Source organism: Tasmannia lanceolata, unplaced genomic scaffold (assembly GCF_043159265.1).
Source record: "Tasmannia lanceolata isolate RefF3 unplaced genomic scaffold, GAP_Taslan_0.1 ptg000008l, whole genome shotgun sequence".
In the NCBI taxonomy this organism is placed as follows: Eukaryota; Viridiplantae; Streptophyta; class Magnoliopsida; order Canellales; family Winteraceae; genus Tasmannia; species Tasmannia lanceolata.
This window is the reverse complement of record NW_027518685.1, coordinates 13,030,697-13,152,592: the sequence shown is the minus strand read 5'-3', so window position 1 is coordinate 13,152,592 and position 121,896 is coordinate 13,030,697. Positions and strand designations below refer to the sequence as shown.

The following is a 121,896-nucleotide window of genomic DNA, read 5'->3' as shown; positions in this document are numbered from 1 at the left end:
TGGCCGTTAAAGGGAGTCATGATTAGACAACTAGGTTGGTAGACTTGGTCCTTTTGTAGGTTGGGGTTGCATCACAAGTTGAGACTGATAAGCTTACTCTAGCTGGCATCAGGGGGAGCATTGAATTCTCTATATGAGCCAAGCTAAATCACACCAGGCAAACCTACAAAAATCTCCAACTTTTTTATAATAATTTGATAACAAAATTATCATCTAACGAAAGCTTTTAGAAGAGCTATAGTTTTTATGAACGGACAGAAAATAGAAGTTGGGCTCTTTACCCAAACCATGAGTTTGTAGGCTGAACAATCTGAAGATTTTGCAAGAATATCCGGGTACCTGCAAAATAGGGTGCTAAGATCAAACTAATGTATGCCAAAAGGAAAATTGGGAGCGACACTAGGGTTTCTTTTCTTGTGTGAGTTCTTGTTCTCTTAGGATGTTGCGGTTTGTCATTCCAACCCTAAAAAGAATGGCCACACTTGGCCACACTTGACGGGGAGTGTTAAAGTATAAAAGATTAAATGACGCCATCTCCAACAGCTTAAGGGCTTGTTTGTTTTAGATTATGACAACCGATTGTGGAGTCCCCAACCGATTGTCGGACTCAAATTTAGTGCAATTTTCGGTCCAATAATCGATTGGGGACTCCACAATTGGTTGTCAAAATCTAAAACAAACAAGGCCTAAGCTTTTGGAGTAATTGGTTGTTTCACAGTATATGTATCCTCGGATGACTTTTTTTATTCCCATAGTATTTATACCCCACTGCAGTTGATTTATTTTCCAACAGCTTTCCCGGAAAGGCTTTTCCATCTCTTCAATCGGGAGAGACTTCTCCATTTCAAAACATGTTCAATGTATTAGATCCACTCACAATCGATCATTGGACCGAAAATTCTCATTCCCAGTGTGGCTCACCACCACCAATCATACACATCCACCTAAGACTACTCTCTCATCAGGTGAGATATTCTTAACCACTTGATCATGAGCCACCCAGACCAAGTCGGTTCACCAATTGATGTGGCAGGCTCATGTTAAAGTACAGAATATTAAATAACGCCTTCTCCGACAACTTAAGCTTTTGGAGTAATCGGTTGTTTGACATGGCATTAGAGCAATTGCCCTGGGTTCAAAACTCCTTGATAGTAAAATCCACATGCAATAGCCAACTCAAAAGAGGGGCCACGTGTGACACATTTAAGCCAAAGATGGGCCAAATGTGAGGAGAGTGTAATTAAAGTATAGAAGATTAAATAACGCCATCTCCAACAACTTAAACTTTTGGAGTAATCGGTCGTTTGACAGCTCATCCTCTCCCAATGTTCCCAATGCACATGCAATGAGGTTGATAGTTAGAATTTAGTTTTCAAATCAAAATAATATACATAAGTGGGTAATGTTTATGTTATGGGTTTACTCTCATTCATTCCTATCTGAGGCTTCTTTTATTATGTCGTTATAAAAACAGCATTTCTTTCCATAATTTAGAGGCAAGTGATATGATTATGGTTAATTTGGGGGATGTTATAATAAATTGAAGGTCCCACTATTGAATAGGTATAGGGTCGGTTCAAGTGGTCATCTTTAGAGTGTCAAACAAAGAAGAAATTTCAGAAATATTTTTCTTATCCAAACTTTACCAAAAGATTCCTGCAATCCTAGCATGCTTTTCCTTATCGGATGCCAATAAATGTAGTCCTATTTTGGGAGAACCATGTAAATTGTGTTGTAATTGTATTGTTTGATCTTCTTTTTTTTTCTTTAATTTCTCCATGCTTCCTTTCTTATTTGCACATAATTCTTAGCTTTATTTTCTGGGTTGCCTCAATTACTTTTAGTGGGAGTGTTTGATTTTTTACAACCGGATTACTTGGGGGTGAGGCTTGTTGCAATAGAATGAGGAAGAAAAGAAAAGAAGAAATTAATAAGACAAAAACAACATGAGTGCCATGTATGGATTTTAAAGAGTGCCACTTGTAGGATGTGAAAACAACCTGACGTTTCAAGTATGGAACATAGCAAGTTGAGTATCAACTTCACGAAATAACATGTGCATGTCTGCCAAGGTTGCTTTACCTTTGAAGAATCCAAACTTTTATTATTTGAGATTGAAGATGATGTCCAACTTTTGTTCATGGGGCGTGTGGTTACCTCTTACCTAGTTTTCTTTTTCCGAAGAAACGAATTTTAACTTATTCTGCTTTAGTCATGAATGGTATCTACAGAAAAAGAAAGGTCTGTCCATACCTTTATTTAGGGGAGGAGGGAATAGGGGGAATGACTCTAAGATGATGTGCCTTATGTGGGCCCAATCATGTGACATCAGCATGATCCGGAGGCTTTATCTAGTTGGTTCTACAGTAGATATAACATAGTCAAAATGATTGGGCAATCATAACCGTAGGATTTGGGATTCTAGTGGATCCCACTTGATGAACTATCCGGATCATGCTAGCAGTGCATGGGAGTGTGCCAGTTGCAAGGTGTCACCATTCTTCTGATAATGCCGCTCTCTTTCATTTATACTTGGCTATTATAGCAGGCATAATATATGTCGAATAAGGCTCCGCTTCTTTCTCACGTAAAATGGGCATAAAGCAAATTTTATGCCCATTTTGTAATTATTGAAATACAAAATTTTATGCCCAGGCGTTATTTCGAAGTGAATTTTCTATTGAAATAACTGTCATAAATTTGTACTTATATTGTTAACTTATAAAAGAATAAATAACTCCTTCTCCGACACTTAAGCTTTAGGAGTAACTGGTCGTTTCACATTGTAGGCCTAGGCCTGGTAGGTTTGGCCTACACATGTAGCCTCTTTTTTTAGTTTGGCCATTACATGTGGATTTTTGCCATCAAGGAGGTTTGGCCCCTCTTTTGGGTTTGTCCATTGCATGTGGATTTTTGCTATCAAACAGGTTTGAACTCAAGACCTTTGCTCTGATACCATGTGAAACGACCAATTACTCCAAAAGCTTAAGCTGTTGGAGATGGTGTTATTTATTCTTTTACACTTTAACACTCCCCCTCACATGTGGTCCCTCTTTCTTTGGGTTAGCCTACACGTGGAACATGTGGCCCTCCTTTTGGGTTTGGCCATTGCATGTGGATTTTTCTATCAATGAGGCTTGAACCCAGGCATTTGCTTTGATACCACCTGAAACTACCAGTTTCTCCAATAGCTTAAGCTTTTGGAGTAACTGGTTGTTTCACATATATTTCCTATAAGTGCTATCATGATAGCAGTTTCATGACATTTTCACCAAGTTCCATTTTAGAGTTCTCAATGAGCAGAATTACCTTTTAGAAGCTTCCCTAAAATCTTAAAAGTTAGTTCTTGTTGGTAATTTCTCAATTCCCGGGCAATAAATTGTCCATCCTATAATCATTATTGTAATTAAACAAATTAACCGTTATCAAATTAGTAATTATAACGAATCTATTATATTAAAGATGATGAGTTTTTAACCATCTCCTGCTGATGTGGACAGTCCTCTCTTTTACCAAGTTAGCATCATATCCTACGTGTCACTTAAAATTTAAATTTCTCTAAACACCCCTTACAACATGCCTTTTCACCATTTGTTTTCCGAAAGCCACGCCCTTCCTACACAATCCGATGTGGCATGCCAAGTCAGCCCCCCTACAACGCTAAAAACTCAAATGAAACTCTTCTAGAGAGAGAGAGAGCCGTGGGCCCACCAAAGTTTTATGCAAGGAGAGAGTATAGTATTGAGAGAGAGAGAGAGAGAGAGAGAGAGAGTATGTAATGTTAAGAGATCTACTACGCACCATGCAAATTTTATGTTTGTAAAGGTTCACATATATATATATAGAGAGAGAACATTTCCTACACACTTGTGTAGGTAAGTTACCTACACACTAGCTTAAAATACAGTGGGGGCCCACATTGTTTGGGTGATCCAAACCATTCATTTGAATGGTCCTCACAGAGATAGGGTGTCCACAAAAAATCAGATCCATAGGATCATCCCAACCCTACGATTTGTGGAGGTAAAATGGACGTGTATAAACCTTGACAAATTAGTCCATTTTTTGCCTCCAGAGTTTGAATGGTTGGGATGATCCTATGGATCTGATTTTTTGTGGACACCCTATCTATGTGAGGACCATTCAAATGAATGGTTTGGATCACCCAAACAATGTGGGCCCCCACTGTATTTTAAGCTAGTGTGTAGGTAACTTACCTACACAAGTGTGTAGGAAATGTTTTCTCATATATATATATATATGTCATGACACCCCAATAATGTGTTATCGAGACACTTTGATCTTATTGACCATTTTGAGGTGACCCTCATGGTCCTAGTCCATACAACATACATCTCATTCTCAGTATTAAAGCTTGCAAAAATCATCAATTTAGCTTAATTTAATTTCTTGATGGATATCAAGGGTAAGGATCATCTGATCAGCTCCAAGCTGCACACATAGGAACTGTTGGGGGTTCCACGCGAAAAGCAAAGATCCCACATCTGAAAAGTGAATGTGGATATGGGCCTATAAAGACTTGGTCACCCTTCCCTTAACGTCTAGCTTTTAACGGTGAGTTCTAACTGGGTCCCAACATGAACAAAAAAAGTAGCCGAAAGAACCTAACAACCATCAACCAACAACGATACCATAAGTTTCCTTATAATTAAATAAGACACACGCACATAATGTTAGCACAATCCAAACCACTCATCTTACAGTCTTCTCCATGGAGATCCACATCCAATCGAATCAATGGTCATTACAGGGAGGAATCAAGGGCGGACCATTGCTCAACATTTGGAGGTGTCAAATTGTGAGAAACCTAAAGAATAGTCAAACTAAGGGCATCTCCACAGTGGGGCCGAGCAGAAGTAGTAGTCAAAATAATGTCGACACGGCCCTTGGAGGATCATTCAAGAGGGGTCGCATATTCTTTTGGGTAGCATGAGCCATGAGGTGCAGCCAATAGTAAAATGAGGAAAAGGTTTCTCCTTGGCAAATTCCAATCTTCCCTTTTGGTTTGACATTCGATTTTGCAAAGGATGATGGATACATAGAGAATCATAGCAATCATCGTGCTCTGCTACCGTTACCTTTTCAAATAAGGTCTCAAAATCCGAATCTTATGTGACCCACCAAAGTCAAAAGGTTGAAACCTCTGTTGACATTATCAACAAAGTCAAACTCGAGTGCCAATACAATTTCCATATATTGTAATGGGAAATGATATCTGCACTCCCTTATTTTGATAATCAGACTCCAAAATTTAGTATTGTTTTTTTAAGTGTAGGTTGTTGATGCTATTTTATTTTTATTTTTATTTTATTTTGTTTGTGTGCGTGAAAATTTCGATACTTTCAGCTAATTAGAAAACTATAAATAATGAGAGGAGTTCAAGGGGTTGGGAATATTAATTTCATATATATTAGTGCTCTTTGTTTTAATTATGAAACTCCTCTCTCTTATTTTACAATTGTCTAATTGGGTGTTAGAGAGAGAGAGAGAAAGAGAGTGCATAATCTACCTATAAAATGTTCTAGGTGGCATGTGGAGATTCCGAGTAGCATGGATTGCTACGAATGTTTATGTTTCTTTGTGAATAATGCCTCCTTGATTCTTTGGTGACAAGGATGACATGCCCTTTTGGACTCATCTCAGCTACACTTCTATTTTCAAACCCAACTCTGTTCGGTTCCACAGCATAGACTCGAAGAGTAGTGGAATACGTAGTCAACAGAGAGGTGACAAGCATTGGATTTGCCTGGAATTACCTCAGAGAAGAGTGGTTAGTAGTGTTTGGTTGCATGGCATAGACTCGGAGAATAGGGTAATAAGTAGTGGGTTTCATTACCAATATATATATATATATATATATATATATATATATATATAGAGAGAGAGAGAGAGAGAGAGAGAGAGGAAAGTGTTTCTAGTCCGGCCGACAGATTTGTGGCGGTTTATAGCCGTCCATTTTAAGCTCCACAAATCATAGGGTTTGGATGATCCTATGAAGCTAATTTCTTGTGGACATCGTCTCTATATCAGGGCCCATCAAATAAATGCTTTGCATCACCAAAATATGTGGGACCCATGTGTTTTTGGGTGGCGGACTAGAGAATGATCTCTAGTCGGCCGGACTAGAAACACTTTCCTCATATATATATATATATATATATATATATATATATATATATATATATAGAGAGAGAGAGAGAGAGAGAGAGAGAGAGGAAACTGTTGGTGCGCTTAAGCTCACCAAAGTTATGGTGCGCTTAAGCGCCCAATCAAATGGGGGCCCACTTTGTTAGGATTATCCAAAGCATTCATTTGAAAGGCCTTATCATAGATAGGGTGTGTACCAAAAATCAGCTTCATAGGATCATCCTAACCTCTCCATTTGTAGAGGACAAAATGGACAGACAATGTTTGTTCACAAATCTGCCCATTTTTGTCCTCCACAAATGGAGGGGTTAGGATGATCCTATGGAGCTGATTTTTGGTACACACCCTATCCTATCTATGATTAGGCCATGCAAATGAATGGTTTGGATCACCTATGGAGCTGTGGGACCCATGTGATTGGGGAGCTTAAGCGCACCATAAGTTTGGTGCGCTTAAGCTCATCAACAGTTTCTTCATATATATATATATATATATATATATATATATATATGTATATATATATATATATATGTATATAGAGAGAGAGAGAGAGAGAGAAAGAGAGAGAAAACGGTTCCTACACATATGTGTAGAGAGTTCTCTACACACTAGCTTAAAATACAGTGGGGGCCCACATTGTTTGGGTGATCCAAGTCAACCATTTTAAAGGCCCTCACATAGATAGGTTGTCTACAAAAAATCAGATCCATAGGCCCAACCCTACGATTTGTGAAGGTAAAATGGATGTCTTTAAACCTTCACAAATTAGTCCATTTTTTGCCTCCACAGTTCGAATGGTTAGGATGATCCTATGGATCTGATTTTTTGTGGACACCCTATCTATGTGAGGGCCTTAAAAATGAATGGTTTGGATCACCCAAATAATGTGCCCCCACTGTATTTTAAGCTAGTGTGTAGATAACTTATCTACACGTGTGTAGGAACCGTTTTGGGGAAACGTTTTCTGCGCGATACCTTAGATAAGTTATCTGAGCAAGAGCTCAAAATAAAACATATGGGCCCACATTGTTTGGATGATCCAAAGCATTCATTTGGATAGTCCAAAGATAGATAGAGTGTGCACAAAAAATCTGCTCCATAGGATTATCCTAACCCTTCGATTTGTGGAGGTCAAAGTGGATGGGTATAAACCTCCACAAATCTGTCCATTTTTATCCTCCAAAAATCGAAGGGTTAGCATGATCCTATGGAGCTGATTTTTTGGGCACACCCTATTTATGTAAGGGTCTATCAAATGAATGCTTTGGATCATCCAATCAATGTGGTCCCACATGATTTTTTGAGCTCTTGCTCAGATAACTTATCTAAGGTATCGCGCAGAAAACATTTCCGGGAGTCCTTGCATAAAGAGCCAAAAGGGGCTCTTGATTGGATCCACGTCATCAAATGTAATTGATTTTACTTTTTCAACCAAGTTTAAAATATAACTGAAAATGACATGGATCCAATGAAGAGCCCTTTTGAGGCTCTTTATGCAAGGGCTCCCTTGTACCTATCATTGCTTATATATATATATATATATATATATATATATATATATATACACACACTAGTAAAAAACCCCGTACGATGCACAGGCCGACAAAGAACTGTACGGACCACATCATAGGTTGATCCAAACCGTCCATGTGATGGAACACAACATCAATAGGTTGTGCCAATAAAATCATTTCCATAGGCTGATCCTAGCCCTTCAATCTATAGAGGTTTCCATAATTAAAAAAGCATAAAGGAGGGGGATATGATTGAAATTATGTGGCTTTAATATGTGCCTTTGTTAAAAAGCATAAAAGAGGGGGTAGGATTGAAAATATGTGGGTTGAATGGGTGCCTTTGTTAAAAAAAAGTCAAAAAATATAGGTTGATCCAAACCGTCCATGTGACGGCACACAACATCAATCGGTCGTGCCTGTAAAATCATTTCCATAGGTTGATCGTAGCCCTCCAATCGATATAGGTTGATCCTAGCCCTCCAATCGATAGAGGTTTCCATAATTGTTGTTCCTCTTCAGGTGCCCGGAATCCGTCAATATTCTGCAAGTGTCCTGCATGAGTAATAGAAAGTAGTTTTTCTGTCATTGTCATATGTCTTTACCTCTTCTTGGTAGTTTTTCCCCGTAATTGTCATAGACAGTTAACCTGTGTCAATACTTTTGGTATGTAGATTACGATTTTACCCTCAAATAATTTCTCATAAAGTTAGATGTTAGATATCAGCAATGGGGTTAATGGTAAAAGAGTAATGCTTACATGCTATATTGGGTGAAATAAAATGTCTATTTTACCCTCATAGATAGTATGTACAGAGATGTGGGAGGGCAAAAAAGGGTAAAAATCATCCACACTGACGTGTTAAATGGACCATAATTCTCCAATTTCTCTTCTGCTATATATATATATATATATATATATATATATATATATATATATATATAGTAAAAAACTACAAAGAACTATACGGACCACGTCATAGGTTGATCCAAACCGTCCATGTGATGGAACACAACATAAATAGGTTGTGCCCCAAAAATCATTTCCATAGGCTAATCCTAGCCCTCCAATCTATAGATGTTTCCATAATTCCTCTTAAATCGGATGGTTAAGATCACCCTATAAATTTTTTATTAAAAAACCATAAAGGTGGGGGGTAAGATTGAAATTATATGGCTTTAATAGGTGCCTTTGTTAAAAGCATAAAGGAGGGGGAAGGATTGAAAATATGTGAGTTGAGTGGGTGCATTTGTTAAAAAAAGTCAAAAAAAGTGATATGTAATTCTCATCTAATTTTCAAAAAAATCAAAAAATTCTCTTCGTTTCCTCCTACACACTTGTGTAGGTAAGTTACCTACACACTACCTTAAAATACAGTGGGGGCCCACATTTTTTGGGTAATCCAAACAATTCATTTGAATGGTCCTCACATAGATAGGGTGTCCACAAAAAATCAGATCCATAGGATCATCCCAACCCTACGATTTGTGGAGGTAAAATGGACGTGTATAAACCTTCACAAATTAATCCATTTTTTGCCTCCACATTTCGAATGGTTAGGATGATCCTATAGATCTGATTTTTTGTGGACTATCTATGTGAGGGCCTTAAAAATGAATGGTTTGGATCACCCAAACAATGTGGGCCCCCACTGTATTTTAAGGTAGTGTGTAGGTAACTTACCTACACAAGTGTGTAGGAAATGTTCTCTCATATATATATATATATATATATATATAACGAAATGCACATGCATCTATTGGCAACCAAACGAAGAATGGAACCCCAAATCCAAACGAAATCCAGGCGGCTGCTAAGATTTTGTCCAGCCAAACACAGCCTCCGTTCACTTGGCTTCCTTGTGTCGGAAAAAAACTAAGAAAATGAGAGAGAGATAGTTTTCTGTCGATAACCTGCTTATGGAAGACGGAAAAGAAAGGGGTACCAGCAGTGGAATTTAGGATTCCATAGTGGGGTTTAGGATTCCATCGTCGCACTGGATGACAATAGCATTGACAATGACTTTTGATGGAAAATAAATCCCTTTTCCTTCAAAACTCCACAGAATTACTCAAGCAGACAGGCTCTTAAACAAACCTCGAGACATAAAATTGGGCCCACAAGAAGTCGGGCCTCTTTACTAGAATCTTGGTAACAACTTGGGGAGGCCCACTTGTTCCTTCCACTCTTGCCTTTAAATACCTCCTTCCCTCAACTCTCATATCCATCTCTCTCTCTCTCTCTATCCCTCTCTCTCTATAGGACATACAATCATGGCTAGTAGAGCTGAGTCTTCTGAAACTTCAAGGTAAATTCCCACCTATTTAGTATTTCATTATGGACCATAGATCCCAAGATTTCTAAATTCAATACAACTGCATGGTTCCATGGTTATATAGCTCTAGAATATCAAGGGGAAACAAAAAGGAAACATGTTCAACTGGTTATTTGATGATACTTTGTTGGGTTTTGTTGAAGTTTATTGAATATGCTATTTGACGATGTTACTTTGTTGGGCTTTGTTGAATTTTATGAGTATGGAGAACAAAACTCTACATTTTATGTCTTAATCAAAGTATTCCCAACGACATGTCTTCAAGACAACTTAGTTGATGTTTATCTTCAACAGGAACAAATGCGCAGCATGCTTTCGACAGTACAACAAGATTGAGCACTTGGTTGAGCATATGAAGATTTCTTATCACTCAGTTCATGAGCCCATGTGTGGGATATGCAAAAAGCATTGCAGGTCATTTGAATCACTAAGGGAACATCTTATAGGTAAAACTCAAACTTACTCCTGATTAATAACCACCTTTTTCCCTCCTTTCTTTGTGCTTGATTAGGAAATTTTCTTCTTTACAAGGTCCATTGCCCAAGGTCGAATGCGAAAAAATATTCAGCGCACGAGGATGCAGTCTATGTTTAAGCATTCTTGATAGCCCAAATGCTCTTCGAGCTCACCGATCGATATGCCAATTTTCGCGAGTGACTCCTGTAAGTTAATTCATAAATTACTCCTCTCGATCTTTTTATGTAGATTTCTTTGATTAGTTGATCCAAGTTGTATATTATATAAGTTACCCTTTGCTTGTAGGGGGCGCTTGCTTCGCAGATGTCGAACTTTGGCATATCCGAAAATGAGATGTATAAGGAGTTCAGAACTGACATGAGAAGAACACAAGGCCCACAAGTAGTTGCACTAGGCTGCAAAATGGTTGGTGGCGGGAGTGATGGTTCACTGGATCTTTGTGCGAGGGTCTGCATCATCGATCAAGATGAGAACATCCTCTTTAAGACTTATGTCAAACCCCAGATTCCAGTCACAAACTACAGGTACTCTTCATATTTTTCCTACAATTTTAAACTCTTTCAACAATTATGAAATTTGCTCATATGGGCTTAGCCCCTAGGGACCACCACTGCACTAATATCTAATGTTTTCGAAAAACATTTCAGGTTTGATTTGACAGGCATAAGAGCTGAACACATAAGGGATGCAATGCCATTAAGACAAGTTCAAAGGATGATTCAGGACTTCCTGTGTAATGGAGAAGCATTGTGGAAAATTCGTACTAAAGGCGGCAAAGCAAGGATTCTTGTTGGTCATGGCTTAGACCATGACCTTGAGTGTTTAGGAATGGAATATCCCCCACTCATGATCAGGTAAGTTAATTCTTAATAAACCCATGTTGAGAAAAAAAAAACATCTCTTTTTGTTTAAATCACCATGAAGAGCTTATATATCATTTTGCTTATTTCATAATAAACCAAAATCGAGAAACAAACCCATTTCTATTCTTGTTTAAATCACCATGAAGAACTTATATAGCTTGTGGAAATCTGTCTAGGGACACTGCTAAATATCCACCATTGATGAAAACAAGCAAGCTTAGCAACTCCCTCAAGTACCTAACACAAGCATATCTAGGGCAAGTATCATTCGCACCTCTTGTTTACATTCTTCTCAAACATTGTTACATTTTCATTAAATTTATTGACACTTGAGACTTAATCTGATAGGTACGATATTCAAACTGGTATACAAGATCCTTATGAGGATTGCGTGGCTGCGATGAGGCTTTACATGAGAATGAGTTTGCAAGCTCATCCAATCGAGGACTCGCCAACATTATCAGAAACACAAATCCGAAACAATTTCGCAAATTGGAAGCAGAAGGATCTTGAGAAGATGACACCCGAGCAAATGCTGGAGCTTTCAAGGTCTGATTATTACTGTTGGTGCTTGGACGCTAACCAAGTGATTGAACCCTGAATTTGGGATATGTTTCTCCATGAAATATGGCAGTTTCAACCCATTCAGTGCTTGAGAGAGAAGAAATGAACACAATCCTAAAATAAGTGATCAATATCCTCATGCAATTATATTATCTGTACTGCAATCTATCAATATTGTACTAGATTCCCTATCTACGAGAATAATTTAAGGTTCATTGTGGGTGTAGTTCTTGCACTATCCATTACTCTTCGCAATGTTACTAATACAGATTAAAGGAATCATATCAAACCCTAATAAATTCAATAAATAATCTCAACTCAACTCAACTGAGCCTTTGTCCCAAACTAGTTGGGGTCAGCTAATGAATCCTATAGAAAATTTTCATGAAGAAGGTGAAAGAATCTACCCCAACTCAGCTGAGCCTTTGTCTCAAACTAGTTGGGGTCAGCTAATGAATCCTTTAGAAAATTTTCATGGAGAAGGTGAAAGAATCTTCCCAGCTCAAATTGACCAAGTCTAATCCTGACACTAGTTGGGTTCGTCATGGATCATTTTCTTCAATTCTCTCCTGTACAAGGTCATATTCTCTGTTATGTTCCTGGCCATCAAGTTTTTCTTCATTATTTCTAGCCAAGTTCTTTTTCGGTTTGCCCCTACCTTTTTTTACTCTATCAACTAGGCACGGGTCACTACTTCACACTGGAGCATCCAAAGGCTTATGTTGGATATGCCCAAACCATCTTAAGCGGTGCTCTCTCATCTTCTCCTCAATTGGTGCCACCCTCACCTTTTTATGGATGTCTCTTCATTTTTAATTCTCTCGAACTTTGTGTGGCCGTACATCCATCTAAGCATTCGCATCTCCGCTACACTTATCTTATGCACATGCTACTTCTTGGTGGCCCAACATTCTGAGCCTAAAAGCATGACTGGCCTCACAAATAAAACTTTCCCTTCAACTTGGTAGGTATTTTACAATCGCACAGAACTCCTGAACCATGCCTCCACTTCAACCAATCCGCTCTTATTTTGTGGTTAACATCCTCTTCAATCTCTCTTTCCTTATGTAGGATTGAACCAAGATAGCGAAAGATATCCATCTTAGGTGCCTCATGTCCGGTCATATTTACTACATCCTCGCCTCGCCTCCTTACATTACTAAAGTTGCACTCCATATACTCTGCAAATAGATAATAAAAAGGAAAAAAAAAGTCTCATGCACCTAATCTATAGAAATTTATCGCAATAATATTGAATTTGTCGTTTCATATTAAGATACATTTATGTATCAAGATACAACCCCGTATAAATATTTATGCCATTTTTTTCCACACCCAAATCACCGGTGGTAAAATAAATTTCCCATTAAGTATTTTTACCATTTTTAAACACTACCTATCACAAAGTATCTTAAATATTTGAATTTGCAACCCCATTTAAATATTTATAACATTTTTTCCACAAAACACTCCCACCCATGCACTGATCACAAAATCAAAATCTCATTAAGTAATTATATCATTACTTCCAAATCACCCAACTAATTGGTTTGCAAATTTTGCATTCCCGTTTATTCCAAATCCCCCCACCCAAATTCTTAACTCTATTTCGCTCCATCAATCCTTGAACTGAAGGAAATTTATTCAACATATTCAGTGACAGATTATCCTCACCAGATGTTTATTTACAAAAACTTGATTACCACTAAGTTCCTATCATAAATATACCTTTAGGACATGGTTAAAAATTTGGATGATGATTAAGGAAAGCTAGAGAAACTATCATGACTTATATTTGATCACTGCTGAAGTTGTTAGCTACAAATCATCTCTTCGATTTATGGTAGCGACGCACTGCCGCATGTTTGGGACATGTGGAAGTGATCAGGACCGTTCATCGGTTGGTCTCATTATGCATGACTTATGATTAGCACTTTCGTCTATTAGATGGTTTTTTGAAGCATTTGATCGATTGAATTTCCCTCACTAAAATATGGACTTTTGGATGGCTCATAGTGTCTGATGGATGTAATTTTTGGACTGTTCTCTGCCTGTGATGGGCCCTACTAGATAAACGGTCTGAATCGCGTGCACATGCATCATGTATTCCGGATTAGTTGCCTGCGTATCCAAAAGATGAGAATGTGGAAAGCAGTGGATTGGTTTTTCTTGGAAAAATCTCAAGTCACAGTTTAAAAGTTGAGGATTAGTCTAGTACCAGCTTTTCAATTCTATAAATTGTTTCTTGGCCCCTACTGTGGAGAAGCCATGGGCAAAATCTCAGGCACTGATCACGATATTGACCCTCCCATCAATGGAGATTTTTTCCAAGAATGTGAATTGAAGACCGATCGCTCTCTTTTTTTTAGCCATCCATTTGCAAGTCACAAATTGGACGGTTAGGATCATCCAAATGGGGAAACTTTGTTTAGTATTGTCTACACTTGGAGGGCCCAGAAAATGAACAATTCGGATTAATGAAAGGGCGATTCCCATTTGCTTATTTGTTATATGAGGTTGGGAGTTATAAGTTGGTGGGCCATCATTGGACCATGGGTCTACTATAATCCAAAATTAAATTACAGTGATCAGACAATCTTAACCTTCCAATCAATGGCCTGTAATCGATATTATTGAGCTACAATCAACATCTAGTCGGGGAAATTTGCACTGATCTAACAATCAGATGGCCCACCATAATAAGGGACCATGGCTGAACTCTCCACCGTATATTCCTTTCTTCCTTATTCATTCACCTGCCCGCTCTTCTGAATTGGGGTCAATTAGATCTAGTAAAAATCACGCGAAATGTGGTGTTGATGAAGGATCATTTGCCATGGCAAGCCTAAGCAGGAGGGGTTTTGTTTTGTTGTTTGATTGAACAAATAAATTAATGGTAAAAAAAGTAGAAAAATAAAAGGAAATGTGGGGAAGAAAAGAGACAGAATCTGGTTCTTTGCTTGATTGGCAGCCTTGCTTTTGGTGTTTTGTTCACTACTTTTCGAGGGGTATGGTTTTCTTTATTTATTTCTTTTTGTCTCCCGATCTTTGTAGTATTTATACACATCCTATTTACATTGGGCCCCAACAAATGAATGGTTTGGAACATGACCACACTGGCCATGCACCCACTCTCTTGGAATTTGCTACATGCATGCTTGGAGCTTGCCAGCTTTACCATGACAACCATGTTACATTGAGAGCTTTCTACACTGGAAATTTACACTCCTGTGACTTGGTTTTTGTTTTGGAATACTAAAAGTTTGTTTTGTTTTGAAATAGTATAAGCCATTTACTCTCCTTCAGTAGTTGCATAGGAAAGTTTTATATAACTTTTTTTTTTTCGAATGGTAGGAAAGTCTAGCATACTTAAGAAGTGTTAATTTCGGATTAGAAATGTAAGCTGTAATTGGGGCCTTGCATCCAACGTTTTAAATTTCGGTTTCGGGGTAATTTCGGTCCTCACCGAAACCGAAACCGAAATTTTAGCTGAAATCCCAAAATTTCGGCCGAAATGTCAGCTTTTTGGGCCGAAATTACTTAAATTCTGTAAAGACATAAAAATAACAATATTTTATCAAAATTTTCGCTGAAATTTCAACTGAAATTTGGTAGGCAATTTCAGTTTCGGAACATTTCGGTTGCGGTCCTCACCGAAATCCGAGATTTCGAAGCCGACAAGTACAAGTTGTTGAAGGTCTCTTCAAACCAACAAACTGAATCAAGAGAACAAGTTTCTCCTTTTGAATCTCATCTTCTCCCTTCGTCTAGTTAGTTTCGTTCCAACATGAAGAGTCGCAACCACAAGAGAGGAGTCACATCATTAGCGGATGAAAGGATATTTCCGAAGGAAATTTGTTGTTGTTTGAAGTGGTGTTCAAAGGCGAACAATGGGATTCAAAATTCTACGGCGCCATAGGTATATCATCTATAGTAGCAATAGTGTAGTATGAATGGGATTGTACTCAATAGGAAAGCGGACAAGTACAAGTTGTTGAAGATCCGATTTAGGACTTGATTTGTCTAGAAGTTGTAAGACTTTTGGACAATTTTTTGTACACTGCTTACCAAGAGAAAAACTCAGTAACAGTCAAGACTCAACATGACAAATCCTAGTACTAATAGAGAAAAATACTACATACCCTCTTGTTTCATGGTACTGGATATATGACCACCTTTCCAGTAGCTTGGCCCGTTTCGAGATAAGAAAATGCTTCTGTCGCTTGCGAGAATGGGAACGGACCTTTCGGATCAACCACCGGCTTCACCTCCCCGCTCTCCAAAAATGGGTTCAGTTTCACCAACACTGACCCGTTTGAAGTGACCACAAATCTGAAGCCTAGAGGAGAGACAGCACCTGTGAGCACCACCACAGTACCCCCTTCTTTCAAAGCTTTTACAGCTCGATCACACTGGCCTGCATAGTTTCATTCACTTTTCATTAATAAACTTCAAAGACAAAGTCCAGGAAATATAACTAAAATACCCCACATCTGTAATTTTTATTTGAACTAAGGCCACGTTTGGATATCTCATATTTTTGTATTTGAATTCGGATTTGAGTTTTGGATACAAAATACATCAATCATCTCCATGCTCATGTTATACGAGAGAGAGAGAGAGAGAGAGAGAGAGAGAGAGAGAGAGAGAGAGAGACGTCTTGCTGCTGATGCAGCAAGGTCGAGGAGCAGCGAGGGTGAAGGTAATTGCCACAAATCTGGATTTCCAAATAATGTCTTGCAGAACAGATTTGAAAATCAGATTTTTATTCACTGTTGTAGCTGATTTGGAAATTTAAGGATTTGATCCAGATCCAAATCTCAAATGCCAAAATGTGAGAAATCAAAATCTAAATCTTGTGGGTATCCAAACGTGGCCTCAAGGTATTTTCATCAAAAATTGAAAATCTCGATTATTGCTTCCTGAAAATACAAGTATGATACTAGAGGCCTATCATTTTCTGTTCCAGATACATTAACCCAATAAAAGGGATCCCTCTAACATGCAGCGCACAAGCGTACACAGCTTAACTGAAGCCACTTAAATCTGAGCCGGAGGAACCGTTATAATGTAAAATTACTAATCATGTCATCAGTGTTTCAGAACTTCTGACCTCAAGGTTGCAGAACAAAAGCCTGAACCAATTGAGCTAGAGGCTCAACTGCTTTTGGACATAAGTTATGTCTGGTTTTGAAAGTTTAGGAAGAATTGGACAGCCTTCATGTCAGCATTTTAAGTGGGCAGATTTTCGTTGATGCTACTTTCTATAGGCAATTTTGGGTGGAATAAATTTACCAACTGTGTCATACACAACGTCAAATTTTTCGGGTAGGTCTTCAAAATTCTCTTTGGTGTAGTCAATCGGCAAATCAACTCCCAAGCTCTTCAACAGCTCCAGTTTTCCAGTGCTTGAAGTAGCTGCTACTCTTGATGCACCAAAAACCTGTTTCGCTAGCTGTCACAAAACAGGAGGAGAGTTTTAGCTAGCAAATATTACTGAAAAAATGAGAGTTGAGAAGGCTTTTAAGTTTCAATTCATATAAGAAAGAAAACCAAAAAAAATGAAAACCTGAAGAGACACTCCCCAAGAAATTTGATGTGAATACGCTCCAGTGAAACATGGTTAGACGAGTACAAAATGTTGTTCAAAATTGGTTGTTCCATCCCCTATCTTTTTCTTCAGTGTCTTGAGAGAGAGAGAGAGAGAGAGAGAGAGTATTCTAAATATTTATGTTGACAAAACTGATCCCCATTTTTGTTCCATGATGAAACTAGATCCAATTCCACGTCCACCAACAATATTTATGCAAGGCAGCCAGCAACCAAGTTTGGCCTACAGTGGACTATGAATTTTGTTCAGAGTATTCTAGCTTAACATATGCAATGATTCAAAGCAGCTCATTGATATAATCTGTAAGGGGTACTTTGCTAACCAAGATATGTGAATCACCATCTATCAAGAAATTGCAGAGAAGATGTTGAAGGGTGTGTTTCAGCCCCAAAGCTGAAGTGCTGTTTTCAGCCATAAGCAAGTTTGGTCATACCAAAATGAGCTGGTTAACACATCAACATGGGATTCACCCTTTTTCTACGGGCACATTGAGAACAAGAAGCCCTTCAATTTCCCTCTCTAAGACCATTTTTAGTTTGAGACCATCCATCATTGCAGAGCAAAGCCAAGTCCTAAACCTTCTCTTAAAAGACAAATCCAGACTCTCATTCATGCCATCTCTTACATAACAAGAGGCGAGAGCTTCAAATGGAAACCCGAGAGAATGTGCTTTAAAAACTTTGAAAAAAATCAAACAATAGCAACACAAGCATATAGAATAAGGTTTCTAAGCAAACTACAAAGAATTTTCAGAACTGATTAGAACGGGATAATAAGTTTCAACATTCCAATGTGCCAATGCTGGCATGCATAGAGCACAATTCGAGCAATAAAAAACGGGCGGCCCAATGCACGAGGCTCCTGCCATTGCGGGGTCTGGGGAGGGCTAGATGTACACAGCCTTACCCCTGCTTTGCAGAGAGGCTGTTTCCGTGACTCGAGCCCGTGACCACCAGGTCACAATGGAGCAACCTTACCATTGCGCCAAGGCTCGCCCTCTTCAATTCAAGCAATAACGACATAAAAAAAGCTCATATGTAATGATAAATTAACCTGATTAATATAAAGCGTGACATAAAACGAGCATAAATCAAACAATAATAGCCTGTAATTATGTATACAAAGCCTCCAGTTAAGGAAGTTTGGAACTCTAGGGACAGGCACACTTTTCGTGCAGACTGACGAATCATGTCATTGATGCCATGCATTAATCCCTAGTAAAATAGAACTTGGGGGGTATCATGTACTACCCAAAACGAGAATTAAAAAAAATTCAGGATTAGCCCAACTATCTTAGATGGTTCAGAATAATTTCAGAAAAGAAAGTCAAAACAAAAACTAAAAAAAATGGGAGATTCATTCTATCGATATAACGAAGCACAAGTTGTTAATGCAATTTTTCTGGCATATCCCACCATACTTAACTCAACTAAGCCTTTGTCCCAAACTAGTTGGGGCCGGTCAATGAATCCTTTAGAAAAAATTTATGAAGAAGGTGAAAGAACCTACCCGGCTCAAAGTGATTAAGTCTAATCCTGACACTAGTTGGGTAAGTTCGTCTACATGGATAAAGGAGGAGGAGGGTTGGCATCAGGTTGGCAGCCGGCCTTAAACTTTGCCACCCTATTATGAAATGAATCCTATATCCCACCATCTGATAAATAAATAAAATGATATTATATCACGTCATTTCCATTTAGTGTTTCTGAACTTGAAAAGTCTCAGCAAGCTAAAACTGTTAGTTACTTTTATAGATGTCTACTACACAGAGCATTGAAGTACTATCAGATGGAAAAGGCAATGTTAATAACAAGGTAAATGTTTAAAATGAAGGAAAGAGAATTGTAATAATTCAATAATCCAGTTCAACTGTTTTACTTATCTGCAAGTAATGGGTTCAATAAAAGAGAAAACAAAAAATGAGTCACCTGAACTACCAATGTTCCAACACCACCAGCACCACCCAAAACAAGGATAGATTTACCAGCAGAAAATCCAGCTCTTTCAAGACCTTCGTAGGCAGTCTCAATGGCAAGAGGAAGGCCAGCAGCCTGTAGGAAATCCAGATTCTTGGGTTTTGGAGCCAACAGTTTCTCCTCAACTGCAGTGTACTCAGCAAGTGATCCATATTGTTTGGGATTTTCCAAAGCTTTCTCATTGATGTCCCCATATACTTCATCCCCTACCTTCAAAGTCTTCACTTGGCTGCCCACCTTTACCACCACACCAGCCACATCATAACCTGGAACAGTCTACACCAAACCCCCATTCAGAGACAAGGAGGAAAAAATGACCTTCCAAAATTCCATAGTTCAAAAACTAAGGTAACCCATATGACATCTAGCACCTAATTTTAAATCAGATGAGCCTGCAATTTTATGGAAAGTATCGAAATTCCCTTCAATCTTCATTGTTCAATAAAAATATTGAAAACATGAAATGTTATGGATTGTGTGTGTTTTGATTGCAGATGAAATGAGAGTATTATTCTGAAAATTTGAACGAACAGCAGAGATACATGAGCACAGGAAAAAGACAAATTCCATATGCAAATGCAGATGCTTTCATGAACAAATAGTCAATTTATATCAACAACTAGATTGATGAAAACATATTGCCAGTAATAAAGCGAACCTCCACAAGGAAGCAAACAATTGATGACTAATAATGCAAACTAAATTGCATGAGTTGCATCTTATCCAAGATCAATGCAGGAAATTGCCCAATATAAATGTAGAGAAACTAAAAGGGCAAAATATACAATCTGAACAGTGCAAAAGATTGGAATGATGGAACACACATAAGCATGCATACACAGTTCGGCAATGATGCATACGTCAAAGGGGAGAGAACTGATTCCACTATATGAAAAACGATATCAAAGATTACAATATACTATCCCAATCCTACAAGCCAGAACCCTATCCTCTTCCCAGTAAATCCCAGTCTCGCCCTTCCTCCCCACTCACCATCAACAAAATCCTCCTCCCAAACCCTTGGTGAGATTTCCTTGTGTTATCCTCTCTCTTTTTTTTGAATGATTTCTGTTATCCTCTATTTTTTCCAAGGTACTATATATATAGGTGTGTGTGTGTGTAGGTTCTCTCCTAAAACCTCAAACCTACTACCCTCTTAGTTAAACTAGGAAATAACATGAGTCCCAAAACATGTTAAAAACCCAAACAGCAGTGAAGACAAAATCCAACAATCTCCACCTTACTTCGTAGCCACCTTGAATATGTCCCATTGATGTTTCTACCCATCTGCTGTGTCACCGAAAAGATCCATTGGCCTTAAAATTCGCCAACTACACACCCCATCAAATCATCCTGATACTGACTTCACCTGACTTGATCAACACATTCAATGCATACGTATAGCTGCCTCGATTCAACTCATCTTAGCAACTCAAGAGAACATTGATCTGTCCTCTCCCAACAAAAGAATCATCACATCACTATTGTCTACAACTTAGAACCAGGCACACATGTCTGTGCTCTAACTGCTCTAACTGTGAAAGAGACCCTACATAAGGCCTTGCCACTTTGTGCACTCTATTTCTAGCTACCCATCGAGAACACAGGAACACTATTAAACACCATATGTTCCATCTGATGATACAGTCTACCACACTTCTCTCCCTTCATAAGTACCATGAAGCAGCATGTGATTTTCATGCAGCTGAGCACATACATGCAGCTGAGCACCTGCAACCTCTAGAGTCCAAGCTGCTAAGGGATATTAGATTCTTTTATATTTTTAGGACATAAATGAGCCACTCCATCTAAGTTATAAATTCCGTTTCGTTCGCCGTTTCGTTTTGGCTATCGGAACGAAACGTTTTGGTGTTTCGTCCGTTTCATTCGAAACTTTTCGTTCCGCTACGACGAGGGAATTTTTTTTTAATAGTTAAAAATATGAAAATAATCCAAAAAAAATCATAAATTGTGAGATAAATAGAAGAAACAATTAGTTGAACAAAATATATAGAAGATCCAACATTTACTTAAAGGAAAATCACTATCAACTGAAATGAATGTGTTGACCAGCATGTTGACCAATGTGTTGATCAGTGCGTTGACCAGTGCCTAACAAGATGAAAAAATTTTAGAGACCAAATTATGAGACTTTCTTTACCAGACTTTTGGGATTTAATAATGTTTAGACATGATAGATTTTATGAATTTTTAAAATTAGGAAAATACCCCATCGTTTGGAAGTTAGGATTTTGACCCGACCCATTTTTTCACATTTTGTACTAAAACTGGAAAGTTGACTTTTTATCCTTTTAAATTTGGGTCTTGAAACTATTTTTAATAGATCCAAATGGGGGGTATTCCCTTATTTACATGTGAATCTTAAGTAACTTAAATGACTTTACATGTAAATAGAACCAGGAAGCAGAAACAGGGAGAAGCAGAAACAGGAAGAGATGAACCAAAAAACAGGATTTGGGGAATTCTGGACGAAACAGCACATTCCGCCTGTTTCGTCCAGAATTCCGGATTCCGGTGGAATTCCGGCCGGAACGACCGGAACGGCATATATGGTCGTTCCGTTCCGGATTCCGGTCAGAACTAAACGGAATTTATAACTATGCACTCCATTGATATCTTGATCTTCGTCATCCCAAGACTCATGATGTCACCCATCAACTAAGTACACTATACTTTCCCTTATCTCTTGGAAAATATCAAAATATTACCTCCCAGAGCACACACGAACATAACAAATGGAATTTAAAATCCACTCATAGTGAAGAGAAGTGTGTTATTACTTGTGGAGACTGTGAGGACATCTCCAACAATCTCGTTCTGTCTACCCAACATTGCTGCCATAGTACTATCGGAATTGTTATTATTATCCTTGTAAAAATACTCTGGATAATCTAGATTCATATAGCAACACTCCTTGCAACAAAAACATTGCACACATTTCCCACTTACCCCACATCTCGGCCTGTTTTTCGGATCCCCTGTTAGAAAATTTCCATATCTGATTCTCTATGGAGTAATCAACCCATAAACATGGTTTCCCTCAAGATTGGGCTTCTTCCTAATCTCGTGAGATAGGTGCAATGTTGTGACTTCTTCCAGCTTCACGTAGCTTTAATAAATAGAAATATTATCTCCGGATTGCATTATGAATCACAAACTGATGTAAGAAGCAATAAGGCATTGTCTTCTTCTATCATACTTTCATCCAGTATTTAAAAACTCGTCGACTCGGCTCAGAACTCGGCCGAGTCGACGGGGAATGGTGATGGCCGCGTTCGGGAGTCACGGACTCGGCAAGTTCAGGCCGAGTCGGGCTGAGTTTGGCCAAATCGAAGACTTATCTCGAGTAAATGCAATCTGACTTGCTTTAGACGTGTAAGATGTGGAGAAAGAATAGAGTGTACTTAAAGCTAAGTAGGGAGGAATAGGTGGGGTACAACTGCATGCTTTATCACATCCTGTCTCTCACCTGCCATCATTAACCTATTAGGAAGTGACATATTCACACCCCTTTTCTTTCCTAGGCCAGCTCTCTATAGGAGCAGTTATGAACGGCTCTCTCTCTCTCTCTAGCATTTGTGAATCGCTCTCCCTCTCTCACGAACATCTTTAGGAGATTAAATATTATTTGGAAGTGGTATATTCACCCCCTTTTCTTTCCTGGGCCAGACCCCTCGAGTATTTATGGCTATCCGTTTACACTACAAGGGGGTGGACCAAAGAAGGAAAGGGGCCAAATGTATCATTTCCCTAAATCTTTTAGGCCACTGATAATGACTCATCTTGTGTTTTATTAATTAACAGATGTCAAAATGTTATTAGATTTCCAAAAAACTCTCACAAGCAAATTAAAAAAGAAAAGGCAAGCTGGGTTAGTGCAATTATCAAAACCGTCCATTGATTTGATAGACTTATCTTTGGGTCCCCTAACACACTGGAAAATAACCCCAAACATACAATCATAGTACCCAATAATGTGTAATATTTTGTGGTTCAATGTTTAACATTGCCTATTTATTTTTTCACCCTCCATGATAAAAATAGAGAAGTGATATATCTGCCCCAGTTTCTTCCTTGGGCCAGCCCACTCTAGTGCATTCATGATTACTCTTTTACACTACAAGGGGGTGGCCCGGGGAAGAAAAATGGTTGAATGTATCCTATCCCTAAATGTTTTTTTTTTTTTTTTGCAGAATATATGATTCATATCACTAAAGATTTAGTTTATGATGATAATTATAAATGTTGTTTCTTTAGTACTTATTTTTTTCTTGATTTATATATATATATATATATATATATATATATATATATATTTTGTATTTTTTCATGTTTTTTTTATAAAAATTACGACTCATCTGACGTAGCCGCATCAACCGCGTTCTTGGCCGCGTCCGCGCCGAGTCAACAAGGATTTTCTTCGGCCGCATTCCGCGTCGTATCCGCATTTTTAAACACTGCTTTCATCAACTTTGTGGCGATCATCCATGATCCCATTGGACACGATCATGTGTTCAAGAAGATTTCCGTCTTCCTACATATTTAGCCGATACGACTGATGCTTCAGATACAACCTGTTGTACGAACTCTTTGACATGTAGAGTGTCTCCAACTTATCCCATAGACGTTTATTCTCCCTCCATAATGTTGAACATAAAGTTATAAGACAACCAGAGTCCAATTAATATTCTTTACCTGTAATACCTTGTCCTTCACCCTTATCTGTTAACGAGTGAAGCTAGCCTTTCTATTGGATTTCTCATTATCAATATTCACATGTGTACCTCTTGCAACCTTTTTAGATCCCCCCATATGCTTTAGAAAGCAAACTGTTGATTTTGGTGTTAATCTCGGTGCTCTGGTAAGTTGCTTATCCACTAGTGGGCGATCGCCTTTCCCTAAAGGTGGGACACTCCTAACCCAGGTAGGTCGCTTTTCAGTGTGGGAGAAAACCCAAAACCAAGCAAATCTTGCTCTCGTCTTCACTCCGATTGATTCAAACAGCTCCGGATCAATCCAAAACCCTCTCTCCATTCCCAATTAAGAGAAACCCTATCTCAAACCCTTTGAGAGATGTCCTAGTGATATCCACTCTTTTTTTTTCCCAAGCAACTATATATTCACTTATTGATATTCTCTCCTAGTACCTAAAACTAATACACTCCTAGCCAAACTAGGAAATAACTAGAGTCCCACAACCTGTTATAAACCTAATGGCTGTGAAATGAAACAAAACTCAACAACAAACATATGTAGATTCACAATAAAAGGAAAATAGAAATTTATGATTGACGATCAACCCGTAATTATGGTGCCAAATTCAAACACATTGGTATGTTTCCATTTCAAATTCCAAAGGGAATTAACAGAATAACTTTAGAAGAAAAAAATAAAAAAGATAAAAGATAAAAGTACCCAATATCACTTATCCAAAAATCGTCTCTTTGTTATAATGCAAGCCTTTCATGGACCATTTCCCTCATGAACATTTCTCCCACAATCTAAAAGGAAACTTTATACTTTAATTTCGAATCTTCAATCAAATATAGAAAAAAAAAGACACTGCTAGAAACCATAAGTTCCCAATTAACAGAAATTCAAAATGGGTACCTATTTAATCAAAATAAGGACCAAAATCCCTCATATCGATTTAAAAAAATAAATAAATTACACACCCATTTGTTACAAGAATAATCAACTTCAAAACACACACCCAACTATTCAAAAGTAAAACAAAGAACAACAAACCCAAACTTACAGGTAGAGGAGAATCAGTAGCTTTGAATTTCCCCATCATCCTCTTAGCATCTACAGGATTCAGCGCGGCAGCCACAACCTTAATAAGAACCTGGTCTTCTTTTACTTCTGGGACTAAAACTTTCGAGTCCAACTTCAAAACATTAACACCACCATATTCTCCATACACCCAAGCCTTCATTTCAGATGGGACCTGAAAATTGGTGGCTGTTTCAATGGAAGCAGGGGCAGTTTGGGAAGTTGCAGAAATTCTTAGAGGAGAAAGAGAAGGTTGATTTTTCCAAGTGGGTGTAGTTGTCATTTTCTCATGTTTAATGGAGATGAATGAAAGGAGGAGGGAGGGTTTTGAGATGGAGCAGGAAGGAGAAGGAGAGAGAGGGAGGTTGTTGGTGAGGAAGGCCTTCATTGCAACACTTATCTTAACCAGCTGCACTTCATCTTCTGCGTATATAAAAAGGAGGGGGTGCGCAATGCGCATAGGGTCTTAGTGTGCTGACACGTGTACAACATTTCTCGGATTAGGAGGACTTGTAATGAGAGCGCACTACAAGATTTTTATATGATACGTGGGCTGAAATAAAGTAATAGTATGGCCCACCTATTTGGATGATCTAAACCGCTCATTTGTTTGTCCTCCAGTATTTTTAGTGTAAAATAGATGGCTTAAAAAATTCAAAAAATACAGTGAATAGGCCCACCCGTTGAAATGAGGAGCTAATTTTTCGTGTACCATATAATAACTCCATAGCCGCAAGTATTAATAGAAGTGATTTGCTAGCCCTTTGGCTTTCCGCCAAGGTGGCTAGCAACCAATTACTCCAAAAGCTTAAGCTATTAAGGCCCTGTTCTTTTCAGATTGTTGCAGCCGATTGGGGACCCCAAACTGATTAAATGTAATCTGGAGTTCAATAATCATTGTGGGGCCCACAATCGGTTGCACCAATCTGAAACGAACAAGGCCTAAGAGTTGGTATTATTTAATCATTTATACTTCGAAAGTTATTTGCAACCATGGTTATGAATCCTTCGTATCCATGTTTTGAAACCTAGTTTTATTCTTGCATGAGTTAACGAGAGTTGAAATCCCAAAGGTTGCAATTTGATGATGATCGAGGTTTGATATAAGTGATTGATTTTAAGAATAATCTGAGAGAGAAGTGAATGTTTCTTAAAGATTTACATGCCTTTGAACTATATCCAAACCTTTCAGATGCATTGCTTTACAAATGATAATAAAAAAAATCCAGTGATTCTCATCAAAATCGCTAGGTTTTAAAAGACCTAACCTAACAAACTGGTCAGTTGAATTGTTGAATGGACAATTGCCCATGAAACTAAGCAACCACTCAAGGAGATAGCGACACGAAGGCTCTGTTCACTCGCCTTCTCGAGAAAGGAAAGGAGAAGAAAGTAAGCAAAATTTTCTCATGATTGGACATAATTGGACATTTTCCGCCATTCCCTTGTATTCTTGGGAAAGCGGATTTACACACATGGAAATTCTAAATAATTACGTGGAAAACCAACTTTCTTGCACTTTCCCTCTAAATTTTCTCATCCTTTTCCTCTAAATTTTCTCACCAAAAGGATGAGAAAATCATTTTCCTGAGAAAACCACTTTGCCTACATACTTTCTTTTCCTTTCTCGGCCAAATGAACAACGAGAAAAAAGAATTTTCTCACAATTTCTTTTCCTTTCTTTTCCAGTTTTCCACGTCAGATTATTTTCCTTTCTTTTCTTCCACAACATCTAGAAAACAAGTGAACGGAGCCAAACAAAAAGTTGGGCGACCAACTTTTTTTATAATAATTCCAGTACTAGTGACCCGATTCTTTGCTAAACACTCCTAGGATGATTCTAACGCCCACAGTCAGGGGAGAAGCACTAGAATATTCCTAGGGTTATGGTTTCACGAGCAAAATAGAAGCTATAATCTTCTCCCTTGATTTTAACTTAAAATTTATTTTTTTCATAAAAAGTGAACCAATCCACTTCTAAAGTGACTCAAACACCTCAATCCTCATTTCTCCATGCTTAAGGAATGTTCGCCCTTTACCCCTCAAGTCTATATAGACAGCAACCCCTAAGTGCAAGGGGACCTCAGTTCTAAGAGCCCAAAAACTTTTCCTACAACTTGAGCATCAATATTCAAAGGAGGGCTTAACTTGGGGAAAACAATCTATTCCTCAGTTCTAAGGCCTGATCCTTACTCGTCCAAATCCTCCTAGAGGAGCATAACTTGGGGAAAACAATCTCAAAACCAACCCCTCTCTCAACTCGAAGGTTGATCCCTTTTATGATTTCTCATTTTGGTTAGATATAAGTAGCATATTAGCTCTTGATTTTTAACTTTTTCGGTTCATAATTTTGATGAAGCACGATTAGATCAAGAGGAGTTCTAAAGTGAGGGGCGCCCTTGCAAATTAGGGATGAAAGGGCACCTCCAATGGTTGTAAATCATCAAAGTGCATTAGATGAAAAGTCAATGCACATTTAATCAGCTATGATGATTTACAACCAATGGGGGCACCCTTTCATCCCTATTTTGCAAGGCCGCCCTTCATTTTAGAACTCTTCTTAGATCAATCTTTCAGCTTCACATAACTGTATTCCATCTTAGAGCATTCAACATCCATGGCTTTGGTTTGATCCTTGAATAGACATTCAATTCTCATCCAAAATTGTATTCAAGGTGACCAAAAAATTTAAATCAAGGTGGTGATTCAACATCCATGAACTTTGCTTGCATCATCTTTTCTCTTCTACTCAGCATTATGACTTCAAATCAATAAGGTGGGCAGGTGTGGGTTTTCTCTCTTTATCTCTCTCTTACACACATAGGGTCTTGACTAAATAAAAAAGTACCTTACTTAGGCCCCCTAATAGCAAATTTATTTATGAAAAGTAGGCATCAAAACTACAAGGAACCTACATAATCTCCATTATAAAGCAACCTGTCCATCTTATGAGCTCCTATTGGTTCTATGGCATGAGGGGGAGGTTAACTGCACAGTATGCATCCTTTGTTTTTGAGAGTTTCCTCGTACCAACAAAGAGAGAAAAACAAACAAGCAAACAAACAAACTTACTTTTGGCCCTTACTTTAGCACAAAAGCACAGGCTGTGTATTGCCAACTCTTCTCCTCCACCCACTAGAGTAAAATAATCTCCTATACCGACCCCACAAAAGTAATCCACACAGAAAAATCAAAGTTATTCTCTCTCAATCAAAGTTTCTATGATACATTCTCTCTCTCTATTTCTATATCTATCCCTTTGCCATCTGTTAATTTTCTTCTACTTTTTTTTTTTTTCTTTTTATTCAAGAAGATTATGACTAATGGGATTAGAAGTTTAGATTACAGAGATGGTAACCAGAGACGAGAGAGCTAAGGGCAAAAGATATAAATGCTAGGAATGACATTCCGACGGAAGCGATGGCCATTTTCGTGAATTCATCCTCTCCCCAGTTGGATACCCACTCCTCTGTCCGAGTAGCAGCCGAAGACGATGCCGAGATTAGCAAATAAGATAGTATCTACACATTTAACAATAAAATGAAATTTTAGTTACATCTCTGTGCACAAGTCTACATTTTTCATGAAATTTTGTAAGTGATCCATGACAGGGTCATTCGAATGAGGGGGTTGGATTGTCAAGGGAAAAAAGATATCAACACCCCCTTTTTCATAATGGCATTCAAAACTTTATTAAACACTTCCTTTATAGGCCATTCATTGGTAGCTTTTTTGGAATTGTGATAGCTTTCTACAGGTATTTATTAAGAGAAGGGTGCTCATATCTTTTCCCAAATATAAGTAAAAGGGAAAAGGAAAAGGTCAGATTAAGTATTAGAAAAGAATGGTATCCACAAATTTTTAAATACTCATGTACATAAATTATATAGACGTTGGTTTTCAAACATTTCAAGTATAAAATAAATTGTTTAAAAAAAATGGACCTATAAAGTATGAAAAGTTTCTCTACTCAATCACAACCCTAATTGATCCTATCAATGGATTCCTATCTGATTGGGTGCGATCTAGACCAAGCATAGCTCACCTAGTGTCATACTTAAGAGGGATTCCACCTTGTAATAAAATTGTAAATACATGAAGAAATAAGAAATAGCATTTTGGCTTGAAAATGCTCAGGTGGGCTTAAAAAGCCTCCCATTGGTCACTTTTTTGTGGACCCGCATAGGTAGACGCATAGGTGGACCCGCTATACGAACCAATGGGAGGCTTTTTAAGCCACTTAAGCGAAGGGAAGCTCCCTGTGCCTTCCTTTTTAAGCCACTTAAGCGCAGGGAAGCTCATTTTTCTCAAATGAGAAATAGCATTTTGGGAATAATAAATACACTTGCCTGGTCCATTGAGAAATCGAAGTAATAGCGAATGGGGATGGGGATAAGGTGCTCCCCCGTAATGAAATGGTGAGCCATTCCGTACGCCTGGAACCCCGAGTATACAAACCCAATAACGGTCGCCGAAATGCAATACCTACAAAAATTTCCCCACCATTTTCTCATCGACTAACTTACTAAAACAAAAACATATTTTCAATGCATAGACTTACATGATTTGCTAGGCAATTTTGCAGAATGCCATTTCGCGGCTCATCTAGCACGAGACCAGCCACATAGGCTCATTTTTATCAGATTTTGTCTTATTCATTTAATTCATCTTTTTTTTGACATGGCTTTCCGCAAAATTGTATAGCAAATCCCCTTTACTAAAAACTTCCCCAAAAAATAGGGAAATGATATTTCCACACCTTTTCTCGGCATTCCGGGGAAAATAAAATTATAGAAAATAATTTCTTTTCATGGAAACAAATATTCCATTGGAAATAAGATTTCGAGGTTTATTTCCGGGGAAAATAAAATTATAGAAAATAATTTCTTTTCATGGAAACAAATATTCCATTGGAAATAAGATTTCGAGGTTTATTACGAGTTGTTTGCAATTTTCCCTGAAAAAACAAAGAAAAATTTTATTTTGGAAAAAAATCCATGGAAAATGTGGAAACGCTGGGAAATTATTTCTCCTGGAAAATATCTAAAAAAATTTCTCTGTATGTAATATTTGAGCGCTAAATCTACATGCGTTGGCCCACATTAGCCTTGTGGTATAAGGTGCAATGGGTCCATCCAGACATGCATGATGCATAGGATCGGAGAAGAAGAAGAATGAAACAGAAAATAAAGTCAGTAATTGAAAACAATGGGCAATTTTCGAATCTGCAGTTATAAAAAAGAGAAACCTAATTAAAAATTAAAAAAGAATCGGAGAAGAACACCAAATTTACATACAACGAGACAAACAGTAGCAAAAAAGTCGACAAGAGTCAACACAACCCTCACAAAATTTCATTATAAAGCCCAAAAAGAAAACAAAATAAAAATCAACCAAATTGAGGAAACAAAATAAAGAACCTCTAATCACACAACTTCAAAAACCAAAAAACCCAAATGCAAAATACAAAAAAAGTCCCACAAATGAAAAAGAATATTAAAAAAAAAATCAAGAAAAATTTGAGCGCTCAAATTTAACCAAAAGAAAATCATTAGTTCCTTAAATTTGGGATTTCTTAAGAACTTTCCATCAAAAACCGGAGAATTCAAAATTCAAAATTCAAAAAGAGAAGAACCCCAATAGAATTCAAAAAACACAAGAAGATTTATAATCAAAAGAAGAGAAATTAAACAATTCAAAAAGAGAATTTACCTGTATGCCTTGTATATATAGAAAGAATCTCCGGCCCATCCCCGATTTTTATCAGCTGCCATTACGGAGAAAGACACCAGGCAGAAAAGAAGCCCACAAACCCTAAAACCCAAAGCTACCTTCCCCACTATTGCTTCCCTTTTCGACCGTCGATGGATCGCGGACCCCACCTTAAATCGACGATCCAGACCCTCCATTTTTGTAACGGCAGGAGTCTCTTCCCGGTTCGACCGGTTCACGATCGCAATTGGAGACAGTGCCACCTGCTCTTCCCGGTGGGATAGGTTCGAGATCGGCGATGGAGACAGTGCCAGCTGGAGTTCTCGGTGGGACCGGTTCGGTGGTGACGGAGTATTTACGGTGGTCTTTTCCGGCGGGTCTGAGGGTATGTTTTCCGGTGGGGGGTTAGGGATCGGTTTTTGTAAGGGGGAGGAGTGGATGGGAGAATCCATGGCGGGAACTGGGAGGGAAATGGGAATTTGTTTGAGGGAAGAATGAATAATAAGAAGAAGAGGGGGTATGTATGTTTAGTAAAGCTAAAAGATTCGTTTGGTTTTGCGCGTTGTGGCTGAAAGGCCTTTGCTTTAGTATCAAGGTACACTTGCTACTCTCTCTCTCTCTAGAAAAGTAAATGACTTATTCATCCTTGTGGGCCACGCTTTACAATTCAAAGGGGCCACAGAACAATATGATCCGGATGATCCTACCCGTATAATCTGAGAAGTTTATGGTCTCTACTCTATCCGTTGGCTCTTGTTTGGACGCAATTAGTATCTTGTTATATGTTATAGGGAGCCAAGCTTCAATAGGGCACGACCCCATTGTAATACAATGAAACACGCCCATTGATTATTACATAGTGGGTCCTAACTTTGGTTGTTGGTATTGAGGTCCGAAGTAGAGGCCTACTTAGGTATGAGACTACATGGGATCCAACCTGGAATGGGATAAGTTTAAAGGGCTTAGTCTGATGCATTCCATTAGTCATCGGGCTTTTGGTATAATGGTTAGGCACCTAGCATTTGGTATCATAGCAATGCTAAATCTAACTCACGTATTCATCTGTGTATAGAGAACTACCACCTGGTAAACAAAAACCCAACCCAAAGCCCAAAGTTAAAGTGAGAGTTGCTCTGGAGTGTGTGGTTACGGAAGGGATGGCCTATGGAAAGAGCTATCTAAAAAAGCCAAAGTGAAAAGCCATATCTGGTTCTAAGTGGGACCTGCCTAGGTTTGAGACTAGATATGACCCATCCTAGTGGGACAGGTATAAAGGGCCTAGCCTAACGTGTTCCATTAGTCAGGGATTCTGGTGTATGGTTAGGTACCTAAAAGATATTGCTATAGGGAATACACTCATCTCCAAATAAATGTATTTTAGGCCAACGATTATAAAATAAAGTTACATATTATTGGATAGGGTTCAAACAAGAATATACTTACATTATTGGATAGAGTTGTTTTTCTCACCACAGTTATGCACTAGAGTCCCTACATCATCATCCTCTTGCAAGGCTAAAATTCCCTACCTTTGGCCTGCCTCACCATGCTAGGACTGCCGCTAGGCAAGGATTAATATAATAGAGAAAAGGAGAGAAGAGAAAAGACAAGAATTTTTTATGAAGGTTTTCTAGCGAACTCTTCTTCACTATTCATGGTTGTCTCACAAGTAAAGTAGTATTGACAAACTTATATGATCAATACAAGACCAAAAATGACCATATTTATTATCCTTTTTTGCTTTGCAATCCTTATACACATGGAAGTTAGATTTCAACCTTGGTCTACATCTCTAGCTTATCTTTTAAAAAAACAACCACTATTGGATGGATCAGGTCCACCTATAGCATTGGCATTGAGATGTATCACTACCTATAATGCTGAGAAGTATACCCAACAAACTGGAGAAGTCCCCTAAGGCCTCTCTCCTCTGGCCCACACCTGGATGCACCTGAACTGCGACCATTAGTACAACATCATGTTAAAAAAGCACAATTACAGATGCCCTCCTGATCCTTTGCCAAAAGACCAAATGCATCCTGTCGGGGAGTGTAGAGAGTTCAGTGCATGGCATTACTCTGGGAGTTTCAAACGGTCGAACAATACAAGGAAGCTTTGTTCGGGGACTTCGTAGAGAAACCCAAGTTCTGCACCTTTCATGTGCTGCCCCAGACCCTGAATAAACCATCAAACTGGAGTCAAAACTCTAATGACATAAAACATAGCAATGCTTCAGTTGATGACAAGGCCGAGTCAAATAGGTTCAGACAGTCCTTAGGAGAGGCTGGCCAAGCCGAGCCGACCCCTCAAATCTGATTTGGCTCTTGCACCTAAATAATACAAAATTGAGCCTGAATTCTTGGCATATATGTAACTCTAAACAAGTTCTTGAGGATTACAGTAAATCTCCTTACCATCCCATTGAACTGGAGTAGTTCACCATCGACCCATTGTGGATTCTGGAATCCAGGTTCTGCTATTCTTCCTTCGCCTTTGTAACTTGCAACCTACAGAAACAAATTATAAATCAGTTGCTGTTCAAACAAATATGAGAAATTAAAGCTGACGTACACTTGTGGTAAAAGAAACTAGAGAAATATTTCAGAAATTGGCTATTCAACATGACCCAAGTGCTCTCTTGTTTTACGAGTGCTGAGCCAATACTTGGCATTTTGAAAGAGCAACAACAAACAGACACTTCTGGATGAAGATCTATAACTCTCTGAAAAGGTTTCATGTTAAAAAAGAAAGAATAAAAATAAAAGAAATGAAATTCAAAGAACTTTGGGGGGCATCATATCATTGTTATAAGAATCTCTCAGATAATTGTACATGATGACCATATTCACCCGTTCAAATCAAATAACAAGATGTGCTTCAATTTGGGTAAAACAAGACGGACACTTCTGAGTAACCATTCATGTTTAGGTTGGTAAGAAAAGTAATCTGACTGCTAGTCAATTGGAAACGGAGTATTATGGCCAATGAAGAAGAAATAGAAGCTTGGAATTTGGATACTTTGGTCATATTTGGTATATCAAGAAAATTATCGGAACTATCTGGACTTGGAACTGAATAAGAGAAACGACATAAAAGCAAGAAAATTACCACCCCAAGTTCATCTGGATACTTCCCGCGATTAGGGATGCGATTCTCTTTGCCAATTTTTGCACGAAAAGTCACCTGGATAAAGGAAATAAGATAGAATAATTAGCAGATACAAGATCAACCAGAACCAAAATACCGCTATAACTATGTTGGATAGCATCAGACCTCGCCCGCAGGGACATTTAGATCCCCAGTCAATTTTACAGCTTCAACAAACTCAAAAAAGTCTACATCTGAGCCCTTATTGATGTCATCAGTCCCATGCCAGCGACCAAATTTACGCTTCAACTGTACCACCTCAGTACCATACGGACCAAAAGCTCCCACATATAAGCCTGCACTTGAACCAGAATATTTTATCATTAAGATACTTCCAAACAATTTTCTTAATTTCAGTCGGAAGTAAATAATATAAACCACCCAAAACAAACGTACCATCAAAGGGATCTAAACCGTCATTGGAAGTAGTGATCCGTTTAAAAAGAGTATACTCGGATAGTTTGTTTCGCCTCTGTGCCTGAGTAACAGCAAGCTTGACAACCTCAAGTACATCTTTAGAAACCTAAAAAAGAGCGGGCGCTTGATCAATTTATTTTCATGTAAACCTACACAACCAACTAAAGAGAGATGCATGCTGCAATCATTATGGTTTTTAACGTTGAGGATGAGCTGGTTAATGCAAGGTTCAGGGGTCAATGTGTGTGAAAACTCGTACAGATCATGTGTCTATTCTGTTCCTTTACTGCCGAGTGTGAAGCCTTATGGGATTGAAAGTATATGATCCATACCTTAAAGAAAAAGAACCAAATGGGGTGGTCCACTATTCACAGTTAAATTTCATGTTCTTACTTTTTATTTATCCAACCTTCAAGCTTTTAAAGATGGTGAAACTCATGACAGACTGGGTAGTTATACCACCCCATCTACCTCGCCAGGACCTCCCCAATGTATGCATTAGCCATTATTTGGTCACTTGCATGTAGCCTACATAGACTTTTTGAAGTCTATGGCCTACTGTTTAAGCGGAAATTAATTTATTAATCTGAACATTAGTTTATGCATGTGCCTCTATGGGAAATGTAAGTCATACAACTATGTTTCTACTGATTCCCTTCTAAACAGATGGAACTCTTCATAATAAAATGGTGTGGAACTCTTCATAATACAACTATGTTTCTACTGATACCCTCTACAGTTAGCAAAATTCAAAAAAAAAAAAAATAAATAAAATAAAATCAAACGGATCTAAACTGATCAAAAGATTCAAAACATGATATTTCATAAGAGAATTAGATAGAACTCATGGAAAGATTAAAAAAGTTTCCTCTTTGTTATAGTGTCGGCCAAAGAAACAAAATGCCCGACACAAAACATCAGGATTCTTTCATAATAAGAAAAGCGAAACAGATGGAACTCATCACAAGGAATAGCTCCGCTCCTTAGCTAAAGCGTTCCAGTTACCCTAAGCTCGAACAACAACAGTTCCCTACCACTCGCTAGCTCCGTTTAGGGGTGGGTATTCGGTTAAAACCGAACCGAAAAAACCGAAAATATCAAACCGAAATTATTTTGGTTTTCCAAAACTGGAACTGAAACCGAAACCGAATTTAGTTAGAACCAAACCGAACCGAAACCGAAAAACAAAAAAGGTTTTTCGGTTTTAACCGAAAAAACCGGATTCACGGTTTTTTTTCCAACAGAAGCTTTGGCACTCACAATCGGTGGTCAAAATCATGAGTTAAAAGTGAAAATTAAGGTAAAATGTAAACATAAAAAGGGAAAAAAAGATCTGGAAGGGAAGCGAAAGTTAAAAAAAAAGCTAAAATTCCAAAAATAGTGAAAAGCTGAGGAAGAAAGGCAAAAGGAAAAAGAATAAAAAGGGAAGGAGAAAAGAGAGAAGAAAAACTCATATGAGGAGAAGGTGCAGAGCTCTACTCTGAAGAGAAAAGTGAAAATCTGAGGAAGAAAGAAATGCAAAAGGAAAAAGAATAAGATGAAAAGGAGAAGATGAAGAACCTTGACGGAAGTTTCAATGTTCGACCCTAGAAATGGAAAGAGAAAGATGAGATGAAAGGGGAAGAAAAGGGGAACTGAGATTTGGGACAATATACAAAAAAAAGAAAAAAGAAAAAAAACCTACCAGCGGGTCGGAGATGGGGTCGGAGACGACAGCTGGTCGGAGATGTGGTCGGAGATGGCGGGTGGTCAGAGATGGGGTCGCCACTCATCGGAGTTGCAGTGGCGGCGGATGGTTAGAGAATAGAAAAAAAAAAAAAAAAAAAACTAGCTTTGCCTTTTGCTGTCTTTCACTCTTTTGCAAATGAAAAAAAAACGAAAGTTAAAGACTTAAAAGGGGAAGGGGGGTGGATATATCAACTTACTAGTCTTACTACCTTATTTTTTGTTTGAAAAACCAAAACCAAACCCAAAAAACATAAATCGATATTTTAACACAAATTCGGTTAATTCGGTGCTACCGAATTTTTTTCTTTGGCAACCAAAACCGAACCCGATCAGCCGAAATTGTAGCTATTGTAAACCGAAACCGAACCGATCCACCTCGGAACCGAACCGAATTGACCGACCGAATTCGGTTCGGTCGGTTAATTCGGTTTTAACCGATTAATGCTCACCCCTAGCTCCGTTCACCTGTTGCTTGTTGCTTTCGCCTTACCTTGCTCGAAAACAACAGCAAGCTTCTAACAAGCTAGTTGCTAGCTCGCTCTGAACCCTAAGCTCTTAGTTCCATCCATACACAAGCATCCCCTTCTCTCTAACAACAGCAAGTAGTAAACTACCTGTCCTCTAACAAGCAAGTAAGCCAACTACCTTATCTCACTAGCGAAGCTAGAGTAAGCCACTTATAGCAGCCCACTCGAAACAGATATTGGCAGCATCGTCAGCCCCGCGGAAAAACCTTCTTGAATCGGTCGAGTGCGGTCTAGATCGGGATTCTCCTTTTCATCCCTATGACAAATTCCCTTACTAGTCGAGAATACCTTTCTTATCGGCAAATGGCTTATCGTCGTAGCCTCCCTGCATGATTATCCTGTGGATGAATAAGTATCCATTCAAGTCCTCCCTGTGCTCGACAAGTAGTGGCGGATGGCCGTCGTTCCAGTAGCAGCGTTGTCTCAGACTCTTCAGGTGCATGAAAAGCATTAGTGGCATCAGTAACAAAGCAAGCATCCCACGAGGGTGAAGACCCCGGGGACGAGCTGCTTGATGGCCGAGGACACTTTGTCCCCGAGGTCCCTTCATCAGGGAACACCATATACTGGGCGGCCCCAGCAATGATGGCCGCTCTTAGGGCAAAATCAACGGCAAGTGCATAGGGGGGCCACTCTTAGCTCCCACACGGGTGAGGTTGTCCCTACGAACTAACTAGTAGCTTTAGGGTGAGGGAAAAGGGGGGAAGCTACTAAATTGAAGGCTTCGCTCAATTCGCTCTAACCCTCGTTTAGTAGGGGTGGTTATTCGGTTAAAACCGAACCGAAAAAACCGAAATGTTAAAACCGAAATTATTTCGGTTTCGCAAAATTCGAACCGAAACCGAAACCGAATTATGAGAAACCGAACCGAAACCGAACCGATTACAAATTCGGTTATTCGGTTATAACCGAATAACCGAATTGTGAGAGGAAAAGAGGGAAAAAAGTAAAATTTAGGCTTGGATCGGAGGGCTAGGATCATCCGATCAAAATGAATTTTTGAGCACAACATAATTAAGTTGTGATCAATCGAATGGACGGTTTTGATCATCCCACGGAGTGCACATAAAGCAACTTTTTTTGAAAAAAAAATGGTTTCATCCCTTATTTCGGTTATTTCGGTTAACCGAATTTTTTTTTTAGATAACCGAAACCGAAACCGAATAACCGAATTTCCCAAAAAACTAACCGAAACCGAACCGAAATGGAGAAAAACCGAACCGAACCGACCAAATCGGTTCGGTTCGGTTCGGTTCTTCGGTTATAACCGAATAATGCTCACCCCTATCGTTTAGTAGACAGCGAGTGGAGTGCATAAGCCCCCATAAGCTATAAGGGCGAGGCCTTACTACACAAGCTCGTAAGTCAAGCACGGAACGAGCCTTGTCTACGAAGCAGAGCGACCGAAACCCAATCCTTGTTTTGTTTTGCAAGTTTCTAGAAGTCGAGCTGTTCTAATTGACATCAAAAAAGCCACAACCGCGGTATGAGTTCTGATCTCCTACTTGAGCTGCACGAATGTTTGTGGAGCGCAAGTTCAGTCGTGTTGCATCACAAGTCTACAAGCCTGCGCAGGTCCTCTTTGATCAACTCGTGAGGCCGCTATAGCAGCTTTTAAAGAATGGTAGAACTCATGACAGACTGGGTAGTTATACCACCCCATCTACCTTGCCAGGACCTCCCCAATGTATGCACTTGCAATTATTTGGTCACTTGCATGTAGCCTACATAGACTTTTCGAAGTCTATGGCCTACTGTTTAAGCGGAAATTAATTTATTAATCTGAACATTAGTTTATGCATGTGCCTCTATGGGAAATGTAAGGCATACAACTATGTTTCTACTGATTCCCTTATAAACAGATGGAACTCTTCATAATACAACTATGTTTCTACTGATACCCTTTACAGTTGGCAAAATTCAAAAAACACCTGGATTTGATAAGAATATCAAACGGATCTAAACTGATTAAAAGATTCAAAACATGATATTTCATAAGAGAATTAGATAGAACCATAGTTGTAAATTCCGCTTCGGTCGCCATTTCGTTTTGGCCACCAAAACGAAATTTCGGTGGGATTTCGGTCATTTCGGTGCATTTCGGTCGAAACTTTTCGTTCACACAAAAAATATATTAAAAAATATGAGAAAAATCCAAAAAAATAAAAAATCAATAGAAAAAGATGAAAAACTAATAAATAGTCCAAAATATGTGTCCCAAAAGGCATATTCATTACTTAAACACATAAAGTCCTGCACAAGTCCAACTGATAGTCTGATACATAGAAAAACATAAAAAAAAAAGATACATGAAAGTGAAACATAGACAATAGCTAGTAGCAACGACTCTCAGTCATCATAACCCGGATGATCATACTCAATGTCTTCTTCGTCGTCGTCGTCGTCGTCGCCGCCGCCGTCATCACCACCTGGACCACCAGTAGGGACATCTTCTTCAAGAGGCATGAGAAAGTCGTCGTCGTCGTCCCCGGCCCCAACCACAGCAGTAGGTGCTTCAAGATTTTCCCACCCAATGTCTTCCGGCGTGAATATGACATCTTCTTCTTCTGCAACCCAATCCATCATGACATCCAGACGGTCTATGCTCAAAGGGTCACTAGTGATAGATGATTTCCTCAACAAGTCCCTGAAAAGGAAAACATTAAGTTTAATGTCAAAGGTTAAACTTAAAAGCTTAAAGTGATAAAGTGAGAGTTGAAAACATTATATTACGTTGTATACCTTTCTCGAAACTTAAGATTGTAATGGACAAACACCAAGTCATCTAATCTCTGGTGCTCCAACTTATTTCTCTATGCAGAATGAATGTGTTTGAAGGTGCTCTAATTCCTTTCACACCCAGTCACACTGCAGGTCTGACTGAGGATTCTGATCGCAAAGGTCTGTAATTCGTCCACGTCACCTCCGAATTGATTCCACCATGCAACTGTAAAGTAACAAATAGTAAAGCATTATTTGTTGAGAAACTGAAAGTTAAAATGAATTATACTTAATTAAACAAACAACTCAAATATACCTGGTCCCAACTTCGTTCGGTTGCGGATTACAAGCTTCATTCCAAACATACCCTTAGCCTCTCGATAATCCTCAATCTGATTGGTGATGAGGTAGCTTCATCAAGTACCAGTCGAGTGATGCATGCCAACAAGCCTCTGGTTACTTCACTGTGCCTAGAGAAGGTAGGAGTGAAAAAGAAAGCAGGGTTAAGAAAATATCCTGCTGCATGGAGGGGACTGTGGAGTTGCCTATCCCATCTTTGGTCGATGATCCTCCAGATGGGCATGTAATCTGATTTTCTCTTCAACCTCTCCTTGATGTTCTCTTTGGCCTTATCCATGGCCTCATATAGGTAACCCATCGCCGGTTTGTCCTGCCGATCTACCAAACGCAGCACTCTCACTAAAGGCTCGCTGATATTTAGAATGTACTTGCATTGGTCCCAAAAAGATTTATCCAACACAGTACTAACTACCCCTTCACTCAGTGAGTGTTGGACAAACCTACTAGTACTATACTCATCAGACACAAACATCTGCTGAAGTGCTTTCCGATTCAACACCGGACTTTGTATGCTAATGAAATTTGTAGTAAATTTGGTTGCAGCAGGGCGGCACAACTCCTTCCCACCTATGAACTTCTTCCTCATCAAATTCAAGAAGCTTCCATGGTTGTAGATGAACTTTGTAATCGTCCGAGCCCTCTTAATTGTGGTTGCTATGTGAGGAAATACAGTCGGTTTGCACAGATGCTCCAAGATGAGATCTAAGCAATGAGCTGCGCACAGAGTCCAGAAGAATGTACCAAACACGGCTTCTAGTCTTTTCCTAGCAGCTTTGTAACTTGGCTCACTGTCAGTTACAAATTGCACCACATATTCTGGATTCACCTCTCCGACAATCTTTTCAAATATATTGTATAATTCATCGGCATTCTTCACTATGCCAGATGCATCAACGGATTTGAGGAATATGACTCCTTTAGGGCAGTACACCAAAAAGTTGATTAGGGAACGGTGTTTGGTGTCTGTCCATCCATCTGCCATAATGCTACAGCCAGTGTATCTCCATGACATCTTAATCTCCTCCAAGTAGTTGTTTACCTCATCCACTGTATTCTTCAAAATGGCAACGTTGAAAGGGAGATTGGCATCATAGCAAAGCATGCCAACCGCCATGTCTGCTCTATCCATTGTTTCTTTGGTAGCCAAAGCACTTTTAATGCTTGGCTGGGCTCCAGGGGTTATTCGTGGTGCAAAGAAATTCCTAATCCCTCCTGTGATTCCCTTCTTCCTTTTTGTACCACTCGGTTCTATAAGAACTTCCTTACCTCTTCGTTGAGGCAATTGTGTGCCAATGTCTTCTTCATCCTGCTCTTCTTCTTCGTCTGGTGTGCCATAAAAACCTCCAACCTCTGCTCTGGATATACTCATCCTAGCCCTTTCTTTTCTCTTTGCATCTAAAAGTTGCTTCATTCGATATTTTACATCTTCAGTCACTTTTTTGCATGATGCTACTTCACCAGGAACAGCCGCTAAATGTTCTTTCAAGCGGATTATACCTCCACCCGATATGACTTTGCCACAGAATACGCAAGTTACTTTATTTTTTTGACCCGGAACCAATGTACCGTAAGCCCATGCCGGGTCATCCGATCTAGCGGGTGCCGAACCAATAGAGGATGCTCCTGCAGAAAGTCCGTCCGACCCACTCATGCTGAAATGAAGTAGAAGAAGGAGAAAAATGAATTAGAAGAATAAAAATTGAAACAAATTACAAAAAAATGAAGTAGAAGGGGACAAATGAAGTAAGAAATAAAAGAAAGGAAATGGAAAGAAATAAAGAGAACCTTGAGGTTGAACTTGATTTGAAGAGAATAAGATAATATTAGCCTTCCCTCACTTGAAATTTGTAATGTAACTTGTAAGCCTTCACTTGAAATTTGTAGTGTAACTTGTAATTTGCAAGCTTTAGGAAATAGTTCTTGTAGTTGTAAGTTGAAGGTAGGCCTTCCCTTTGCTCCAAAATGGACTTGGATTGAGTTGAAGAAGAGTGTAGACTGTAGGAAATTTATTAGAATAGATAGTGTAAGTGAAAGTAGAAAAGAGAAGGAGAATCACTTATGTGAAGGTGGAGGAGAAGAAGGTAGGGGAAATGCTATTTATAGAGTTTTTTATTGTTTGTGCAAGTAAAAATGACTAGAATACCCTTCCCAACAGCTATAAACGGTCACATTTGGAGGCTAAAATGGTCAAAAACCCAAAAGAGCCGTTACAGGGGCATTGATGTAATTTCTGCAAAAAACAGTCAAACTAGCCGTTATAGCCAATTTCGGACGAAATTTTGGTCTTTGAAGATTTCGTTTCGTCCATTTCGGACGAAACGAAACGAAATTTATAAGTATGGATAGAACTCATGGAAAGATTCAAAAGGTTTCCTTTTTGTTATAGTGTCGGCCAAAGAAAAAAAATGCCCGACACAAAATATCAGGATTCTTTCATAATAAGAAAAGTGAAACAGATGGAAACTCATCTCAAGGAACAAAATGGTGTGGCCATCTTTACAGTTGAGTTTCTTGTGTTGTTAGCAACAAGGCCTTCAAGAACCACAGAACTCATCCCGGACCGGCTAACTATACTACCCACCCACTTACCTCACCAAGGATAGCCTGAACAACCCCAACCCCTCAAAAAAATAAAAATAAAATAAAATTATGCACTTACGATTATTTCGCCAGATGCATGTAGCCTACAGACTTCTCGATGTCTAAAACCTATTGTTTAGAAAAGAAATTAAGTTTACTGATCTGAACAAATATGAAATTTAAGTCATTCTCCTATGCTTCTAGTAATTCCTTTATAAATTATAACACCACTAACAGTTTGCAAAATTCAAAACATTGACTGGATTTGATCAGAATATCGAACAGACCCAAATCCCAAACTGATTAAAAGACTCAAAACATGATTATATTTCGGCGAGAGGGAAATCATGGAAAGTTTCAACAATTGTCCTTTGTTATAGCATCAGGCAAATAAACAGAACATTAGGATCTTTTCATAATAAGAAAACAAAGCAGAAGCAACTCTTCAGAAGTTACTAACAAGTCAAAAGATCATAACAGGATAGCTAAAAATCTAAAATCTCAACAGTTGCAATTAGAGATGAGAAACAGAATAAACATACTTAAGCGTGGAACTAGTCTCACAGAAGATCCCTTCATTGGTTATATAGACAGAAAAATTACCAAGCAGCAGAGTCACCGACCAATACAAAGTAGTAGAAGAGGAACCCCAAATGATGGTCCCCTAATTCCCAATGCCCCAAATATTCTCATGCTTGCGGGACTAAATTTCCTCCAAACTCGAAGAACCAATGGTACTATAAAAAAAAATTCAACTGGAATTGCCACCCTATAAAAACTAGCTGAGTGTATAGCCATAAATACCTATTATGCTAGTGTCACCAGAAGATATTGTAGTTATCCAGATTTCAAAAGAATTCCAATCATTTGAATACCATAAGTAAGATAACTGAGAAGAAACCATGTCTCCTAAAGACACCTACTTTTTAACATAGAAATGAAGTCCAGTTTATCTTAGTCTTACCTTTGAAGGAACCTTGTCAACACTCCAAAATGCCTTAGCGACATCAAGAGGCATTAGTTCTGAAACTGCCTGAGCTGCAATAGCTGCCACTTTGAGTTTGGTTGCTTTCCTTTCTCCAACATCTAGACCTTCATTTCTCACAGGAATATGTAGGATAAAAGAATCTCTTTCCATATCCTTTATTTCTGCTGGAAAACGTACGTAAGTCTTTGACGAAATATCCTCCTTATTATGCAGTACCCCACCAACAAAAAGTTTCAAAGTATTCTTGCCCCCTTCCCCCATATCATTACTTATTGGATCTTCATAATTTTCAGTAGTGCTCGGCTTCTCATCATCTTCTTGTATTAACTGCTCCAAAGAGTCACTAAATTCTTTTATTTCCTCCGGCGTGGTGACATCTATTAATTTAACTTTTAATCCAGGAATTCTATCTTTAAGAAAACTTAAAACACTTTTCAACCCTTCTTCACTAACATCCTTAGCATTCTTCTCGTCACTTTTCTCTGTCTTATCTTCATTCACTGGGGTGTCTTCCGTGGAAGAGTTCTCCGATCCAGAGACAGATGGATTATCTCTCGATTTCGAAAGTGTTGAACTACCTTTGGCTGGCTGAAAAAATACTACCTATTCAAAGATGGGTAGTTAAAATGGATTGGCCAAACTTACAATGTTATTAACATAATGTCTCTTTTCGCAAAGCTATCAACCAGAACATTTTGCAATAGATTGATTAACACGATGAAATAGTTTCTTCATAACAACAACATAATAATCATATTACCTGCATTATGTATGCCTGGTCAGTATCTTTGATGACAAAAATTTCAAACAATGGGGAGCCAGGAGATGCAGTTAACAATTGCCTGGAAGAAACAACCGTCATTAACATTTTATATTTTTCCAAAAATTGGCCAAGAACTAGCAAAACCTTTTACCTTGGACTCTAATTCCTGGCAACAAATTTACCCATAAATTTTTACCTTGGACTGTAACTCCTGGCCACAAATCTACCCATAGCAGGGGTTATACGTACAACTCTTCCAAAAGGATCACTACAATCTTTTGACAAGCCCACCCACCAACCTACCTGCAAATAAAAATAAAAAAGCATTGGCTTTTTAATGGTAGAAAAAATAAAACACTGTTGATCACACTAAAACTGTGTCTCGATGTGATGCATGCCTAAAAGAGTCACAGTCTGCCAGAGTGAAAAAATCTTCACTAAATTATATCAGAGATAGCAGCTAAAATTTAAAGGAAATCAATCAACATTTGATCAAGAATGAGTGGCATAAAGTACTCAAGAATTAATAGAAGCGCGTACAATCCCTCCACTGTCTTAGTGCAGGAATTGGGTGGGGAAGGGGTCCCATGGCTACAATAGGTAAGTCAAATGTCAAGAAGAGAAAGTAGCCAAGTCTCTGATCTAAGATTTATCAGCACCCAATTACAGGTCAGGTTATCACGATATATTTTTATCACCTTCAGTTCAAATGATTAGAAAGCGGATACCACTTCTAGCTCATAGCAGAGTCACTTTATGCTGATTGTTATCGATGCACTTGTTTGACTATCAATAAGAGTACAGCCCCAAAATAATGTGCCTTGGGACGTATTCTATTGAACATTTCCACTGAAACAAAGTCCGTGCAATTGATCGAGTCCGTGAATGCAACACACGGGGCAAAAACAAATGAAGCATATACAAAACAATAGTATCAATATGTTCAAGTTCAGGGTTTCTATTTTAGAGTTTAGATGGTGCAGGGAATATATATGGACACACTTATCATGTAACTATCAAGGAAAGAATATGGGCATTTACATAGTTACTTTGGCATTCAATGCAAGTGTTCAACACTACCTTGAAGTGTCCATGTAACACTGAACTAGTAAAATTACGTAGAAAGTGCAGGCCTCAAGGGCAAAATAATTGATGAAAAATATTAGTTAAAAAATGCAAAATAAATTTACTAGATTCCAAGTCCCCATAGCATTTATTACCATGCAAAACCATCCTGAGCCTACATAATTAAAAAACAAGGCTAGTCATGCAAGCAATAAAAAAAGATGGCTTTCGCAACTAAAATGCAATTTACTTGCTTGGTTAGAAGCTTGGAAAAAAGGCCATGATGCAGGACGATCGAAGGACCGACCAATGCTTCGCTTTGATACCAAACTAATGAATGACGGATCTGTGGAAGGGACGTTATGGGTGAAAATTGTTAACTTACCAACTTCTCCAAAAGCTTAAGCTATCGGAGAAAGGCAGTATTTATCTTTTATACTTTAACACTCCCCCGCACGTGTGACCCACTTGGCAAACACATGGCACATGTGGTCCCACTTTGGGCCGACCATCGCATGTGGATTTTTGCTATTCGGGAGGTTTGAACTCGAAACCTTTGGCTTTGATACCATGTTAACTTACCAACTTCTCCAAAAGCTTAAGCTATCGGAGAAAGGCAGTATTTATCTTTTATACTTTAACACTCCCCCGCACGTGTGACCCACTTGGCAAACACGTGGCACATGTGGTCCCACTTTGGGCCGACCATCGCATGTGGATTTTTGCTATTCGGGAGGTTTGAACTTGAGACCTTTGGCTTTGATACCATGTTAACTTACCAACTTCTCCAAAAGCTTAAGCTATCGGAGAAAGGCAGTATTTATCTTTTATACTTTAACAAAAATAATGGGTGAAAATTGGGATTTTAGATCCTAAACTATGTGATTAGATGGGGAAAATATTTCTACTAGGTTTAGGCTAGGTTTGAAGGGTTGCAGACGTATGCCGGAAGGAGCAGGCAAGGGTTTTGGACAAGATTAAGGGACATGGGATTTAGGCTGAGATGAAGTGGGTAAACAATAAGAAAATACAGGGTTTTGAGTTTTAGGCAAGGGGAAGGAATATTTCCAGTTCCCGAGCAGATTGTTTTTATGGAAGAAACCAAGAAAAGAATCTTCTGTTTCTATCTTTTGCTATTCAAAAAAAGAGAGAGAAAATAAGAGAAATATAGATCACAAGTAACAAGGAAAGAAGCTACTTTTTTCAAGGCATGTTATCAAAAGTTTTCCTCTGCATCTCACCAAAGAAGCTTTGGAATCTCATTAAAGAAGAAGGAGATTATGCTAGAATCATACTAGCAATCCCGTGCTTCATTTGAACGGAATCCTAGGCATCGCACCAAGGAGGCAGGGCATAGCACCTTGGAAAAGCAAACTTCACATCCATGATTTGCAAGAAAGAAAGAAAAAAATGATTTTCATTCATCCATCATTGCATAAGAGAAAATTGCAATGACGCTTAAAATATATAAGAAAGAGAAGAAAACTATAAAGTTCTACAATCCTAAAATAAAAACCTAACATTGTTGGACCAAAATATCCTCTAATGACTTAAAGACTCTTCCCATTAACAATTTCACAGTACATGTGTGGGGCCTATATAAAACACTCATAATTCAAAGAACTTAAGTGATTTTGATGAAGAGAGACTCTTATACTACCCTCTACTCAACTCAACAAAGCCTTTGTCCCAAACTAGTCGGGGTCGGACACTTATACTACCCTCTACGACTTTTTAATGCTCTAAAAGCTAAAAAACTCTTTTAACTTTAGCGATGGGCCTTGCATCCCAAAATTCAAACATCGAAGGCGTTCGGCAAATGAGGAGACAGTTGAGTTGGCTAAAAACGGAGTGGAAAGGGAGGAGACATTGATAATTTTGATAATAGTGAAAGGAGGCCTTGCCTCACAAAATCTATGCCAGGTTGGAGCACAGTCTGGATCATAGGAGTGCCTTTACGAGCTTTGTAGCTTGGCAGAGGGGCTGCATACGCATGGGCTTATCAATCAGCAATAGCAGAAGAACAGAGAAGTATTGGAGGTGCAATTCTGGGTTCTTACTGTTCATGTTCAAGAGGGGGAGGCTGCTTCTGTTGGGTCTGTTTTTTGAGATTTCATCATAGAAACCTTTGAATTAGTGGGCCACCTTGTCACCCGCGATGTACTTCAGCTTTCACTAACAAATGTTTCGTTATCTTTCAAAAAAACATTAATGATGGGTCTCAGCTTCTTAACTCCATTACCCTTCATGGCATCTTGGATGATCCCCCATCATGCAGTGACAAGTTAAATATAAAAGGCAACAAGTGAAACGACCGTCATTATGGATTTTGAATTTATACAAATTGATCTATACGTGTCCAAAGACCATAAGAATCCGAAAGTAGCTCAGTTCAGAGACATGAGAGAGAGAGAGAGAGAGAACAGAGTGCTTTCTACATAATTCGATCCCAAAGCAGTAAAAAATGCACTAAGTATTGTGAATAAAGGAAGAATAACTTTGTATAAAAAATATAGGCATTTAGTCTAATTGAATATTTTTCCAATAGGAAACATATATTCATGATAAGAAAAATTACCAGCCCGCTCCCTGTAAGTCGGCACAGTCTTGATGCATCATGGTAACGCTCTTCATCTATTGCATCCTGCCCAGAAACAATATATAAGGTTAGGACCCAGCGTTGTCGTAAATTATAAGTTTACTAGTTAACCTAATGATTCAATCAATCATCTGACCTTCAACTGAGACATAACTTCAGCTACAGTGTCCTTTGATGCTGCTTCCACAATGGCAGTTTTCAACTTTGCAGCTTCCTGAAAGTCCTCCTTTTCAATTGAATCTTCTAGTTGAAACTGCAAAAGTTAACAGTCGTTTGAAGAATAAATGAAAAGAGCTCAATAAGCTTTCTTGTTTAAAAATAAGCATTATATCCATAAAAATCTGATTAATATTCTTGTATATAGTGACACTTTTATTCATCTTACAGGGATCTGCTTTTCTTTCCACATCCATTTGTAGGAGAATTCTCAAACTTCAGTGACTTAAACTATCAATATTTTCAGAATCAACCAAAATAGGCAATCAATGAATTTGTAGGTTCAATTTGGTGGATTCAATTTGGAGGAGAATTCTCATTTTATGGGGTGTCAGAAAATTCAATTGGTCCATTCAACTTGTCAAAAATATAGAGGTTTGGGAATTGGCTTTTAAATAATTGTATGTCTTATCATCAGGGACAGTTGGACTGTTACATCTCTCTCCTAGCCATAGCAATATATTAGAGTGGTAAACAACAAATCCAAGACACAAAATTTATGTTTTTCAGGTATTCATAGAGAAAGCTCACATCCATAAAACAAACAACCTCGGAACATGAGATCCATGATCCACACAGCACATCACGCTCATCCTACAGACAGTTTTCCCATCTCCATTTAGTCAAGGATAATTACTGTATGGGTATTCTACCATTTGCGTTGCTTATGTAATTTCATCTAAATACATCTGTCTCCCTCTTCTCCAACCAGAATAGGACAAAGCATAACAAAATTAGGGGAAGTATGTTCTGTTCTGTTCTTTGTACCATTTTGCAAAAGGGTACAGAATGTTGTGTTCATTCTGGATGAAAAGAACGGAATTGATAAGAATGGTGGGGACCCGCACATGTTGCATCTCTCTCTCTCTCTCTCTCTCTCTCTCTCTCTCTCTCTCTCTCTCTCTCTCTCTCTCTCTCTCTCTCTCTCTCTCTCTCTCTCTACTATGTTATTGATGATTTTATATTCTCTCTCTCTACTATGTTATTGATGATTTTATATGCTTTCATTGGATATTTTTTTCCCAAACATAAGTTAGATGTTTTCTCTACCGTTAACTGATTCTATATTTTTTTCTCAAACATAAGTTAGATGTCTTCTCTACCTTTAAGTGATTCTATACTTTTAGCACTGCACACTATAGCACTTGCATTAAAAATTTAAACAGCTAAGTAATGGGGATGGAAAATACACCTCCACATCATTTCAAGAATTATACCATTCCCTTAGAATTAAACAAAAGTTCTCTTGTCCTCACTCCATTTAAGAATGAGGTCGCAAAGAGAAAATATAGGAACATTATTGAAGCTAGCCCCTTCCTAATGTTTCACCATGGTGCTCCTTAGCATCTTTTGGCTGAAGCTGTCTACATTCATTCATATGCTACCCCCCTCATACCAGTCCTACAACAGTTATCATTGTCATAGAATTTAACAAAAAATCCAAACTATTTCTCCCTTCGGTCATAGGATTGTTTATGTTATGCACATGTTCCTTCCACAAGATGCAATTTCAATCCAAAATCTATCACCTGGATCAATGTTGGATACTCAACTCAACTCAATTCAACAAAGCCTTTGTCCCAAACTAGTTGGGGTCGGCTAAATGAATCCTTTAGAAAAAATTTAGTTGGCTAAATGTTGGATACTATAGTGATGAAATAAGGGCTATTGATGCTACTCATTTAATGAACTCCAACCATTAGACTTGAGCTTGAAGGGAAATCAGATGCCATCATTCCAATGTCTTCTCATGCCCCACCTATAGTGTCTCCTAATAAAGCCCTCATGCAACCTTATGAGAAGCACCATACTCATCAACACAGCAAACCCTAAACATGCAAGTTAGCCAACTGAACCTTCTTCATTTATAGAAGTTGTGACCATAGTTTTAAACCTCCCCCGCGTCATCATGGGCTCCCCCGAGTCGACTCCCTTTTAACTTGGCCGTGTTCCGCATTTCATCCTACAAAGTCAATAAAAACTCCTTTGACTATCACGAGATATGACCGCGTAAACCAAGTACTCTGCCACGTCAACCGAGTACACGATTGCGTCGTGCCGACATTTTGAAACAATGGTTGCGAAAAATGAAAAATGGGCCGATGTTATGCAAGTAGAAATGGCTCTACACAGAAATGCCACTTGGGAAGTGGTGGCTCGCCCAAAGATAAGAATGTGGTATAATGCAAATGGAGGCATAAGATAAAGCAAAATTCTGATGGAACATTAAGCTGGACTTGTTGCCAAAGGACATAACTAGCAACTTGTCTTGATTATGAAGAAACTTTCAGCCTTGTAATCAAAGCAACTACAGTGCAATCAATTCTAGGATTGGCTAAAATTTTTGGGTGGAAACTCAATCAAATGGATGTGTAAAAATGCTTTCCTGAATGGCCATCTCAAAGAAGTCTACGTGGATCAGCCACAAGGCTTTGAGAAAGCTGACAAAAGCACATATGTGTGAAGATTTAATAAAGCCAATTATGGACTAAAGCAAGCTCCTAGAGCGTGGATTGAGAGCCGAAATCAAGCTCTTTAGGTCAGAGGATACAGGAGAAGTATATGTGACAATTCATAGTTTTATATACACACTAGGTTAGGTACAGTTCTCATACTAGGTTATGTTGATGATATAAGATAAATGCAAAAATTGATAGGCCAAAGGGGTACCTAAGCTAAATTCTGACATAAAGAATTAAGAAGATCTTCATCATTTTCTTGGTATTGAAGTAAAAAGGAAAAAGAAAAAGTGAATCTGACTCAAAATACACACACACACACACACATATATATATATATAAGGAAAATGATTGTGAGCTTGAAGCTCATATAGCTTATATGAGCTTGAAGGCCCAAACACATGTGGGCCCACATTGTTAGGATGATCCAAAGCATTCATTTGAAAGGCCCTTACATAGATAGGGTGTGAACAAAAAATCAGCTCCACAGGATCATCCTAACCCATCCAAAAGTGGAGGGCAAAATGGACAACACCGTTTGCCACAAATCTGCCCATTTTTGCCCTCCGCTTTTGGAGGGGTTAAGATGATCCAATGGAGCTGATTTTTGGTACACTCCCTATCTATGATGGGGCCTTGGAAATGAATGGTTTGGATTACCACGAAAAATGTGGGACCCATGTGTTCGGGCCCTCAAGCTCATATAAGTTATATGAGCTTCAAGCTCACAATCATTTTCCTCTCTCTCTCTCTCTCTCTCTCTCTCTCTCTCTCTCTCTCTCTCTCTCTCTCTCTCTCTCTTATATATATATATATATATATATATATATATATATATATATATATATAAGGCTATCAAACAAGATGGACAAAAAGTTCCATGTACTTAGATGTATAGAAGTGTGGTCAGTGCACTTCAATATTTGACTTTCACATGACCTGAAATCACATACGCAGTGAGACGAGTGTGTCAGATTATGCATGATCCAAGACAATAACACTTACAAGATGCTAAGAGAATCATGAGGTATCTTAAAGGAACCATGAATCATGCTTCGTTATACGGACCTTTGTTATACGGACCAGATCAAAAGGGAGCAGTAAAGTTGGTTAGATTCTCAAATGTCGAGTAGGAAGGAGATCTTGATACCAAAAGATCAGTTACTAGGTATTGTGTGAAGTTGGATGGCTGCCTGCTCTGATGGAGCAGTAAGAAACAATGCACACTTGCAAGAGATATTGCAAAAGCAGGCATTCAAAAAATGAAAAATTGCAGAAACATCGTATAGAGCCATGCCTTATACTACTACAAACGTGAATTGGATAAGACAGGTACTCCCAGAGACGCATATGCTTCCAAGAGGTTGCGCATGACTGTATTTGGATAACCAAAGTGCAATCAAATTATTAGAAAATATTGTGTTTCATTGTAGCATGAAACACATAAAAATAGACTTTCAATTTATCAGAGAAAGAGTAGAAAGTGGTGAGATGGCTCGAACTTGCATACATTTTCACTGAAGGGCTTACAAGTTATCATCATGTTCATCTATCTGACAAGTTGAACATGTTCAAAACACAGTACAACTTGAGAGTGGGGGTGCTGGTATTAGAATAACAGATAAGTTAGTATGGTGCATAGATAAGTGTCATATAGCATGTCACTTGATTAATGGAAATCTTACAATTATGTAACTTAGAGTCAGAGATGCATGTGGGATTTATTTTTCATAAAGAAATATTTTTTTTTGAATTGTGAACGGAAAACATTTTTAATAAAGAATGGCCAAATCCAGAAAATGAGCGTCTATAGGCACAGTACAAAGAAACAAGGAACATGAGAGTAACAAGAAAAAAGGGGTGAGAAGAAAGACGAAACAAAAGAAAAACACAAAAGAGTAGGTGCCACCAAACTATGCATCGTCATGGTGGCAAATAATCTAGAAGCATGATCTCTACACATGCCCAAACACGCTAGCAAGTTGGCCTCCGTATTAGCCGATCTCCAAACATGTTGGATCTAGATATCAAGTCCGCAGCCAATCCCGTCTCTCACCCATCTGGCCATGTTAAGGGAGTCTCCCTCGATGAACATTAAGAAGTGCAATTTCAATAGCAACCCCACGAATTGTTTGGGTTCCCTTCTCTTCTCTTCGTAAAAAATCTTCCTCTTCCGCTTTCTCACATATGCTTGCATCAACGTTTACACAAAGTTGAGTGTCAATGACATTATATCTGGGAAAATGATATCCGCCCTCCCTTGTGTTTATAATGGCATTCCTTTCTTTATTTTAAACTTTTATAATTAACTGTAAAATGTAATCACAACTCCCAAAAAAACATCGACATCCAAAGTGTTTAATAAAAGTTAGTAAGCTCTCTAGCCATTGCGCCCAAAAGACGGACTGATGGGGATGTCTCAAGCAAATACTAGGAACATTACAAGCCCCATGCGTCGATATCTTACGTACTTGGCAGATGAATGGTGAACAGCAGCACACTACTCCTTCTGCCACATCTTTCACCCTAAGAATGGAACTCGAGACATGGGCAATGACTCTGATACGAATTAGTAAGTTTCTTACCATTGCGCCCAAAAGTTCGGACTGATGGGGAAGGCTTAGGCAACTACTGGGAGCATTACAAGAGCTTGCACTTCTTAGCAGTCATCTGCCATTGGGTGCATTGGGACCTAAAAAAAATCTGTGATGAACTTACAAGAAAACCGTCTTTGGATTTGCATATGATCTTTGTAATTCATTTCTTTCTCAGTGGTGGCATGCTTTGGGTTTGGCCTATTTCATGTTAGAGGCTTGTATGGTTTTTTTGGGAATTGTGTTTACATTTTATAGTTAATTAGAAAAATCTAAAATAAAGAAAGAAATGACATTATGAAAAAAGGGAGTTTGGATATCCTTTTCCTATCTTCAAAAAGAAATATATTTCTGCAGGAGTTTCCTAGCTGCTAAATGAGGTCAAGGAGTTCTTCTTACTCTGCCAGTTTTGACCTTGGCATTGATGAGCAAGCTATACTCGTGCAGTTCAGTACAAGGTGCTTCTAGTACTGTGACTGTTTTCTAGATTTAATTATGACCAACATCAACATCATGATTGAGTGGGAAACCAGATTTAGTGGCAAGGTGTCTAGTTATTGACGGGGGCAATTTTGGTGGCACCAAGTAGTATTTTGATTCCTCAAGTGAACCATTTTGCATCTCCAAGTGATAATGTTCCAATATTCAGGGTTGTAGGTCGTGCCGTCAATGTTGATAGCTTATATAAAAAAATACATGATTTGACTTCAATTGTCAAAAGGAAAACAGTTGAAATTAGGCACTGAGAAATTAGTTTAGGATCAGTCGCTTGGAGCAAATAACTGACTTTTATGGTTTCAAAGCAGGCCGGTTTTTTGGGTTTTAAGTGGTGCGACTCTCAAGTCCTAAACTATGTTCATTTTCAACAGATAATATTGTCTGCAATCATTCAGAGAATTCAACTGGCTTGAAATTGAATTTCGCCTTAATAGAACTCACTTCCTCAAAAGTGGCAAGCTGTGGAACTCTCTTTTTCGAGTACCAAATGCTACGTTTTGGTATTTCAGATGGACAAGTGGACATATAATTTGGTTTTATATTGTTCAGTCCTTACAATCGTATCAGAGCATTGCAACCAACACAAACCTGAATAGCATGATTCCATCTAAACATGCTCTGGCTACTTCAGTTCAACCTTATAACCCTATTTCCATCACCACTAAACAGAACATTTCATAATCCTGACTTTCATAAACACATGCATTAGCAGTCACACATAGAAATAAAATGACGAATGTCAAAAAAAAACCTACTAAAACCCAAGAAATTGAAACTCAGATACCAAAACCCAGAGAAAATCAACAAAATTAGATAAAATTACGAATTGGGTTTCCCAATTTAAGTCAAATTCTTAAAGAGAGATGAAATGGGTACCTTGAGAACTGATGCAAAGCTCTCAGCCTGATCAATTTCTGAGAAATGACGGGTCCATCGGTTCCAATCCCAATCAGAAGAAGTGGTGCAACGTCGAGAAAGGGTGGAATTTCTGCAATTTTTTGAAATGGGTTTGTGGAGAATGGACCCCACAAAGCTTTGATTGATTTCTTTCTTGCCCAAAAAATCTAGACATGGGTGTCTGAAGAGTGGCACTGAGACCCATGCATTTGCAACCACCATCTCTCTCTCTCTCTCTCTCTCTCTCTCTCTCTCAAACTAGTTTTGCCGAATTTGTGCAGATATAGAGATATAGAAAAGGGAGTGACAATACGCGTCTCTTCTAAAACTTTCAATGAAATGACCAAATTGCACCCTGACGGATTGATGGTCCGATCGGATCCAACATAACACCATGCGATTTTTTAAAAATTAGGGCCTTCGATTTCAGGCCAGGTTTTACCCTGAATAAACTCTTGTCCCGGAGGGAATAACTTATCCCGATTTAATCTTCTTATTATTTCAACTTTCAAGAGCTGTGAAAGGTTAGGGAAATGATAAATCGACTCCCTATGTGTCTTTCTCTCTCCTCTGGGTTAGAGAGAGATAGAGACATGGGGTCGATTTAAGATATATGGGAGTCGATTTATTACTCCCTTTCCCAAAAAGCCCTGACAAGCCAATTAAAAAAGAAAAGACAAGCTAAGTTTGTGCAATTATAAAACCATAATTTTGCTGATATCATTCCTCTATTTTATACAGGGAAATGATATGAGCTCTCCAATGTTTTGATATTTCTGCTCCACTTTCTTGTCTTTTAGGATTTAGAAGGCCGTCAAAAGGTTATTAGTTATTGCAGTTCCCAACAAGCTCTCACAAGCCCTTTGAATACTAAAAGACAAGGAAGTGGAGCGGAATTATTAAAACATTGGAGAGCTCATGTCATTGGTTCCATAGATAACATGGAATTATTTGGTAGACAGTGGTAGGGTAGTAGTTTTAGGAGCAGTGGTTAACCTTGGTTTGTGTTTGGTTGTCAAGATTGGATTAGTAATCTTCAAGTAGTATCCTTGTATGTATAGTAAAGAGAGAGGAAGTGAGAGAAAAAGATTGAAAATAATCTCACAACTCTATGATTTGTTGCAGGCATTCACCTCAGAGGGTACTGGCATAAGTAGCCAACATGGAGGAAAGAAGCATTGGATTTACCTGGAACTTACCTGGGATAATAATCGTATATACTGTTTGGTTGTCAACCTCGAAGAATAGTGGTAGTGGGTGTCATTACCAATATATAGAGAAAAGAGAGAAAAGCACCTTTCCCAAGGAGATTCAAGTAAAATTTCACTTTTTTGTTGATTTTGGCTTGAATTTCATAGGAACGACAAGAGTGACATGTCATAACTATAACTATGAGGCATCCTTAAGAGTAACTAGGGATGCCAATGCTATATTGACAACCATACAATGGATTTTGCTGACATGGCACCCAAATACCACGCAAAATCCATAAAGCCTCCATGGCCTTTGTGCAACCAAACACAGGGTAAGTAGTCTTTTGGGGTTTTGGCTCGTTTTTCAACCATGATACCTGACTTTACTAGTAAATTCCTCTATTTATAATTTTTTATACGAAGACTGCTAGCTGCATAAAGGTCTGGGGATGCATCTCAGATAAGCAAACATTATTATGTTTTCAAGGGTTTTCAAATTGAAAATATTGCCTAGAAAAACTTATTTTTATATTTTCATGAGTATATCACAAGAATAAGCTGGTCTCTATACAATCTTTGCAAAGATTACATTCCTTCTAACCTAACACTTATTGCAACTGTCTTGAAATTAATGAGAAAACAACACAGTGATCTCTTCTCTCTTTAGTTAGAAAAAAAAATTCTCGTGAAAAATTTTCCTTTCGGTTCCATTTTTTTTGACGTAAAAATGGGTCTAAAAACAAATTTTACGTCTATATTTTTATACTTAAAAATGAGAATAAATTTGTTTTGCATCCATATTTACATCGAAGGAAATGGAGCCTTCATTATTCGGAGGGAAATGATATAGTTATGTTTTGCTTTGAGAGCATAGTTAGCAAAACGTGACTCGGAAAAATGGAACGGCGAAGATTCGAGTTTAATACGGTATTGGTTCAAAAAAACGTAGTAAAAAAGCGGGGAACACAAGAAAATGAATTTAAAATTTGGGAGATGATAAATTCGCACCCCCCTAGGATATTCCCACCCCTTACAACGTGAACTGTGACGGTCTTTTAACGCTTTTTACGTTATAAGGGGTGCAGTTGAATCCCAGTTTACCTACCAAATAAAAGTCCACTACTGGACAAGGGTAACATTGAAGCTGTAGCTCATTACACAATCCACCTTTGATTGTTATCAAATCATTGTACTATCTCTATTGACAATCAACTTCACTCTTGGGTAATGTGACATCTAAGAAGATGCTTATTTGATGATGGGAAATGATATATTCACCCGTTTCTTACTCTGGGCAGCCCTTATAGTGGAAAGTAGTAGTAAAAAAATGCGCTAGAGGGGCTATCCCAAGTAAGAAAATGGGGTGAATATATCACTTCCCTCGGATAATTTATACATGTAGATGAAAGGTGGGGCTAACACTAAATGAGTCAATAGGATTGATGAAAGGGAGCTGATATTTACGCCCCTTTTGATTATGAGGACAACCGCATTTAAACCCCTTGACCGGCATTAATCGGTTGCAAATTACAACAAAAAGGGTACTTTTAAAATGACAAGAATGCCCTTTCAATGAAACCCCTGTTGCTCTCTCTCTCTCTCTCGCACCATCTGAATGACTAAATCTGTAAACCGCTGCTCCTCTCTCCAGAATCTGCTCGAATGCCAAATTCGCCTCCTCCACAACCTCACATTTGCAATATCTATCCAAAAGTGAATTGTCAAACATAAATTCTCTCCCAAATTTCATCACTTGAGCATGTAATTGTCTGCCAAATTCCAAAAGCACTACACCTGTAAAAGCTCTTAAAACACTCGTTAGTGTACCTTATTTGCTCAAAAACCACCCCTCATATGCTTAAAGAGATCAAGAGCTCCAACATCATTACTGTTCTTAGCAAATGTTCATGTGATCAAACTCTAAACGATTAAATCTCCCCATCTCACAATTATACTGCAACGGATCTATTGAATGGTCCTCAATCCATCATTCTCCACAGTAGGATTAGTATAAGTTGAAATCATTGTGGTCCGAGAAACGGCATTACGATTCAGACATTTTTTCAAACAGTTGGCGTCCTTCCTCTTTTAGACCTAACTTCATGTACATGTTCATGAGATTGTTGATTGTAAAGGATTTTGGTTTGAACCCATGTGAGAAAAGGTGTTGATGGACGAGTTTCCCTTGTTCAATTGCTCTATTTGGATGCAACATTTGATGAGTTCCGAGTAATGTGATCACGCCTGTGTGCACGAATTATGTGGTTTTGGAGGGATTTTATGGCGTTGATGGCCATGGGGAGGACCCTTGGGTGACAGAATTTTGTGAAGTCGTTGATCAAGGTAGAGGGAGCTTTGGGTTGATTGATAGAGAGGAGAGTGTGAGAGAGGATAATCGAAAGTGCTTTGAAGGATTCCAGGAGACATCACATAGGGGACTGAGAGATTCTGAAATTTTATTTCTTTGTAGAGAGAGACCTTGAAGCTTTGCAGCGAGAGACGTGATGCAGAGGAGAAGCTGAGGGTTGCGGGATTTGGAAGCACCAGAGAGATAGGAGGGGGTTCAGTTGAAAGGGCATTTTGGTCATGTTTGGAACAATTCTTTCTTTGTAACTTGCAACCAATTTTAGCCGGTTTGAGAGTGTGAAAGCGGGTGTCCGCAGAATTAAGAGGGGACCCATAAAAAAAAGAATTAAGAGGGGCGTAAATATCAGCTCCCTTGATGAAAACCAATAATTAAGCATTCGTAAGGTTTGCCCCACCCTAATAATGTTAGGAATCCGCCATGGGGCCAATATAAGATAGTGGGAGAAAACACCTAATCATATGGTGAGAGCGTATTGGGTTTAAGTGGAGCTCTATCTTGGGAATGGAGTTGAGTAAGAGTGAAGGATATAAATAAATATCCCATATTCCAATAGCTGAGATTCCCACTTTTATGCTGGTGATTTGATTGGTTTCCAGCCCGCCATGGATGTAGGTACTAACTAAGTGTACCATTTTGTCTAGCTATGAGTCTATGACTACTCTTTTACACATGAGGGGGGCATCCAAAGTAAAAAAAGGGGTGAATATATCATTTCCCCGGCCTTATGATATCAGTAGCCTAAATAATGAAATGACATTACATTACTCTTATAATTATTCCGTTTGGCCGCCTAGCACGGTCTATCTGAAATGGTAAAGAATGAACCACGGAGATAACCGCGAGTATGCCTCTGGTGGATCAATAACAGCATCTACATCCACAGGTGAGTAAGAGAAAGAGCGAGAAAAAAGATAATTAATCATAATTTTCCCCTTAATCTAAGACTAGATTAAACAAAAAATCCTTTTGTAATCTCTATTACTTACCACTATCTTCTAAATTTTTCCTTGGCAAGAAACTTCACTATTCAGTTAAGGTATACTTTCCTTATCTGCTTACGTTATCAAGACTAAGTCTTTGTCCCTCCTGGCCTAATTATATGCTTTGGAATATTTTAAAGAGAGTGCCTGTGTGAAACAAAAGACCAATCCCAATATTCAAATGTTCATAACATCTTTACGAAACAATATTTTTATGGAAATGATATATGCGCCGAGTGTTTCAATAAACATGCGCTCCACTTGTTTGTCGTGTAGTATATAAAGGGTTTAAAGAGATTTTTGAGAACCGTAATATTGAAATCCCTTTAAATACTGCAGGACAAAAAAGCGGAGCGCATGTTTATCGAAACACCTTGGCGCAGATATCATTTCCCTATTTTTAATAGAAATGATATATTCACCCTCCCATTTCTCCCACCCCTTGTAGTGTACAAAGAGCAATCATAAATACACTAGAGGACCAAAAAAAAAAAGAAAATTTACTAGAGGGAGTGACCCGAGAAGGAAAGGAGGCCAATAAAACACTTCCCTATTTTTAATTGATCAATTCAATCAATAATATGACCATAATTCTGAATCGAGCAACAATCAAATACCAAAACCGGAGAAAGTATCAAACACAAAGCTCTCATTTTATTCCAAGACGAAGCCTTAATTAAAAGAGATTCTCCATTCATTTGCAAGACGAAGGAATGCATTATGAGAAGCCCCACCCACACCCATACCTCTCACAACCCTCTCACTAATCTCCTTGGCCCTAGCCCCCATATCCTTCTCCTCTACAGTACTCTCCATCAAAACCCTCACCGCCCTTTCTACCTCCCCTCGACTCACCACTCCATTATCATCCTTCACCACCCCAATCGCCACCCCCAATTCCTTAATCAACATCGAAGCATTCATCTTTTGCTCTGCGTAAAGCGGCCAAGAGATCATAGGAATTCCATGAACAATGCTCTCAAGCGTCGAGTTCCAACCACAGTGAGAAAGAAAGCCACCTATGGACCCATGGCTCAACACCTCCACTTGAGGAGCCCAAGATGGAACCACCCTACCAATTCCCTTAGTCCGAGCTAGAAACCCGTCCGGCAAGTACTCCTCGGGGGTGTCGTTATCAATATCGCTCGGCCTACGAACCACCCATAGAAACCTTTGTTGGCTTTGCTCCAAACCTAAAGCAAGCTCCCTCATCTGGGTCAATGAGAGAGCTCCCCCACTCCCGAATGATACATAGAGTACCGACTTTTCCGGTTGCTCGTCGAGCCACCGGAAAAACTCGAGCCCTGATTGCGGCGGTAGGGTTTGTTTTATCAGCGGTCCCACCGGATAAATCGGCGGTGCCGGAATCCGCTCCTTGTCCGATAGGGCGGTGAGCGATTTCGGTTCCAATTCCTCCGATGTATTTATGAGAATTCCGTTAACCTCAGAATACCAGCGAACACTTTGAAGGAACATCTCGTAGGTGTCTTTATTCCGGTTATTCAATGGGTCGAGAAGATCTTCCATCTGAATTGGGGTGCAACCCGGGACGATGATCGGTCCTTCGAGCTCGAAAAACCCGCCTTGAGTTTCATTATCAAGAAGTGGTAGATATAAAACGAAAGCTAATAAGGATGCAGTGGAAGTGAAAAAGAGGTATTTAGGGAGGTGGAGTTGGTCTAGAATGTCAAAAATTCTGGTACCAAATATGTCTAGAACAACTACTGTGGTGGGGGTGAGATTAGAAAGAGCGGTTTTAAGAGAAGGGAGGGATCTTTCTATAGTGAGAAAAATGGGAGAGCCTGAGGGGGCGCCCGGGCGAATATCGGAGAGGTCTATTTCAGGGAGTTTAACTATGTGGAAGTGAGGGAGAGAGGTTAGGCGGTGAAATTGGGAGATTAAGGGGGTTTCGGTGGCGTGAAGAAAGAAGGTGACAGAGAAGGAGTGGAGAGTTACGAGTCGCTGTGCGAGCTCGAGCATGGGGGTAACATGGCCCATGCCTGGGCTTGCTACAATGGCAACATGGGGTGGTTTTGGGGTTTCCATGACTGAAAAAGGAAGGAGAAGATTGGAGTCTTTTTTGGGGAGGAGAGAAGAACTGCTTGATTGGAGAGAATTTGTTCTTATGTAATGTTGGATTGTCGGTAGATATTTCTACGAAATGGTTCTACTGTTTTTGGGCTTCTAGAATCTTGAGCAAGTCCTCGTTCATTAAACAAATGGACAATTTTTTTTCGGCTCCGTTTCGTTCGATGTATAGTAAAAAATGATATCAGCACAACCATCTTTGCAATTAAAAAATGAGCAAAAAGTTCCAACCAATAAGAATCCCAGCGAACCTAAAAAAGTTGTGGATCCATCGCCATCCAATTCCTAAAAAGTGAACCTAAAATTGTGGATCCTTCCCCATCCAATTCCTAAAAAGTTGACTTAAAAAAATTGTGTATCCTTCCCCATCCAATTCCTAAAAGGTCGATTCATCGTTCCAAAGATATCAGAAGATAAAAAAAAAAAAATGTTATTCAACAATCGAGGTCGATTTGCTTTATGAAAAGAAGGTATCAATCACTTCCCCTTCCGCGGATTCCCAGGACTATGGACGGGTAATGCGAAGGAGAGGGCTTAGGTTAAGGGGCCATCATTTCAGTTCGAAAGAAACAGAGCCAAAGGGAAATGATATCAGCACAACCATGTTATTTTGTTTGCACGGTCGTCGGTTGTCCTTGGTATTTAAAGAGCAGTCAAAAGATTATTACAGTAACCTATCAAAAACAAAAGAAAGGTTATTACATTAAAAAGATCTCACAACTCACAAGCCAATTCAAAAAGAAACGACATGCTAGGTCCATTCAATAATTAAAGCATGGTTGTTCTTATATCATTTTCCTATTTTAGAGCGTTGATATTTTCACCCCCCCATTTGCCCCCTTTATAACATGATTTGACGTCAAAAAGCGTTAAATATGTCCAGTGTTCACATTATAGGCCGGGGGCGGGGTGTACTACAGGGGGTGAAAATATCATTGCCCTTTTTTTAATAGGACTTTGATATTGGGGTTGATATTTTCATAATGCTCCGTTTGGTTGCTCCGGGTGGCCCGGAAAGTACTGGAATATGAAGTCAAAAGAAGCCAAATAGGAGGAGACAAGCATTTTGATTTGTCTAAGATTATCTCGGAGAATAGTGAAGCAGTGTTTGGTTGCACATCGTCGGAAAGTAGGAGAATAAGTAGGAGTGTCATTAGTAATATAGGGATAGAAGCAAGAAAGAGGGAAGAGAGAGAAAGAGAGAGCATCATTCCCTAGAAATTTTAATTTAGAGGGGACAAGGAATCCACATCATCACACAAGTAGTTAGTACATGGGAGACATCCAAGTCAGTCCAATGCTACAAATCCAAACCAAATTCCGACGGCTACCGAGTTTTTTTTCAACCAGACGAAGCAAGGGAGACGATATTTTCACTCCTCCTACAGTACACATGCGCCCCCCCCTTATGCCATGATTTGACGTGAACTGTGGGTAACTTTATGCTACGTTTGGTTGCTTGGACTGGCTCGGAGAGTAGTGGAATAGGAAGTCAAAGGGAAGAGACAAGAATTTTGATTTGCCTAGAATTAACTCGGAAAATTGTATCGCTCAGCAGACAATATTAAAAAATAAAATAAAAGGTGAATTTGCCTTATTATTAAAACATGGTATTGCAATAATGATTTGGCGATACCATATCTTTCTAATTGCACTAACTCATCTTCACTTTTATTATTTAAACTACTGTCAAAGGTTATTATAGTTCTCCAAAAGCTTTTAGAAGCCAAAAAAAAGAAGGAAAAGACAAGCTGAGTTTATTCAATTATGAAGAAAACAGGACAGTGCACTGATATTGGCACAATTGCCATGTTTTGATAATTGAACTAACACATCTTGTCGTTTACTATTTAAAAAGTTGTCAAAGGTTATTACAGTTCCCAAAAAGCTCTGAGAAGCCAATTAAAAAAGAAAAGATCTGAGAAGCCAATTAAAAAAGAAAAGACAAACTGAGTTTGTGCAATTATTAATGCATGGCAATGCCAATATCACAGCCCTATTAAACTGTCCAAGCTACCATTTGTTTAATGAAAGAGGACTTGCTCAAGATTCTAGAAGCCATAAAACAGTAAGAACATCTCATAATTGAAATTCCTATGAAAAAATGGCAGTGCATTGTGTTATTAGTGACTACCATATTTTTATAATTACACTAACTGATCTTGTATTTTACCATTTAAACTGTCAGAAGCCAGTTAAACAGGAAAAGATCAAAAGACAAGCAGATTGTACAATTATTAAAACAGGTTAGTGCGAATTGTAGTTGCCCTGGCAGTGGCACCGCCATGTTTTGATAATTGCAGGAACATATTTTGTCTTTTATTATTTAAAAAGTTGTCAAAGGTTATTATAGTTCCCAAAAAACTACGAGAAGCCAATTAAAAAGACAAGATGAGTTTGTGCAATTAATAAAACAGTGCAATGCCAATATCAAGGGAATGATGACAGCACAACCATATTTTGTTATTTTCGCTAACCTCGTCTTTTAATATTTAAAGAGCTGTCCAAAGTTTATTACATTTCCCAAAAAGCTCTCATGAGCCAATTAAAGAAGAAATACAGCTAGGTGATTTAATGTCAAAAAGTGTTAATGCTTCGTTTGCTCAGCGGCAGCCGTCGAAATTTGGTTTGGATTTGGCATGGCATTCCACGTTTGGTTGCCAAAATGCATTGGACTCCCATTGATCCCCTTGGATTTCTCTCATGTAATAATTGCTTGTCTCTTTCTTGTCCCATCATTCCAAAAGCAAAGAATTATGGTTGAATTTTCTCTACTTTTTCTCCTACTCTCCCATTATTTGCCGCACAACCAAACACAACTTTTGGGAATCTTAAAAGCATTCAATGTCTAGTTAAATAATAAAAGGCGAGGTGAGTTTGCCCCGTTATCAAAACATGGTAGTGGGAATATTGGGAGCCTTTAACTCAAAAATGATCAAACACCTGGCTGTTTTTTAAATTAAAAATTCAACGCCCTTAAGATTTCATGAACAATAATAATTTTAATAATACCTATAATTAAATAATACCCTCGCGCTATTTTAAGACATTATAAAATAAACAATTTTTTGCTGTGTCCGGGCATGAGGTCCAGGCAGTATTGCCCTTTATATTTGATCCAACAACAGCCCACTTTTTAATAGGCTTCTGTTGAATCAAATATCAAGGGTGGCACTCCTACCGTACTCCTCCACTGGACTTAAGACCCATCTAGTGATATATTGTTTTTTTTTTTTTTTTTTTTTTTTTTTTTTGGGGGGGGGGGGGGGGGTGGGGGCACTCTAGAGAATTTATGACTGCTCTTTTACACTGTGGGGGCAGTCCCAAGTTAAAAAGGGGCCGGGCACATACATCATTTCCCTAAAATTATTTCACAAATGTCCCGGATAAGGGATTTGCTCGGCAATTTTGCAGAAATCCATTTCGCAGCAGAGAGGAGCTACCATAGATAAACTAACACCACATTTAGCTACCATGAATTTGTTTTCATGATAAATTGGTGTCTCCAAGTGGAGATTAGGATGAAGTAGTTAAAAAATGGAAACAAAAGACAGGAAACTAGTGTCTTCAAGTAATAGTTGTTAAAAACCAGGAAACAAAACACTATACTCAAAACACTATCAACCCTTTCTTGATCTTTAACCACTTCCAACGCTCATCCAGATTGTGCCCTCTCTAACCTCTCTCCTCCCACTACCCTACCCCTCTCTCACCACTTGGAGATACTGATTTATCATGAAAAAAAATTCACGCAAGCGTGAGCCGCAAAATGAATTTCCGTGAAATTGCTTAGGAAATCCCTCGGAATAAAGGGTCACACTATTTTGTCATATATTAGTGACCAGATTTATATGTCGAGATAGCCCGTGTCCTTTATGAAGTGACAAACGCATCTATATTAGATGTTTTTTCTTCGAATTGGTGAATCTTTATTACTAAAAGGCAGCCATGACCAAGTTAGCCATGGCCCCAGACACAAAAACAGTACAATAAGTGACAGAAACAATAACATGTACCTTAGTTAGATGTCTGTGTTAACATTGTAAAGGATATGGTGTATAGCTAATATAAGGATGAAAGTTCTTGTGTTACTTATTTAATCATATATTACTTGCTAATAAATTTCTTATTCATTCAAATGAAAGCTGCACGTTGAACACTAACCATGCAAAAAACACTTACTTTTTGACCAAATTTGCAACATAAGTTTTTATATCTTACTTTTTGATTCAATTTGCATAATAAGTTTTTATAGCTATAGAGATTTACATTTATAAGATATTTCGGGTATGTTCATTGAAAAAGCATGTACCTCTGACCTGTTTCGGTGACTGATAGGCCCATTAATGGGGTGAGCTTGACTAATCCATTCGGTCGATTGTGAGCCCAATAGAGATTTCCCTGTACTTCCTTCGAAATAAGGTTAGTTATTTCCATACCAAGTGGACGCTATTAGTAAGGGAGGCATGACATTTTACGGAATGGTTCAGGGACGGAATGGATAGGGGAAGCTGGACATGGGGACAACACTGGGTTGAGCCCGTGTTGAATTATTGAATTAGATCAGAAGGGATCACATATTCCTGCATAATTTGAGCATTCTTTCAATATTATACTTTAGGGTGACGATATTTTCACCCCCACAGTACGCATTCACCCCCCTTTTAACTTGATTTGACGTCAAAAAGCATTAGAGTTGCCATTGTTCACGTTATAAGGGGGGCGAATGCGTACTGTAGGGGGTGAAAATATCACCCCCCTATACTTTATCACTCTTTTTTTACTGTACTGGTAGGGATCTAGCCAAACCCAGCTCACCCATTGAAAAACACAGGGTCGATTCTACGAAAGGTAGCCTCCCTTCCGGACAAACACTTAAGTTAGGCTTGTTTGGATGGGCGCATGGAGACAAGAAGAAGGGGAAAGCCTTTGATTAGCAGGGAAAATAAAATTATTTGTTGGAGTGGCCCAATATCTTTTATATTCCTCTTTCCTCCGTGGGGTGGTCCTTGATCCAAAAGTAGGAATCACTTTCCCTATAAATAATATTGTTTGGCCTACAGTTCTACCAACCCTCCTCAATTTCTTGTGCTTTCAGTGAAAGCCCTATTGCGTAAGGGAGCGAATGGACAAACTGTAGACGAATGGTAGACTTCTCAACCGCGTACACTTTTTTGCCATTTTGTAATATATATGGCCCATATAAAATGTTAGATTCATGAGACTGACAAATGATATGTCGAAAGATACAATTTTTTGAAACCTTTAGGCCACGTTTGGATACCAACAAGATTTAGATTTGGATTTAGCTGATATTTTGAATTGGATCAGATCCTTAGATTTCCAAATCAGCTACAACAGTGCAAAAAATTCCAATTTTCATATCTGTTATACGAGACATTATTTGGAAATAAATATTTGTGGCAACTTCCTTCACCATCGTTGCTCCCTGACGTTGCTCCGGCAACAGCGACACATCTCTCTCTCTCTCTCTCTCTCTCTCTCTCTCTCTCTCTCTCTCTCTCTTAAAACACGATCATGAAGATGATTGATTTGTTTTGTATCCAAAACTCAAATCCAAATCAAAATACAAATGCATGAGGTGTTCAAACGGGCCCTTAATGTTGTATCAGTATTGGAGGGTTGATATATGGCGATATAGGAATATTTAAAACCATCGTATGTGCATCACTGATGCCAATAACATGACTCATTAGATTGAAAATTTGCAAATCCATTTAATTATTTAAGTCCATTTTGCCAATAACATTACTCATCACTGATGCCCACTGTTCACGTTATAAGGGGGGCGAATGCGTACTGTAGGGGGTGAAAATATCTTCTCCCTATACTTTATCACTCTTTTTTTAATGTACTAGAAGGGATCTAGCCAAACCCAGCCCACCCATTGAAAAACACAGGGTCGATTCTACGAAAGGTAGCCTCCCTTCCGAACAAATACTTAAGTTAGGCTTGTTTGGATGTGCGCATGGAGACAAGAAGGGGAAAGCCTTTGATTACCAGGGAAAATAAAATTATTTGTTGGAGTGGCCCAGGATCTTTTATATTCCTCTTTCCTCCGTGGGGTGGTCCTTGATCCAAAAGTATGAATCATTTTCCCTATAAATAAATATTGTTTGGCCTACCATTCTACCAACCCCCGTCAATTTCTTTTGTTTTCAGCGAAAGCCCTATTGCGTAAGTGGGTGAGAATACTCTGCACTACAACTAAGCCAGTCTTTCCATGAAGTGGGTGGAATGGACAAACTGTAGACGAATTGTAGACTTCTCAACCGCGTACACTTTCTTGCCATTTTGTAATATATATGGCTCATATAAAATGTTTGATACATGAGACTGACAAATGATATGTCGAAAGATATATTTTTTGAAACTTTTAGGCCACGTTTGGATACCAACAAGATTTAGATTTGGATTTAGTTGATATTTTGAATTGGATCAGATCTTTAGATTTCCAAATCGGCTACAACAGCGGAAAAAATTCCGATTTTCAAATCTGTTCTTCGAGACATTATTTGGAAATCAATATTTGTAGCAACTTTCTTCACCATCGTTGCTCCTTGACGTTGCTCCGGGAACATCGACACATCCCTCCCTCCCTCCCTCTCTCTCTCTTAAAACATGATCATGAAGATGATTGGTGTGTTTTGTATCCAAAACTCAAATCCAAATCAAAATACAAATGTATGAGGTATCCAAACGGGCCCTTAATGTTGTATCGGTATTGGAGGGTCGATATATGGCAATAAAGGAATATTTAAAACCATCGTATGTGCATCACTGATGCCAATAACATGACTCATTAGATTGAAAATTTGCAGATCCATTTAATTATTTAAATCCGTTTTGTCTATATGCGGTCTCTCTCTCTCTCTCTCTAAATATCCAAATTTAACTTGTTTATGTATTTTATGCCATTTTCTCCTAAAAGAGCCAATAATAACTAAACTACATATGCTATCCTGTTAAAGGAGAAATTATAAAAGATTAAATAGTGCCAGCTCGTTTTGGCTTTTGGAGTAATTGGTTGCTTCACATGGTATTTGAGCAACTTTCCTGGGTTCAAAACTGATTGATATTAAAAATCCACATGTAATGGCCAACTCAAAACAGGGCCACATGGGCCACGTGCAGGCCAACCACCAAAAGAGGGGCCACACGTGAGGGTGGAGTGTTAAAAGTATAAAAGATTAAGTAACCCAGCTCTAATAGCTTAAGCTTTTGGAGTAATTGGTTGTTTCACACATCCTATTTATGTAGTTTATTATTAAATTAACCACCTCATTTATTGTAAATTAGCAGTCTAGTTTGTTTTAAAGAGGAATGATAGAGGTAGGGGCGCCCTTGCATAAAGAGCCGGAAAAGGGCCTTGATTGGATCCATGTCATTTTCGGTTACTTTTTAAAACCGGTTGAGAAAGTAAAATCAGTTTCACTTAGTGACGTGGATCGAATTAAAGGCCCTTTTCCAGCTCTTCATGGAAGGGCACCCTTGCCTCTGTCATTCCTCTATTTTATAATGTCAAAATTCATTTTTTTACCAACTAATTTGGGACCAAAATGTTCTGGCGGAGAGTCCGACCCACTAAATGAAATTGGCTATGCTAGATTTTTATTGGGGAATCATTATCTATGCTAGATTTTGATTTGGCTTTCTAAGGGCTGGGTGACAATCTTCCACTGCCCCCATATTTTTCCTTCAGGCTCTGCTTCTTTCGACGTAAAACAAATTTTATGCTCAATATTCAGTGTAAAAATGGGGCTTAAAATTTTTTTTACGTCTATTTCACGTCGACCCGTCGTAGTTCTCAATCATTTCGTGGCACCAGGCATAGCTGAACCATCTACAAACAGAGCCCGATCTCATATTGTAAAGACGATTTTCTGGAGATAGATGATTATGAATTTTGGAATTTTACTCTCGAAAGAGAGGCGTTCTGGTCAATTTGTTGGTAGCCAAATTGGACCCCCATGTGTCTCTTTCTTGTCGTCGTGTGCAGGTGTGTACATTATAAGATTATTTTTAAAGGGAAACAATTTCCCAATTTCCTAGCAGTTCCTATATAGAATTTTTGTCACATAAGCCGGTTTGGTTAAGGCAGAAGAAAACCCAAAAACACGGAACTTCTTACATATTATCCCTCACTCCTTTGTTTCAATAATGGTACTCCTCATTGATATAATAAATAGACGTTCCATGAAAAGCAACCCAACTGAAACAGAACCGATGACATTGTACATAGGGGACTCCCCGCCATCTAACTGTACCATTCTACAATATTTATGTAATTCTTTCCCACAATGCTCCCATCTAATGGCTTTTCTTTATATATCTGTTCCATCTATTCCCGGAATGCCCCAAAGGCTGCAAAATTTCCACCTGTTTCTTGGTTTTAGTTCTATATTGCAGGGATTTCATGTGCATTCTGATAGTTTATATTGTCCCCTAGCTAAGGAGGTTGAATTCATTTAAAAATTGCAAAAAACAATGTGTTTGGTGATTGTAAGTGTAACTACAGTTTTTTTTTTTTTTTTTTAATGTTTTTTTTTGGGTTCCGTAAGCTAGGATTTAAGAGATTTTATATAGTAAGTGTGCATGGTCCAGTATTTTTCAGCAAGTACAGGGGGGGGGGGGGTACACTTTACAAGATGATGATCTAAACCATTCGTTAGTTGGCCACAACGTAAATAGGCTGTCGAAGATCATCTCCATAGGATGATCCTAACCCTCTAATCCATAGAGGTTTACATAATATGTAGTTCCTTTACAAATTGGAGGATTATCCCGTGGAAATGATCCATAGGGTACAATCTATTTACGTTGTGATCTAACAGATCAACGGTTTAGATCATCATGTGAAGAAATGATCTAAATAGAAGGAGGGGTCTTGATGCAGGCCAGGAAAGAGAACATAGAAGGAGAATTGGAATAGAGAAGAGGAAGAATAGAGGAGATAGATGACAAGGAGGAAGAAGAAGAAATCCGGGGGATAAATTCTCAATCAATCTTATCTCATCAAAAACTAATAATTACTAATACATGAGGGCTATATATATGGCAATGGAAATAAAACTCTAAGAAAAGAAACAAATAGCGTGGAAACAAAATTTCTAGGAGCTAAATACCATAGAAATAAATCCCCTAAAGTTGGGGTTGAGCATCTAGCTCAATAGTAAAGGCTCTGTTATTGAGGTTGGTGGTTCAATCCCAGCTTACCAACAAGAAAAGGGAGATGATATCCACCTTCCCCCACGCCCATGCCCAATGGTTTTCATGAGAATGGTTCACTGCTTGAGGATAAATTCACCTCCTTTAACATTCGTCCTGGCCTTTAAAACGTAACGAATAACAGTAGGGTCAAAGGGGGGAATATATCATTTCCCCAAAAAAATTCCAGAAGTCCCATTTGATTTGGTGAGTGCTTGTGACAGAGTGATGTAAAAAGCGAACTCCTCTGAATCTTATTGGGTTTATTTTCCTGGATAAAAATCCCCGGGTAAGCCATTTCTGAGATTAGTTATCTTACCTTCATAGGTTTATCGTGAAATTATCTTGTCCAGTGTTTATGTTAAACATTTTCTGTTATCCAAGGACAACCTACACGAATAGTAGAGAGTAGCATGTCTATCCAAGGACAAAATAAGCCCGGGTTTGCTTTACTCAGCTTGTTAAATAAAAATGGTGGTGTTAATATCAGAATGAGGGTAGTCCTTTTAGAAACTCTGCGGTGGCAAGCGTCCGTGAATTTTGGAAACTCTGAGGCCTTTTTAGACACAGTCTTTTCACCTAGAAATAAAAAAACACTTTAAATTACCTCTCTCAAAATCTCGCTCACACAGCCAAACCTCGTTACTCAATTCCATCCCCTTTTTACCAATTTCCGAATCCCTTCCTCTATTAAATTTCTAGGGTTTCCTCCCCGAACTTCTCTCCCGATCTCCAAATTGCTTTAGAAACTCTCCATTTTGAAAGGTTTCGTGTTCTTTGCGTCGATGTAGTTGGAGCCGTGAGAGAATTTTCTTCTGATTTTTAGCCATGGGAGCTTACGAAGGAAACCCTAGAAACGAAAGTGGTTACAGTAGAGAGCCTCGATCTCAGTGGAGCTCTTCCACGGAGAGCGGAATTGGGAATTTGGTCGATCAGTTCTCAGGATTGGGCGTTAATGATTCTTCGAAGGAGAGTTTGTTTCAGGTTATAAAGGCTGTGGAAGCCGCAGAGAATACCATCAAGCAGCAGGTTAGGGTTTTATTTGTGTTGCACGATTTTGTTTTGACTGTTATGTTATATTTGCCCAATTGCCCTTTGATTTTATTGATTTCCTTATAATCTGATTGGTGAGATTGGAAATAGTGTTGGAAATCGGAGTTCTAGATAATGGGTTCTGTTTATTTTGTGAATTTTGTTTGTTTTCGATATATATTTTTAATTTCCGGCTGTTTGATAGTGAAATGTATGGACTTGTATTTGCATTCCTAGACACTAGTCATACGCTCTGAATGCTATGGAGTTAGACTTGGTAGGATCATATACTGTGGACTGGTCCCATGTGTTTTTCGCCAATGTCTGTGTTTGTAACTAGCCAATTCGAAGAGTTTCTATTTTCAGGTGTGTGATTAATTTTGATTTTATCAAGTTAGATATTGGTCTTAGAATTTTCTATAGGATTCATTAGCTTGGGACAGGCTGTGAAAAACACAGGCGGAGATATTGGTCTTAGAGTGGTCTAAAGGATTCATTAGTCAACTCCAACTAGTTTGGGACAAAGGCGTAGTTGAGTTGAGTTGAGATATTGGTCTTAGAGTGGACGAGGAAATTGATAGGTTTTTGTCTTTAGGCTTTAACAGTGTTCTAGTGAGGCTTGATTTGGGGGAGGACTATGAACGGACAGAGTGGTTACTTATTCCTGCCAAGGTTTGAAATTTCGGTTTAGGCTTCAATTTCACTCGCTATGGAAACAGGAATGTTTCAGTTTCGGTTGAAAATTTCGGTGGAAATCCTGTAAAATCACAGAAACATATGCAAACAATTGAATTTAAAGATGAAACTTCAGGAAATGCCTGAATAAGCACAAATACACATTTAGAAACCATTACATTAAGACGACAATCATCCATAATGATTTAAAAACATCGAACACCTAGTGACATGCATTGTCGTGCATGACTGATAATTAGTACATACCCAATTTCACATGTAATTTGTATAAATATTTATACATAATGAAATACCCCAAAATGAAAATGAAAATACCGGTTTTGGAGGGGTATATTTGTCCCAAAACCATTCCTAGCTGATTAGGGTTTCTTAAATCCTTATTGCACTAGGGCTCTCTATTTAAATATATAACTACTCACTTAGGGACTTAATTTCTCTAGAAAGCAACCCTAGAGAAAATGTTTTGGAGCCCTAGAGGAAATAAGAGCCAAGGGAGATTTTTGGAGGAGAAAACGTGTGGAGGCTTCAGGAGGATTTTGAGAGCAGATTGTTTCTACAGGTGAGAAGTTTGGAGATTTGGTTGCAAATCCCGTGCGTGATGAACTTGCAATCCATATCACTGTGAGTAGACTCGTTTATATTATTAATTGTTTCATCTGATGGATGACTTTATGCAAGTTGTGCGTTTTCAAGGTTACCCTATATGCAATAGTTATGTGTTGGATTATACTTCCTCATTGTTTCTGATTGATGAATTTATGCAAGGATGTGCATGATTTATAGCATGTTTGATGAAATATGAATGTGTAGGGTTACACAGACCGTACTGTGTAGGGTTACAGGCAGACAATAATGTGTCGGGTTTACACACAATTGATTATATTCGTAGTCTTTCATGACACGCAGCTTAGTCTGCCAATACTTTGTAAACCGTTTCCAATTGTGGAATCACCAGATGTGCATGGATGTGCTAGTATTGACTTGGGTTAGTCATAGATACACAATATGGCAGGTGGATTATCAAACTTTAACATAAAACAGTTAAGACTCCTATAAATGCTTGATATAAGCATGGATATGCCATTTTGTACTTGAAATGGTCCATGCTACATGAAAAAGGGACAAGGAATGTGTCCAGGTTTCTCAGATAATAGTTAAGGTCCTTAAGGGACAATATGGGATCCGGATAGATCGTCGTAGCGTGAGTGAAACTCTCACTAGTCCGAGGACATGTCTTGGTATAAGCCGCAGTTGTTGTCTCTCGCAGTCTTATCGAGAGGATGATTCCTCGCCGTTTCATCGAGGGTGTGATCGTCCACAAGTTAAGTGGGATTCGCCTTTCCACCGGTATAGCGGTTAGGTGCCTTGACTATGTAGACTAGCAGGCTATTTTCATCATGCCAGATTAAATATACCAGATACAGCGTACAAGTTACAGTTAGCATCGAGAGATTGTCCTTGGTCTACATGGTGTCTTGGTATGAGCCACCATTATTTTGGTCTCTCACAGGTATTGCGAGGATGAGATTTATTGCGGGACTGCGAACAATTATCTTTCGCAGGTATTGCAGGGATGAGATCGCTCACGGGTTTAGTGAGGATCGGGTCGCTCACAGGTACTATGAGGATTTGATCTCCCACAGGTTTAGTGGGGACTTGGCTTACTGCGGGTTTTGCGGCGGTGTGCCTTGACCATGTAGACCATTAGGCCAGTTTCATGATGCTAGTATATTGTGCCAGTTTGTGCACCAGTTATATTGTGCCAGTTTGTGCACCCGTTATGCTATGCCAGTTGTAGAATTAATGTTTGGAATGCCAGTTAGTTCAGTTTGGTTAATTGTTAATGATTATCATGTTAGATATTCATCTTAACTATCACATATGGAACTTGTCTTTCTCATTGGGCATTGGCTCACTTTATATTATATATCTACATATGTTGAGCCGTAGGAGGTGGTATCTCGTGGGATTGGGAGCGAGCTCGACGTACTCTAGAATTCATGTTGTGATTCACCTAGAGACATTAGCAAATTTTAATTATTCATTATTGATCATTTATTGTAGTCTAGGCTAGACGCCAGATTTCACTCCCATAGTGGACCAGTGACAGTTATTTAGAGTTATTTATGAGATTATTTCATTTAGCACTGCTCTGTATGTCACTTGGTTGATATAATGCCTTGTCTGTCTGTGGGTTGTGGTTTGCAGACATACGACGTTGTTACGTGCCAGGACCGGATCTCGTTTCGGGGCGTGATAGTTTTATGGTATCAGAACATACTTTTGAGAACCTATAGGTTGCCAAGCTAGTCAAGGCTTTTAGGATTAAACTCAAGAATTGAGTGTTGGAGAGAAGTAGGCAAGGAGTGACTAGGAATATGACATGATGGACTCATGTGCACCGGGGACACCTGGTTTAGCAAGCAGGTTAGTTGTGTTCATAAGAGGCCGCATGATGAGGTCATGTGCACTGGGGATGCCTCATTTAGCATGTGAGTTAGTCGTGTTGGAATTGAATAGTATAATGGACATGTGTGAACCGGGAGCACTTGGTTCTACGTGCAGGTTAGTTATGTTGGTATGGGACAGCATGCCGAGCTTGTGCGCACCAGGAGCTCTTGCGCTTGGGTTAACATTTGAATTAATCGTACCAATGTGAAACATCATAGTTAGCTCATGTGGACTAGGAGCATTTGGCTTACTGTGTGAGTTAAATATGCTGGTATGAGACAATATGGTGAGCTCGTGTGCAACAGAAGCATTAGGATCAGCATGAGAGTTAGTTGTGCTGACATGAAACAGCCGAGTGGATTGGTAGAGTTCCAAAGATTAGTGGCACCATTCGAGGGGGACTTCAGACCTATGAAAACCCAGGGAATGGCTGAAGGGGATGGATAAGCGGATCTTAGGAAGGATAGGGACTGTACTTGGAAAGAATTTCAGACAGCCTTCTATCACAAGTGTTGTCTTGAGAATATAAAGATTCTCCAGGAAATAAGTTCTTCCATTTGAAGCAGGGCAACAAGAGGGGCTGAGGGAACCAATTAGACTATGCCAAGTTAGCTGGGAAAGCACTCAAGGCCCAACAGGCAAGAGACCAGAGTAGAGCAGGGAATTAGAGACCCTAAGCACCTGCGAGGGTTTATCCCATGTTTTGTTTGATTCGGGTGCGCCACATTCATTTCCATTGTTAGTCTTATGCTGTGAACCAATGGACGTAGAGTTGATTGTGGACACCCCAGTGAGAAGTGCTTTGATGGTGGATGCTAGGGATTTTTAGTAGCAGAGAGGGATGAGTTGAGTTGAGTTGAGAGAGGGATGACGGTCATGGGGATTTGAGACTGGAGGACATTCCTAGAATGAGAGAGAGTTTCCAGATGTCTTCCCCGAGGAGTTACTAGGGTTTCCACTTGACAGGGAGATGGAGTGTACCATTGACCTTGTACCTGGTATGAGTACTGGGTGAGCAGTTGCAAGAGTCGTTTGACAAGGACTTTATAAGGCCAAGTGTATCGTCGTGGGGAGCACCAGTCTTGTTCGTTCAAAAGAAGGCCTCAATGCATCTTTACTAAAGTGATCTCTCTAACCATTGCATGGGTCAGGATCCTGCCAGAGTTTAGATTTGTATCGGTTCACGATTTATGGTATGGATGAAAAGAAATCTGTTGGAGTTATGAGCATAAGCAGGCTTCAAGTAGCAATTGGGATCCTGCTTGATCAAGTTGAATAAAGCTCAACTTCGATGGGTCAAGTTTTTGGAACCCGGGGCCTACTGGAGTTTGAGCTGTATTGAGAGATGGTCAAGGGGTGACTTTAATGGCATTCTCTGGTCCCTGGGGGGTGTCAGATTCAAATGAGGCAGAGATTAGAGTGGCTGGCCCATTGGGGTGTCGGATTCAAATGAGGTAGAGATTAGAGCGGCCTTTCAAGGGCTGAGACTTATAGACTCCACCCTTCCAGATCATCTCATAGTTGAGGGCACTCTCTTAATGCTATAAGATGGTTTCAGGGGTCTTCGTCTCACCGTTGGAGGTTGGCTCAATGGATATATGAGTTTAAAGACCGGGCAGAAGGTTCCACTATTTCCTTCAAGCATGTGAAGAAGAGTAAGAATCCAGATGTGGACAATCTTGTAAGGGAAGGGGTTGCTAGAGAAAGGCTTGAAATCTTTGATTTTCTTCCTCCTTGAGAGGTCTATAATTTTGTGCTTTTGATTTAATTTTGAATTGACCATCTTGGTTGCTTATCTTGTATGCTCCTTTTCTTCCAATAAATTATCACTCGCCATTTCAAAACGAAAAAAAGAAAAACAGAAAAGAAAATAGGCTGTGGTAAAGGGGTTCGGGTTGAATTCAACTTCATCCTCATTTCCTCATATTCACAATGTTGCTCCTAAAGATGTTTGAAAATCATAAACCATTACCATCAATTGTCTTGCATCATGCTCGTGGGACATGCATATTCAAGTAGTGGGCCCATTGTGGATGCGCCATTGGCCAAAAAATCCTGATTGGACAATCCTAACATCTCTAACAAATGGCATGCAAATGGATGGTAGAAAACAAAAAGGCCAACAATTCACATTTATCATGGAAAATTCCATGATTGTACAATTGTACTATAATATTCTTTCCGTTTGGTGTATTTTTAGCTCATGCCGCATCCATTGAGGGGGCCTAGTTTAATCACGAATACATATTGCATGGATGCTGGGGATTTGGATCAAGCCGTAGTCCAGTGAGCTACCTGCCTTTTAGGCTCGCTTTTATAGCTATTCTACTTCTTCTGGCTTTGTTAATGTCAAAAGCCATTTTTCTTATTTCATTCTTTCCCTTTCCTTTATTTCTAGGGATTTGAAACGTATTGATCTTGTGTGAAAACTATTCACTGGAACTGATTATATTTTTTTATTGTTTTTTCAGTTCTTCAAAAATTTCCCGGAAAACTTTTTTCTAAACTCTCAAACACAATTTTGCCTTCCAGAATTTTTATTGAATCTGTACTTCTTAACTATGTACGATGTACCTGTACATATACCTTAAGCAATGTTCTTGCCTATTCAAATATCCATCAAGTTCCTCTTATATATTGGTTATACATGTTGACTTGGGAAATTGGGTTTAGTACTTTTGTTGTTGGCATCACTCTTTTTCGTGCATCTTATTTAGTAGTTTTTGTTTTAAATTAGATTATTGAAGTTATTATGATGCCATCATTGTAAATTGTGATTTTCTTTAATGTGTTTAATGCACTAGAAAGCTTCTTTTTTTGTTTTGTTATATTTTGGATTTTACTGCAATTAAAGAAGATCAATAGCAATCATGTTACTGTTGTTCATTTCCAGTTGGAGGAGAATAGCAATTTAAGGATTGAACTTCAGCGAAGAACACAGCAACTGGAAAAATATGTAAGTGTTCCTATATCCTAATACAATAGTCAACTCAACTCAACTAAGCCTTTGTCCCAAACCAGTTGGGGTTGGCTAATGAATCCTTTAGAAAATTTTAATGAAGAAGGTGAAAGGATCTACCCGGCTCAAATTGACTTAATCCAATCCTGACACTAGTTGGATTCCTCTACATGGATCATTTTCTTCCATTCTCCATAACTCTAACTTAGCATTAACTCCTGCTTTGGTTTCGTCAATTAATACTATGTCATATGCAAATAACATACACCATGGCACGTCGTCCTAGATACCCTCCATAAGTTCATCCATAACTAGAGTGAAAAGAGAAGGGCTTAGAGCTGATCCTTGGTGCAGTCCTATAGTTAAGGGGTGTAAACGGATCGAATTCGAATCGGATATTGCTATATCCGAATTCGAATTCGTTTACAATATTCAGTATCCGTATCCGAATTTGACGGATAATTATTATTTGTTACCGAATTCGCATCCAACGGATATTATTCGAATTCGGATATTATCCGTATCCGTTTATCCGGATTCAAATCCGAATACGAATTCATATCCGAATGTCTGAATTCATATCCGAATTCGAATAAATCATATCCGAATGTCCGAATTCGTATCCTAATACTTATTGCTCAAACATTTCACCAACACAGAAAGAGTTAAGAGTATTACCTGAATACTTGAAATTAACAAGAGGGAGCCGATTGGAGAACAGATCTTGGTGTTGATGAGATCAACGAAGAAGATGACCAAGCTCCACTCCAACAACTTTCGGATCTAGGTTGATAGTAAGTAGATTCGACCCAAAATGCCCTAGATCTAAGGTCTGATGGTGGAGATGAACGTAGAAGATGAGAATGGAGAGGGCTGATGGTGGAGGAAATGGTAGCAGGAATAGAGGTGGTTTTCAAAGAGGAGTAGAAGTAGGGTTTGATGGTAGTAGTAATGGAGATTAAGCAATCGGAGATGAAATCCGACGAGGGTTTTGATCTTGACGAAGGTGGAAGATGATGGAGATACCGGAGAAATGGGGTCTTTGCCGAATTTGATTGGAGTGATGGTGGCGATGGCTAGGGGAGGAAATGGAGGCTGAGATGGGTTTGGGTTTAAAGCTCACAACAAGGAAGATAATGGGGATATGATGATGTAAGGAAGAAAAGGGTTTAGCAAGGAAGGAAATTAGGGGAAAATGATGGTGGAAAAGAAGGTGGAGATGATGGTGGGGCCGGAGCTCGAGCTGATCTGAGAAGAAGACCCAAATCTCCTCATACCCTCTCTCCCTTTGTTCTCATTTCTCGCCTGTTTCTGTTCTTTCTTCCCCAAAAAAAATGAGAACCCCCCTCTTTGAGCACCCTATTCGGTGGCATATAAAGGGCATTATATTTGCCCACCCTTTCTTCTTACTTGGACAGCCCTTGCTAGTGTATTTGAGAGTTGAGACTTGAGACTACTTTTTCACAACCAAGGGGTGGCTTGGGCGAGAAAAAAGATAGAAATGATATATTCGACCCCTTTTTTATCTGGGACAACCTCCATTTAGGATAAACCACTCCCCTATGTGCTATTAGAGATAGTGTGTTATGCCCTTTTCATCCTTTGGATAACTCTAAGATGGATAACTCACCCCTCTTTTCATTAGGAAAATAAGATCCTCACTCACTTGGTTCGTCTTATTTGTCAAATTTCGTCTAATTCTTACAAGATTTTGCAAGGACCTTGCTGGGGTTACTAACAACTTCTCGGATGATTTGCACATACTAACATGCGCAATAAACTGGTACAAATTTGGGTTTTCTCCTCATTTGGGTTTACTTCGAGAATTTCAATTTCGAGGTTTCAATTCAACTTCGGAATTTTATTCGAATTTGATATTTAGGTTCCGGTCAAAATGGGGTGTCTACATATACGGATACGGATATTCAGGATATTCGGATACAGATGCGGATACGGATTCGGATATATGGATCCGGATCCGGATATTCGGGATAAACGGATGTACTTCTCGGATTCGGATGTTAAACGGATCGGATGTACCATTTACTAGATTCGTATCCGCTAAGAGCCGGATATCTCATAAACGGATTCGGATAATATCCGCTTGAAACAGATTCAGATAATATTCGCTTTAAACGGATTCGGATGTGGACGGTAATCGGATTTTCGAATGTCCATTTACAGGCCTACCTATAGTAATTGGAAACTCACTAGACGTGCCATCCGTAGTTCTGACACTAGTTATTGCGCTCATGTGTTTTTTTTCTACTTCTCACATGCATAGAGGACCAAACATATTAACTGATTTTTTGTCCGTGTGTTTTTGTACTACATTAAATTTTTATTATTCTCCCTTAAATTTTTATGATTCTCCCTTATGGATACTGTACTGCAATTAAAGTTGATCATGCACCTTTTTGTCTTCATGTGGATTTTTTTCTACTTCTCACATTCATAGAGGACCAAACATATTAGCTGATTGTTTGGCCGTGTGCTTTGTGTACATCAGTAAGTATGATTCTCCCTTGTGGATACATGCACGCCAATTAAAGTTGAACCTGTACCAGCTTTCATTAATTTTTTATTATTATCCCTTGTGGAAGAGGAGAAGATGAGAGTGCACCGCTTAAGATGGTTTGGACATATCCAACGTAGGCCTTTGGATGCTCCGGTGAGAAGAGGCGACTCGTGCCAAATTGATGGAGTAAAAAGAGGTAGGAGCAGACCAAAAGCAACTTGGGTACAAACAATGAGGTAGCTAGGAATATAACAGATAACATGACCTTAGATAGGATAGAATGGAAGAAAATGATCCACGTAGAAGAACCCAACTAGAACCAGGATTAGAGCCGGGTAGATTCCTTTTACCTTCTTTATGAATTTTTTCTAAAGGATTCATTTAGCCGACCCCGACTAGTTTGGGACAAAGGCTTTGTTGAGTTGAGTTGAGTATCCCTTGTGGATACGTTGGCGACAATTAAAGTTGACCCGTACCAGCTTCTTGTTAACCGACCATGTTTAGTATCTACCAATTCATATAAAAATTGAGGGCCATATATGATTAGGAACCTTGTATCAGTAACTGCGAAAAATCTTACCCAAATCTGCTTGTGTCAACCGATTTGGTCATATGATGGCTGTATTAGGCCACGACCACTTGAGTTTCAGGGTTGCTTAGCTTCAAAAGTGGTGGGTTCATCCATCATAAAAAAGGAACGAAGCAAATCGGATGCAAAATGCAACCTGTGTCCCATATTCTCTCTCTCTCTCTCTCTCTCTCTCTCTTTCATGTTTTCGTCATTTTCTCATTGAGAAGAGGCTCATATGACATCTCTTGAATAATTTTTTTACTCAAATCAAGTTTCAGAAACATGAATCTAAATATGAGTCGACGGATCAAAGGTTGATAACCAAATTTCCAAATTTTCTCAGTTTGATGTTAATGATCTGCTTTTTATCCTTTTTTTTGTCAGGGATTACTTATAAACAAGTGTGTGATTGGTGACCTTTGGACACACTGATCACTTATTAATATTTCATTATTTTTTATGTAAGGGCTAGTAATTAAATTACAGCCACAAACTTGCTATTAACCCATTATTTTTTTCTTTTTTCTCACATGCAACCTGTTTCATTATTTTTTAAAGCAGGTGTGTGATCTGCTTTTTTCCAAATTAGCTTTGACCAGATGGGCACTCTGGTGTCTGCTGACATAAACAATAGCATGTGCTGACATATGCATGATGTCGCCAATTTGTCTTATTGCGTCAATCTCCTCATGTTGGAATGAACTAGCCCTCTAGTTATTATCTTCTTCGTATCCTCTAGTTATTATCTTCTTCGTACTCATCAAGTAACTATATATGATTCCAATGCACTTCCTCTGTTATTTATGTGCTATCTGTAGCATGTCTATTATTCCATTTAGCAAGATATCAAATAGTATCCTTGCCTCAAGACCGAGTGATTTTCTTGTCAAGAGTATGAACAATCTACCCTTCAGGTTTCTTTGGAAGGGGAACTTAAATCTCCATGCCACTCGCTACATTTTTGTTCTGAAACCATGGGTAAACCGACATGGAGATGGAGATGAAATTAGGGTTTCGAATGCTAGGTTTAGGGCTTTAAACAATTGAGGGAATTAGATGAGAAATTCAAACATGATTAGTATATTAGTGTTTCAAGCACAAATAGGATTAGGAGATGGAGATAAAATTTGGGTTCAAATTGGTGGAACTAGTTTTCATAATAAAAGAAAGGGGATTAGGGGTTCACTGGAGTTTAGGATTCGAACTATAATGAGGGCTATGCACAGGAATGGTAGGGATTCGGGTTTCATGGATTTTGGCTAGGATTCCTAATAGTTTTATGGCTAGTGTTCCGAGAAAGAATTAGGGTTAGGTTTTAGGAATTCGAATGATGGAAAGATTTAGTTAGGTTAAGGATAGGGAAACAAATTGATATATCAATTTAGATCGATATTGTCACCCATCCAATATGCTGATATTTCCGGAATATTGCAAAATATTCCTGATATATCAGCCGATATTGCTTGATATCAGAGGGGGTCTGATATGGCGTTATGTCGGGACCTTCAAACTTTGGTTGAAACTAGGGCTTTGGAGATGGACACAAGATTGAAATGGAGAGTGAGGGTTTGGAGAAGGAGAAAATTCATCTTCTTGATCTCATACCCCTTTTAGATCTTGGACAAGATATATGATGGCTTTGATGCCGTGTTAAACTTCATGATGGATCACTCACTTCGCATGGAGAAAGGAGAAAGGAGAAAGTAGAAGATATAAAGAGAAGATATGAAAGGAGGAGAAAAGAAGTAGGGAATAGAAATTGTTGAGGTTATTCCTCCAGCCTCACATCCCTTATATGAGTGAATCTTCATAATTACATAAAGTCCCACTAGTGCCATTCTAAGATGGTTCCCATCCTACTAATATAAATAAAATTAAGAAATAACTAATAGAGTTACACCAGAACGAGCTTTCTTTATGCTTTTCGCTTTTAATGTAACCTGTAGTGCCTAGTAGTAGTTAGCAGAGATGGTTGAGCCATTGAGGTGGCAAGACTACTTTCATTTCATGGCCCAGACTTGGGTATTTCATGGTGGGCACCTAAGGGTTCCATTTCTTTGAGACCATATTTTGGTTGGAGGAAAATTTGTTTATGTTGGAACTCCTCGACCTCAGAGGGGAAGTTTGTCCATTTTTCAAAAACATCTCAATGAATGCCAATGCGATGCCAGATCCTCTAGGTCAGTGGAGGCCCCTTGTGTGATGGGATCTTTTGCTTTCATCTTTTTTCCTTTTTTTATAATATTTTGTACCCCTCTTCTATGTTGTTGTTTTCTTTCAAAGGCACTGTTGAGAACATCATTGGTTGTTTGTTTCATATCTGAGTGGTTCCCTTGCATTTGCATTGTAATTCTTTTTTTTTCCTGCAGAAATCAGATGCTTCAACAGCCATACATCCGCCTGTGGATGGTTCAAGGGATGACCATATCTCAGGACCATACAGACCGCATCTACCGCTTCCTCATATCGGGAATGAAGGAAATAGGGTAAAATGGACGGACAACAGTCACTCACTGGATCCTCACGGTACACTTGTTATCTCCCAAAATTCAATCCCAAAAACTGAGGACTCTACTTTTCAAACCCGTGAAGAAAACCAGCACTACTCTGAGAGTAATAAGTTAAATGGAAATGCTGGCTTCTCTCAATTTTCCTCACCATCCTCAAGATCGTTTTCTCCAAGCAGGTAATCTACATCGAGTATCTGCTTATGAATTGCTCTTGCTCGAATATTTTAAGTTGCAGATAAGATTCCACAACAATCTCACTCAAGGCAAATTGTTAACTTATATTGGTGTCTGTAGGTACCAAAAGGAAGGAGAAAATGATCCTAAGTTTAGTTTGTCCAGTGAAGGGCTGATGCCAATGTCCGAAATAAATAATTCGAGCAGTCTTTGGAAGCAGGTATTAACTTAGTGGTATGAACAATGTGCTTTCATGTAATTGCTTTTTATTTGGTGGACCAAATTCTACCTTTGATGCAGGATCTTGTTCTTAAGGTTAGAGAGCACGAAGAGGAGATTGTGCTACTAAGAAAGTATCTTGCTGACTATTCCATGAAGGCAAGTGGAAAGTAATCTCATATTGAATTGTTGCCTGAATGTGCATATTTTTCTTCTTCTTATTTTTCAAATTTTCACATTAAGTGAATGTTACTACCTTGATTAACAGGAAGCACAAATCCGCAATGAGAAATACGTTCTGGAAAAACGCATTGCTTATATGCGCATGGTATGGAAGATTTCCTACACTTAACTTTCTACTTTTTTTTTTGAATGGTACTTTACTTTCAACTTTCTTGGCTAATGAATGGAAGTTTTGTAAATGAATGTTCTCAACCAGGCATTTGATCAGCAGCAGCAAGACCTGGTTGATGCCGCATCGAAAGCTCTTTCATACAGACAAGATATCATTGAGGAAAACATACGTCTTACATATGCGCTGCAAGTATAATTTCTTTCTGACTATGTGGAACTATTTGTTATTCTGATATGGTGAATTTTAGAAGTTAATACGCTTTATCTCTTGTGTCATGTTGACAATCATAACCACGTTGAAATAGATGCTAAATCACCCGAGAATACTCTCTTCTTTGTAGAAGAGTAATAATTTGTTATCTACTCCCCATATTCTTGAGATGCGTATGCATTTTCTTTAGGATTGAGGATAATTTCTTATGATTGATAATTTGATATTCACTTCTATGCTACACATCTATGTTTTGTATTTCTTTCCCTTTGGAGCGACATGTGCTGTCATTTCCGTTGGACTTACTAATTATTCCAGTGCGGGGGATTTCCGACCTCTAATGACAATTATATTGTCTTATCTGTTTCCCCCTTTCGTTAGCTTCACATGTTTCAAGATTTCCGATCTCTAATGACAATTATATTGTCTTATCTGTTTTCCCCCTTTTGGTGTGGCTGGATTTAGTCATCTTAAATATTGTACCTTTCATTGCTACTAACCTTTGTGCTAGTTGATGCACACCTTGTTACCGACATCCATTTTGAATTATTTCAGTTAGATGGCTTGATTTTATTGTATTGATAAAGCTGGGTAATTTTTGCTCTTCTGTTCTTATTGCTGACCGAACTCATGGTGCTGGTATTATGTTCACATTACATTCATTTTTAAAAGGGTTTTAGAAATAAATTATGAGATGTTCTCTCTTGTTCTTTTAGGCTGCACAGCAAGAAAGATCCACATATGTTTCATCCTTGATGCCTCTTCTAGCTGAGTATAGTCTGCAACCACCTGTACCTGATGCTCAATCCATTGTTAATAATCTCAAGGTTTGTATCCTTTTTATTAATTGTCTTAGACTTGTGTTCTAGTTTCTGTAGAACCATAAACTAATTTTTTTCTAAATATTTTGGAATTTGTGGTACAAAATCCGTATTTTAATGGACAGCAAGAGTTACTAGGAAAATGGTTTAGGTTCTTAACTATAAAAATCTGTGTTTTTTTACTGCACATGTGGCATGGATACCTACTCCAACTATACAACTCAACTCAACTAAGCCTTTGTCCCAAACTAGCATGGATACCTACTCCAACTATAAAAATTCTAAAACACAGATATTTTGATGCGGATGTCTTTGATTTGATTCCTGACTTGTGTGTAAGTGTTTGTTGGTGTAGAGATTTACAAGTCCAATTTTACCCTTGTTAAAGGATAAATGATTCAATAATGCCTTCCCCAACAGCTTAAGCTTTTGGAATAACTGGTAGTTTCACATGGTGTCAGAGCAAAGGTCCTGAGTTCAAACCTCCTTGATGTCAAAAACCCACATGCAATGGTAAACCCAAAAGTGGGGCCACATATGCCAAGTGTAGGCCAACCCTAGAAAGAGGGGCCACACGTGAGGGGGAGTGTTAAAGGATAAAAGATTAAATAACACCTTCTCCGACAGCTTATGCTGTTGGAGTAACGGGTAGTTTCACAACCCTTTCTGTTGGACAGTGGAATGCAATCTAAAGTTCACAATTCTGAACAGGCTGTCCTTAGTTCAACTTGCATTCTTCTGTACATTGAAAATAATAAATTTTGATATCTTACTTTCAAGATTGTATTGGTAGTAGATATTTTTGGTAGAGTATTCTAGCCTGTCATCTTTCATGGTACCCTTACCGGTATTCCGGCATCACATCATTGGACAGTAAAAAAATTAAGTGATATCATTTCGTTTAATTCTTGGGTGTACAGGAAGTCAAAAGTCAGAACTTGAAGATAGTGTAAAGTTTTGTGCCAGTACCACTCACACACCACACACGCGCGCGCGCGCGCGCACACACACATCAATCATCAAATTGCCCAAGTCAACTCTGTTTTACTTTGGACGAGTTCTTGTACGAGTCCAAGTTTTGTCCTACTAAGTCGGTCAAAGATTTATTTGACTCGCCTGAGTTAATTAAAAGTCGACTGCATCAATCACTGACTTGCCAAGTTGACTCCTTTTTACCTTGTCCTAGTTCTCATTTGAGCAAGTTTTTGAACACTGGAACTCATCGTGAAAGAGAATTTGAGACACGTTAATTGGCTTGATACTAGTTTTTCTCATTTTTTTGTTGTATTCATTTTAACCAATAGGGATATGAGTGTAACACTTGAAGTTGAAAATTTTCATTGAGGCAAACGCCTCTCTTTAAAGGCACATTTGTATGTATCATATCTGCATATATCACTCAAACATGGCAAGAAGGATGCAAATTCTCGTCCTCTATAGTGAAATGACTACAAATTAGGCGCTAGATTCAATCCATTTAATGCTTTGACGCCTTATTTGTGTGCCGTATTCAAACTTCTATAAATGGAACCTTTACAGATTCATAGACCATTTTGACATATTCACGAGTCTGTCGCATGATACAATGATGCGAATCAGTCGGAATAAATCCTCAAATCATGTTTGAGATCCAAGAAAACAGGTCAAAGGAATAAGCACTTACATAAAAAAGAAGCATGCAAGAGGGCTGGAGGCAAAAATCAACATCGAACCTGGTTGTGCTCAAGAAGAACCAGAAGGCACCTTTCATGTCTATGCTCCACATGATGATCCAATAGAAGAGGGAAATGGCATTCAAATTGTTGATCTATGGATCATGTGTAGGGATGATTATGAGCCTTTGATCGAGAATGAGATCTTCAAGTCGTAATATAGGCCTGCCAAAAGTTTTTGATGGATGAGGAGACAGACCTAATGATGGAAATCCCTTTTTGATGTCTATGACAACGATGAGGACGGTCTAGGTTCCTTTTTAGTTAAAGAGAATATGTTGGAAAAAAGAACACAATCATGAAGTAGGGATTGTTGAAGATTGTGTTGCTTAGACTTGCGAGAAGTGATGGTGTACTTCATTTTTTGATAAAACGCTAGGGAGTGGTTGTTAATGCTCACATCAATCTCAATTGTATTTAAGGAGCACAACTCTTCCAGAAAATTTTGAGCAAAAAGTATTCATTCATGATATAAAAACCGTAAAAAGCGAGATGGGTCTTTACTTCAAGCCAAACATATTGTTTAGTGAAATTTCTATGCACATTTTCCATTAAAAATCATTTTTTCACATCTTTTTGAAATCAAGGTCGAGTTCTCTTCAACAAGAAGGAATTGTTACAATTCAAAATCTAGATAATGCTAAGCCTGACTCAAAAAAGGATCATGGATGTTCAAAATGGGCGAAATGGGTTAGATTTTTTGGGGGAAGGAAAAATGTATCTCAACCACATGAATATTAAGAAAGTTTTAACATGATACTAGTAGAATTCAGAATTTTTTTTGGTTTCAAGTCACCGTTGTTTGTTTGGCTCTAATTAAGGGATGCGATTAGGCCAGAAGATGGTTGCAAGTTTGAGACAGAAATGAAGATTTAGAGCTGCTTTCAGGAAGGATATATATTAGTATTGTGAGTCATTCTAAATTTAATATGGATTGTTTTGATGTCCGATGCTTATATTTTTTTATTCTTAATTGAATGGTGTTTATGCTTGGAAAATATAACATATTTTCTATCTAGAATATACACTTTCTTTTCTATTTTATTTTTTTCAAAATTTCTTTGATTTGTAGGTTATTTTATTATAAAAATCTGAAAATTCGTGAGGCTCATGCCTCACAAGAGAGTTGAACGCCTCCCCTCGCACGTCTTCCTTTTAAATTGTTGAATTTCATACTGTATTTAAAATCCACATAGGTATAAAAAATGCTCCACTGTTGTTGTATGTATGTGCATATAGTATAGACAGCTATGTTTATTACTTCATGCAGACAACCATTTCTGAAATGAAAATAGGAAGTGTATTAATGCCTTCTATTGCTTTCAGTAACATGCTGGCACTTTAAGATGTCATGGGCCTCTTTGTTTATAACTTTTGGCAAACATAAAATATGCATGGAACTATTCGTATACAAAATTATATGGTTTCTTACACAAATACTACACTCTTATGGTTTTTTTGTTTCAGGTTTTGTTTAAACATCTGCAGGAGAAGCTCATTGTTACTGAGGTATGTTTTGTAGATTTAAGTCTACCGAAATATACCATGATGCAAGAAATTGTTATTGTTTTTATCTGAGATAGAATGGCTGCGATCCTTTGTTACACTTGGATAAATTCTCTACACATACATGAAGGAGAATTATTTTTATCATCATTCTCACAAATAACTGGATCCTCCTTCAAGCCATTCAAAAAAAAAAAAAAAAAACTGGATCCTCCTTCAAAACTTTGAAATAGTCTTCTTCTATTGAACATTACAGGCGAGGTTAAAGGAGTCTCAGTATCAGTTAGCCCCATGGCATTCTGATGCTTTCAACAACCCTAGCTTTTCTCCACAATCCCCATCGCAATCCTTTGGTGCAGCCCTGGCTACTTCAGTATGATCTTGTCTTTATGTTATTTTTTTCTTTACATGTGATATCAATTATTCTCACATTGATATATTTCTGTTTCTATGGCAGTACAAAAGTGGCCTTGAAATTGTTCCCCAGGCAGCATATTCTCATGCACAAACACCGATTACTTCTCCCTCCAATGCACAGACAATGCGTGCTGATTGGGAGCCATTAGGGCATCATAATCCTCACCACCCTGGTTTGAATGCTGTTGCTTCAAAAAGTTTGGACCATGATAACTTGGGAAGGTCGTCACCTTCTACCAGCAGGTGAGCCTGGTCAATTGGAGGACACTGCTGAGTAAAACCATCTTGTGTTGGTTGATTGTGTTCTTTGGGATCCTATTTAGTACATTCTCACATGCACATGTATGTATATAGTGCCAAAATTCGGCCGAAATCTGAAATTTCGGCCGAAATATTTCGGTTCGGTCAAACCGAAAATACATTGAATCGGAAAAATAAAGGATTTCGCCGAAATTCCAAACGAAATTTCGTTTTTCACCCTTATTTACAAAATTTCTACTGAAATTTTAAAAATTTCCACCGAAATTTCCACCGAACTTTTATACATTTCGGTGGAAATTTTTATCAAGGTTTTACATGATTTCAGCCAAAATTTTGGTTTTGGTGGTCGCCGAAATCAACACCGAAACCAAGATTTAAATCCTTGATGTATATACAAATATACAATTGCAAATAGCTGACAAAATACAACTTAACATATCCACAATTCCGTATCACAAATAAAAAACACAAATGAAAAGGCATAAATGTATACTTATCTTGCACTGTTGACCAGGAACTCAACTCAACAAAGCCTTTGTCCCAAACTAGTTGGGGTCGGCTGACCAGGAAATTTACAAAAAAGAAAAAGAAAAAAGAAATCCCTCTCTGTTAATTCCCAATCTCTTCACATTCGTATCTCCATGCAATATCCCCCTTTCCACCATGTCACAAGTCCTCAACTCCAGAACACTCCAAGCAACACTATTGAAATGAGAAGAAATAAAGAATCAAAGGGATGAAGGTTGAAAGGAAAAAGGTATTAATAAGAATTTCTACTCACTTTTTGAATAAATGCCGATTCACCACATAATCTACTAATAAAAGCTTGCTCTTGATGAGAAAAATCTCTCTGGAAGTGACGTATTTTGGTTTCGATTGAATGATTGGGGTAATTGAGAAATGATATTTCTCCAAAAACTTTCCTAAAATCCCCAAGTCTCTTCTAGATCACACATGATATTTTTGATTCATGAAAACACATGGCCACCCCATAAGGTTTGTATGATAGATTTATGTTTAAAAAAATAAAAATAATATATATATATATATATATAGAGCTAGAGAGAGAGAGAGAGAGAGAGAGAGAGAGAGAGAATAGAGTTCCTAAGGTGTCACCTCATATAGCTTATATGAGGTGGCGCTCACAAAACATAAGGGGCCCACATTTCTGGGGTGATCGAAACCACTCATTTGAAAGGCCCTTAGATGGATATGGTGCCTACAAAAAATCAGGTCCATAGGATCATCCTAACCCTTCCATTTATGGAGGTTAAAAATGGGCAGATTTATGGAGGTTTATACCCATCCATTTCAACCTCCATAAATGGAAGGGTTAGGATGATCCTATGAAGTTGATTTTTTGGGCACACCCTATCTATGTGAGGGCCTGTCAAATGAATGCTTTGGATCATCCAAACAAAGTGGGCCCCTTATGTTTTTAAGCGCCACCTCATATAAGCTATATGAGGTGACACCTTAGGAACTCTATTCTCATATATATATATATATATATATATATATATATATATATATATATATATATATAGAGAGAGAGAGAGAGAGAGAGAGAGAGAGAGAGAGAGAGAGAGAGAGAGAGAGAGAGAGAAAACGGTTCCTACACATATGTGTAGAGAGTTCTCTACACTCTACACACTAGCTTAAAATATAATGGGGGCCCACATTGTTTGGGTGATCCAAGCCATCCATTTTAAAGGCCCTCACATAGATAGGGTGTCGACAAAAAATCAGATCCATAGGATCATCCCAACCCTACGATTTGTGGAGGTAAAATGGATGTCTTTAAACCTTCACAAATTAGTCCATTTTTTGCCTCCATAGTTCGAATGGTTAGGATGATCCTATGGATCTGATTTTTTGTGGACACCCTATCTATGTGAGGGCCTTAAAAATGAATGGTTTGGATCACCCAAATAATGTGGCCCCCACTTTATTTTAAGCTAATGTGTAGATAACTTATCTACACATATGTGTAGGAACCGTTTTCTCATATATATATATATATATATATATATATATATATATATATATTTTTTTTTTTTAAATTTACTGTTTTTCGGTTTTTCCTTACCACCAAGGGAATCGAACTTCGATTTTTGTCTGGACTTTGGTCCCCACAGAAGTGTAACTTATCACTCTGAGCCTGTGAGGCATACGCCCCATGGGCCCATGCCTTGAGGTGTATGCCTCAAAGGAGTTGCCCATTTTCACTTGCACCTCAATGCATATTTGTCATGCCTTGCCTCAAGGAATATACCTTGAACACCTTCAAACTCTGTAGAAGTTTCTTTGAATGTTCATGTGTATTGTCTGCAACTGTATTTCAAGAACCTTTTCATGACTCATAAAATGCCCTTTTGCACTTTTTTCTGTCAATGTGGTGTCCTCAGTTTTTTCTATTGTAACCCTAGGAATTCTGCCCAAGATACAACAGCTAGGCTTGCAGCTGCTCAGGGTGATTCTCATACCCCACGTTTTAGCGAAGAGAATTTTAAACATCCGTCTTTCATTGACGGTGGTGGGGGTAGTGAGATGGAAGATTCTGATGCAGTTGCCCTCCAGAGTGGAAGAGAACCCTCAGTACATTGGGGTCCCGGAGCCTCCCCTTATATGACACCCACACTTGATGACACAAACTCTTTTTCTCCTTACTTGCCACCAGTACTTGAGGAGCCCAGTTCCTCATTTTCTGAAGGTAATAAGTTTAATTGAAACATTTAAATTGAGTAAATTTCTATCTGTTGCTCATTGAATTGGCTTCAATTCCCAGCTGCAGAAGATGATCCTTTACCAGCCATAGAAGGACTCCAAATTTCTGGTGACGCTTATCCAGGACAAGAACTTCAAGCATGTGGATACTCTATAAATGGAACTACCAGTTGTAATTTTGAGGTGCATTTTAGAAATCTCACTGTCCTTTTTTTTAATGATACAAGTACCTCAGTTGTGCTTTAAAATGTCTGTTATTAGAGAACACATCCATTGGATTTTCGATTTCTGTTGTAAATTATTTACAGTTCTGGCCTGTTTTTGCACAACCAGTGGGTGCGCTATTTGGAGAATGGCTCTGTGAATTACATTTTTGGTAATGCATCTTATTTCCAATTCTGTATCTAGCTTTCTGAATATTACATTGTTGCCCTTTCCTGAATATCTGGCTCCTCAAGATCATTCTGTAAACAGGAGCAAAGCAACCAAACTACCTGGTTACTGCTGATGACGTTGACTCGTACCTTGCCATTGAAGTTCAACCCTTGGATAACAGGAAACGGAAGGTATTTCAGTAGCATCAGTCTATTTTATAAAACTCCATGTAACGCGTTTTTTCTAATAAAATGTTTGTAATAATTTTCTATTCAGTAGGTGGACTGGAATGTCAAACATTATTTTTAATTTTTTTGTTTTTTTATGACGTAGGGTATCCCCACCCCATTTTAGGGCGGGACTAATCCCTATGGATGCACGCGGAATGTCAAACATTATAACATTGATGAAATTAAGAAGCTGTTAATTGAAATAGAAGTATTGCTGTAGGTGTTAGTGTGGAATAAGAAAGCATAGTCAAGTTGGGTTTGTTGGTTATGTTGATGATAAGTGTGTCTTCACAATATCACCTTGTGGATGCGTAATAGTTGAAATGCTACTGTCTAAGACTTGTCCAGTGTCTATCACTCTTGATTCCTCAAATGTAATAAATGATCTGTGAGGCTACATCTTGAGTTGATGAACAACTGCCACTGGTTTTGCAAACGTGCTATTGCATTCTAGCATGTGTCTTTGTGAATCACATATCGTAGAAGAACTTGCTCTAACACCATCAATTGATGTAGTCATATTTCTGATTATAAATCACACCTTTGTAGGGTCTTTAAGATTGACCACAAAAATATCGCGAAAGCTCACGAAACATATCTTTTGTTTCAAAATTAAAAAGGAAGAGGGGTCTTGCAAAGCATCACCAATAATTTGGTTTATTCTCAAAACACCTTCTCTACTTTCAAGACTTTTAAACCCCAACCTCTACTTTTGACATATTTTGCAAATCACCATCTTCTGTCAGGTTTCTGATGGAATGACTAGCTGTAGGTGACTTTGAATTGAAGACAGATGAAAATATACCCTTGCTGTATTGAAAATTCCAAATTTTTCTTCATTTTAAGCTTAAGTTATTTTTTTCTTTTTATACACCTTTTGTGAAATTAAATTATTTAACAAAGTTTATTTTCTTTCTATAAAATTCTATTCAACTAAGAAGTTTATTTATTTTTATAAATCCTAGGAAATAGTCTTCTCTGTCCCCCTACTTCTTTCCATCACCACAATTTGACTCCATTGATCTTCTTAGTCAAGCTCTTCTTTTATTCCTTCTGCTCCATCTCGCCAAGGATTCAAACATTGATTTCGATCCGGACTTCGGTTCCCACTTTGTGGAAGTACTTTGTGGAAGTTTACGGATGTCTATGGAAATCTTGTAAAAATCATTGAAGTTTATGGAAGTCCATGGAGACGACCAAAAATTAAGATGAAACTTTAAGAAATGCTAGAATAAACATAAATACACACTTAGAAAACATCACATGATCAAGACAAACCTCCAGAATGGTTTAAAAAGGTCAAACACCTTGTGACATGCATTGTCTGTCGCACATGTCTGGAACAGTAAGCTTCATTCTAAACTTAGATGTTTTACATGTTTTAAAAGTGGTTGATTGCTGATATCACTTTTTTTGTCATGCCCCAAAACGTTATCACGGTCTAGCACATGACAACGCCACATATCTGCAAAGTGACCTCTACAAGCATGCAAGACTAACAAAAAATATTCAAAACCATCCATAGCATTATTCTATGTATAAAAGGGTCATGCATGAATTTAAATAATAAATCAAACTCTCCTTCACTCAATCCAACCAAACTTAAACAGATCATAGAATTTCTCAAAAGTATCTGAATCAGTACTCACTGTTTAACAGACTCAAATCAATTAATAATGATAGAAACTCAGAGAACTAGGCCTCTGCTCCCTCGTTATCTCCACGAGGATCGAAATCTGTCAAATGTAAAATCCACAAGTAAGCTAACGCCCAGTAAGTAATAGCGTATTACTTTAGTTGGGTCTAAGCATACCACAAAAAGGGAGATCGAAAGAGGAAATCAATCATTCAGCAACAACAACGAACGAGAGGTACATTGCGTTGGTATTCAGAGTTTTCACATGCATAACCAAATCAATAATGTTTCGGACTCGAGTGAATCATGGAATATAGGTAGATGTTCACATGTTCGTATTTCAAAGTTCCAAGGTGTCAAAGGTTCTGTGGACCACACACAAAGAGTATCAATAACATTTCAGGGTCATCGGCCTAGTCATATGATACTACATAGCATCGTGGTTCAGAAGACACTATTTTTCACCGGCGGTTGATGATGTTGGAACTAGTTCCTATTCACATATACCCGTCGACAGGGCCAACATATACCCCCCATTGGCGGGATCAGAGTTCTTATGTTTGCCAACGATTAATTGCCCCATTGGCAGGGCGGTTCAAAATTGCCAACATATATCCCCATTGGCGGGATCAAAATTCAGATAATCTAAACCTCCGCAAGATGTGTTCACAAGGTATGCAATAGATATGAGAATTGCAGGGTAAAGCATGTGCTCATCAAAATCGTAGCTGAATAGGACATGATCAAAGATATTCATTGTCAAGACATCATATATATGGTTCAAAGAACATGAAATGCGAGAATAATAAGCTGCTAGACCCAAATCCAATACGAAGTCCGAGTTTCACATAGTTCCAAGACCTATCCGGATGTAAATTTGATCATGAGTGCAAGGGAGGTAACATGCGAAGAAGTTAAGAGGTCGAGTAACTAAAGTAGTACGGTATCACGTATCTCAATCAACGTTCACAAGTTCCCACACCGTCTAGGTTCGATTAATGTTCGATTGAATCCCTCAACTCAACAAAGCCTTTGTCCCAAACTAGTTGGGGTCGGCTAAATGAATCCTTTAGAAAAATTTCAAGGAGAAGGTGAAAGGAATCTACTCGGCTCTAATCCTGCTCTAGTTGGGTTCTTCTACGTGGATCATTTTCTTCCATTCTAATCTATCCAAGGTAAAGTTCTCTGTTAGTCCGATTGAATCCCTAATTAATTAAAAGCATAAGGGATTTTTTGCTATGTGGATGCATGCAAAGGATCAAACTTTGGACTTATATTTGAAATTACTTCTGACTTCGGTCTGCACAGAACTCGACACAGGTCGGTCAAAATCGACACATGTCGGTGAAAGTTTAAAACCTTGCTTTGAGTTCTACTACCCGTTGTTAGATGCAAACATGAACCTCGACGCCACCGTGAAATACAATGTCCTAGACTCCCAGTCACCTCAACGATTGAATCAAGCTTTTGTGAACCAAAACTAGTGTGATGATGTTTACGTTTTTGTTAGTAGATAGTTTTGTTAGAAGGCTTCAGACATGGAAACCTGATAGCTCCCCCATATGGAACTCATGGAAACTTGAGTTTGTCACCGTCATTGAGTCTATATTTGTTATTGGGAAGGGGAAAACACCTTTTTTTTGCTAGACAAGTGGTCCGGAAATTCTACCATAGCAACCAATTTTCCAAATCTCTTCACCAAGGATATCAGCTCTATGACTACAATTGCATACTATATGAACAAAGTGGGTAATACCACTACAATTACTCCCATTATAAGAGATGGAGCTTCTCTTTGATCCTTCAATGAATTCTTAACGTTGGATGAAGAATTAGCTCATTCTATTTCCCTGCCTGAGATTGTCTGGATGAAATAGTATGGTTCCCCAATTTGTTTGGACCTTTAGAAGCAGGAATCTTCCCTTTGAGTGCCTCTCCCGACTTGGAACCTCGATTCGGCGCTCCTTAGGAAGGAGCTTTCAGAGAGCGTGATCCCAAAGAGATAAAAACCGCTCAAATAGTGCTCCCAACCTGCTCCTATTACTGCATTAGTAACCCCCTCACCAACTTAATTGCATCAAACTCCTCCAACTGTTCAAAAGTACTTCATTGGAGCAAGCACGGAGGCAAATCTTCAAAAAGCATGAGGAAAGAGGGCATGAAAATGAAGATATCTTAGAAATTACTACTTTTGATGTATTTAAATTTGAAAGAGATAGTTAAAAATTACTATTTTTTTATGTACTTGAATTTTGAAAGACATGTGATGAAAATATTACATTCCCAACCTTAGACTCTTCTAGACCCTCATGCTTCCCTGCCCTGGTTAGACCCTCGCGCTTCCCCGCCCCCGCCCCCGCCCCCGCCCCCGCTTCGTGCTTCTATGCTTTGGACTTTGGACTCTTTACAATTGAGTCTTACTACTCTCTTCTATCTTCATCTACCCGTGGCCGTCAACTTCCTTAATGCCTGGAAATCTATGGCATCTCCTAGAGAGACGGTCTTCCTATGATGCACTTTTCACGAGAAAGTATTGACAGGCAATCAGCTCTCCAAGAGAAAGATTTTCGTGTCCAAATGTGCTCGTTTTGTGGTTTCTTTTGGGAGACTTCAACGCATACTATTCACACCAAAGTGAAAAAAAAAATGTGAGGGTGTTTTCTATGATATTGGCACTACCACTAACTCAGCTTATCTTTTCTCCTTTAATTGGCTTGTGAGAGCTTTTTTGGGAACTGTAATAACCATTGACAGCACTTTAAATAATAAGAGACAAGATGTGTTAGTGGAATTATCAAAACATGGTTGTGCTACTGCTGATATCATTTGCCTTTTATTTTTTATGTTTTTCTTGCAGATTTTCCATGTCTCATTGTAACATACAGTATATCAATGAATGGTCATGGCAGTTTGGTATAAAATTTTGTGGAGGACTTGTTTGGTTAATATGTATAAATTGGTCAAGAGTGCTCACTACAAGTTTGCCCATTGTAATATTTAGCTTGAAATGTAATTGTTTACAGTTGGTCACTGAATTTATGGATACTTCTTTCCAGATTTCACAATAACCTATTTCTTATGCAATTACAGGGTGAACTTGTTAAGGTCTTCGCCAATGAGCAAAGAAAAATAACCTGTGGTAAGCGGCCCAGTTTTTTTTTTTTTCATTTTTTGGCCACAATTATTGCGTTTAAGACAGATATTTTATTGCTCAGTGTCATTATGTAGTGTGCTTATTTTTTGGGTGCCTAGCTGGGGACCCCTGCCAATTTGTTGTTTGAAATGCCAAATGTAGTCAGTGATACAACATTCGTATGGTTGGACTATCTCTAGTGTGAAACACATTATGTAGGTGATTCATGTTTACCATCTACCTTGTACTGTTTACCAGAGGATATGAATGGTTTTAGTTGAATCAACTGTCAGATTCTGAGAGAATATCAAGTCTATTTCTATATTTTGTTTGTTCAATATTCTATTAGTTCAATTATATTGGTTTTCTTCTGTCTCTTTCTCTACCTTTTTTTTTCTCATTGAAACTTTATTGGTAACGAAAATATGGAATAATTGTTATTTTTTCTCTAGATTGCTGATTTTTTTTGATAGGTTAGATTCCAGATATTTTTAATCTTTAATTTTTATACGAGTATGGTCTGATTGGTTTCTTGGATAGGATAGAATCAAAGAAAATGATACATGTAGACGAACCCAGCTAGTGTCAGGATTAGACTTAGTCAATTTGAGCCGGGTAGATCCTTTCACCTTCTTCATGAAAATTTTCTGAAGGATTCATTAGCCGACCCCAACTAGTTTGGGACAAAGGCTTAGTTGAGTTGAGTTGAGTTTATGGTTTGATTGGTTTCTACTCAATTGTGGATAATTCTTAGGTTTGGAAAAAAAATAAATTCTTTGAAATTGATCAATCTCATCATAATGGTTTGAGCCAAGTTTTCTACTTCTCTTCGTATTTACTTAAACCTAAATAACAATATATTCTTTCTATCTGATTTAGAACAAGGATGTCTTGCTGATATGTACTAGGAAAATAAGTAGTATGGAAAGGGCATGAAAGAACCTTTCTGCAAAGAATTTTCCTCTGAGCTTCAATATGTTCTTACCTTTTCATGGCATTTTGAGCACTTTCTATGCCCAGTATTGTGGAAATCATTGTACGAACTTAGATCTTATTTGGCAATGACAAAAGGAGTTGATAATATTTTGGTGGTAAATATTTTGATACAAGCTCAGCTCTCTTAAGCATATTTAATGGCGAGTAGGATTGTTTTTTTCTCCTCATCGACCTTGTTTTTTTTCATATCATTTGCCAAAAATAATTTCATTGGCAATTGTAGCATAGATGGTCCGTGCAGTGATTTGGTTAATATCGTTTCTGGTATGCCAATGAATTTTCTTCATATTCTTCCTGTTAAAATGCAACTCATTTGTATGTTATTTATTTTCTGTGTGACTGTCACAAACCTTTCATAAAAGTGCAAATCTCGTTGTTGTGGTAATCAGGAAGGCTAAACAGAATTGAGCCACATTAGTAATTGTTAAAGTATAAAAGATAATTAACGCCTTTTGGAAGCTTTTGGAGAAGTTGGTAAGTTAACATGCTATCAAAGCCAAAGGTCTCGAGTTCAAACCTCCCGGATAGCAAAAATCCACATGCGATGGTCTGCCCAAAGTGGGACCACATGTGCCACGTGTTTGCCAAGTGGGCCACACGTGCGGGGGAGTGTTAAAGTATAAAAGATAATTAACGCCTTTCTCCAACATCTTAAGCTTTTGGAGAAGTTGGTAAGTTAACAGTAATAACTATGGAATTGTGTATAATAGTTACTATAAATAAGCCTAATTAGATATTATTGCATCCTGTATAAGTTTCATTCGGGTCAAACTAGTAACCTTATGAATGGGCCATGAAAGAATGGGTGACTCACCCAGATGAGCAACAACATAGAATTGTTGGTTCAAATGTACGGTATGTGTGTTAAATATCTGACATGTTACCTATTGCAATCCATTTAAGTTAATTCAATCACAGGAGGATCCGTGACCTTAGTTTTCTCAATTAAGCTAATTCTTCTTGTGTTCAAGATGTATAACAAAATCCATTCATCAAGGAGGAGCTAAGGACTCCCTATGTTCATTTCTAGTATGGAAATTTCTGAGTAAAATTTTCTCGTATGGAATTTTGTAAGTAAAAGCTCGTGATTTTCCTTGTAATTCAATAGTTCACTGTTGTACTTCTCAGAGTTCACATACTTGACATTTACAGAGACTTATACTGGATGAACAAAAATCCCTTCTGTGAATTTTTTGTCATCTTGTTTTCAGATATAAAACCAATAGTTTGTAATCTTTTTTTTTCTTCTGATGATCGCAGACCCTGAAATGCTAGAACAGATACAGAAAATCCTTTCTGTTGGAATTACTTCATTTGACGTCGAATTGTCGGTATGACTGCTGTTGCGCACGGCCTACATTATCCTCAGTTCCTTCTTTTCTAATGCAGTTCATCACCATAGAGATTGTTATGATTCCAGTTCTCCTGATTTTATATTTAACTTTCTTAATTTCCTTTTTTACTTTACAGGAGGGATGCCTAGATATTTGGGAGGAGGCTATTCTCGCAATTAAGAGGGAAGGTTACAGCATCAAGTGCAACGCATCACGTGGTGTTGTTGTCACAGAAAAGTTTATGCCAAGCACAGCTGTATGATTCCCTACCTTTTCTGATTGCTGAAAAATAAACTTAACTTTTAAAGGGGTTCTAACGCTGAAACCCAACTCGAACTTCAACCGAATGCACTCCCAAAGTCATACAGCTTTGAGCTTGAGCCAATAACTCAATTAGAAGGTGGTTTGTGTTCCATCTACGTGGTAGTGGGTTTGATCCCAGCTTTCCTTGAAAAGAAAAAAGTCATAAACTTTGTCTGATTTGTACTTCCGCTATTTTGTGTCTGAATCGTGCTTTGTTTTGATGAGATCCTTTTTTTTTAAAATTGACATATTTTCATTGATATTGGAATTACATTGGGGATCAGGAGTCCCATCCTGTATTACAAAATATAAAAAAACTGGTCCGGGCATACCCTGGACGAGGACATATGGGACTTGGAGTTCCATATTTTCACTACAATGTTTTGATGAGATCCTTGTACTCATGCTTGGCCTTAATGTGTAAAATATTATCTCATACATGATACATGTATATTTTAGATTGGCAAAACCATGAGACAGATATTGGACTATTCTCTTTCTTGGTACAGTCCACTAAAAAGGGAATAGTGGACTATTCATCTGAAATATATTATGCGAGTGCTTTTAATAGGGCAGCTAGCCAGTGCTTCTTGTTTTCCTGTTTTTTCTTATTGGTGCATTTGGTATTCTTCCGAATGCAGAAAATATATAAAAATGCCTTTTTCCTGCATTTTCATATGAATACGTTTATTATTGTTTGCAATAAAAAATACATAAAAGCCATTTTCTGATGAAGTTTATGAACCCATAACATGTTTAACAAAGTATTTTCTTATCTACACCACAAACATGTACACACTCATATTGAAAATGCATAAAAATCATTTGCTGATGAGGTTTATGGATCCATAAAATGTTTATCAAAGCCTTTTACTACTGTGTGTGTATAATGTATAAGTATAAAGCATAAACTATGTCAAGAAAACAAGTTAGGTTTGTGTCAATGCACGTCTTCCACTAGTATTCAGAGACTTTTATTATCCAGAAGAAGGCATATTTGTTCCATATGATTTTACTGCTATGTACGTTCAAATTGTTCTCATCCTATGTTTAGACTTGGAACACTTACGAGCAATTTTTGAAGTTATTACTTGATAGCAGCAAAGTCTGTAATAGTATTTCTGTCAAATGAGATGCTGAGGTGTTGCCATTGATGCTTATCAGTGTCCTTTCTCAAATTCGGAGTAGGTTTATTGTTATTCAGTGGACAATATGTGCATTCTAAAGGTGACCTGTATAGCATCTGACGTTTTTATTTCTGCAGGTTACAATACCCTATGGAAATGCTACTGAATTTTCAATACTTAGTTCTAGTGGAACTGAACGTTGTTTACGGACCACAGATAGTAGGTCGTAAGATCCAATTTTCCATTGTGCTTACTAACAGAATACCTTGCTGTTTGTTCGTCACTAATATGTTGGCTTTCATTATTATAATTACATTTATATGCTATTTTATCATTTATATGTCAGAATTTGGCAAAGTGACACCCATCCAAAGTTACACGAGGATTTTTCTCAAATAGTGCCCTTGTTTCTGAATCTGCAGGTCCAGAGATGCCATTGTGCTTACGCTGAGATTGTTTATAAAGAGGGTATGACTTTTCACTTATAAAATTGAACTTTCACCAATATTTACTGGTTGGAAAATTAGTTATGCTACAGTTAAAGTTGGAATACTTAATGGCAAACTTTAGGTACTCTTGTATATGCTACCGGTTGAACTTTTGCAGTCATACAATTGATATATAGATTAAAAGATAGGCGTACCATTATATTACATTTGATATATAGATTAAAAGATGGGCGAACGGCATACATTCCCATGCATGAGACAATGTAAATTGGCATTTAAGATCGAATGATAAAAATTATCATTCTAATGGTGAGTATTCTCTGTGCCACTTTGCCCGTCTTCTTTGCAATTAATAATATTTCTGGATTGATGAAAAACAAGGAGAAGCCACTTACTACATACAGTAAATCAGTAATCCGTTCATGGGTAGCAGTCTCCCTCATAAGAAGAACTGAAAAAGGTCAAATTATGACTACCCTCTAGGCATGAGCTTTTCATCTGCTAATTCTGCTTGTACATGCAAGCATTTTCCTCTCCCTTTTTATGCAGTCAGAAAATGAGATATCCTTCAAATTGATGCAGAAACTTCTAAAGGCATAACTTCTCACCACAATATCCATTTTGTTGGACCTTTTTCAAGATCCAAGACAACTATTTTATGGATTTTGCAATATTTCATAGTTTTGGGCTCAAACTGAGGATCAAAGTTCTGTGATGGGATTAGTGATGAAAATTAGACTTTTAATTGTTTTAGTTCTAATTTCAGTTTTAGTTATTAGTTTCTAAATAGTTAAGGGGATGAATTTGAGGGCGGTTATCAAATGAAATTTCATTCTTTCAATTTTTGTTTGTTGTTATTTTGGTTCTGTTATTTTGCTCCACAAACAGTTATATCTAGGTATTGTTCATTTTATTTACTTCTTATTTTCTTCAATGCTTGCATATATTTTTGCTTCTGTTCTTCCCATGCCAGTTCTGACATTTTCCATCGGGCCAGTTACTGGAAATGGGTTTGTTTCCTAATTGATTCTTGAAGGCTACTAGATGGTGTAGTGTAGCTTAATTTTTTAGTTGGATCTTAACCAGTTATTCCGAAGATTTCCATTATTTTATTAGCCATTAATATCATCCGTTTTGGGATTGGAGCTGATCATAGAGAAGTGTATTTACAATGCCCAACTCTTATTGCAGGCTGTTGAAAAGAGGAAAGGGAAGAAAAAGGGTCTGTTCTTCAACAAATAGAGTATGCCTTATTGCTCTGCTACGACTACCATACTTTCTGTAAAGGGTGTGTAATTACTTAGACTTGCATTTTCCACAGGTGTAATCTCTATAAATTTATTACCTTTTTCTTTTTTTGTGAAATTGCAGTCATTCTGTTACCTCAGGCTCAGCTATAAGAATTGTGGCCAATTTTTTCACAGGAGTACATCATTTTGTATTCATCGCGTTCCTATGTCCTTTCACGTTAAAAAAATCCTTACCAATAACAAGAAAACGAAGATCCAGCCAAGCAATCAATTATTTCATGAAATTTATGAGTACCCACATTTTATTAATTTTTTTCTCAATTTTTTTTCTTATTTGAAGGCTCACTGTTTCACACTTGAATTTAAACCTTATTGTAGTTAGTGAGCATTGCCCGTTGCCTACATGAATATTTTGACCAGGTTCACATTAGAGTTGTAATGTAGGCCATTTTGGTACTCTATTCTGATTGTGCCAAAATGCTAATGTTTGAAAATCAATTTGATCCAGTAAAGCCTAAAAATCACAAGGGAAAATGTTGTAACCCAAGTACCCAACTAGGGTATGCCACTTACCCCCAACTTGGCTCGTTGAGTTCAGGAAACTGGTAAACAAATAAGAGCCCAAAGGGGTTTAAGCTTTTATATTTACAGGTTCTCTGTATCACTTGAAAATTTACTATAGCTTACATGGGTATAGTTGCAAAGTTTGTTTTGAGGAATAATTAGGTGAGGTAAATTTTTATATTTTAAAATCTAGCAGGGAGGGCGAGTTTTTTATTCTAAAGTGTCACAACTAAAAACACCTAGAACAATCTTAATGTCCACTCCTTCAATTTCAACATATCCATTCCACAAATCTGCCCATTTTCCCCTCCCCAGGTGGATGGGTTAGGATGATCCCATGTGGCTGATTTTTTGTGGACAACCTATCTATGCAAGGACCTTTCAAATGAATGGTTTGGATCACCCAAAAAATGTGGGCCCCCACTGTTTTTAGCCGACCGAGTAGATAAGCTTATCTACTCGATCCGTGTGTGTATATATATGGGAAAAGTGTTGCTACTCGGTCTTTTCGAAGAATACTCCCTTGAAGATCTGATTTAGGGCTTGATTCAACTCTCTCTCTCTCTCTCTCTCTCTCTCTCTCTCTATATATATATATATATATATATATATATATATATATATATATATATATATATATATATATATGAGGAATAAGATTGTGCGGTCGAGGGCCCGAAACTCATGTGGGCCCACATTGTTAGGATGATCCAAAGCATTTATTTGCAAGGTCCTTACATAGATAGGGCGTGCACAAAAAATCAGCTCCATAAGATCATCCTAGCCCATCCAAAAGTGCATTTTCCTCTATATATATATAGGAAAGTGTTGGGTGAGCTTAAGCGCCCCAATCACATGGGTCCCACATTTTATGTGGTGATCCAAACCATTCATTTGCAAGGCCTTATCATAGATAGGGTGTGTACCAAAAATCAGCTCCATAGGATCATCCTAACCCCTCTATTTGTGGAGGACAAAAATGGGCAGATTTGTGGACAAATAATGTCTGTCCATTTTGACCTCTACAAATGGATGGATTAGGATGATCCTATGGAGCTGATTTTTGGTACACACCCCATCTATGTAAGGGCCTTTCAAATGAATGCTTTGGATCATCCTAACAAAGTAGGCCCCAATGTGATTGGGCGCTTAAGCTCACCAACACTTTCCTCATATATATATATATATATATATATATATATATATATATATATATATATAGAGAGAGAGAGAGAGAGAGAGAGAGAGAGAGAGAGTATATATACTAGTAAAAAACCCCGTGCGATGCACAGGCCGACAAAGAACTGTACGGACCACATCACGGGTTGATCCAAGTCGCCCATGTGATGGAACACAACATAAATAGGTTGTGCCCCAAAAATCATTTCCATAGGCTGATCCTAGCCCTCCAATCTATAGAGGTTTCCATAATATGTTGTTCCTCTTAAATCGGATGGTTAAGATCACCCTATAGATTTTTTATTAAACAAGCATAAAGGAGGGGGGGTAGGATTGAAATTATTTGGCTTTAATGGGTGCCTTTGTTAAAAAGCATAAATGATGGGGAAGGATTGAAAATATGTGTGTTGAATGGGTGCCTTTGTTAAAAAAAGTCAAAAAGAGGGATGCGTAATTCTACAAAAAATTCTCTTATTTTCTCTTCTACTATATATATAATATATACTAGTAAAAAACCCCGTACGATGCACAGGCCGACAAAGAACTTTACGGACCACATCATAGGTTGATCTAAACCGTCCATCTGATGGAACACAACATAAATAGGTTGTGCCCGTAAAATCATTTATATAGGCTGATCTTAGCCCTCCAATCTATGGAGGTTTCCATAATTGTTGTTCCTCTTAAGGTGCCCGGAATTTGTCAATATTTTAACAGGTGTCCTGAATCCGTAGTATTATGTAATAAGTTCACAAAAATTCATAATATTATGCAACATATGCTCCCAATTCGTAATTTTCAAAGCAAAAACGTCACTATGTTGAGTTTGTCCAATTTTTTTTATTAAAAAAGCATAAAGGAGGGGGGTAGGATTGAAATTATGTGGCTTTAATGGGTGCCTTTGTTAAAAAGCATAAAGGAGGGGGTAGGATTGAAAATATGTGGGTTGAATGGGTGCCTTTGTTAAAAAAAGTCAAAACAAGTGAAGTGTAATTCTCATAGAATTTTGAGAGAAATTCAAATAATTCTCTCATTTTCTCTTCTGCTATATACAGTAACTAGTCATACCCGACGTGCGATGCACGACATTGCCAAAAAAAGGACTATGATACCAAGAAAAAAATTAGTTAAAAATATGTAGAAACAATATTTTTAACCACGACGTGCGACACACGACACGGTAAAAAAAAGGAGTATGATACCCGACGTGCAATGCACGACACGGGAAAAAAAAGACTATGATAACAAACAAAAATTAGTTAAATATATGTAGAAACAATAAGCAAAAAAGTATGCATAACCACGTACCAAGTAATGAAAAAATGCAAAAGAAAGAGTTTTCTAATTACTTTTTCTCGAAAAAAAATATTCACGATACGGCGGAAAAAAAGTATATGTTACAAAATTTCGTAATTAATTTTTGTGTAAAAAAAAATAAAAATATGCATGACACGGCAAAAAAAAAGTATATGATACAATATTTCGTAATTAATTTTTGTGTAAGAAAATTAAAAATATGCACGACACGGCCGAAAAAAAGTTTATGATACGAAAAAATGTTATTTAAACAATATGTAGAAAAAATAAGTAAAAAAGTAGCTAAAAATAAATAAATAAAAAGTATCATATACTTTTTCTAAAAATAATTTTAATGCTTTTTAACAAAGGAGCGGTGGTAGGATTGAAATTATGTCGGTTTAATGGGTGCCTTTGTTAAAAAACATAAAGGAGGGGGTATGATTGAAATTATGTCGGTTTAATGGGTGCCTTTGTTAAAAAACATAAAGGAGGGGGTATGATTGAAAATATGTGGGTTGAATGGGTGCTATTGTTAAAAAGCATAAAGGAGGGCGTAGGATTGAAAATATGTGGGTTGAATGGGTGCTTTTTTTACAAAGCATAAAGGAGGGCTAGGATTGAAAATATGTGGGTTGAATGGGTGCCTTTGTTAGAAAAAGTAAAAAAAAGTGAGGTGTAAATTCCATAGATTTTTCAAAAAATTCAAAAAAGTTTGGGCTTTTCCATCCAGCTTATTATAGTAGATATATATATATATATATATATATATATATATATATATAGAGAGAGAGAGAGAGAGAGAGAGAGAGAAATGATTGTGAGCTTGAAGCTTATATAGCTTATATGAGCTTGAGGGCCCAAACACATGGGTCCAACATTTTTTGTGGTGATCCAAACCATTCATTTGCAAGGCCCCATCATAGATAGGGTGTGTACCAAAAATCAGCTCCATTGGATCATCCGAACCCCTCCAAAAGCGGAGGGCAAAAATGGGCAGATTTGTGGCAAATGGTGTCTGTCCATTTTGCCCTCCACTTTTGGATGGGCTAGGATGACCCTATGAAGCTGATTTTTTGTACACACCCTATCTATGTAAGGGCCTTTCAAATGAATGCTTTGGATCATCCTAACAATGTGGGCCCATGTGTGTTTGAGCCCTCAAGCTCATATAAGCTATATAAGCTTCAAGCTCACAATCATTTTCCTCGTGTGTGTGTGTATATATATATATATATATATATATATATATATATATATATATATATATATATATATATATATATATATATATACACACTAGTAATAAATGATTAATTAAAAAGATGTTCTAAAACTGTTCTTATATGGCCATATGGGTAGAAAAGAAAGATAAAAAAATTGAAGTCAATAAAAGAAACAGAACCAATTTCATGATGTAAACATAAAGAAAAACAAAAACAAAATGAACAAGAAACTTTCTGCCTAGATACACATATTAAACATACAGAGATTAGGAAAAAGAGAACACTTTCTACATAGACATGCAAATAAAAGAAAAAAAGTGTGGTTTGTATTTACATACATAAATTTATTAGGTTCTCCCAAGGGCATGAAACCTATAGACATAAGCATGTGTGTGCTCGAACCAAAAATATTTACACCCTCCAGTATATCTACAGTTTACCATCCTTGAAGAAAAGAAAATCAGGCACAACAGAAATGGAAGTCTGCCAAAATCTGATGTTGCTCTTTAGCTTCAACCCTGAAGAAATGGGCATGGGGGAAATCGGTTCAAAGATGGGAAAAGACTTGATTCATGGGAAGGTTCGCACCCCGACAGCAAGGAGTGAAGGATATTGGGTGCGCCGATATTGAGTGGATTACATCTTTTTGAAAACCTTGAATAGTGTAACTATTCGCTTGGATCTGCAAGAAAAACCCTAGTATTAGCATCGGCATATTCAATTAAGAAAACTTAAATAAGTAATAATAAGTCATTCTAAAAATTGTACAATACAGTAGATAGCAATACTTTGCATAGAGTGAAATTATCTATATGGTTTTAGTACAATTATATTAGACAGAAAATTTAAATAGATGTTTTTACATTGTTAATCCAAACCCCATTCAATGGTTCTCATATGTGCAAATTTGTATGACATTGAAGTGAAGTGCAATCGGGTTTAACACTCCAACATAGCAGAATTTTGAAGTTATAACAAAGGTAAACTTCGACATAGTCTCTGTTCAAACAGGAATCTTACATATCAATGTAGAATTTAGGAAGCAGCTATTACCCTGAATTAAAAATCCTGTAAGTTTTGGAGCCTGTATTCATGAGGATGCAACCCCAATGTTAATGCTACTATTGTTTGTGAAGCTGTTACCATTCCTACAGCTAGAATTCACAACCAGGTGCTTAACCAAAGCAAGAGCAATTACCTTTGGAAGCAATGCATTCATGATCACAACTGGGTGAACCCATTTTGTTGGGAATAGATTGCTGCCATCTATATGTACTGCACATTAAGCCAAAAAAATGCAATAAGAAAAACATGAATCCGGCAAACATGATCGTACCTTTTACTAACTCTGACTCTTTTCATATCAACCGTAGAATCACCCAAAACCCTTTTGAAATTTGAAACCAATCAGAATAAAAAGTCCACACATGTAAATAGAAACCATTAAGTAGCTTCAAGACAGTTTTTTCTAAGCATAAAACAGTAGAGATCATTGGCCATCATAAATCTTGCCTATGATGATTCTAGACCTTTGATCATACATGATGAAGAAGATGTTAGAAACAGGGCCTCTAACAATGTTCGGGAATATATGATGCTTGCAGGAATGCGATAAAATCAATTCAACGGCGGTTGGTGGCTTACCTACCAAAATATGGCAAACATGAAGAAGCAGAGCAAAAAATGCGATGATGGAATGGAAAAGCTAAGACCAAGGAAAGGATCGATGTTAAATGAAACTTAAAGATTCATATTCAGGGAACCTCTATTGTGGTTTAACACAATTACCATTCCCAAAAAGATTTAGAATGATATCAAATAAAAATTGTGAAGTATCCCAGTCCATGAGAAAGAAAGAAAGAAAATTGCATTTTACATCTCATGTTTTGACATGAAGAACAAACCCTTAAGCAATTGAGCTAGAGACTGAAACCCTAAAAAAACAATGGTTAAAGGAACCATAATGTAAATATTCTAAATCTTTAAATTAAAAATTAACTATAAGAATGGTAAACGAATTTTTAGCAATAACAAAATAATGGAATACTGTTCGGTATGGTGGTGATAGATAATCCTATCCGGTTTAAAAATATCAAACAGCACAAACCCTTAACCAATTGAGCAGCTTTTCCGCCCCATAGAAGTAGCCTGGAGCAAGCAAAGAGGTAAATAAGCAAATAAGAAGTGTTTTTACATCTGAATCTGTCTCATGAACCCAAATTTAAAAATAATTTGTGAACAATGGAAATATATTAGTATCTGCAGTTATTTTGTGAATAATCAGTTAGCATTTCTACTTGTAAGCAAATAACCCTCCAATCATTAAAGAAAGAAATTGAAACAGAGACATCCCAAAAAGAAACATGACAAAATAGAAAGCCAAAAACCATGCTCACTAAAAGTGAACATTTTTATTTATGATTATGACAACCGATTGTGAATGCTAAACCAATTATTGGATTAAAATTTAAACGTAATTTTTTTTCCAACAATCTGTTTGGCACTCACAATTGGCTGTGATAATCTCAAACCACCAGTGCCTAAAACCAATTGACATGAAAGAGGAAGAAAAGATCTTGAAGAAGATTTTCATGTTGAAAGTGAAGGAAGAGGGGTTATTTTAGAGTCTAAACATGATCAAAGCATTGCCAAAGTCATATAATATAGAATAATATTGCAGATTTATAGGAAAACAGGGGTGGAGACAAAGGGAATACAGAGTTTTGGAGCAGACACGAAAGCTAAATACTGTGGACCCCGATCCGAGAGGACGGGTGCCGAGGGACGCGAGATCCCTCCTGCGATCCTCTAAGATCTCCACAACTTGAAGGAGAGCTCTGCCAAGGAACTCTCGAAACGGATGCCACCCTCATAGCATAGCACGAGTGGCGATATAAAAAGAAAGAGATATGTCTCGATCCGGAGCCAAGGCTCGAAACCGAGACATACCTGAAATAAACTCAGAGTCGCCATCCATGGACAAGCCATGGAACCAAAACAAATGCTCTGTTTGCAATGGATAACCAGAGATACAAAAGATCCGTGCCTGGTTACGAATGGGGAAGGGGTTAGGCGCCCCCAATTCGCCCAAGTGCAAGCACTTGGTCTCTTATGCCATTTTTAGTAACTTCAAAGAAGTTTGGGTAAAAATTATGTGAAATGTGAACAATCCTCAGGAGTCGTCTACCTAAGCATGCATTTCCTGAAGATAAAAATAATAAACACACATAAAATAAAATGAAAGATGTGTCACCTAGGCATAGCTAGGTTATGAGTGACATGCCTAAAAGGTGTCTAAGTTCTGATGTGCAAACACATGCAAGCTATAGCTAAAGGTATAGGATCAGTACAAGAAAGTAAGAAAACATATCAAAAGAAATACAATAATTACACAACAAATCCTAAGACTCTAAATTATTAGCCTGAGTCCTCGGATGGTCTGGTATTCATCCAAAGAAGCCTACGTATCCCCGCCTCCACGAGAATCAAGGCAACGTAGTTCTTCGCGCCTATTCTAAGCTATGATGCCTAAGACACCTAGCCCTCTATCGTAAACTCGATCTAAAAGACCGGACCAATTATTAAAGTTTATTGTACGATTATTTAAATTCCAGTGAATTGTGAATTTTAGGACACCCTATATGCCCTAACTAAATGCAGGTTAGCCCTAAGCTAATGCAGGTGGTTCCTACAACCTATGTGTAACTGTAGACACCCCATTTTGCTCTACCTTAATCGATAAAGAAATTAGGGTTTGTTTTCCGTCGGTTTTCCAATGTCTTTCTTTCCCGCATCCGTTTGTTACATTTCTAAATATTTTTGGTCGTTTCCGTCGTGTTTCGTATTTTCCCGCTAAATGTTGAGAAGGATTATTCAGAAAAATCTAAACCAGAGAGAATTGGGACCCGTTTGGTGGGCCCGCATTGGGTGCTTCGATTAAATTTGGATCGAGAAAGTTGGACCCATTTGGTGGGGCCGCATGATGCATTTTGATTAAATTTGTACCCGTTTGTGTGGGACCCGCTGGTGTGGGACCTGCTAGTGTGGGACCTGCTAGTGTGGGACCCGTTTGTGTGGGACCCGCTGATGTGGGACCCGTTTGTGTGGGACCCGCTGATGTGGGACCCGCTTGTGTAGGGCCCGCTGATGTGGGACCCGCTTGTGCGGAACCCGCTGATGTGGGACTCACCATTAGCATGACTTAACTTTCTCTACCATTTCCACTAACTTCATTTTTCCCTTTAAAATAACACCATTATCTCCATTACCATTATATATTCCATTATCCCCACCACCATTCCCACCATTACCATTATATATTCCATTATCCCCACCACCATTCCCACCATTACCATTATATATTCCATTATTCCCACCACCATTCCCACCATTACCATTATATATTCCATTATCCCCACCACCATTCCCACCATTACCATTATATATTCCATTATTCCCACCACCATTCCCACCATTACCATTATATATTCCATTATTCCCACCACCATTCCCACAATTACCATTGTTTATTTCCATTATTCTCCACCACACCCACCATTCACATTATATATTCCATTATTCCCCACCACAATTCCCACCATTACCATTATATATTCCATTATTCTCCACCACACCCACCATTCTCATTGTTTATTTCCATTATTCTCCACCACACCCACCATTCTCATTGTTTATTTCCACCTCTCCACTAAGTTTTTCACTATATAAAGAGAGGTGATGAGAGGAGGAAAAAAAAGAAAAGAAAACAACACATTGTTTTTGGATAGTTTTCTCTTTCTCTCCCTCAATATCTCTCACTCTCTCACTCTCACACTATCATTATCTACTTTCTCTCCTTATTTGTTTCTCCCCATCTCTCTCCCTTGTTCCATATAAAAAAAATATAAAAGAAAATAAAACAAAGAAAAAGAGAAAGAAAGCGGAAGCGGATCAAGCGGCGGTGCGATTTTCGAATTTTTCGGCTCTCGGATTCGGCGAGGATTTCGATCACAGGTAGGTACTTAATTTTTAGATTTTTCTAGAATTATTTGGTATATTTGCATGATTTTTAGTATTTAATTGGATTTAGTTGAAAATTAAATATGTATGCTCAAAATCATGATCTCCATGAGTGTTTCGAAAATAAAATATATACTAAATGAATTCCAAAATTAATGAAATTTCGTGGGAAACTAATATGATACCAGTACATTCTACCATGAAATTTTGAGAATTTTGAGAATTTGTTTGGTATATTATTTTATGCTTTCTTTGAAATTTACCAGCTTTTGGAGGAATTGTTACTGACATCAGATCACAACTAAAATTCTTAAAATTTTTACAGTAGTCTTCAATCTCACATTTCTAGTTACTGTAAAAGTTTCAAGTGATTTGGATCTGTTTTCATATGGGATGTAGGGTTAATTCATAATCTGGTCTGAAAATTAAAAAATCTGAAACTGATAGTAAATGGTTTCCAAAATTCATGAAAATTTCTCAGTATGTTATTTTTACTTATATCTTATTAATGTAGAAATTTCATTGAATTTAGATTCATATTTCTAGTGGTTTCTGTGTTATTTGTGCAATCTGGTCAATCAATTGTTAAATCGAAATTAAATATGAGCTTAATGTAAAAATCTGTAAAACTCTTTCCGTAAGCTACATTTCATCATATCTTGCTGCTGTAGAAATTTCAACTCATTTCGAATTCGTTTGCTACAATTTCACTTGTAAAATCACTCATATGTTTAAAATTGATAAAATTCATTGAAAATCCGAAATTAATTGAAAATCATCTGAATATTTCTAAAGAACCTTAAATCTCTGTCACACATTAACTCCTTAATCCATTGAAACAGAAATCTTAGGATCATTAGAATTCCCTGGAAAAATGGTCAGTGCATCCATAATCGTATCCCAATTGCAACCGATCTTTGACAATTTGAATACTTAAGCTATAGCATGTTGTTGGCTCCGAGGTTACTGTCCACGGAAATCCTGAGATATGCCAGGCAATAAGATGTTATAACCTAAGTATTAAATTGCGCAAGGAAAGAACGCACGATTCCCTTCCTTGGATGCTATTCTGGGCCGAAATTGGTGAACCCTAGAACCATTGGTAATCCTCAAGTGTCCATAAATCGAAAATCCATGAAATCTGAAATTAATTAACTTCAAGAATTTGAATTGATTTGTCTCGAGTCTTCCGGAACCATTGGATTATGGTTTCCAATCTAAGAACCATTAGAGCCCAATTTAGGAACACTAGTGTTGTGTCGTGTCCTAAGTTTTAGGGAGTCCTAGAGTTAGGAGTCCAGCCTCATCACGGACGCTTGCTATGTATAGCAACCGTGCCATAGGTCTAGTCACACTAGTCACCCAATCTTTCCTTAAGACGAGCCTAGTAACCTAGGATGTAGGCAAACCTGCATTAGTCTAAGGAACAATTTGCATTTAGATAAGAATCATATAGCATCTCAGATGAAATCCTAAGATAATAAAATCCTCAACTTGAATTAAATAACTTCTCTCAAAACTGTTGAAACAGTCAATTCTGTCTAGGTCGGTGTCCTAGTTGAGTTAGGCATAAGTAGCTTGGCTTAGGTGCACCGAACTACGTCGACTCTGATCCCAGTGAGGCTTGGGTACGTAGGCAGCTTGGATGTCTGATGGCATACCACCCGCGAGTCGGCACCACAACAAATTGTGGTGTTTTGTATATTAATTTTCTTGTAAATACTTAATCAAATCAGTTAGGGTTTTCCATGAAATTAGAATTCTAGGAGAACTTTCACTTAGAATGAATCCAGACAAATTAATAAATCAAGATACACATCTAGGATTCACATTGAAATTAGATTCTAGGATGCATGTCACTTAGTTCGCACATTAACATAGAGTTGAATGAGCCATTTAAAATAAATTTAAAAGAGTTAGCTTTTGGAATCGAAGACCGATTATCGGACAAGAATGGTGCATGTGGTGGATAACTCCCCATACCTTCCATTCTCGTAACCAGGTAGCGAGTCTAGATTTCTGGTTAATTATGGGTCCTAGATCCCACATCTAGGTGGCGACTCTGTCAGTCTCTTTCGTGTGGAATTCGGATTGCCTTAGTGATCCCAAGTCCACAGGAAAGACGAATTCAAATCAATATTAAAATGCACACGCCAATCGCGTGGGAACGAGAGACCAAAGAGAGAGCGCGCGGCGGCTCGCGCCCCACGCCCCTCTCGCGGGATCATGTCCCACAGTCTGGCGACTCTGCTGGGGACCACCTAACTTCATTAAAATTTCAAAAGATAATTCATTTGAATTTAATTTAACTGGCTCATAAAAACTCTATACTTGTTAGATTAGTTTGTCTCGTTTTATTTTCTCATCACATTTTACTCGAACTTAATTTAACAAAACCTGAAGGCATCATAGATTGCGCGAACTTATTGCACACACTTACATCACTTGCATCTAAACCCTTGCATTTCACATGCACACACGTCCTATTTTAGGAACCCGGAGTGTTATCTAGCATGGTTGACTGGGATTTCATCACCTGGTGCCTCTGTGCTAGAGAAGCATTCCACCCTTAGCCTAGTACCTTTATGGTGCGTAAACGGATCTCTTGTTCACGTACTGATACGCCGGACACTGGTACAGTATATCGAACATGGATTCGCGCTAAGGGGACTCTTGGCCTTACCCCTAGATTAACCCACACATGCATGCAGTATACGAACACATGTGCACCACATGTGTGAGCCTAGTTTAGGATATCTTACCCATTTGTGTCTAGATTAGGCCGTAGTCCATCTTCCAATGGCTACGATCGGTCCTAGGTACACAAACAAAGTCATGAGTCGAGATCCTCTCTCCACTCCGCTAGATTAGGATTAGGGTTGATGCCTTCAGGTAACACTGTTAAAATGTGCGAAGACTAAAAACTTTTCCTTTGGGGTTAGGATATAAATCCCATCATTTCCAAAGATCTCATAGGATTAGTTATTCTTGATCTACCCATTGAAAGTAATCCTATGCAATCTCACATTTTGATCATGTGTCTATCATTCGTCTCTTGTGGGATTCGATTATGTCTTCATTGGCGGAAATTGTGTCTCAATCATTTGATCGTGCAATCTTGATGATCCAATCTTGCCTGTACCCTTGATCTCTTCCTCCTCTAGGGGCTACCTTTTTCAAGAATATTTCTGCTAAATCCTTCAGAGTTTACTCTCATAATCCTTGAACTAAGGGCATTCCCCTCATCATTTGGATTCATTCTATTGTCCCAATTACTTGCTTAAATGTGTAATATTTTTCAGTCATTGAGAAGAAACACTCCATGAATGTCAAGCTCATATACCTCGTGTTCATTATTTCCATGACAGGGCACTAAACACCATAGCTAACCCTACTATTCCTTGGGTTCGGATCTCTTCTCGATTGCAGAGGAAATCTGTCTCCCCGCCACCTTCTCTGAGGACCCCAGCATCTCCTTCTTTCCCATCCTCATCCTCCCCAATGGCAGAAAACCAGAACAGTAGTCTTCCACCCGCTGCTATTACCGATACTCTCACCTTGATTCTCCGGCAGCTTCAAGAACTCAAAGAAGAGAACCAAGTTATCAAGGCCCAGCTTTCTGAAAAGTTGGGGCCATCGTTGTCCAAAGATAAAGGGTCCATGCACCATACAGTTACTTCAGCCGCACCTGCCCAGCCAGTGTTCATTCCTATCCCTGACAAAACTGAAGAAGATTTTGAAAAAGAGCAGTACAGCGAAGATCGCAGCAGGCCTTCTCAGTCCATGGTTGATAAAGTAGTTATGGAGAAATTAGAAAGTCTTACCAGGAAGGTTCAGGACATTCAGTTTCAGGACCAGGGTGGTTTCAATCCAAGGGACCTCACACTGTTCCCAGAAATCCGTCTCCCAGCCAATTTTCAAATGCCGGACTTTGATAAATATGATGGTGTGGGTTGTCCAATCACACATTTGCAAATGTTCACCATCATGTGTCAGCCTCAAGGCTTATCTTCTGAGCAAATGGCTCAATTGTTCCCGGTTTCCCTAACCAAGGTTGCCAGGAGGTGGTTCATGGTCTTGGACAAGACTCGTTACAGGACATGGAAGGATATCGGCGAGCAGTTCATCAGGCAATTCAAATATGATGACGGGACAGAAATCACCAGGAAGGATTTGGAAAGGACAAAGCAAGACTTGAGGGAATCCTTTCTGACCTTTGTGAAAAGATGGAGGAGAATAGCAGCTCAGATGATGGAGCGCCCTTCTGAGGGAGAGCAGGTCCAAATAATCATGAAAAATATTTCCCCCCAGCTCCAGTATCACATGTCGTTGCAGTATTATCCGGACTTCAAACACTTTATCGTGGCAGGCACCCAAATAGAGGAGGCTATGGCTCAAGGTGTGTTCAACCGAAGTAACCCGAATACCAAAGAATTCAGGAAGCCTCCATCAGCTGAAATTAATAACCTTTCCCGCTCCAAGCCTCAGCCTTCAAAACCTCAGAACCCCATGGTGATGGATTATACCCAACCTGCTGTCGCACCTCGGCCACAGGCCCAGACAGAATTTACCCCTCTCCCTCTTCCACCATCTGTGATACTCAAGGAGTGTCTAGCCTCAGGTCGCATAATCCTGCCCGACATTAGGGCTCTTCCTAATCCTTTACCAGCAAATTGGCGAACAGATCAACACTGCGAATACCATAGAAATTCTGGCCATCTCACTGATAATTGCATTGCCCTAAAATTCAGAATCCAGAGGTTGCTCGACAATAAAAGCCTTGTGTTTGAGCCAAGTCCTGTTGCTACCAATAACCCATTATCAAATCATGCAGTACTGCCGCCAGCCGTTCGCAATGCTTAAATAACTGAAGGTTCAAAGGGGCACAGGTCCGGTTGCAATGAAAAGAATCAGAAGTTGAAAGTACCATTTATGAGCCAGCTTTCGCCGAGCCTCCGAAGCTAGACAGTTGCGGCAGTTAAAGTTTTAGTCGTTTATTATTTTATTTTGAGTCAGCCATCATGGTCAGTACAATTGTTGAGTCCGGTTCTACAGTTCAAGGTTAATGCCTAGTCCAGGCAAGTTATCTTTTGCTTTTCTTTTAGAGTTGTGAATCATGAACATGTTCAGGATAGGTTGTGAGATGTAGTATCTTTTTCTTTAAATAAAATTTCAGTTCCAAGAGTTCACTTGTGTCTATTTCTTAAGTGTGCTTCTGATCTTAAAATAAGACTCCCTCCTCAAATGAGGACAAAATTGACGAAACTCCACTTGAGTCACAACGATTACTTGAACAAGAGGAGGAGCGCCAATCTCAGCCTTTCAAAGATGAAATTAAAGTGGTAAACACTGGCACTGAAACCTTGATCCAGTAAATGCCGATTGAAAATACATTACCCTCTGAAGAGTGTGAAGAATTGGTAAACCCATTTTGAGGATAAAAAGATGGTCCGGTAAGCGTTACCATTAATGCCAAGAGAAAGACCCAGATAGAAGGTTCAAGAAAGAATGAAGTGAATATCATATGCTATGCAAAGGGCATGGAGTGGAAACAACTTTCATATTTCCAATCGATGACCTTGGTTCTCAAATTCATAACATGAAGCCATCAAATTCGAGATAAGAAGTTCAAGAGCAAGCATTGAAAAGTGATCATCAGATATCAAGAGTTACAAATCCATAGATGGAGGATGTCGAAGAACAAGTTTTGCTCTATGAAAGTCGAAGGCGCGTATTAGAATCTTGAAAGAAGAAGATATATTATCTCTTACCTGGAAATGCCGTCAAACTCCAAAAAAAAAAAAGAAGAAAAAAAAATAATAATCAGCACCAGAAGGACTCTAGTAACCTAGATCGATTCCCAATCTGAACATCGGAAGGCCTCCTTTGGCCGAATAAATCCCAAAATCAGAACCCAATGTCAAAACAAATACCTGTTTGCAAACCCTTTGAGCATGAATAAAATTTTCTTGAAAACCCGTCAAACTAGGGGCATTCGCCCCGAACTACGCGAGACCTGATCCCTACACTGGGGTACGTAGGCAGCTCGGTTAAACTGAGTTCGGTCAATTCAAAAAAGAAAAGCAATTCAATCAATCCAAAAAAAAAAAGAAATTCAATCCTTTCAGAAAAAAAAAAGGGGACAAGTTCCTAAAGAAGAGAAGTCAATTATTCCAGAAAGAAGAAAAAAAAAGAAAAATCAATAAACTTTCGAACAATTTATCTTCAAACTAGGGGCATTCGCCCTGAACTATACACGACCTGATTCCTACCTTGGGATATGTAGGCAACCTATTCACAGGTTCGGTCGAAATCTTTGTTGAACCTTAAGCCATTCTTTGAAAAGCCATATCCTACCTATAAAGTCCTTCCAGTGTTCAGAACTAATGATCTAGGTCCCGAAACAAAAAAAAAAATGATGATGAATAAAAAAAAATGGAGTTTGAAGATCTGCTAGACTGAAAACCTGAAAGGGCGGTTTAGGCAAAATTTAAGATCATTCCCCTGTTAAGTTGAAAACCCGAAAGGGCGGCTTAGGCAAAAGCTAAGGGGATAGCCTGCTGAATCGAAAACCTAGAAAGACGGTTCAGGCAAAAGTTAAGGCTACCACGGTCCGCCAAGTTAAAAACCCTGAAGAGGTGACTTGGTCACGGTAAGAGAATCATTGTAAGAAGGCTACAGCCGGTATCAGGACTGAAGATCAACTGAAGTTCAAGCAAATTCAAGTGACATCCTCAAAACTGGGGGCATTGGAGCTAAGCAATCCTAGGAGTTGTAATTAAATCATTGAGGCATTACTGTTTTAAGGAAAAAGTCCAGTGTTTACCAATTGAAAAAAATATTCCTTGAAAGGATAGACTTACCAAATAAAACGTTAACTAAGTCAGAAGCATTACTGTGTCTGTCAGTGTAGTTAATCAATCGTTGTTATTCTATGTTCACTCCTTTAGAGCTCCTCAATCCTTTGAGTAGTGCCTTTTATCTAAGTTTTCTATTTAAAAAGAGTCAATCGTCATCCATATGTCCAAATGATGCAACTGTCTCGGTGAAGGAGGCCCGGCCTCGTCAGCTCCCTGCGATTGTACCTGAAAAAGTTCGAGAATCTAGTCAAACAGCTATATTTCAAAGATGATCAACCCAGAAGAATTCAGAAGTAGAAACATCAGAAAGCCCAGCTTCCGTAAAAAGATCATACCCCAGGAAGGCATCTTAAGCTTGGAAGAGCCTCAGATGCAATGATGGTCGAGCCAATTTCTCAGAAAGATGAACCGTTAAAATTCAGAATTTCCTTCCAGTTAGTTAAATACTTTCCTGGTCAAGAAATGTTTATCTAAACACCTATCAAGAGGCAAGTCCCACTTTTCCATGATTATATCCAAGAGAGCCGTTGTTCTAGATTACCAATTTCAAGTGTCTTGTTCAAGGTTTCAGTCATCCAAATCCCCAAAGACAAGACCAGCAGTCTCTTTGAGAAAAATCTTGTTGAAGTTTCATAAAAGTGTTTCTAATCCATTCTTGTTAGTAATGGTTCTTCGGTTTGCCGTTTCATCATTCGTCAAAGTCCTAGTTTCCGATATCTTTGTCAGGCACGATCTATAACATCCTCGATTTCATTAAGTTCAAAAAAATCAAAAATTCATCAAATCCAATCCTATGTCAAATTCAAGTTCATGAAAAATCTCTAAATTCTTCGTTATTGAATTCATCAATCAAAGCTATCTTGTTTCTTTGAGCCTGTTTGTGAACGGTGCCTCTTTTCTCGAGTCCATTTGTAAATGGTCTCGTCTTCTCCTTGAACCCGTTTGTGAACGGTGTCTCATTTTTCTGAGTCCATTTACGGTCTCATGTCCTCCTTGAGCCCGTTTGTGGACGGTGCCTTATTTCTGAAAAATCAAAAATTCATCAAATCCAATCCTATGTCAAATTCAAGTTCATGAAAAAACTCTAAATTCTTCGTTGTTGAGTTCATCAATCAAAGCTATCTTGTTTCTTTGAGCCCGTTTGTGAACGGTGCCTCATTTCTCGAGTCCATTTGTAAATGGTCCCGTCTTCTCCTTAAGCCCGTTTGTGAACGGTACTTCATTTTCTGAGTCTATTTGTGAATGGTCTCATGTCCTCCTTGAGCCCGTTTGTGGACGCTGCCTTATTTCTGAAAAATCAAAAATTCATCAAATCCAATCCTACGTCAAATTCAAGTTTATGAAAAATCTCTAAATTCTTCGTGGTTGAAGCTATCTTGTTTCTTTGAGCCCATTTGTGAACGGTGCCTCATTTCTCGAGTCCATTTATGAATGGTCTCATGTTCTCCTAGAGCCCGTTTGTGAACGGTGCCTCGTTTCTCGAGTCCATTTGTGAATGGTCTCGTCTTCTCCTTAAGCCCGTTTGTGAACGGTACCTCATTTTCTGAGTCTATTTGTGAATGGTCTCATGTTTTCCTTGAGCCCGTTTGTGAACGGTGCCTCGTTTCTCGAATCCATTTGTGAATGGTCTCGTCTTCTCCTTGAGCCCGTTGGTGAACGGTACCTCATTTTCTGAGCCCATTTGTGAATGGTCTTTTTATTCTCCTTGAGCCCGTTTGTGAACGGTACCTCATTTTCTGAGTCTATTTGTGAATGGTCTCATGTTTTCCTTGAGCCCGTTGTGAACGGTGCCTCGTTTCTCGAATCCATTTGTGAATGGTCTCGTCTTCTCCTTGAGCCCGTTGGTGAACGGTACCTCATTTTCTGAGCCCATTTGTGAATGGTCTTTTATTCTCCTTGAGCCCGTTTGTGAATGGTACCTCATTTTCTGAGTCCATTTGTGAATGGTCTCATGTTCTCCTTGAGCCCGTTTGTGAACGGTGCCTCGTTTCTCGAGTCCATTTGTGAATGGTCATGTGTTCTCTTTAAGCCCGTTTGTAAACGGTACCTCATTTTCGAGTCCATTTGTGAATGGTCTCGTCTTCTCCTTGAGCCCGTTTGTGAACGGTACCTCATTTTCTGAATCCATTTGTGAATGGTCTCTTATCCTCCTTGAGCCCGCTTGTGAAAGATGTCTCATTTTCTTTTTTCTTTTTAAAAAAAAAAAAAAAAAAAAAAAAAAAAAAACCGCTTGAGAACGATCTTTGTTCTTTCTGTTCGGAATCCATTCGAAAGTGGTATCTCATTCTCTCGTTGCCCGTTTGTGAACGGCACCGCATCAGGATTTCTTATTATGTTCTAATTCTAGGATTTCATTTAGGGCCTTGCATTAGGTAGTAAATGTTTGCGTCTAAGTTCCGTTTGTGTAGAGTCTTTTGTCGATTAAAGCTACGCAAAATGGCTCTGTCATTTTGACTTTGGTATTCGATGACTACGTCATCTCTACCAAAGAGGGGCATCTGTAGACACCCCATTTTGCTCTACCTTAATCGATAAAGAAATTAGGGTTTGTTTTCCGTCGGTTTTCCAATGTCTTTCTTTCCCGCATCCGTTTGTTACATTTCTAAATATTTTTGGTCGTTTCCGTCGTGTTTCGTATTTTCCCGCTAAATGTTGAGAAGGATTATTCAGAAAAATCTAAACCAGAGAGAATTGGGACCCGTTTGGTGGGCCCGCATTGGGTGCTTCGATTAAATTTGGATCGAGAAAGTTGGACCCATTTGGTGGGGCCGCATGATGCATTTTGATTAAATTTGTACCCGTTTGTGTGGGACCCGCTGGTGTGGGACCTGCTAGTGTGGGACCTGCTAGTGTGGGACCCGTTTGTGTGGGACCCGCTGATGTGGGACCCGTTTGTGTGGGACCCGCTGATGTGGGACCCGCTTGTGTAGGGCCCGCTGATGTGGGACCCGCTTGTGCGGAACCCGCTGATGTGGGACTCACCATTAGCATGACTTAACTTTCTCTACCATTTCCACTAACTTCATTTTTCCCTTTAAAATAACACCATTATCTCCATTACCATTATATATTCCATTATCCCCACCACCATTCCCACCATTACCATTATATATTCCATTATCCCCACCACCATTCCCACCATTACCATTATATATTCCATTATTCCCACCACCATTCCCACCATTACCATTATATATTCCATTATCCCCACCACCATTCCCACCATTACCATTATATATTCCATTATTCCCACCACCATTCCCACCATTACCATTATATATTCCATTATTCCCACCACCATTCCCACAATTACCATTGTTTATTTCCATTATTCTCCACCACACCCACCA

The 121,896-nt window shown here is 38.3% G+C and overlaps 6 protein-coding genes, 1 long non-coding RNA gene and 1 pseudogene across 17 annotated transcripts; 2 read left to right on the top strand and 6 right to left on the bottom strand.

Moving 5' to 3' along the window:
• The first annotated feature begins 9,953 nt into the window (after positions 1 to 9,953).
• On the top strand, positions 9,954 to 11,956 carry LOC143882737 (RNA exonuclease 4-like). Its single transcript, XM_077386171.1, has 7 exons — positions 9,954 to 9,988; positions 10,310 to 10,461; positions 10,547 to 10,668; positions 10,778 to 11,016; positions 11,140 to 11,346; positions 11,532 to 11,612; positions 11,704 to 11,956. The coding sequence occupies exons 1-7, from the start codon at positions 9,954 to 9,956 to the stop codon at positions 11,954 to 11,956; spliced, it is 1,089 nt and encodes a 362-aa protein (XP_077242286.1).
• Positions 11,957 to 15,864: 3,908 nt separating this feature from the next.
• On the bottom strand, positions 15,865 to 25,777 carry LOC143884416 (2-methylene-furan-3-one reductase-like). The gene is made up of 4 exons (XM_077387969.1): positions 25,286 to 25,777; positions 19,459 to 19,782; positions 17,215 to 17,374; positions 15,865 to 16,336 (listed from the first exon to the last, which is right to left on the bottom strand). Exons 1-4 carry the CDS (start codon positions 25,760 to 25,762, stop codon positions 16,071 to 16,073), a joined length of 1,227 nt encoding a protein of 408 aa, XP_077244084.1. The 5' UTR covers positions 25,763 to 25,777; the 3' UTR covers positions 15,865 to 16,070.
• A 2,698-nt stretch (positions 25,778 to 28,475) lies between these two features.
• Positions 28,476 to 31,590, bottom strand: LOC143884417 (CASP-like protein 4A3). The gene is made up of 3 exons (XM_077387970.1): positions 31,015 to 31,590; positions 29,652 to 29,787; positions 28,476 to 28,823 (listed from the first exon to the last, which is right to left on the bottom strand). The coding sequence occupies exons 1-3, from the start codon at positions 31,464 to 31,466 to the stop codon at positions 28,632 to 28,634; spliced, it is 780 nt and encodes a 259-aa protein (XP_077244085.1). The 5' UTR covers positions 31,467 to 31,590; the 3' UTR covers positions 28,476 to 28,631.
• A 1,129-nt stretch (positions 31,591 to 32,719) lies between these two features.
• Positions 32,720 to 55,042, bottom strand: EX2 (UvrB/UvrC domain protein (DUF3506)). The gene is made up of 11 exons (XM_077387967.1): positions 54,553 to 55,042; positions 48,046 to 48,162; positions 47,889 to 47,954; positions 44,442 to 44,548; positions 44,243 to 44,324; positions 43,459 to 44,085; positions 34,558 to 34,684; positions 34,288 to 34,457; positions 34,123 to 34,197; positions 33,429 to 33,521; positions 32,720 to 33,189 (listed from the first exon to the last, which is right to left on the bottom strand). The coding sequence occupies exons 1-11, from the start codon at positions 54,793 to 54,795 to the stop codon at positions 33,088 to 33,090; spliced, it is 1,809 nt and encodes a 602-aa protein (XP_077244082.1). The 5' UTR covers positions 54,796 to 55,042; the 3' UTR covers positions 32,720 to 33,087.
• On the bottom strand, positions 39,047 to 43,438 carry LOC143884415 (uncharacterized). Its single transcript, XM_077387968.1, has 4 exons — positions 41,700 to 43,438; positions 39,871 to 41,566; positions 39,576 to 39,780; positions 39,047 to 39,480 (listed from the first exon to the last, which is right to left on the bottom strand). The coding sequence occupies exon 2, from the start codon at positions 41,563 to 41,565 to the stop codon at positions 39,907 to 39,909; it is 1,659 nt and encodes a 552-aa protein (XP_077244083.1). The 5' UTR covers position 41,566; positions 41,700 to 43,438; the 3' UTR covers positions 39,047 to 39,480; positions 39,576 to 39,780; positions 39,871 to 39,906.
• A 4,602-nt stretch (positions 55,043 to 59,644) lies between the features above and the next one.
• On the bottom strand, positions 59,645 to 61,302 carry LOC143883080 (UDP-glycosyltransferase 72B1 pseudogene; annotated as a pseudogene).
• A 9,728-nt stretch (positions 61,303 to 71,030) lies between these two features.
• LOC143884411 (uncharacterized) lies at positions 71,031 to 102,595 on the top strand. 11 transcript variants are annotated; one of them, XM_077387959.1, is made up of 22 exons: positions 71,031 to 71,459; positions 77,503 to 77,565; positions 83,027 to 83,343; positions 83,462 to 83,561; positions 83,642 to 83,719; positions 83,829 to 83,888; positions 84,000 to 84,104; positions 84,842 to 84,952; positions 88,126 to 88,167; positions 88,421 to 88,537; positions 88,622 to 88,824; positions 91,272 to 91,555; positions 91,631 to 91,752; positions 91,903 to 91,945; positions 92,044 to 92,135; positions 96,901 to 96,949; positions 99,200 to 99,270; positions 99,410 to 99,529; positions 100,841 to 100,929; positions 101,126 to 101,171; positions 102,344 to 102,440; positions 102,524 to 102,595. In XM_077387959.1, exons 1-21 carry the CDS (start codon positions 71,259 to 71,261, stop codon positions 102,392 to 102,394), a joined length of 2,364 nt encoding a protein of 787 aa, XP_077244074.1. In that variant the 5' UTR covers positions 71,031 to 71,258; the 3' UTR covers positions 102,395 to 102,440; positions 102,524 to 102,595. The 11 variants fall into 11 exon arrangements, 7 of the variants coding, with proteins under 7 accessions (XP_077244074.1, XP_077244077.1, XP_077244078.1 ...); XR_013252863.1 differs by having other exon boundaries at positions 71,032 to 71,459; positions 100,841 to 100,922; XM_077387962.1 differs by having other exon boundaries at positions 83,657 to 83,719; positions 102,344 to 102,595.
• A 4,232-nt stretch (positions 102,596 to 106,827) lies between these two features.
• LOC143884413 (uncharacterized) lies at positions 106,828 to 109,261 on the bottom strand. Its single transcript, XR_013252867.1, has 3 exons — positions 108,775 to 109,261; positions 107,866 to 107,942; positions 106,828 to 107,349 (listed from the first exon to the last, which is right to left on the bottom strand). It is a non-coding gene; the product is annotated as an uncharacterized LOC143884413 (long non-coding RNA).
• Positions 109,262 to 121,896: the final 12,635 nt, after the last annotated feature.

Coding starts and splice junctions, on each gene's coding strand:
- LOC143884417 (XM_077387970.1), bottom strand. CDS start 31,466: ATGGATTCTCCCATCCACTCCTCCCCCTTACAAAAACCGATCCCTAAC. Junction 29,788..31,014: donor TATATATACAAGGCATACAG/GTAAATTCTCTT, acceptor AAATTTTTGTAG/GTATTGCATTTCGGCGACCG. Junction 28,824..29,651: donor TCGATTTCTCAATGGACCAG/GCAAGTGTATTT, acceptor TTAAATGTGTAG/ATACTATCTTATTTGCTAAT.
- LOC143884411 (XM_077387959.1), top strand. CDS start 71,259: ATGGGAGCTTACGAAGGAAACCCTAGAAACGAAAGTGGTTACAGTAGA. Junction 92,136..96,900: donor TGGATAACAGGAAACGGAAG/GTATTTCAGTAG, acceptor ATGCAATTACAG/GGTGAACTTGTTAAGGTCTT. Junction 100,930..101,125: donor CGGACCACAGATAGTAGGTC/GTAAGATCCAAT, acceptor CTGAATCTGCAG/GTCCAGAGATGCCATTGTGC.
- LOC143884416 (XM_077387969.1), bottom strand. CDS start 25,762: ATGCGCATTGCGCACCCCCTCCTTTTTATATACGCAGAAGATGAAGTG. Junction 19,783..25,285: donor CTACTGATTCTCCTCTACCT/GTAAGTTTGGGT, acceptor GGTTTGGTGTAG/ACTGTTCCAGGTTATGATGT. Junction 16,337..17,214: donor CGTTGTGTATGACACAGTTG/GTAAATTTATTC, acceptor GAAACTATGCAG/GCCAGTGTGATCGAGCTGTA.
- LOC143884415 (XM_077387968.1), bottom strand. CDS start 41,565: ATGAGTGGGTCGGACGGACTTTCTGCAGGAGCATCCTCTATTGGTTCG.
- LOC143882737 (XM_077386171.1), top strand. CDS start 9,954: ATGGCTAGTAGAGCTGAGTCTTCTGAAACTTCAAG. Junction 10,462..10,546: donor ACTAAGGGAACATCTTATAG/GTAAAACTCAAA, acceptor CTTCTTTACAAG/GTCCATTGCCCAAGGTCGAA. Junction 11,017..11,139: donor ATTCCAGTCACAAACTACAG/GTACTCTTCATA, acceptor AAAACATTTCAG/GTTTGATTTGACAGGCATAA.
- EX2 (XM_077387967.1), bottom strand. CDS start 54,795: ATGGTGGTTGCAAATGCATGGGTCTCAGTGCCACTCTTCAGACACCCA. Junction 44,325..44,441: donor GCCAGGAGTTACAGTCCAAG/GTAAAAATTTAT, acceptor TGTTTCTTCCAG/GCAATTGTTAACTGCATCTC. Junction 33,190..33,428: donor TACTCCAGTTCAATGGGATG/GTAAGGAGATTT, acceptor TGGTTTATTCAG/GGTCTGGGGCAGCACATGAA.